The 121,896-nt window shown below is 38.2% G+C and overlaps 10 protein-coding genes and 2 long non-coding RNA genes across 14 annotated transcripts; 7 read left to right on the forward strand and 5 right to left on the reverse strand.

Annotated features, from left to right (window-relative positions):
• Window positions 1–5,357: 5,357 nt before the first annotated feature.
• LOC133744212 (uncharacterized) lies at window positions 5,358–10,628 on the forward strand. The gene is made up of 3 exons (XM_062172352.1): window positions 5,358–6,983; window positions 7,935–9,498; window positions 10,003–10,628. The coding sequence occupies exons 1-3, from the start codon at window positions 5,358–5,360 to the stop codon at window positions 10,626–10,628; spliced, it is 3,816 nt and encodes a 1,271-aa protein (XP_062028336.1).
• A 14,285-nt stretch (window positions 10,629–24,913) lies between these two features.
• LOC133706923 (uncharacterized) lies at window positions 24,914–26,131 on the forward strand. Its single transcript, XR_009844798.1, has 3 exons — window positions 24,914–25,043; window positions 25,597–25,680; window positions 25,877–26,131. It is a non-coding gene; the product is annotated as an uncharacterized LOC133706923 (long non-coding RNA).
• A 3,680-nt stretch (window positions 26,132–29,811) lies between these two features.
• On the forward strand, window positions 29,812–30,867 carry LOC133706921 (uncharacterized). Its single transcript, XM_062132467.1, has one exon. The coding sequence runs from the start codon at window positions 29,812–29,814 to the stop codon at window positions 30,865–30,867; it is 1,056 nt and encodes a 351-aa protein (XP_061988451.1).
• A 12,977-nt stretch (window positions 30,868–43,844) lies between these two features.
• On the reverse strand, window positions 43,845–45,596 carry LOC133706922 (transcription factor MYB93-like). The gene is made up of 3 exons (XM_062132469.1): window positions 45,405–45,596; window positions 45,081–45,210; window positions 43,845–44,983 (listed from the first exon to the last, which is right to left on the reverse strand). Exons 1-3 carry the CDS (start codon window positions 45,535–45,537, stop codon window positions 44,284–44,286), a joined length of 963 nt encoding a protein of 320 aa, XP_061988453.1. The 5' UTR covers window positions 45,538–45,596; the 3' UTR covers window positions 43,845–44,283.
• Window positions 45,597–55,322: 9,726 nt separating this feature from the next.
• Window positions 55,323–57,651, forward strand: LOC133745665 (signal peptidase complex-like protein DTM1). Of its 2 annotated transcripts, XM_062173772.1 has the most exons (3): window positions 55,323–55,828; window positions 57,096–57,178; window positions 57,314–57,651. In XM_062173772.1, exons 1-3 carry the CDS (start codon window positions 55,581–55,583, stop codon window positions 57,343–57,345), a joined length of 363 nt encoding a protein of 120 aa, XP_062029756.1. In that variant the 5' UTR covers window positions 55,323–55,580; the 3' UTR covers window positions 57,346–57,651. The 2 variants fall into 2 exon arrangements, with proteins under 2 accessions (XP_062029756.1, XP_062029757.1); XM_062173773.1 differs by having other exon boundaries at window positions 55,335–55,828; window positions 57,096–57,651.
• A 1,882-nt stretch (window positions 57,652–59,533) lies between these two features.
• Window positions 59,534–60,877, forward strand: LOC133742595 (multifunctional methyltransferase subunit TRM112 homolog A-like). The gene is made up of 2 exons (XM_062170282.1): window positions 59,534–59,688; window positions 60,266–60,877. Exon 2 carries the CDS (start codon window positions 60,338–60,340, stop codon window positions 60,704–60,706), a length of 369 nt encoding a protein of 122 aa, XP_062026266.1. The 5' UTR covers window positions 59,534–59,688; window positions 60,266–60,337; the 3' UTR covers window positions 60,707–60,877.
• Window positions 60,878–61,028: 151 nt separating this feature from the next.
• LOC133742593 (uncharacterized) lies at window positions 61,029–64,952 on the reverse strand. 2 transcript variants are annotated; one of them, XM_062170278.1, is made up of 8 exons: window positions 64,484–64,952; window positions 64,195–64,335; window positions 63,856–64,083; window positions 63,399–63,606; window positions 63,112–63,248; window positions 62,504–62,584; window positions 61,692–61,758; window positions 61,029–61,606 (listed from the first exon to the last, which is right to left on the reverse strand). In XM_062170278.1, exons 1-8 carry the CDS (start codon window positions 64,780–64,782, stop codon window positions 61,307–61,309), a joined length of 1,461 nt encoding a protein of 486 aa, XP_062026262.1. In that variant the 5' UTR covers window positions 64,783–64,952; the 3' UTR covers window positions 61,029–61,306. The 2 variants fall into 2 exon arrangements, with proteins under 2 accessions (XP_062026262.1, XP_062026263.1); XM_062170279.1 differs by lacking the exon at window positions 64,484–64,952 and having other exon boundaries at window positions 63,856–64,088; window positions 64,195–64,334.
• Window positions 64,953–65,861: 909 nt separating this feature from the next.
• On the reverse strand, window positions 65,862–69,942 carry LOC133742594 (probable mitochondrial adenine nucleotide transporter BTL3). The gene is made up of 4 exons (XM_062170280.1): window positions 69,373–69,942; window positions 68,719–69,022; window positions 67,379–67,846; window positions 65,862–66,691 (listed from the first exon to the last, which is right to left on the reverse strand). The coding sequence occupies exons 1-4, from the start codon at window positions 69,783–69,785 to the stop codon at window positions 66,623–66,625; spliced, it is 1,254 nt and encodes a 417-aa protein (XP_062026264.1). The 5' UTR covers window positions 69,786–69,942; the 3' UTR covers window positions 65,862–66,622.
• Window positions 69,943–71,886: 1,944 nt separating this feature from the next.
• On the forward strand, window positions 71,887–78,960 carry LOC133746509 (synaptonemal complex protein 2-like). Its single transcript, XM_062174681.1, has 19 exons — window positions 71,887–72,134; window positions 72,230–72,279; window positions 72,575–72,782; window positions 72,864–72,989; window positions 73,118–73,216; window positions 74,126–74,802; window positions 74,884–75,132; window positions 75,209–75,337; window positions 75,422–75,490; window positions 75,574–75,684; window positions 76,149–76,256; window positions 76,341–76,451; window positions 76,524–76,610; window positions 77,045–77,128; window positions 77,230–77,340; window positions 77,570–77,650; window positions 77,753–77,815; window positions 78,206–78,308; window positions 78,597–78,960. Exons 1-18 carry the CDS (start codon window positions 71,978–71,980, stop codon window positions 78,305–78,307), a joined length of 2,622 nt encoding a protein of 873 aa, XP_062030665.1. The 5' UTR covers window positions 71,887–71,977; the 3' UTR covers window position 78,308; window positions 78,597–78,960.
• A 9,495-nt stretch (window positions 78,961–88,455) lies between these two features.
• LOC133746401 (uncharacterized) lies at window positions 88,456–89,103 on the reverse strand. Its single transcript, XR_009864107.1, has 2 exons — window positions 88,931–89,103; window positions 88,456–88,847 (listed from the first exon to the last, which is right to left on the reverse strand). It is a non-coding gene; the product is annotated as an uncharacterized LOC133746401 (long non-coding RNA).
• A 14,565-nt stretch (window positions 89,104–103,668) lies between these two features.
• LOC133745711 (carbon catabolite repressor protein 4 homolog 1-like) lies at window positions 103,669–110,972 on the forward strand. The gene is made up of 11 exons (XM_062173830.1): window positions 103,669–104,099; window positions 105,425–106,127; window positions 106,211–106,297; window positions 107,901–107,984; window positions 108,087–108,179; window positions 108,363–108,443; window positions 108,534–108,587; window positions 108,675–108,763; window positions 109,027–109,132; window positions 109,332–109,473; window positions 110,374–110,972. The coding sequence occupies exons 1-11, from the start codon at window positions 103,804–103,806 to the stop codon at window positions 110,550–110,552; spliced, it is 1,914 nt and encodes a 637-aa protein (XP_062029814.1). The 5' UTR covers window positions 103,669–103,803; the 3' UTR covers window positions 110,553–110,972.
• Window positions 110,973–112,106: 1,134 nt separating this feature from the next.
• Window positions 112,107–113,429, reverse strand: LOC133746454 (protein CURLY FLAG LEAF 1-like). Its single transcript, XM_062174635.1, has 2 exons — window positions 113,074–113,429; window positions 112,107–112,926 (listed from the first exon to the last, which is right to left on the reverse strand). Exons 1-2 carry the CDS (start codon window positions 113,302–113,304, stop codon window positions 112,519–112,521), a joined length of 639 nt encoding a protein of 212 aa, XP_062030619.1. The 5' UTR covers window positions 113,305–113,429; the 3' UTR covers window positions 112,107–112,518.
• Window positions 113,430–121,896: the final 8,467 nt, after the last annotated feature.

Raw genomic sequence — 121,896 nt, forward strand, 5'->3', positions numbered from 1 at the left:
GACAGGTTACTGCCACTAAGAGGTTGCGACCATTTGCAAATGCAAGGAACTCGCCGCCTACCCAGAGCAGACAAGGCACTTTGAGTGCACACACGGGCACACAGCCCGACTAGCCCCGCACAACAAGTGTCGGGTCTTATTACTCCCGATAATCGCAAACAAACTAAGCAACAAAAGCAAACAACAACTATAAATAAAATAAAACTTGACGTAGAGCCCACTATGTGAACCCATCCCCAAACTGCAGCCCATAACGGGCCCATAGGCCGAGTCCCAGCCCAGGAATCCAAACCAGTAGATGGGTCGTTACCCACCAACCCGGCCCAAATGTGTTGCTACATCGCACCGCCCCCAATCCTTCCTCTCCTCCATTGGCGCTGGGCCACCGTTGCCCCACCTTCGTCATCCGTCCATCGGAGGGCCGCTCCAACCATTGCAAACCCCACCTGCCCCCAACCGGAGAAAAGAAGGTCTGCATCCAGTGTCGAAACCACACCGTCAAACAGACCACCAAGCCACCGATCCCGACCAACCAACCTTCGATCTACAGCAGCCAGCCACAGAGCCCAGCTTGCTGGCCACCGACAACCACCAAAAGCCGCTCCGACCCACTTCCACTCCGATCCCAATCTGATCTCGGCCCACCGCCACGACACAGCTACACCATTCGACCGAAGAAGAAAGAGAAAACCACCATCTCCCGATCCTAGATCTCGAGCTTGAGCCACGCCCACGAGACAGATCACCCATCCGACCGCATCTGTCGTGCGCCGGCTAGGCCAGAAGCCATCACCAGCGCAGAGGCGCAGCCGGACAGGAACAAAGGCTGATGACGGCGTTCTCTAGGTTTCCAGCGCATGGGGCGCGTTCACAAAGTTATTCGATGTTTACTCCAAACACACTCTTAATAATAGTATAGATTATATGTAATTTGAGAAGTAATCCAAAATCTGAGTTTTGTAGGCAGAGTTCTGCGTCGAGCAAAATATTACTGGCATTGACATCTCTTAATAATAGTATAGATTATATGTAATTTGAGAAGTTTCACCACGTACACTAGTGTATAGTATATGTATTGTGAATTTTCGCATTGTTGGATCAGGTGACACAAAAGGGAACACCGATCAAACTGTAGAAATCATGACGTATACCACACTGGTGTAAAGGAGATCTGAAGGCTTCTGAATATTGTCGGATTAATTTAAAAACATTTTTTTGTTACAACCGGGTGAATGAATTGCATGTGTATCAGTGAGTAGAGTAATAGAGTGAAAATAGGGGAGAAAGAAAGGCGTTATCATCGGAGGTTCGACTAGGAGCTGTACGTTCGGAGGTTCAACTTTTGGCAATCTTGAACTAACTGAACCTACATGGCCAGTAAAGCTCAAAATCTCTCCCCTGTGAAATTCATCATCAGCATATGTATTTTTATGTTTATATGATTAGTTGAATAGTTAATATATTTTACATTCTAAATTTTGTTGGACTGTGAGCTTCATTGGGGGTGCGATGAGAGGTGCAGGTGTTGAGCAACTTTCAGTTCTAGGAAGAACTATGATCGATTGAAAGCAAAGCAAGCAAGAATGTACTTTGCTTATTTTATGCACTCGGCTACAAATTGGAATGTTGGATCATGAGTTACTGAGAGTCGGGTACTTTGCCTTCCATTTCTAGAGAAGCAAGCAGATGACAATGACTGTGTGATAAGCTATTTCTATCCACCTAAATAGATGCACAAAAATGTATGTTGGTATACATATACCTTCCAGGCACAAGTACCGGAATCACAAGGCTCATCTAGCGCAAGGTTTTAAATATCTGCGATATTTCCGATATATCCCCCGATATCTCCTTTTTTCGACGGACCGATATATCTTGGGGGGTAAATATCTTATCTTCTACCGTTTCTGCGAAATTTCTCCGACATCGTCAAATATCCCCGATATATTAGATATTTGCGATATATCCCCGATAAAGTGAATAAATATTTGTAAAATTTGATATAAAAATATTTTTAAAAAAAGTCATTAATTCTCTAAATGAAAATCTGTGTGAAGAGAGATCTCCTCAAGGCAAATCTGAGTGAGGAGAAATCCACTCAAGGTGAATCTAGGTGAGTAGATAATCCCCTCAAGGTGAATCTAGGTGAGGAAAAAAATCCCCTCAAGGCGAATCTAGGTGAGGAGAAATACCCTCAAGGCGATTTTGGGTGAGAAGTAATTCTCTAAATGCAAATCTGTGTGAGGAGAGATTTGATATTGTGTAGTCTGTGACTATGTCTGTAACTCTGTATGTAGTTTGTAACTTTGTAGTTGAATAATAGAAAGAAGATAAAGGTTCAATTATTCAAATGAGGCCAAATGACATTGCAGAAGGAAGTCAAGGAACCATATATGGATGACATGATGAGAAGAGAGTGCAGAGTACGAAGTATTAAATTGTGGCTATGCATCTTGAAGGCATAGTTTGTGTTGAGTCTTTGTTTTATTTTCTTGCATTGGTTTTGATTTTGCTAAGAGACTAGCAAAAGATAAGTGTGGGGGAATTTGATAGGAGCATAAATGCGACAAATATAATGTGTGATCCTTTACACTTTTCTTAGCTATTTCCTTTAAAAAGTCAGTTTTAATTTTGTTTTCTTTGTAGGTAGTTCGTGGAGTGATTAAAGAGAAATAGGAGCTGAAAAGGAGCAACAAAGCCATGGATCATGAAGTAATGATGCAGAGGACCAAGTTTGATCAACCTTTTGGCTGGAAATTACAAGGGAAGTCAACGGAAATCGTTGTGCAAAACAGTTGCTGCAAAGCAGAAAACTGCAGTTTCAGAATCAGCTTTCTGGGAACGGTTTTGAGGAGTAATTATTGCATTCGTCCAGATGCACGTTTGCAGAAAGGGCCATCGATTCTTTAAGAGATGATGTTATAATTCAACAAGAGCCAAATAAATGGTCAGAATTGTCAACGAGGCAGTAGGAAACCAAGCGCAAAGTAGGCTTCCCGATAAGGCAGAAACTGTCAGCTTTTCACGAAGCTTTTTGTGAGATCTTTTCCGGTGACTTACATGGAGTTTTTCCAGAAGGTTATTGATCAATATAGAATAGGGAAGGTTTTCAGAAACTTGTCAAGACGAAGTCGTTTCTTGTCCAAGAAGGAAGCTTCAGAGTCAGAAATCGAATCCTAGTCAAAACAGGACAGTTTGGCAGAAATCTTCTATGAACGAATTTTGGGTGCATTTTTGGAAGGTTATTGCTGCTGCAAATATGAAGGAGAGTCCTATAATGATTCCTCAAGATTTTTAGAAGATTATTAAGGCTTGAAAATCATTTAATTGTGCACCAATTAGAGTAATCCTCAAGCAACTAGGGAAGGTTTTCAAAGCATTGTTGAAGAAGGAAACTAGGGCTGCACTTCTAGCTCCTATATATATTGAGCTTCTACACACGCTGCAGAGGACGACCACGCCTTTCACCTTCTCTTCTATCTCTCTGTCTTATTCATCCGCCATCATCTTTTTATTCTTTTTCTCTATTTGTTTTATTTTGGTTTTCAAAACAATGTGTAACTAACATTCTTTTTGTTAGGGGCAAGGTTTGAAGCCCCAATTATGTAGAACATATGTTTGTTTAAATCTAGTTTCTTGATCTTTGGTGTGAATTGGTTGTTTATTTCTGCTTGATTGAAAACTTTTATGTGTTTATGTTCTTTGGGTCGACACTTAGGATATATGCATGTAATTGGAGCTAGGCTTAGAAAATAATTCACCTAATCGTCTTGTTTTCTAATCCACAAGTATGCAAGGCTTTGGACAAAAGCTGATGTTTTAAACAATTAGAAGAGCATGCTAGGTAGGCGTTTCACACTAGACTGCAACTCTATAATCAATCGTTTCCATGAGATCTTAATGCTTCAAATATGTTGACACTATATGTGTTGTTGATAGGATAGCGTTTTATACCTTGATTGCATGTTTGATAGGCTTAGCTATTGTGCGTTCACGTAGACTAAGTAATTAGGGAAACATTAATAAGGGACATGATCTGCTCCGACTTGTTTCTTGGTTGATTTATGTTCACACCTTAGTAATTGAAACTAGGTTAACTTAACATTGTTCGAAAGTAATTGGTGGTGGATTTCCAAGTCTCTAACATGTTCTCCATCTTATTTCCTCAAAACCTAAAATCAAAATCGCTTTCCTTTAGTATTTTCTTTTATTTTCGTCAAAAACCAAAAAAACCCCAAAATCTGTTTCAACTTAGGATTGCAGAGCCCCTTTCTATCCCCTTCTGTTTCCTGCCATCTTTTTCCCTCTTTGACGTTTTTCTTTTTCTTAGTTTTGTTATTTGTTTTGTGCTTTAGTTAGTTTAACTTAGTTTGTTTTTATTTTGTGTGATTAATTTGTTACCCTCAATCCCCGGCTTGAACGATCCCTACTTATTCTATACTAACAACTACATTTTGCAGGGTTAAGTTGAGCGTCTAATTTGGGCGTATCAATTTTTGGCGCCGTTGCCGGGGATTGAAAAATATTTATTTTTCACAATTTTAATTTTTAGTTTAATTCAAGTTTCGGTTAGAGGTTGTAAATCATACTTGAATAGTTTTAGAATTCTTGTTTTTAACGTTGACTCTATCTCTACTTCCTCTAGGCGCATCTTATTACAACACGATGTCTAGGATTGGTCTGGATACGAGAAGTGTTCTCAAGTGAGCTTTGTCTCCACCAAAATCGTTCCTTACCTACCTGGTCGTGTTGGAAAGGAGTTACCGAACGAATTAGAGAGAAAGTTTTTGTTAACGATTAGAATTCTATTTCTTTTCTAACTTGATTTATGATTTCTAGTTGAAATAAAATTTGTTTTGTGTTAGTCTTTCATTATTTCGTCCCCTATATTTAATTCCCTTTGTTTTTCTTTTTTCTTCTTAGGTTTCTAACGCCATTCTTGTTTGCTCCTCAGGTTCTTCAAATCGTTTATGCATACAAGGAAAAATCCAAAAGGTGAGCTTGTTCCTTTTGATCCTGAACTTCTGAAAACAATTCGAATCAACAAAAAGCTTAAGGAAGCAAGCTCGTCTTCACCAAAAGAAGAAGAGGATGTGTACGACATCTCATTACTCTTCCAAGAGCAACCTTCAACGCCAACACTTCAACCAATGGCTCTCGCAATTAGGCAACTTTCAACCTCTGTGATTCCACCAGGTGGCGTCCCCACTTGTATAACCTAACCTGATGCAGTTGAGGGAGCAACAGCTGATTTTGAGTTGAAGTCTGGGTTGCTTCATCGTCTTCCTACATTCCATGGACTCTCTATGGAAGATCCCAGCAACCACTTGGTGGAATTTCAATTCATATGCACTAGCATGAAGCCTCAAGGAGCTGATGAGCATATTTTGAAGTTGAAAGCCTTCCCATTTTTGTTGGCTGACAAGGCTAAGCAGTGGCTTTATGAGTTGCCTAGTGGACGAATTACTTCTTGGGGAGACATGATGAAGGCGTTTCTTGAGAAGTACTTTCCTACATCTCGCATCATCATGTTGAGGAAGAAAATAAGTGGAATCCAACAAGGGCAAGATGAGTCCTACGCAGATTACTATGAAAGGTTCAAGTCTCTCACCACTCAATGCCCTCAACATGGAATGAAGAATGAGACCTTGCTCACTTGTTTCTATGATGGGCTCACTAACTTGGAAAGAGACATGCTAGATGCAGCTTCTGGTGGATCTTTTGTTGACAAGGAGCCTGCGGCTGGAATGATACTTATTGAGAATAGGGCCTTGAATCAACAACAATATGGAAGCTCTAGGCCCAAGACCACCACCATTCGTGAAAAGGTCCATGAGGTAAGTACTTTAGCTCAATTGGAAGAGAAAATTAACAAACTTACTTCTCTTGTGTCTCAGGGATCACATGGACAAGTTATGGCATGTGGAGTGTGCTCAATGCAAGGGCATATGTCTGACCAATGCCCTCAACTCATGGAAGGAGGAAACTTTGAAGGTGTCAACGCCCTAGGGTTCCAACAAGGGTACCAACGTCCAAGGAATGACCCATATTCTAACACCTACAACCCTGGATGGAGGGATCACCCAAATTTTCGATGGAGGGACAATGAAAACTCCCAACAAGCGCAAGCTTCTCAAGCCTTCAATCAACGTCCTCCTGGCTTCTCCCCAAAGCCTCAGGCTCCTCTAAACCCTACTTCTTTCAATGCTTCAAATTCTAATTCAAATGTTTCTTCTTCTAATGATGAATTGATTAAAGCATTAGCAAAGTCTACTCAAGCTTTACTTGCAGGTCAAAATAATCATGAGAGACAGATCAACACCATTGGTACTGACATGGCAGAGATGAAGAAGCAAATGAGCCAAGTAGTGAAGTTCATGGGGAAATTTCATGAGCAAGGTAAGCTCCCAAGTGGCACCATTCCTAATCCTCACTTTGAGCAAGCAAAAGCCATAACAACAAGGAGTGGAAGGACCACCATAGACCCCCCTATGACGTCAAAAAAGAACCAGGTTGTCCAAGAAGATGAGGAGGACGTTATTGTCCTGAAGAATGACAAGGAAGAAGATCCTGCAACGCAGAAAAAGGAGAGCATGACGCCAACTTCAAAAGGAAAGGATAAAAGTGGATCTGCAACGTCCAGGATTGAAACTGACCTTGCAATCCCAGAATCTGCTATGCCCAGGATTGAAAGCTCATTGCAATCCCCAACGAAACCAGAAACCAAAGGTAATTTGTCTAACTCTTCAGTTCCAGTTATTACTAATGCTTTCCTTTCTCCTATGCCTTTTCCTCGCAAATTTGCTAAATCCAAACAAGAAGAAAGCGACATGGCTGTTTTGGATACTTTTAAAAAAGTGCAGGTCAACATTCCCCTTCTTGAAGCTATAAAGCAAGTGCCCAAATATGCAAAGTTTTTGAAGGAGCTGTGTACAACAAGAAGGAGAATTCGAGAAAAGGAGGTTGTGAAGGTGAATGAGAATGTCTCAACTGTTATTCAAAGGAAACTTCCCCCAAAATGCAAAGATCCTGGAAGCTTCACCATTCCTTGCGTTATTGGTAACACTAGATTTGAGAATGCCATGTTAGATCTAGGTGCATCTATAAATGTCATGCCTTATTCTGTTTATGCATCTTTAGGTCTAGGTACACTTAAAACTGATAATGTAATTATTCAATTGGCGGATAGATCTAAGGCCTTTCCGAAAGGATTGTTGGAAGATGTGCTTGTGCAGGTTAATCACTTGATCTTCCCCGCGGATTTTTATGTTTTGGACATGGAGGAATCCACCATAAACCCAACGCCACTTTTGTTGGGTAGACCTTTCATGCGGACTGCTAGGACAAAAATTGACGTCTATGCTGGCTCTCTAACCATGGAATTTGATGGAGATGTGATAGGTTTCAACATCTTTGAGGCTATGAGGTATCCAATTGAATTTGATTCATGCTTTTCTATTGACATACTTGATAATCTTGCACAGAAAGTTTTGGAAGCAATAAGAGAGGATACGTTGGTCACAACCATTGAGCAAAGCATTGGCTACACCCATGGTGGCGTCAAGGTTCCCATGAAGAGCCTTCAGCAAACGTTGGACCCTCAAACATTGGAGGATGTTTCCTCCATTGAAACTCCTCTGCGTTATGAAGGTAAAAATCCTCCTTCTATGTCAATTCAGTTATCTACTAATAAACCTCTTCCTTCAGTGATTCAGGCCCCTACTCTTGAGCTCAAACCATTACCGGATCATTTGAAGTATGTTTATTTAGGAGATGACAAAACGTTGCCTGTCATAGTATCATCAAAGTTGACGCCATCTCAAGAAGAAGAACTTGTAAAAGTGCTACAGAAACACAAGACTGCAATTGGATGGACATTAGCTGACATCAAGGGAATAAGCCCCACCACTTGTGTGCCTTGAATTCTTCTTGAGGAGGGGGCAAAACCAACTAGAGAGGCTCAACGTCGTCTCAACCCTCCAATGATGGAAGTTGTGAAAAAGGAAGTCATCAAATTGCTAGACTGTGGCGTCATATACCCTATTTCGGACAGTAAATGGGTCTCACCAGTTCAAGTTGTGCCAAAGAAGTCCGGAATAACGGTTGTGAAGAATGAAGAGAATGAACTTGTGCCCCAAAGAACCGTGACTGGCCATAGAGTCTGCATCGATTATAGGAAGCTTAACGCCACCACCAGGAAAGACCACTTTCCTTTACCATTCATCGATCAAATGCTTGAGAGGTTAGCTGGTCATTCTTTTTATTGTTTCCTTGATGGTTATTCTGGTTATAATCAAATATGCATAGCTCAAGAGGATCAAGAGAAAACAAATTTCACTTGTCCTTTTGGCACTTTTGCTTACCGTCGAATGCCATTTGGACTTTGCAATGCCCCAGGTACGTTTCAAAGATGCATGCTCAGTATTTTTTCTGATTATGTTGAGAAAATAATTGAAGTTTTCATGGATGATTTTAGTGTTTTTGGGGATAGCTTCGAAAATTGCTTAGGAAACCTAGAATTAATCTTGAAACGTTGCATTGAAACTAACCTTGTTTTAAATTGGGAAAAATGTCACTTCATGGTTACTCAAGGTATTGTTCTAGGGCATATTGTTTCTTCTAGGGGAATAGAAGTAGATAAAGCTAAATTTGATCTTGTTCACTACTTACCCTCTCCCACTTCTGTGAGAGAGGTTCGTTCTTTTCTTGGACATGCAGGATTTTACAGACGCTTTATAAAGGACTTCTCCAAAATTGCAAGACCCCTATGTCGACTTTTGCAAAAGGAGGTGACGTTTGAATGGAATGATGAATGCCAAGTTGCGTTTGAGAAATTAAAGGAGCTTTTGACCTCCGCTCCTATCATGCTTCCTCCGGATTGGTCCTTACCTTTTGAGCTCATGTGTGATGCTTCAGATTATGCAGTAGGCGCAGTACTTGGTCAAAGAAAAGAGAAAAAGCCTTATGCCATCTACTACGCCTCTCGAACTTTGAATGATGCTCAATTGAATTATTCGACTACAGAAAAAGAATTATTAGCTGTTGTTTTTGCTTTGGATAAATTTAGATCTTATTTACTTCAAACTAAAGTTGTTATTTATACTGATCATGCAGCTTTGAAGTATTTACTCTCAAAGAAGGAAGAAAAACCGAGACTAATTCGATGGATTCTTCTTCTACAAGAATTTGATGTCGAAATTAAGGACAAAAAGGGGAGTGAAAATGTCGTTGCAGACCATTTGAGCCGCCTTGTACATGGTGAGGACGCCATACCTCTTGTGGAAACTTTTCCGGATGAGCAACTCTTCGGAATTGAGGTAAGTGAACCTTGGTATGCAGACATAGTCAATTTCTTAGCAACTAAAAAAATACCAAACACGTTGTCAAGTTCTATGCATGCAAAACTTAAAAAGAATGCTAGGCAATATGTTTGGGATGATCCTTATCTTTGGAAATTTTGTGCGGATGGTATAATTCGACGTTGTGTGCCTGACAGTGAGTTTAATCATATCTTGACGTTTTGCCATTCTGAAAATTGTGGGGGTAATTTTGGTTCTAAGAAAACTGCTCTTAAGGTGTTGGAATCTGGTTTTTATTGGCCTAGTTTATTTAAAGATGCTTATACTTTTTGTATGACATGTGATAGATGCCAAAGAACCGGAAACATAGGACCTAAAAATCAAATGCCTTTAACTAATGTTTTGGTTGTTGAAATTTTTGATGTTTGGGGTATAGATTTTATGGGACCTTTTCCTTCATCTCAATGTTTTCTTTATATTCTTCTTGTTGTGGATTATGTCTCAAAATGGGTGGAAGCAAAAGCCACCCGGACTAATGATTCCAAAGTGGTTGCAGATTTTCTTCGATCTAATATTTTTTCTAGGTTTGGCATGCCTCGCGCAATCATAAGTGATGGAGGATCACACTTCTGCAACAGATCGATCGAAGCCTTGCTTAGGAGGTATAATGTGGCACACAAGGTGTCAACGCCATATCATCCACAAACTAGTGGACAAGCTGAGGTGTCCAATCGTGAGATCAAGAAGATTTTGGAGAAAACGGTTAGCCCAAGTCGCAAGGATTGGAGTCAAAGGCTAGATGACGCCTTGTGGGCATACCGGACAGCGTATAAGACGCCAATAGGGATAAGTCCCTTTAGGTTGGTGTACGGGAAAGCCTGCCATCTACCTATGGAATTGGAACATCGAGCTTGGTGGGCGGTGAAGAGCTTTAACATGGACTTAGACGAAGCTGGGATTCATAGGAAGCTTCAACTGAATGAGTTGGAAGAAATACGTAATGATGCATACGAGAGCTCACAGATTTATAAAGAGAAAACTAAGGCCTTTCATGACAAGATGATTCGTGGCAAAACATTCATAGCAGGCCAAAAAGTTTTATTGTTTCACTCTCGTCTCAAACTCTTTCCAGGTAAGCTTCGCTCACGTTGGGTTGGCCCTTTTGTTGTTACTTATGTTTTTCCCCACGGAGCTGTGCAGATTCGAAGTGAGCAAACAGGCAATGAGTTCAAGGTGAATGGTCATCGCTTGAAGCCATATTACGAAGCCTTTAAGGAGAGCAACGTGGAGGAAGAGGACCTTCATGACACACCACCTCCCACGGATTAAAAGCATTCACTACGTCTGGCTGAAAGACGTTAAATCAAGCGCTTTTTGGGAGGCAACCCAAATGTTTCTTTCCTTCTTTCTTCGTTTTCTATTTAGTTCCTTTTTATGTGTTTAGTTCATGTGCAGGTCATAAGGTTATAGAGAAGTGTGAAAAGTGTCACTTCTGTCAAAACAGAGTTCCGACCATACAGTCAGTCTACTTTGGGTGACTGCCGTTTTTCGCTCAGATGGATCCAGAAGACGTACCATATATGCATTGAAATATCTTGAAGTCTAGTTTTTGTAGGTTTTTACAGAACTGGATTCGGAGTTCATATGCGTTCCCAGTTCCACTTTGAATGCAGCAAGGTCAGCCCAGGAAAACAGAAAACTGCGCAGTTGTGTCACATAAACAGCAATACTGGGCGTACTTCCCATGGTCAAAATGTGGAATTCTTTACATGGAATCAAATATCTATATGTGCACTACATTCAGGCTAAAAATTTCGTCCATTGGTCCAGTGATGCTCCCGGAATAAAGGTTTGAGTGGGTAAAGGTCCTTTTCTCAGCTTTTCTGTCCAAGTTTCTGTTTTTCCTCTAACTTTGCAGGGCTGCCATTTTCAATCTATCTAGAGTTAGGAGACGTGCTACATATGCACGGACAGCTTATAACACCCACTTTCAGCTCCCAGAAGCATCTCATCCAGCGGGCAGTCCCTGCAGAAGTTATAAGGGCTGGAAGTTGGCCTCATGACACAAAATTGTGAAGTAGAAAGTGCACTTTTCGTTCCTTCCCTCCTTTTCAACCCATCATCACTTCTTTTGGAGTCAATATAGCACGGAGCTTACGTTAGGAAGTCAAGACCTTCTGGTCTTGAGGTTGGGGTCTTTGTTGTCATCTCCAAAGGTCGCGAGCGTTGGGAGGTCTACAAGGGGGAGATTTTCTATCAACCTTCTCACCTTTCTTCTTTTTGATTTCCCTTCTTTACGCTTCTATTATGCCTTGTTTGATTTAATTTGCCATACATTGAGGGCAATGTATGATTCAAGTGTGGGGGAAGGGAATTTGAGTCTTATGTGAAAAATGAAAAAAGAAAAAAAAAATTTCGTTAGTTATTTTCTGTCTTTTAGAGTCTTTAGTTCTTGTTTTGTTTTTCGAGTCTTAGGTTGCTTTCAACTGTCTAGGATGAACTTAATCTCTGAAATTATGGATAAAAAAAAGAGGATCACAATATTGAGATGATGTTAAAAGAATTCTTTGGTTAATTACGATATATAGAAAGCATATGATTGTGTAGTAGATGTGGTTTTTGTTGACCTTGGTACAGAATTATGAGCATGTTGATGATGAGTTTTGATTCATAATAACCCTTGTGAGAATTTGAGCCTATTTGCCATTCTTTGTGTGTGTTTATTGAAAAAATATATTCTTATTTTCTTGGCGATGCTTAGTGATCTCATTATCTTTCTCTTTGATTGACTACTTGCCACATATTAAGTTTAACGGACTCTAGAGATTACTAGAACTTGCTCTTGTACCGGTCGAAACTTTTATCAATACATGTTCCTGATTCTGGAAAGGATAAAGGCACCTAGGAACTTCCACCAAAGCCAAAAAATAGCCTGTGTCCCCATTTGTGTACACAAGATGTACAACCCCCTAGTTTAACCCCTTTGAGCCTACATTTAAACCTTTTTCTTTCATCACCATCAAAATCCTAACCTTTAAACCTTAGTATAGTTATATCCCTACCCTTGTTCTAAGGATTTAGTGGAGCTAATTCATGAGATATACAAGATTTTGAAGGCACTACAAGGAAGATGATGGAACGAAGCAAGTGTGGGGGAATCAAGACATATATCTTGAGTTAAAAAAGTGTAAAAGCCTTGCCATAAAAAAAAATAATTTTGTTATATGCCCAAAAAAAAAAAAACAGAAAAAGAAAAAATGGACGGCAAAGAAAAAAAAAAGTGAAAATATGGCAAAGGCATGAGATGGATTGATGTATGTACTTGGGTCTCTAGTTGTGACTACAAGAAGAGGTTAGAGTGAAGAAAGGGCCCAATACAATGACATCCGGCCCTCAATAACACATGAAGTTCAACGTTGCAAGATGCCTTGGTGACTAAAAGATGACGTCTCAATGCTTCAATGAAAGCTCCGCTAGGTTTTTAGAACACTTTGTGATTTTTCCTTACCCTTTCGTTTCTTTAAACCCCTAAACCTTGGCCCCATTACAACCTTGAAGTAAGACCTCTTTGATCCTTAAGATGGGCAGCCTTTGATCTGTGGAGATTGGCTACAAGAGTTGAGCATATGGTTCGGTCCGTTCGGCAAGTAGTTGGCATCCTTCATGAGATCGAAAAAGAAAAAATATATATATATAAATTTCGACAGTGCCTTTTCTTTGTTTATATATGTGAGCTTTTTGTTTGTCGAAAATATTATCATCTCTCACATATATTTGAGTGAAAAAGCTTTTAAGCATTAGCCTTGATCTGAGAGAAGAAAGAGTGGTGAATCCGGCCTGTGAGGTGTGAATCATACTTGTTGGATACATGCTGAGCTCCACCCATCACCATTGTCACATCCGTGTCTTACATGTTTATATGTGGAATATATGTTTTAATTAACTCTCGAATTACTCATGATTGAATCTTGGTTGCGTACCAATCTTGATGCTATGAAAGTAAGAGGTTTCTGAGACAACAATGTTGAAGGCATAGTTTGTGTTGAGTGTTTGTTTTATTTTCTTGGTTTTGATTTTGCTAAGAGACTAGCAACAGATAAGTGTGGGGGAATTTGATAGGAGCATAAATGCGACAAATATAATGTGTGTGTTGAAGGAAAATCGACTTAGTGTGCCTTATCAAACTAGGAATAGCAATAGGAGAGAAGGTTCTAGATTTCTCAATCCTACACGGATTGGTATTCCTTGTAACATTAGAACTAGTACTTTGTAATCCCTATATATAGGGCTCCTATTCTCAATAATAATACACACATCTCTCTCTACAATTCTCTCTCGAATCTATTTTACTTAAACACGTTATCAGCACGAGCCCTAAACCACAAAAGCCAAAAAGCCAAAACCCGAAAAGAATTTCATATCGCCAAAAACTGCCGCAGCCCCTAGCCCGTGCTAGCATCGCTGCAGCCTGCCCCGCGTGCGCCCCTGCGCCTACTGCTGCCCCGCCTGCAACCTTGCACAGCAGCCCCTGCTGCCCTGCGAGCTGCTCCCGCAGCCACACGCCCCTGTATCGCTGCTTGCTGCCCCCTCCCTGCAGCCCTGCGTTCCAGCCTGCTGCCACAGAAGCATCCCTGCACCTAGCCCCTTGCTAGCCCGCCTGCTCCTGCAGCCCTTTCGGCCAGCATACCTGCCAGCCCGCGCGCATACCTGCTAGCGCGCCCCTACGACCAGCTCTGCTGCTGCCACTGCAGCTGCTGCCCCTGCAGTTTGCCTTCGCTGCTCCTACACCACTACTACCACCGCAGCCCCTGCTGCCCCGCATTCGCTGCACGCATCTACTTGGATTGCTTTGCTCCATCACGCCTGCATCGACACGCGCGTGATCCAAATACAAGTAAGTATTCAAGAGTAAGTTTTGAAGTTCATAAATTTAAATACTTCTTCTTCTTTTCTCGGGGACTTAAAAACCTCCCTTCTTCTTCATCCCACCTTTCTTATAACGTGGGTTCGATTTTGAGAAAGCGGAATCGTGGGGATTCGCGCTATAAACGAACTAAGAGCGTTCGTAAGACTTCGGACTAAGAGCGTCCGCAAGCATCGATTAACGACCTTATAAACATCATTGTTTCGGTCTAATCCAATTTTCTTGGAAATCGATTTCTTGGTAGCATAGCTCGGAAATCTCAATAATTAGTTGTCGTGGAAGCATTGACTCCGAAACTAACTTGTTCTTGTTTCATCTTTCAGGATGACATACACGAACAAACTCGATTTTGTTCCATTGGATTATGCAGGCAAAAGATATTTATACTGGGCCATTGACATTGTGACCCATCTTACTGCCCAAGATTTATTGCATACAATCCAAGAGCTTTGTCCTATAGAAACAGCTCCAGACCCTCAAACTGAGAAAGATAATTCTAAAGCAATTGCCTTCATGAAACGTCACATGGATAGTGACCTCCAGTTTGAGTTCATAAATGAGGATAGCGCTATAAAGCTTTGGCAAGCGCTTCGCGAACGATATGGCAATGTTCGTGACTCCATCCTTCCGAATACAGAAGCAGAATGGAAAGATCTTCGCTTCTCTGAATTTGACACGGTCATGCTATTTTATTCGGAAGCCCTCCGCATCAGAGTAATGATGCGTCTCTGTGGAAAGATGATCACAGAAGACCAGTTGATTGAGAAAACCCTCAATACCTTCCCCGCCTGTGCTATGAGGTCCTCTGACTTATTCTGGACTCATGTAAATGCAAGACGGATCACAAGTTTCCAACAGCTTATTGAAGCTATGGCCACTGCTGAAAGACATGGCAATGAACTTGTGAAAAGAGAATTTGATAGGCTTCAAGATAGCTATCAAGAGCATCGTCCTATGGCTAGAGAAAGTCGCCATCGACGTCATGATCCATATGATCGAAATGCTCAAGAAGGTAATCGCTCAAGGCGACATTCACACGACCATAGGAGGTGTGATTTTGAGGGAAATAGGGTTGGAAACCATGGAGCCAACGTTGGCCATGGGCACCACTTTCCAACGCCACCAGTCCTAGGGACTATGCATATTGCGCCAATGCGCCTCAATCAAGGGAGAATCCTCTTTATGGTGTCTATTTCTGATATGGAACGTCTGATCAATGGACCTGAATTTGCAATGTACCTACGGAGGTAGTCGCATCATGGTGATCAAGACTTCGAGTTCACAAAGACTTTAAATCTGGCGATGAAGACAAAATGCGCAGATTTTTATTTATAGTCTTTCATTTTTCCAAGAATTATGTAATGGCAATTATGCCTTAAATCAATAAAATGACTTATTGTATTAACTCTTTCCCTCTAGGCGTACTCAAGAGTACTTGTGATGTCTAGGCAAGGTTTGATCTGAGAGAACGGTTTTAAAAGTGAGCAACGCTCCACCAAAATCTCGCCTTACCTTACCTGGTCACAACCAAATTGAAATTACCGAACGGATTGAGTGACTACGATTTGTCTACGGTTTGATTTTTATGTTGGATTAGATTTTGGTCAAGAAACTTTGATGTAATCATTGGCAATTATTAATAAAGTATCGATTGATTTTATCTCATGCCATGGACATATTTTTCGAACTTTATTACTTACAAGATGTAAGTGCCAATGATTTTCATGTGGAAACACATTGTGAGAATGAACAAGAGTTCCTTTGCATCACCTCTAATGACTACGGACATAAACGAGTCTTAGAGAAACTTATGTGTCGCTCTAGTGGGTTGTATGCAACCACTATTCGAGTCATTGAATCCAACCATGTCATGAGAGATGATTTATGGGATTCCGACACATATAGGCTTTGGCACGACCGTTTGGGACACCCAGGTCGTGACATGATGATCCGTATATTAAAGACTTCACAAGGACATCCATTTTTCAGAACAAAAAGAAGTAAAAATCGGATTTTGGACACCGAAAGAGCACCTGCGCCTCACGGCGCCGTTCACCCCCAAGACCGGCCATCCTTGGCCGGCGCCGCCGTCCCCCTGCGGCCTCAAGGTGGCATTGACGCCACCAATGCTCTTTCTACTCCACATTTTGCTTCTAAAGTCAATTGTGACTTCGTGGCTCAACCAAAATCCTCATTGGTTGTTTCTAAAGCCCATCATTCGTTCTGCAAAGCCTGCTCTTTAGCAAAATTAGGATCGAGACCATCCTATGCAAAGGACCCTAAAGAAAATATACCATTCTTGCAAAGAATCCAAGGTGATGTTTGTGGACCTATTCAACCATCATGCGGACCATTTCGATATTTTATGGTATTGGTTGATGCATCGACACGCTGGTCACATGTCATGCTATTGTCCACAAGGAACGCTGCATTTGCTAAACTCCTAGCACAAATAATTAAGTTACGGGCTCACCACCCTGATCATCCTATTAAGTCTATCAGATTAGACAATGCTGGGGAGTTTACATCAAAAACTTTTGATGAATATTGCATGTCCATTGGGATTGATGTTGAACATCCAGTTCCTCATGTTCACACCCAAAATGGTCTCGCAGAAGCCGCCATTAAACGTCTACAAATGGTTGCTCGAGCATTGGTGATGCGCACCAATCTCCCTATTTCTGCTTGGGGCTATGCAATATTGCATGCAACTGTGCTTCTTCGTCTGAGGTCCACTGCCACTCAACCCTTCTCTGTGTCCCAGATGGTTACTGGGTATGAGCCTGATGTCTCACACTTACGCATATTTGGGTGTGCAGTTTATGTGCCTATTGCGCCTCCACAGCGCACCAAAATGGGTCATCAACGACGATTAGGCGTTTATGTTGGATATGATTCTCCAACAATTATCCGCTACATAGAACCCTTGACAGGCGATCTCTTTACCGCTAGATTTGCGGATTGTCACTTCAATGAGACAGTCTTCCCGTCATTAGGGGGAGATAAGAACATCTATGTTCAACAGGAACGACAGGAATTGTCGTGGTCTGTCCCCACTCTGTCTCATCTTGATCCCCGAACCGCACAGTCCGAAATTGAAGTGCGAAGAATCCTCGATCTTCAGAACGTAGCAGAATCGATGCCTGATGCGTTTTTTGATATCGCTAAAGTGACGAGATCACACATACATGCTGCAAACGTGCCTGCAAGGATTAAAGTCCCTAAAACTAGAGGACATGACGCCAACTCAAGAGGATATGAGCATGGCGCCAACGTCCCATCTCTCAATGATGGTGACGTCATGGCTAGGCCCACGGCTCCTGCCAGGAAGCGCGGGAGGCCCATAGGTTCGATGGATTCTCGCCCAAGAAAGAAAGCGATTTTGGCACAGAATAATCCATTAATCATCGATCTGAATAATCCATCTCATGAGAATATTCCGGATTATGGTTATGTCCAAGAGACATCATTGGGGGACGCTCCAATGTCAGAACCAACTCCAGAGAATAGAGAGATCTCCATAAATTACACTAGTGTACATGAGATGATAGATAGAAATTCTATGGCGATTGATGATGCATTTGCATATCATATTGCAAAAGGAATTATAGAATATGATGATATCGAATCTCGCTCTGTTGAAGAATGTCAACGAAGAGCAGATTGGCCTAAATGGAAAGATGCGATCCAGGTTGAATTGGATTCACTAACAAAGAGACAGGTATTTGGGCCTGTAACGCAGACACCCCCAAGTGTAAAGCCTGTTGGCCATAAATGGGTCTTTGTTAGAAAGCGTAATGAGAAAAATGAGGTGATAAGATATAAAGCCCGCCTTGTGGCGCAAGGTTTCTCACAACGCCCTGGAATCGACTACGAGGAGACATATTCTCCAGTAATGGACGTTATAACGTTCCGCTACCTTGTCAGTTTGGTAGTTTCCAAAAAACTTGACATGCAGCTTATGGATGTGGTTACAGCATATCTCTATGGGGATCTAGATTCAGAGATATATATGAAGGTTCCAGATGGACTTCAATTACCCAAATCAAGTGGCTCTAAACCACGGAGCGCGTTTTCAATAAGATTAAAACGCTCACTATATGGATTAAAACAATCCGGACGGATGTGGTATAACCGTCTAAGTGACTACTTGATTGGGAAGGGATATATTAACGATGAAATATGCCCATGCGTGTTCATTAAGAGAACAAGTTCCGGATTTGCAATCGTAGCAGTTTATGTCGATGACATGAACCTAATTGGAACTCTAGATGAGTTGAAGGAAACTGCTAAATACTTGAAATCCAAATTTGAGATGAAAGATCTTGGGAAAACACGGTTTTGTCTCGGTTTAGAACTCGAGCACCGTAGTGATGGGATTTTGATCCATCAGTCTGCATATACTCAGAAGGTCCTAAGACGCTTTAATGAAGATAAAGCGAAGCCTGCGAATACTCCCATGATCGGCCGTAGTCTTGAGCCCGGAAAAGATCCGTTTCGTCCAAGGGATGAGGACGAAGAACCATTAGAGGCCGAAGTGCCCTATTTGAGTGCAATAGGCGCATTATTGTACCTAGCTCAATGCACAAGACCGGATATCTCATTCGCAATGAACTTGTTAGCTCGACATAGCTCTGCGCCAACACGCCGCCATTGGATTGGTGTAAAGACCATCTTTCGATACCTAAGAGGTACGATTGATATGGGCCTATTCTATCCCTACAGAGAGAAAAGGAATGACTGAAAGTTGGGATCGGACCCCAAAAGGCAAAACGCCCCCGTCCATGGAATGGCCGTCGGCCATGTTGCCGCCGCTCATGGTGGCAGGCGTCCTCCTATCTCCCTCCATCAAAACGACAATGATGTCTTGATGGGTTTTGCTGATGCAGGGTACCTCTCTGACCCTCACAAAGGTCGCTCCCAAACTGGTTATGTCTTTACCATGGGAAGCACTGCGATATCTTGGAGGTCTACAAAACAGACCCTTGTTGCTACTTCCTCGAATCATGCAGAGATTATTGCTCTACATGAAGCCGTTCGTGAATGTATATGGCTAAGATCCGTGATTCGACATATTCAAGGAAGTTGTGGTTTGAAGTCTACCACAGATGAACCTACATGCATTTATGAGGATAATGCAGCTTGTATTGAACAAATGAAGTTAGGTTTCATCAAAGGCGACAACACCAAGCATATATCGCCTAAGTTCTTTTATAATCAGCAACAACAATCACTTCTAAAGATTGAAGTGAATCAAATCCGATCAGAGGATAATGTAGCGGACTTATTCACTAAGTCGTTACCTAAATCCACCTTCGAGAAACATGTGAAGAGCATCGGATTGAGAAAGATATCCGAACTCCCACGATTGTAGAAATCAGGGGGAGATATCGACATCAGGGGGAGTTATGAAGTCTACATGTTCCATCTCGAAGAGTGAAGAACGTGTTGTGCTCTTTTTGTCCTTCGACCAGGGTTATTTTTATCCCACAGGGTTTTTTGTTACCTAGCAAGGTTTTTAACGAGGCAACGGATGAAGCGTCACCACCAAGTTTGAGCGGCACAAGGGGGAGTGTTGAAGGAAAATCGACTTAGTGTGCCTTATCAAACTAGGAATAGCAATAGGAGAGAAGGTTCTAGATTTCTCAATCCTACACGGATTGGTATTCCTTGTAACATTAGAACTAGTACTTTGTAATCCCTATATATAGGGCTCCTATTCTCAATAATAATACACACATCTCTCTCTACAATTCTCTCTCGAATCTATTTTACTTAAACAGTGTGATCCTTTACACTTTTCTTAGCTATTTCCTTTAAAAAGTCAATTTTAAGTTTGTTTTCTTTGTAGGTAGTTTGTGGAGTGATTAAAGAGAAATAGGAGCTGAAAAGGAGAAACAAAGCCATGGATCATGAAGTAATGATGCAGAGGACCAATTTTGATCAACCTTTTGGCTGGAAATTACAAGGGAAGTCAACGGAAATCGTTGTACAAAACAGTTGCTGCAAAGCAGAAAACTGCAGTTTCAGAATCAGCTTTCTGGGAACGGTTTTGAGGAGTAATTATTGCATTCTTCCATATGCACGTTCGCAGAAAGGGCCATCGATTATTTAAGAGATGATGTTATAATTCAACAAGAGCCAAATAAATGGTCAGAATTGTCAACGAGGCAGTAGGAAACCAAGCGCAAAGTAGGCATCCCGATAAGGCAGAAACTATCCGCTTTTCACGAAGCTTTTTGTGAGATCTTTTCCAGTGACTTACATGGAGTTTTTCCAGACGTTTGTTGATCAATATAGAATATATCATGTCATAGAACACGTGGGAGTCAAGAACCATCCAGAAACTTGTCAAGACGAAGTCGTTTCTTGTCCAAGAAGGAAGCTTCAGAGTCAGAAATCGAATCCTAGTCAAAACAGGACAGTTTGGCAGAAATCTTCTATGGACGAATTTTGGGAGCATTTTTGGAAGGTTATTGCTGCTGCAAATATGAAGGAGAGTCATAGAATGATTCCTCAAGATTTTTAGAAGATATTTAAGGCTTGAAAATCATTTAATTGTGCACCAATTAGAGTAATCCTCAAGCAACTAGGGAAGGTTTTCAAAGCATTGTTGAAGAAGGAAACTAGGGCTGCACTTCTAGCTCCTATATATATTGAGCTTCTACACACGCTGCAGAGGACGACCACGCCTTTCACCTTCTCTTCTATCTCTCTGTCTTATTCATCCGCCATCATCTTTTTCTTCTTTTTCTCTATTTGTTTTATTTTGGTTTTCAAAACAATGTGTAACTAACATTGTTTTTGTTAGGGGCAAGGTTTGAAGCCCCAATTATGTAGAACATATGTTTGTTTAAATCTAGTTTCTTGATCTTTGGTGTGAATTGGTTGTTTATTTCTGCTTGATTGAAAACTTTTATGTGTTTATGTTCTTTGGGTCGACACTTAGGATATATGCATGTAATTGGAGCTAGGTTTAGAAAATAATTCACCTAATCGTCTTGTTTTCTAATCCACAAGTATGCAAGGCTTTGGACAAAAGCTGATGTTTTAAACAATTAGAAGAGCATGCTAGGTAGGCGTTCCACACTAGACTGCAACTCTATAATCAATCATTTCCATGAGATCTTAATGCTTCAAATATGTTGACACTATATGTGTTGTTGATAGGATAGCGTTCTATACCTTGATTGCATGTTTGATAGGCTTAGCTATTGTGCGTTCACGTAGACTAAGTAATTAGGGAAACATTAATAAGGGACATGATATGCTCCGACTTGTTTCTTGGTTGATTTATGTTCACACCTTAGTAATTGAAACTAGGTTAACTTAACATTGTTCGAAAGTAATTGGTGGTGGATTTCCAAGTCTCTAACATGTTCTCCATCTTATTTTCTCAAAACCTAAAATCAAAATCGTTTTCCTTTAGTATTTTCTTTTATTTTCGTCAAAAACCATAAAAACCCCAAAATCTATTTCAACTTAGGATTGCAGAGCCCCTTTCTATCCCCTTCTGTTTCCTGCCATCTTTTTCCCTCTTTGACGTTTTTCTTTTTCTTAGTTTTGTTATTTGTTTTGTGCTTTAGTTAGTTTAACTTAGTTTGTTTTTATTTTGTGTGATTAATTTGTTACCCTCAATCCCCGGCTTGAACGATCCCTACTTATTCTATACTAACAACTACATTTTGCAGGGTTAAGTTGAGCGTCTAATTTGGGCGTATCAAGGAGGACTAGAGGTGCAACTGATGACCAAAGTACCCCATCTGATATTTCTTCAATTTCCTTAAGGTTTGACTCTATCAGTTTAGGCACAGAGCGCAGTGGGATCTCAAATGAATCTCATGAAGGCAACAATCAATTTGGTTATGATGCTTATGGATATAATAAATATGGAGAAGTATATGATCAGTTATTCAGTTGGGTTCAACCTTATTATCCCCTCATAGGGGAAACAATCGGCAACTCTGAAGAGATCTATAACTATCATGTTCATCACTACAATTCGCACTATATGGGTCATATGTCTTTGTCTGATTATTGCATTTTCGTAGACCAGCGAGCGGCTTTTCAACCGCCTAGAGTCTCTTTTTGGATGTAGATGAAGTTGACATTCATATGTATTTATATGTAATTCTAAATTTCTAATAAATTGACTTTTTTTTAAAACGATATATATATTTTCTCCTCTATCCCCGATATTTCCGATATCTCCCTTTTTCAAAGTACCGATAGATATGAAAATACCGATATTTAAAACCTTTTCTAGCCATCACAAAGTAAGGAAAGAGCTCCCAGCCAGGGATCCCGATACCCCTTGGGGCGATATCGGGAACCCCAAATGTCCCACACCGAAGGAAATGAAACCAAGCTTCCACGAACCCACTACATGAAGGTCATCTCCAACGACCGAAAGAGGTAACTGTTTACGATCGCTTTCCATTATCATTATCTTATAACGATACTAACTTAGACATCGGAGCGTTGAAGGCCGGCACACCCGGTCTTTCCTCTGACCTCTGTTTGTCTTACAGATAAGGGAGACCGATAGCGATAGTGGCAGGTCGAGGCACTCCGTGGTTTAGCTGGATTGAACCCCTCTCGAGACAGCTGAAATAATGTCTATAACTATGTCAAAAGTAGTATGGGCATAATCTAAGACTCAAAATAAGATAAAATCTAAAACGTCCAGTTAGAAAGATCTGACTGGCAGACAAATTTAAACTACTTTAAATGTCAAAAAAATTTACAGACAAACTCTAGACACAACAAACTAACTACGTATTCACAAAGTTTGACGATTTTTGAAAATGTTTTGATTGGTACGTGATATAATTAAATAATAATAAAAATAATAATATAATTAAAGGCAAAATAATAAATGACTCCAAAATTAATAAAAATATTATTGATTTAGGGTTTTAATTCAGGGTTTTGAAAATCAAAGAGAAAACAAGTTAGGAGATTTACATCCACCGCCAATCAATCATGCAAATTAGTCATGTTCAACCTAATTACATTTATCTATGGATGAAAATGCTCAAGTTAACCCAACGCCTGAATTAACCTATTATTTTTCCTTACTTGTATGCTAGGTGAGACACGCTCTACGCCTAGCCTACTTTGTAACATGCAACCGAGGTTGACACAACACTAGAGTTAACACAAAGAAATTATTAAGACTTAGAAAAATGAGACATAACAAGGCATCTTGAGTATGACACGTCTCAATTAACCTAATCACTTGTCTTATATACAATTTACTACCCTAGAACTTTCAATGGAACGTACCCTCATAACAAGGCACATGAAAATGATCATTCATAGCAATAGAACCCTAAACATGCAAATCTAAGTTGTGCACCAAAGAAAACATGCAAAGAACTCATCGATGTAAAAATAGAAATTAGGTTCTCATCCAATAGATAAACAAAACTAATTGAAAGTCATAACTAGGTATGTAATCATGATTTGGAGCTTCAACAACCCCTAACTACTAAGAGATAGTTATTCATAGAAGGAAAAATAAAATAAAATAAAATAAAATAAAGAAGAGTGAAGTAGAAGTCGCGGAAGAGAGAGCTTTTCCAGATGTTGCACATTCCTTTTGAATTTCTCCTTGAGTCCTTTTTCATTCCTTTTTTGTTTGAGATTCCTTGAATTTTAGAGAAAACCAACTTCTTAATTTTCTGATAGATTTAGGGTTTTTCTCACATCACTTTGTCCAATGAGAATGTGTCATGCCATCATATCAATATTTTCTTTGTTCAAGTAAATCCAAAATATATGTCTAGCCCAAACTCTAGGTTACTTGACCTAGTTGTAATAGGGTTTTGAATTATAGATATTCTCTGAGATATTCATAGATTTTCGATTAATTATACGATTATCTTTTCTTGTACAACTCTGATTCTATGTAGGGCTGGGCGTTTAGGCCTGAAAACCCGCAAACCCGGACCGGTCCGTGAAAGCCCGACCCGTACGGTCCGGGCCCTATTTTTAATTTCATAGAAACGGGCCGGGTCGGGCCTTGGTAGTCGAAGAACGGTCCGGGCATGGGCCTTGAGTTTTATAAATGCAAAAGCCCGGAAAGCCCGTATACATAAAAAGGATACATGTGTCTGTATATGAGTGGTTATAATGCAAGGCTCAAAATTGTTATTCTAGGATCGGACACACTAGATTTTTGTCTTCAACTCCAAAGACCCTAATCTCCATTCGATCTAGTCTTCACTCTTCAGCCTTCACTTGTTCACTCCGCCTCCTTTCTTCCTCTTCTTTCCTCACGATTTCACATTTTCACTCGATCCGGGCCTTGAATCTCCTTTCTTCCTCGATCTCGGATCTCCTTTCTTCCTCAGTTCCTCTTCTTTCCTCACGATTTCACATTTTCACTCGATTCGGGCCTTGAATCTCCTTTCTTCCTCGATCTCGGATCTCCTTTCTTCCTCAGTTCCTCTTCTTTCCTCACTTAGTCACTCCGCCTTGAATCACGATTTCACTCGATCTCCTTAAACCACCAGAAGTCCAGAACTCGATATCCTTTCTTCCTCTTCTTTCCTTACTCATTCAAGATTTCACTCGATCTCCTTAGACCACTGGAACTCGATCTCCTTTCTTCCTCTTCTTTCCTCACTCATTCACGATTTCACTCGGTCTTCACTTCCTCTGAGTCTCGTCGGCCGTAGTCTGGCCCGTATCAAGGATTCAAGGTCTCTCTCTCTCGGTGATTTTACTCTGGAGCTGCGTTGAAGGAAGTGTAGAAGAATAAGACCAGGGTCCAGGGCCAGTCGCGAAAAGCTCACCAAGCACCAAGTAGGCAGGTACTCCTTTTGTCCCTTCTTTAGTTGCTCTTTGTTTATGTGATTCGATTTGAAATGATTGAAGTTTCTGTGATGAATGTTGATTCAACTTTAGTTAACTCCATAATAAAGTGTTTGGGCATTGATAGTCTCTCTAGTTGGTGTAGCTGTGATGATATTTGTGGTTTTCTTCGCTTGAAATTGTTCATATTATGACTAATCTAATTATTTTTCCTGTTTTGAGCCTGATGCTTAAAAATCACACACTTGTTCGATATGAGTCTCCTAGAAATGAAATTTGTGTTTCTTGTTTGTATTATACCCCAAAAGTGGATAAATTTGATTGTTACTGTATAAGATATAATAAGATTTCCATTGACCTGCATGAAAGCTGCTTTTGTTCTATGTTTGCCACTTTAGTATTGCGGAGATTAGATGTTGTTGTACTTAGTTTGTATATCAAGTCTTCCTAAGGTTTTTTTGTATTGCCATTTCTTTCACCTCTTCTATGCTATTGTTTTTCACTTTTTGATGTGAATCAATGTTAATTTAATGTGTTTTAATGAAATGGCAGATTATGCGAAGGAGAAATCCAGTGAACAATCAGCAAAAAAGGCTGCTTGTAAGGCAAAAAAATCGAAACTGGCTGAGCAGTCAGGTGATATTATCAATATTCTTACAAACTGATTATTTTGTTCTCTGCGATATTATCATAAACTGATGTCAACTTTGATTTGTCTTCACTTTATTTTAAACTTCTGCTCTAGTTCTGGGATGCTCCAGTTTTGATATGTCTTCACTCTATTGAGTCACTGGTTGATAGTTTTTGACTTTTTGTATATTGGCTGGTGTAGGGATCGTGATTGCCAATTGATGGAAGGCTTTGCTGAATAGCTGCTGAATGCTTAGAAGACTGGAGAAAAGAAAAACTGCTGAATTGCTTCTTCCAATTTGGACTTTCTATCTATTTCAATTGCAACTTTGTATTTGAATTGGGACTTTGTACTTGAATTGCAGCTTTGTATTTGAATTGGGACTTTGTAAGTCTGTATTTGAATTGGGACTTTGTATTTGAATTGGGACTGTGTGTTGAATTGGGACTTTGTATTTGATTTCAATCAATATTCTTGCCTTCTTGTATTTGAATTTGGATAATGAACTCTACATATTTGGATATTTGAATGTGCAGGTTGAATTTTGGATATGGATAGTGTGTTGAACTTCAACTTGTTGAAATCATGAAATTAATGGAATGTGGATTATATATGTGGGCAGAGAGTAAAGAAAAAGGCTGGTATTTGGGCCCGAAAGCCCGGAAACCCGGCCCGAAAGTAAACGGGCCGGTCCCTATAAGTGCCAAAACGGGCTTTAGGCCCGAACCGTAAAAAACGGGCCTGTTCCAGGCCCAGTGAAATATTAGGTCGGCCCGGCCCGTGCCCAGCCCTAATTCTATGTTTTGTAATCCTCTACATAAAGAGGCCCCTATTATCAATGAAAGTGCGACTCAATTATCTCCCAATTTCAGTTTTCCTTAAACACGTTAGCAGCACGAAGCCCTAACCCTGAAACCCTAAATTTGTAGCCTTCAAACCCTAGCCACCACTGCCGCATATATTGAAGCCCTCAATCCCAAGATTTCAGAACCGGCGACGGAACCACCGGAACCGGCCGAAAAACCAACGAACTGGCCACCGGAAGTATCGAATCAACCCTCCAAGAAGAAAAAAAATGGGATCCTTGCCCGGTTCACAAGCTTCCAGACCGTCTTTCATCATCAAACTTGGCCATCATCGCCAACCTGAACCCAGGATCCAGGAACCGGAATTACCTCCCCAGAAACCGGCCACAATGTGACCGGACCGGCAGCAAATCCGCCAGCAAGAAAAAAAAATAGAAAAAAAAAAAGTAGCCCAAGAGAGAAGGAGAGGCCCGCAGCCCAAAAGCCCACAGAGCCTGGCTCACAGACGAGACTTGACCCACTGACACACCTGGCCCACTGCCACGTCAGCGTCTATACCACGTCAGCTCGTGCCACGTCAGCTCCGGCAACTTCCCGACTAGATTTTCAGTGACTTTTCCTATAGATTTCCGGCGACTTTCCAATCACTATTTCGAGGTATTTTTTACTAAAAGTTCTCATTTTTGAATTTTTTTTATTGTTTTTCTTTTCTTTTTCTTCGGAGACTTGCAACCTCCCTTCTTCTACACCCCCCTTTTCTTCTTCATAGGGGAGACCAAAAAGACGAACTGTGGGGGTTCGTGCTCACTCTAAGCTTGGAGCTTGTAAAGTCCTCCAAACTTAGAGTTTGTTGAGAAGTTATGATCGACTACAAACACATCATTGTTTCGATCTAATCCAATTCCTGTTGGAATCGGATTTCTTGGAAGTGACTACGCTCATAAATTCTATTGTTTTTCGTGGTAGTCTTTTTTGCTCCGAAACTAACCCTAATTTCTTGTTCTCTTTCAGGATGAGTAACCTAAACAAACTGGACTCCATTCGGAACAACTGGCTCTGGATATCACAAGTGGGTTCGTGATGTCTGCCAACATCTCAAGGCCGATGGAATCTTGGATCCAATTCTCGAGCCTAGCCAGGACGTGCTAACTGTTGAGCAAGCTCAAGCTTTGGAAACAAATAGAGCAACCTTGGAGGCAAATAAGGGGAAAGCCATCATCCTAATGACTCGTCATATGGATGATTCGCTCCAATACGAGTACATGAATAAAGAAGACTCTAGAAGGTTGAGGGTCTCACTCGATGAAAGATTTGGCAACGTCTGTGACTCCCTGCTTCCTGACCTAGAAGTGAGATGGCATAGCCTCCGCTTCTGTGATTTCAAGTCAGTTCTTGACTACAACTCGGAAGCACTTCCCATTAAATCTTTAATGGAATTCTGTGAAAAAGATATCCCAGATGCGATGTTGATTGAGAGGACTTTCTCTGCATTCCTCGTCTCTACTTTGATGGTTGCAAAGAACTATCGAATCGATGTTACTGCAGGACAGATCACAAGGTTTCATGAGCTCATTGGAGCTATGAATATCGCTGAAAAGCATAATCGACAACATCCTTGTGAAGAACTATAATTCAAGACCTGTGGGAACAGAGCATATTCTGGAGTCCAATTATAGTCGCGCCCCTGAGGGAGGGTGCCAAGAGCGAAACCCTAAATCTAGGGACAATTCTGGACATTCTGGTTCATATTCTCGCTCTAATGAGGAAGGTAACCACCAAAATTGATCCAGGAGGATCTAATAATTAAGATTATGTTATAATTAACTATAACTACAAAATGGTTATAATTAATTATAACATAATCAGTTAAAAGTTTAAAACGAAATGGTTATAATTAGTTATAACATAATTAGTTAAAGGTTTTAAAACCATTGATTTAATGGTTTAAAACTGATTACTATATTTTTAGTTTTCTATTTTAGGAGATTATGTTTGTATATAAACCAGAGAAGATGAATGAAGAAATCAAGCAATTGAAAGCAGTTTCATTGTTTCGGTCTTTTTCTTTCTCTAGTCTTTTAAAATTTTCTCTCATATTAAGAAGTCAACTTCCAAAGAGAAGTAACGACTCTTTATTCCTACTAAAAGTTTTATCTCCTAGAAGTTTTGGATGAAGTGGTATCAGAGCACCAGATCCGAAAAGGGTAAAGGTGGTTTATGGTCCTAACTCGCGGCCGACACAGAACTTCTAAAGAAGAACTTGTAGGTCCTTTGCTCGTTCATCGAAAGCCAAGGATAAAGAGAGGAGCAATGACAGGAAAAGCTCCACAACCAAATAGTGACGGTGACCGTATCACCAAGCTAGAACAAGAGATCCAATTATTATCAGCATCTATTTCTGAATTGGTGGAAACTATAAAAGCCTCGAAACTTTCGCATGCATCCCCTTCAAAGAGGAAGGTTGATGATGACAGTGAAGACGAGGAAGAAACCATCACAGAAGAGACCACCGAGGAAGCGGGTAAACATAAAAATCCCGTAAGTACCTTAAAATTTGATTTTAAGGTTGAAATTCCTACTTATAACGGTGTTATAGATGCTGACAAATTAGATAATTGGATAGACACATTAGAAACTTATTTCACTATACATAAGTATTCTAATGCCGAAAAGATCCAATTTGCAAGCTTGAAACTCTCAAGCCATGCTGTTACATGGTGGAAGTTATACCGAAAAAGGTACACTATTTCGGAATTGACTTGGAGTAAATTCAAGAAATTGTTAAGAAAACAATTCTATCCTGTTGGTTATGAGGAAGAAATATGGTATAGATGGCAGCATTTCAATCAAAGACTCGGTCAATCAGTACAAGATTATACATCTGAATTCCACAACCAAGCTATGGTATTGGATATAGATGTTGACGATTACGATGTCTTCATGAAATACATCGGAGGTCTTGCTGACTACATACGGAAAGAACTGAAATTGTTCATTGTGGAATCAATTGAAGAAGCCACTGTCAAAGCCATCGCCATTGAGGCCAAATATAAAAGACTTGACAAGACGGATGACAAACGAACAATTGCAAGTAAATCTGATTGGAGGAGTAAAGGCAAGCAGATAAGGGATGACCCAAAATAGAAGAATTACTGTGATCACTGTCGTACTAGCGGACATGTTAAAGACAAGTGCTGGATACTTCATCCTGAGTTGAAACGCAAGAACCAGAGGAACAACCCAGGAAGAAACGACAGAAAGGCCACTTTGACGGTGCAACATGTGGAAGAGCTTCCAGAGTTGAAGCAACCTGACACTACACTTGCCTTAATGACAACACCAACAAATGTTGCAGATGCTTACAACCGAGAAGAATTGTTTCATTTGAACATTCAAGTGAAGAAGACTGTTGTACAAGCAATTGTCGATCCTGGAAGTCAGAAGAATCTGATTTCAGAGGCTCTAGTAAAGAAAGTAGGTTTAGAAACAATGCCTCACCCTAAGCCTTACCCATTAGGCTGGATTCAGAAGGACATTGACATGCAGATAACGAAGCAATGTACCTGCTTCAAATTTGCAATCACTAATCGTTATATCGATGAAGTGACATGCGAGGTGGTTCCATTGGACGTATGCCAAGTTATATTGGGTAGTCCATATCTATGGGATCGTGATGCCATTCACTACAGGAGGCTTCGAAAGTACCGTTTGGTGAAGGATGGGAAGGAGTTCCACATCAACGCTTGTAAGCCTCAATCTACGGACAATCTGTTGACAGCTAACCAAGCCAAGCGATTGGTTAACTCTTGTGCACGATTCGTTTTATTGATGATTCGACCACAAGATCAATGTGCTGATGCTGTCACCTTGTCAGCAATGACTCTGACACCTTCACAATGTTCCGATATTGGAAAATTGCAGAAGGAATTCAAGGATCTTTTTCATGATGCGCAGGGGTTGCCACCGCGAAGAGCTGTAGAGCATGAAATCCATTTGGTTGGAGATTCACCTCTGCCAAACTTGGGTTTGTATCGCACATCTTTGACGGAGAGTGAAGAGATCAAAAAGCAAATACAAGAGCTTATTGAACAAGGAGTTATAAAGCCCAGTTGCTCACCATGTGGTTCACCAGTGTTACTTGTGCCCAAAGATGGAGGGTGGCGTATGTGCATTGATTATAGAGCGCTTAAGAAGATTACTATTAAGAATCGGTATCCGCTACCGAGGATTGATGATCTTTTAGATCAATTGCATGGTGCTCGTTACTTCACCAAACTAGATCTCAAATCTGGTTATCACCAAGTACGCATCCATGAAGAAGACACTTGGAAGACTGCATTCAAGACGAAGCAGGGACTCTTTGAATGGTTGGTTATGCCATTCTGATTATGCAACGCTCCAGCTACCTTCATGCGATTGATGAATGAAGTGCTCCGCCCTTTCATTGACAAATTTGTCATTGTCTATTTGGATGACATATTGATATTCAGTGTCACATGGGAGGACCATCTTCAGCATATTGCTCAAGTTCTGGACGTTCTACGAACAAACAAGTTACGGTTGAACGGAAAGAAGTGTGAATTTGGGAAGCAACAGCTTGTATACTTAGGGTTCATTATTGGTACCGGAGAGCTCAAAGTGGATCCAGAGAAAGTACAAGTTATCACTCAATGGCCCACACCCCGTTCAGTGACCGAAGTTCGAAGCTTCATAGGTGCATGCCAATATTTGAGAAAGTTTATTCGACATTTCTCTCAATTTGTAGCACCATTACATTCTCTTACAAAGGCCAATCAAAAGTTTGAATGGTCAAAGAAACATGAAGAATCTTTTCAGTTGTTGAAACGAAAGATCACCGAGGCCCCAGTGTTAGCATTGCCAAATCTACAGAAAGCATTTGAAGTTGAAGTAGACGCATCTAACTATGCAATGGGAGCCGTATTATTTCATGATGGCAAACCAGTTGCATACCATTCTGAGATGTTTAGTGGACCAGTTTTGAACTATCCAACTTACGACAAGGAGCTTTATGCACTGCATCAAGCAGTAAAACATTGGAGAGCTTACTTGTTAGGGAAAGAAGTCGTGGTTCACTCAGATCATAAGCCTCTTCAGTATCTGACTACTCAGTCTAAGTTACAGCAAGCTCGAAATATGAAGTGGATGTCGTACCTACAACAATTCAATATTGTAATTAAGTACAAGAAGGGAATGACTAATAAGTTGGCAGATATGTTATCTCGACCCCCTTCACCAATAAGTTCCGCATTATTGGTGGCTATGCAGATCCAACCTATAGTTCCTTCTGAATACTCAAAAGGATATGACACAGAAGCTGAATTTAGTTCAGCTCACGCTAACCTGCAACAAGGAATGACTAGTGAGTTTCAACTGAAGGATGGACTGTTGTACAAAGGAACACAATTGTGCATACCAGAAGATGGCAATAGATTGCAGTGGATTCGTGAAGCTCATACTTCCAAAGTAGCAGGACATTTTGGAGTGGAGAAAACTCTACTGAATCTTCGTCGTTATGTCTTTTGGCCAAAGATGCACCTAGATGTTTCGCGGTACATACGAGGTTGTGTTCTATGTAACACCTCGAAGCCTTCCAATAGGAAGTTAGGACTGTATCTTCCATTACCAGTACCTAGCCAGCCTTGGGAGAGCATTTCTATGGACTTTCTTGGGGGATTACCTAAAACCAAGTCCGGGAATGATTATTTGTTCGTAGTCGTGGATCGTTTCAGCAAAATGGTGATCCTTATTCCATGCAAGAAGACTATTACAGGAGAAGGAGCAGCTAAGTTATTTTTCCAACATGTTTGGAAATACTTTGGCCTTCCAACATCGATTATATCTGATAGAGATAGTCGATTTTTAGGGCACTTCTGGAGGTCTTTATGGGAGATGATGGATACCAGGTTAAAAAGAAGCACTGCTTTTCATCCACAGACTGATGGACAAACAGAGGTCGTTAACCGGACTATGGTGCATTTATTAAGGGGTTACAATTCCAAGCATCCAAAAACTTGGGATGAAAGTCTCCCATACTTGCAATTTGCATTTAATCAAGCAATTCATGGCTCCACACTGAAATCTCCATTCGAAGTTTGTTTGGGTTATTTACCCCAAAGTCCTTTTGATATGGCATTCAGTACAAGTGACAAGCCATTAAGTGGAAAGGAAGAAGAAGAACATGTTCGAGCACAAAAGTTTCTCGAACGAGTTTCAAAGATTCATTCAGAAGTGGAAGCACAACTGCAACGGTCTCAGCAGAAATATAAAGCTCGTCATGACAAGCACCGTGTGCCATGTAACTTTACAAAAGGTGACTTAGTATGGTTACACCTTGGGAAAGAACGATTAACTGGAGAAGGCAAGAAGCTCAAGCCTATCCGATATGGACCGTTCAAGATCATCAAACAAATTGGTGATAATGCCTTTCAGCTCGATCTACCACCGTACATGCATATCTACTCGGTCATTAATGCCGAGAATTTGAAGCTCTTTGAACCATCTCTATTGGATGATGATCCTGACGAAGACACTCGTCTTCCATCAGTCGATGACTTGAAAATGGAGCGAGAAGATCCTTTAGAGGAGGACTATATATTGGAGCAAAAGGTTCGTGAAACCCGACATGGAAAGTATGAGTATTTCCGCATAGGCAAGAAAGGTCAACTTCCCAGCAAATCTAAGTGGTACATATGGGCCAAGGCAACTACAGAGTTTCCTCATCTCAAGATAACTTGAACAGGAGCTCAAGATTCCTAAATGGGGGAGCCATGATCCAGGAGGATCTAATAATTAAGATTATGTTATAATTAACTATAACTACAAAATGGTTATAATTAATTATAACATAATCAGTTAAAAGTTAAAAACGAAATGGTTATAATTAGTTATAACATAATTAGTTAAAGGTTTTAAAACCATTGATTTAATGGTTTAAAACTGATTACTATATTTTTAGTTTTCTATTTTAGGAGATTATGTTTGTATATAAACCAGAGAAGATGAATGAAGAAATCAAGCAATTGAAAGCAGTTTCATTGTTTCGGTCTTTTTCTTTCTCCAGTCTTTTAAAATTTCCTCTCATATTAAGAAGTCAACTTCCAAAGAGAAGTAACGACTCTTTATTCCTACTAAAAGTTTTATCTCCTAGAAGTTTTGGATCAAAAATAGACGAACACAGAACCAAAGAGGTCAACGTGGAAAGAGAGAGGTAGGCAACGCCTCGAGTTCTTTTCATTATGACTCCATTTTGATTATGAGCATATTACTTTGTGACTACGATGGCTAGGACATCAGTATTAATTCAAGGACATGGAATAGCCCCAAGTTCCCCTTGCCAAATGGCACCTTGGTTACTGTTACAGAAACTCTTTACGCTCCTAGAGCAAATCACACCTATGAATAGCCAATAAATTCCATGTGAAATAGCATGTAGAGAATGGAAATGAGTTCCTTTGCAATACCTCTAATGATTGCGAACAAAGGCGCATCTTAGATAATTTTATATGTCTCTCTAGTGGACTCTTTGTCACTATTTGAGCTATTAAATCCAATAAATTTATGAGAGATGATCTCTTGGATTTAGACACATATTGGCTTTGTCATGAGAAGATAGGTCATCCTGGTAATGATATGATGATCCGTCTACTAAAGACTACACACGGACATCCATTTTTTTTTTTAGCGAAATAAAGCATGAATCAAAGGTTGATTCCTGGACTAAGTATGACTGTCGTCGCTGTCTAGGGCACAGCTGCCGTGCACCACCAGCCTAGGACTGGCACAGTCCCTATCCATAACGGCATGGATGGTGTCCATCATGGTGATGGCACCATAGGTGATGCTGCAATCACCAACTTTGGTTCAAATAGCGTTTCAGACACTCAGGCCCAACCAAAATCCTCATTGGTTGCTTCTAAGGCCTCTCACTCGTTTTACAAAGCTCATTCCTTAAGGAAATTAGGACTGAGACTATCCTATGCAAAGGATATGAAAATACTCATTCTGTTCTTACATAGAGTCCGTGGGGATTCTGTGGACTAATTCAACCAACTTGCGGACGTTTAAATATTTCATGATGTTGGTTGACACGTAAACACGCTGGTCACGTGGTGTGCCATTGTCCACCTGTAAATGCTGCTTATACTACACTCCTAGCACATATCATATGACAACGGGTTCACTCTTCGGATCATCCTATTCAGTCAATTGGATTTGACAATGTTAGAGAGTTTACATCGAAAATTTTTTATGGTTATTGCATTGGGACTGATGTTGGACATCATATTCCCATGAACACACCCAATGGTCTCACGGAAATGACTACGATGGTAGCCCGGATATTGGTAATGCACACCAATCTCCTTATAACCGCTTGAGGTGATCCAATATCGCATGTAGCTATGCTAATTCATCTACGACCTACTGCTACTCAATCTATCTCTGCGTTATAGCTACTAACTGGGTATAAGTATTTCACACTTACGCACATTTGAGTGAGCCATTTATGTGCCAATTGCGCTGCCACATCGCACTATGATGGGTCCTTACATACGAATGGATAGCTAAGTTGGATTTGAGACTCCAACAATCGTCTGCCACTTGATGCCCTTACTAGGCGATCTCTTTACCGCATGTCTTGCAGATTGTCACTTTGATGTGACAGTCTTCCCGTCGTTAGGGGGAGATAAGAATACGAATGTTCAGCAGGAATGACATGAATTATCGTAGTCGGTTCCCACTATGTCTCATCTCGATCCCTGTTAAACTGACGAGATCACACATATATGCTGCAAACATGCCTGCAAGGATGGACGTCCCTATGAGAGGACATAACGCCACCCTACACGGAGGTAGGCATGGCACCAACGCTGTAGAGGGCACTCTGGCGTTATAGGCTATGGCCCCAGCTAGGATGCATGGGAGGCTCGTAGGTTCGAATGATGCTTTGGCACAACTCAATCCTTGGATCATAGACACTCAAAATCCATCTCATGAGTATCTTCCGAATTATGGTTATCGTTAGGGGACGCCTCAACGTCAGAACTTATTCCTGAGAATATAGAGATCTATGAAATTTACACTAGTTAGTGTACATGAGACGTGGGATAGAAACTACATCATGATTGATGATGTAATCGCGCATTTTGTTGCTCATGAGTCTGTTGAGTCTGATGATATTGAACCATGCTCCATTGATGAATGAATGCCAACGTAGAAAATTTGGCCTAAATGGAAAGATGCTATCCAGGTTAAGTTGGATTCTCTAACGAAGAGGGAGGTTTTTGAGCCAGTGATGCCAACACCTCCTGACATAAAACATGTTGACTAATGGGTCTTCGTTAGAAAGCGTGATGAGAAAAAGAGATAGTAATCTCGCCTTATGGCACAAGGCTTCTCACAAAACGCCCTGAAATCGACTACGATGAGACATATTCTCTCGTAATGGATGTCATTGCATTCCACTACCCTGTCAGTTTGGTAGTTTCCAAATAACTGAACATGCAGCTGACAAATGTTGTCACTACGTATATCTCTGGGGATCTAGATACGGAATATACATGAAGGTTTATGGTGAACTTTATTTACCCAAGCCAAGTGGCTCTAGACCACGGAGTGTGTTTACAATAAGGTTGAAACACTCACTAAAGTGACTACTTGATTGGCAATGGATATGCCCGCGCGTTTCCATAACATGTTGGACATGATCTTCATTGAAAGCCCTTAAAGAGTTAAGGGAAACCGCTGAACACTTGAAATCCGAGTTTGAGATGAAGAATTTTGGGAGAACACGATTATGTCTCAGTTTGGAACTTAAGCATCGTGTTGATAGATGCTTAAGCATTTTGACAAGGTCAACCCTTCAAGCACCCCCATGATCGTCCGTAGTCTTGATCCTGAAAAGGATTTATCCTCTTCGTCCGAAGGATGATAACGAAGATGTGCTAGGGGCATAAATGCCCTAGTTAAGTACAATAGGCACATTATTGTACTTAGCTCAATGCACAAGACCCAACATCTCATGTGTTGTGAACTTGTTAACTAGATATAGCTTTGCGCCAATGCGACACCATTGGATTGGTGTAAAAGATATCTTTTGGTACTTAAGATGTACAATTGATATGGGCTTGTTATATCTCTACAAAGAGACGATGGATTCAGACCCATCACACACTAGGAACGCCGCCAACACTGGCCTGTGTCCTCTATCCCCATCCCAAAATGACATTTATTTTGGAAGGTTTTGCTGATGTTGGGTATCTCTCTGACCCACACAAAGGTCATTCTCAAACTGGTTAAATGTTCACCATGAGTAAGACCGCGATATCTTGGAGGTCTACAGAACAGACCTGTGGTGACTCGAGAGGGGGGTCCCACAGCGCCGCGACCCCGAGCCAATGAGAAACCGACATGTCACGAATAACATCTCGATAACTCATCAACCCGAAATCGCAAGGCCTTTTGGGTTTAGATTGTTGGTTTACAAAACACTTTCTTGGACAAATCGTTCTAGCAACCGAACAGCATATTTTCAAAAGCGGAATTTGAAATGGGCTATACATTTTGGGCTTACAATTGGAGCCCAATTTGGAAGCCAAATCACTAAGTAACTACAAGTGCGAGAGACACGCCCCAGGGTTACGGGCCTCTCGAAGTTTTGGTAAACGAGTAGGAAATAAATAAAAAGTAAACAAGCTACTTCAAAATCCGATAAAGGACCAAAACCTTCTTTTGATAAAATTAAAGAAGAATGCGCCAAGCCGGGTCATGTGCCTCCTCTGTACGCTCCCCGACCACATGCTCGAAACATGCACACTGTTGTAGGGGTGAGCTTTCGTCCTCACATGCCCAGTAGGGGCTGACCCAACCATGCTAGGTTTGAAAGATAATATACTTGAAAATATTTACTACATAATATTGTGCACGTTTATCGAAAATACTTTAAAAGGAGGCAACCACAAACATTTATTTCTTTTATAAAGCATATGCAGTATGTTTCACCCAATTTGGAGCTCCGAGATACTTACTTGCCGGCTAAAATAAAACAAATCGGTGACCAACCTGGTTCGTCATCCTTCGAGAACCGGCCAACTACTCTGTAGTACTTCCGACTACAAGTAGCGAAAGTGTCCATTTCCTGGCCTTGAGTCTCGTATGACTGGTTCACTGTCTGTACTCACTCTTCCTCGACAAACATAGGAGCACGGCCCCTCCGGAGGTTCACGGTTATCGACACCGTGGGATCCCTAGGAATCTACGCGTCTAGGTCTCATTCACTTTCAGGTCACAAGTTCAAACATACAAGGGGTACAGTATCTCAACATGCAAGTCTAGCCTCGGTTTTCGCAATCAACAAGTATTAGTGATGAAAACACAGGTATCACGAGGCATCGACTAATGAACAACCAAAAATGTACTTGCAGGCAACATATTATTATACTAGAGCATTCCACATATAGAAAAGCCTCTAACAAGGAAGGGACAGCTCACCCTACCTGGAAAATGCCGGCGTATTTCACACTCTGATGCTTTCCGCTTAAGCTTCCTTAACGATCGTGTTTCCTAAACCATTACTTAGTTTGTAAGTAATTATCCAGGTAAACGTCATGATCAACTTTAAGTAATCGTGCACATTAAATCATTTTTATTTCAATGAGGCCATTAATTATTTCTTTCAACCTTTACCAATTTGGGAAACTAACTTCTTTCTAAAAAAGGAAAACGTCCTTATCACTCCACTAAACTTTCACCAATCCGAGCGACCAAAGTCGAGTCGATCCTCACGTTTTACGAGGTCGGTCAACTCTTGGAGTTGACTTTTGACCTTTGACTTTGACTTCTGACTTTTGACCAATTATTCCTTTATTTACCATTATTTCTTATTTATTAAAAATAAATAAGTAAATAATTATAAATAAAGTTTTACTTTCACTTTTTCTCATTTACTTCTCCTTTTTCACCTTTTCACTTTTACAATGAATTTCACCTCCACACTTACACTTTTACCTTTGACCTCATTTTTACAGAATTTACCTTTACTTTCACCTTCTTCACTTTTTTACCACTTTACCAAGGTAAAACTCATTTATTCCAACTTTTACTCTTTTTCTTTATTTTCTTTTTCTTCCAAAAACAAAGCCATTTCTTTTCTTCTTCCTTTTCTTTTTCTTTTGGCCAAAATTACACAACAACAATCACCAAATCTTCAACACCAAAATTCCAACACTTTGAAAACTAGGCTAATAAAATCCTACTAATTAAACCCTTCTCAAAGATCTAATTTTCACAATTTTTCCAACAACAACAAGGGCTCAACAAAATCAAAATCAACCAAATAAATTCCAAAAATTCTAGGGTTTGTCCAAAACCCATTCCTTACCCTTTCTTCTTCAAAACTCACGGCCTAATCCTCCACCTTGGCCTTCTTCACCACAAATCCTTGCCAAACCCGTAGTCTAGCCTCTTGGTTTAGGGAAAATCGGGTTCATGCAATCAAAATCACAAATCAAAATCAAAAACTCGGATTTAGGAAGAAATAGGTATAGATCGGATGAATAGAGGCTAGATTAGGAGGAATATTACCTTGATTTGAACTTGGAAAGAAGAAATCACAAAAACCCCCCAATTTGGCTTCGGGTTCTAGGGTTTTTGGAGGGTTGAATGACCAAATTTCATGATTTTGGTTGGAGAAATGGAAAGAGGGGATGAAGAGAAGAAAATATGAAAATTTTGGCTTGGATCGGAGTTCCGGCGGCCGGCGGCGGTGTGGCGGCGTCCGGAGAGAGAGAGAGAGTCGGATGAGAGAGGGAGAGCTGAAGAGAGAGAGGGAGATGTGAGAAAATGAGGGTAGAGGCTAGGGTTTGAGGGGGATGTGTTGCTTAAATACCTCTCCCCTTTAATGAATGCAAAAAGTCGAATCTGCCCCTCTTTTTGGGCCAATGGGCTTGGGCTGCTCCTATTTCATTTTTCTCTTAATTTCCCTCAAGCCCAATCCGAAAATACATCTTCAAACATCCTTATTTCTCCGACACTTCACCGAATCCTTTCGAGAAAATTTTCCGGGCTTGTCCTAAGCCTCGATACTTTAAAAATAGTTTCCTAGACCCAAATTGGATTTTCTCTAAATTCTTAATCCTTTTAAATGGCCTCAAAGTTTTAACCTAAGCGCGAATACTTGTATACCTTACGAATACGTAATTTCATATGTTATACGAAAAATTAAAATAAACAAGAAAAAGTACGGGGGTCTACACCTAGGCCCGAAATATGAAATTTTCAATAAAGCCCAATTCTTCTTCTTCAGACCAACTTTGACCAATCTTTGTCTTGACAATAATCGTTAGTTTGTCAAGCCCAACTATACTTAAATGGCTCGAATTGTAGTTTCGACACTCAAGATAATTTCCGAAATAAATTCCTTTACTTAAATTACCTTGCGAAAACCTTATTGGTGAAAAATTACCTTCAAATAAATTTTCGGGGGCTCACAAGACCCTAGTCGCTATATCTTCGAATAATGTAGAGATTATTGCTCTTCACGAAGTGGTTCGTGAATATATATGGATTGGATTCATAATTACGCATGTTTGAACAATTGTGGTTTGAAGTCTACCACTGATGTGTCTATGAGCATTTAGGATAATGCTGCTTGTTTTGAACGAATGAAGTAAGGCTACATCAAAAGTGACAACACCAAGCATAATCAGCAACAACAGACTCTGCTCAATATCAAAGTGAACTAGGTTCGATCTGAGGACAGCGTGGCAGACTTAGTCACTAAGTCATTAATTGCCTAAATTCCACTTTCGAGAAACATGTTGCTAGCATCGTTTGCGGAAGTTATCCGAACTCCCATGACCTTAGTCATCAGGGGAAGATGCAGACATCAGGGAAAGATGTCTACATGTATGGTCTCGAAACGTGAAGGGTGTGTTGTGCTCTTTTTCCCCTTCCACCGAGGTTATTTTTGTCCCACATGGTTTTTGTTACTCGGCAAGGTTTTTAATGAGACAACGAGAGGAGCACCACGTTTGGGCGACACAAGGGGGAGTGTTCAAGTAAATCCAGAATATGTGTCTGGCCCAAACTCTAGATTACTTGACCTAGTTGTAATAGGGTTTTGAATTAGAGATATTCATAGATATCCGATTAATTGTACGATTATCTTTCCTTGTACAACTCTGATTCTATGTCTTGTAATCATCTATATAAAGAGGCCCCTATTATCAATGAAAGTACGACTCAATTATCTCCCAATTTCAGTTTTCCTTAAACATTCTCCATTATTTACTGCGTTTTCTCCATGAATAGGGCTTCTAGATCTATCAAGGTCTCCTGCTTGGACCAGGACTTCAAGTTTTTCCTTATTTGTGCATCTTTCTTCCATTATTATCTCATTATTACTCCAAAATACCTAATAAAACACAAATGTAAATAAATAAAGAGAAAATAGAATAAACGAACAAAAATAGAATGAGTGTGGGTCCCACCTCATTATCTATTCCTGAATAACCAACATCCATTCTAATACCTATATATGTTAGTAAACGCAGGAATGTCATACATTGGAATCATTATCATACCTACATACGTTAGTAAACACAAGAAATCTCATATACCAGAAATTCCCTTCATTTTCATTCTCATTCTAAGTAAGTAAACGTGTCATTAATTTGATAACCAAGGGGGGTATGGGTTTAATGATTTCCATATCGATTCCCTTCTTCTCTCATTCTAGTTGTCTCTGATTCATGACTTCTTCTCTCATTCCAGTTTTCTCTGATTCATGACTTTTTTCATTCCAAGTAAGTAAACTTACCATGAAACTTCTACTGAAGTTGCGTCGGCAGAGACACTCTTTTGGGAATATCTTGCACCGTAAGTTTACTTTGTTTATTTTTTTTTCTTCTACTTTCTTTGTTTCCAAGCCTAAGTCATAGCCAGGTGAGCTTTAATTCATATGTAGTGCCTAGATGCCCTTTACCTTCATTATAATCTCATTCACAATTAGGCATGTTGGCTGATCATACAATATATGATGAGGCAGTAAATGGACAGAGCATAAAGTTACATAAACCTAATAATTGTTGGTTCTTAAAATAGATTAGGCAAACTAACTACGGATGATGCAGGGCTTGAATTTATATTGACTTGACAATTTATTCTTACATCTGAAATAGATTTTCTCAGGCTCCTGCATCTGTCAAAATCGGACATTTTAACTGGGGTTGTTTCTACTGCTGCTGCCGCTGCGTCTCTCATGTCCGATGGTGGGGTGTACTACCTTATCAAGAAGTTGTAAATTTTCATTTAGATTTTGTATTTGCTGTTACAATGATAACTTACTGGTTTAACAATAATCATAACTGCTTGTCAAACTTCATAACGATATACTACAGTAGTTTCTCGTTGCTAAAACGTAAGAGAGGTGTGCCTGCAAAGTCGATAATCTGAAAATACTTGGATGAAAAGTTTTTCTGGGTTTCGGGGATTGATAGACACGTTGCAATCCTTACTGGGCAAAAATCAAAAAAATTTACACAGAAAGCACAATTTTGGTTATGCAGTGAAAACCTCAATTTTGAGATTAAAAACACTGCGGGGCTCTTACTCTTGAGAACCCAAATAAAATCAATCAACTTATTGATGAAGGATATGGTTCTTTACAAACACATATAGCTCTCTACGCGGTTACAATCTCTAGACTCACTAGAGAAGTGCTTGTCTTGAATCTTGACCTTCTTCTTCACTTGAACGATATCTGCAAATATCGCTCCACTTGCACCACCAATCTTATCTACTGATCTCGAGAGAATCAATGCATGTATATGAATGAACAATGAAACACTTAGACACGGAACAAGTGTACGTTTCATGGACTCCTATGGAACTCTTTCTAAGCAAGCAAGACACACAATAATTCTTGCATCAAAATCCCTACACAATCAACGCTGCTTTTCTGAATATATTGAGGAGAAAATAAATTCTCAACAATTAAGACTTAACCCTAATTGGACTCCTACTAGGAAATATCTTTTAATAAAAGATATCCAATTAAAATAGACAAATCCTAAATCACCTACAACTTCAAAAGCACGATTTTATCAGTTGAAAAATATCTTTGTAAATAAAATCTAAAAACCAAAATATACTTTCCAAAATTGGACTCCAAAAAACGTAGGGTTGACTAGGACTGACTCGGGGATTGCAACATATGTTGCAATCTCGTTCTTATGCATGAGATGCAATTACCTGAAATTCTCCGAGATCAGTTTTGATGAACTTTGTAGGCTTCTTCAGTGCTTTGTATAGGGATGCCAACACATCAAGTGTAAACCTTATACCTACATAATCATAAGTATGTTTTTTATATGTTTTTCCAAGCATCTACTGCATAATAGAAACGGCTTTAGTATGCTGAATCATTGAAAGGGATTGGAAATAGTTTCTTTCATTGTGCTCCTTTTCTAGGCGAAGAGTTAGTTCCTGGAGTAGCATCCCAGAGTTTCAAGGCCTAGAATGAAGGAGATAGACTTACAGCTGGTTATGACTTATGAGCAGTACGGTCCCCAGCTGTCGTATTTGATACGATCATTATAGGTTAAACTTGTCTAAATGTGATTAGTACTCTATTTCAGCTTGAGACAAATGTTAAACCTGTCTTTATTTGTTAGTTGTCTCTTGTAGTTACCATGCATTATTTGGATATAAACGTCTCTTTTGGACATGATTGCCATGACATAAGAAACTTCTAGTTCTTTACAACCATGGGGTGGGATTAGGTGGTGAGGAGAGGAAGAAACCTAATCAACATTTGTTTTTCTATGTTGCTTTGACAACCATGACCTACTTGACCAATTTTAGGGACCCTCGTAATGTCATATGAAACCATGGATTAAACAAACTTGAGTTAGTGTTGACTAATACCATATGAAAACTATATTAAAAGGGAATAATATTGATAACAACGTAAAATGATACTACTTAAATAGGATCGATATAACTAAAATCAGTCTCTTCTAGGATCATCTGTATGATCTCTTTAAGCACACGTCCTCGATTTATTTTTATATCTATTGATTTCTCTATTTCTCGTTTATTGTTGTCTTGTCTACAATATTATAGTTTTATGTTTAATATATTAGTTATCATTTGAGAATTGTACACAAAGTCCAACAAAGAAACACTGCATTTTCAAACTAAAAATCGAAAGAAAGAAACACGTTCTGCCCTCTAATTTTGTTTTGTTCATATGATTATTAATGTGTTAGTAAGAGAGAGAAATATTTGGAGGGTTATAAAATCAGATATCTTAGATCGAACTTAATAATGTCAAGGACAACTCCATGAGACTGATATACCAAAATAATGTACATATATAATGTGTAAACATACATGAGTGATATGTATGTGTATAAATGTACAAGTACTATTACATTACACGTATCTATACCTAGCTAGGCAAATCTGCAAGGGGAATGTAGTCTTTCCCATCAACATTCTCTTTTCTCTTTCTTATCCTGTAATATAATAGTTTCATGATGCAGATCACCCTTTAAAACAATAAACGTTTATTGATTAAATAGACAGGTTTGGTAATAGTAAGATTCTCATGACGACACCTAGCCTCCATATATATATCTGATAACAATTAAACAGTGGAAGATTCAGTAATCTAGAGAATGAATAGTTTCGATGAGAAGGAAGAAAGAGAATGGTTGAAAGGAAAGGTTGCTAGTATTCCTCTATATGCTAATGCATGAAATGAATCATAACCAAAAGTTTTCAATCATAATTGGTTTTAGTTTCCCCAATAAAAAGCTCGGGCCAGTAGGAAGAAGAAGTACTACTTCTTATTCCTCCATTACTAGAAGTGCTGCAGCTGGCATCTCCAGGATTGTTAATTAAAGTACTACCCAAAGGTGTAGGAATATTAGAAGAGTACTGAAGAAACCATGGACAGTATTCATCAATTTCAGGTGGGTTCTTCTCTGCTTGGTAGAGACCACTGACCATCTCATCAATTTCAGGTATTGCAAAAGTACTGAAACGGACTTGTGGGTCGTCCTGATGGGGTTCCAAGGTTCCATAGTGGAGTGGTTGAGAAAATGAGCTAGGATTTTCAAGTACTACATGGGATGAATTTAAAACTGGGAGGTTTTCTTTTATGGGAGGAGGAGCATAACTACCAACACTCGGGTTTAACAAATGTGATTGGAGTACATATTGCTGCTGCAGGTATTGAAGCTTGACCAACTGAGCTACAGCCTCTGCAGCACCATGTAATGTTGTTGCAGCATGTTGATCCAACAGCTGATATTGCGGCGGCAAAAGGTCCTGGAGGTTGGAGAAGAGGTCAGTTCTGGGTTGATGGGTCATCGGATCAATCCCCATCTGGATCAGTTTTTTCTTCAAATGAGTATTCCAGAAATTCTTGATCTCATTGTCAGTTCGTCCGTCTAGATGTGTTGCAATTGCTGACCATCTTGTAGTTAAAATAAGACGAGTCAGTTTGTGATATTCAAAGCATAGAGATAGAAATGAACCTGATCGGATCGAAGAAATTGGTTGAAGAAGTATACTTGTTTCCGAGGATAGAATGGAGATGTAGAATGGTCTGCTCCTCCTCTTGAGAAAAATTGCCTCTTTTTATATCAGGTCTTAAGTAATTTGTCCATCTCAACCTACAGCTCTTGCCACATCTGTTGAGACCTGCAATATTAAGAGAAAATATTCATCAAGTTCTTGGAAATAGTACGTGGTAACCCAAAAATCAAATCTTCTCACGGTATCCGAGTAGTAGATCATCCAAGCTTATAACTTAGTAACTACAACATGTATAGAGATCTTTTTTAGCATAGTGGTAAACCAACAATCCTTATGGATGGAACAAATCGAAGGCAAACCTGCAAGCTTGGGAAGAGCTCGCCAGCTTCCATGACCGTGTTGTTGGATGTACTGCACAAGCTTTTGATCCTCTTCGGGAGTCCAGGGTCCTTTCTTGAGTCCAGGTTCATCACAACAAAGAGATTTTCCCATTCTGTTTCTTACAGAGAGTTAAACTGGGGCAGGCTCTGGCTGACTATTTATACACAAATGAAATTTCAGAGTTAAAATATGATGAGGTTTTAATGGCACACGCTAAATAAAGAGCAAAACCTTCAGATAAAAATTGCAATGTCAACGTTGCAGGTCGCTACATTTTTCAAAGAAGTCGATCCATGCACGCAAGAAAAGACTATTTCGTCATTGTTTGCATGGCTAGCTTCACAATGGGGTCAAGCTTAATTACGACATCGATCTGTTACATTTTCAAAAATATCATAATGATTTTAGACATATTAATTATATATAGCATTAATTAGAAATATTTGCTGATCGCACGGATATATCATAATTATGAGATCTATACTGGATGGAAGCTTGTGAAATTAAACATGCACGGCCGACTAAGCTAAGCTTTGCTTCAATCTTCATTTAACTTACGACATGTTTATTTAGATTGAGACCTTTTAACAAGTTCTTTCTTCTTCCGGTCATAAGAAAATACTTGGGAATATTTAGGGAGCCAAAACATCTATAATGGAAGAGTTCAAACCGTAAAACAAACTTTGGATTAATTAAAATTAGCAATACTAGTAGATCGAGTTGCATTTTTTACAAGAAGCAATAACATTATGTGACAAATGAAATGTAGTTGCTGTATCTCTATCTCAATCTAACTCAGGTTGAGGGTTAGTGTTTTTTGCTTTTTTTTTTTTTTTTTTTGAATAATAATTAGGGCTAGTATTTTTTTTTAAGAAAAATGATAACTTTATTATCAAGTTAACAATATTGCAAAATAATCTAATCTGTAGAACGACCTGACAAAATAAGTCCCCCATACATAATCATGATAATACCACTCTAGATACATCTTGCTACCAAAATACACTAAAACTTAAAAAGACGCAATAAATTGAACTTAACTATATAGTTATCATAACTAAATAAGAATATTAAAGTGAGAAACCACTCTCAAACTAGAAACTAAGTGGTCTCCTTTGTTTTTGACTTGTTTTGACTACCATCTAGAGGATGCCGAAGATTTTGGTTTTTTAATGGTTATAGAGGAATTAGACAAGGTGAGATCAAAGGGTGAAGTTTGTTGTAATCAGGCCAAAAACATGAGCAGTGGCGATTATTGAAACGAGATTGCATGTTAGGTCTAAAGCTTGTAATGGAAGAACCAAGAGGCCTCTATCTATCTTTCTATACAAACCAAGAGGCCCGTAAAGACTAAAGCTACCTAAAATCCCACATCTCTACTTTGTAAGAACCTACTAACGACATGCTATTAGTTTTAATATTTCTAAAGAACAAGCAAGTAGAGAGCTAGAATTAATAGTATTGCCAAATTTAAAGTTAGATATCCAAATTTAAATTGGATAAACAATGAATGAACAAGGTAACTTATCTAGAAAGTAACACAAAACAAAAAAGTTGTATATACCACAAGATGATGCTCAGAAGTGTATCCCACGATTTGTTGTTTGGTATGTGGTCAGTGCTCAGAATTTGAGATTAATTGTTGTATAAAAGTTTAGTTAAATCTTATGTGATGAATGAGATACAACAAATTAAAACAATCTAGTAATTAATATTCAATGTCTTGAATATTTACTCGATCATCATCTAGAAATGCAAAAGTACTCTTTATCAAAAATTCCAAAATGTTACTTTTAACCGTACAGATGCTAATGACAATGGTGACTTATTTTCGCAACTTTTCTCTAAATTAGGTAACTTGGAAAAACTAGCTATAGAGAAATAAATCTTTGAAAGCAATGTTTACCAATCCCTTCTCCAAGTAGCCCCAAAAAACTGGTACTTCTTTAATGTACAGGCATAGATCATTGTTAGAAAGCGACAGTATGAAGAAGATCGTTCCCATTTGACTTGAAGGGTTAGGGCAGTTAGAGAGGAAATTGGTTCCCCAATCCATACCAGTTTTTCTTTTCTTTTCCTTTTCTGTGTAACACAGATAGAAGACAATTTTTAACACGATTGAGAACTCATTATCAATAGTAATTCGTTGGTGGCTTGTCCTCATTCACCTTGTTGATTATGCATATTTTCTTTTGCTATTGGTAACCTTCTGTTTTGTAATACAACCACTATAGAGAGTAAAAGGTTATCCTCCACTACAAGTAAATCTCAAAGGCAAAGTGACGTTTATAGTACCATTAAATGGGGTCGCTTAGCCCTCCATATAAACTTGCTCAAGGACCGGCCATAAACTAACTGCCATTTGTATGTTGGGGTAAATTAATTCTTGGACTGGAATAGATTGCAGGTTCTTAGTTCTTACTAGTCTTTTCTTTTGGTAAAAGCTAGCTAGCTTGTAGCTAATTCCTAGGTGACCATCTGCAAATATTATTTTGATTAGTGGGCCTGTGATTTAAAGACAAATTCTGTTGTCATAAAGACATCTTTACCAAAGTGAGTTGGTTTCTGCAACCAGAATAGATCCAGCCTGGACTAGTATAATGGTGATCTGTTGGATTCAGCTAGAATCAATGGTCTCCTTCCCCGCACTACGTACATGTGTTTCTGGGTAACACACATTACAGCTTCATCACATCACAGGAATAATGATCATAGCCTTTCTTAAACGCATTACATGAATTAAGCTTTGTCTTACTGATAGATAACAAGAGAAAGTCTCCAGAGTGCAACCCGCCAACTTGGACTATTTTTCTTTTCTTTTCTTCTTTTATAGTCTTGGAAACTTTAGTAATTTAAGGGTTAAAAATGAACATGCTTCTCACCAAAACTGAAAGAAGGAAATAACAAAATTGGCTATTTTATTCATATAATCTTCTCTTTCTTTCTTTCTTTTTTTTTTTCTTTTTTTTTGTATATGTTCATATCATTTATTCAAACACAAGTCAGAACAGCACTTACATATATTTTCCCTACCAATAATCTGCTTAGTAAGAAACTGAGTACCACCACTCATTGTACATAGAAGCTCACTTATTTCAGAAAGCTTATCACTGTGTTTTAAAATCGGACTTTAAGTGAGATTTTCTTCGCCAATGCACTTAATTGTGGTGCTCTAGAAATCTCCTTAATTCAGTGTATAAACACCTCATAGTATGTAAGTTCGAAAATTTAAAAAAATTAAACATTAAGTTTCTCCTTACCCTTTGGATTAGGGCAAGAAGATGTGGTTGGATATTGTTGAGATGTGTTCTTGTTGGTCTAGGACTGTTTTACTTAGTCAAAATAAACTCCTATGTTTTAGGAGAGTTAGAGAGTCAGTCAAGTTTGTTTTAAAAAGACCGAGTCTTTAGCACGATCTCAGGGATTTTGAGACGTATTTATGCAACTTTGAATTTCTGTTTTGTAATGGCTATTTAAGCCAGCTTATTTGTCATTCAATAATTGAATCATTCAGCCATTGTTGAGTTATAATTGAGCTTCTGTGAGTTTAGATTCCTAACAGATATATCAGGTGGAGAGGGCTAGGCGACTTTTGTCCCTTCTTTGTTTTGGGTGAAGTTTTATTCTTTGCTCCCAAAGGGCGTCCACGCCTTTTCTTGGCTACTTGAACCACAGTACCAACTGGAACAGGAACCATGGTACCCTAGGGATTTCAACCAGCCCGAAAGATTTTGTAGTAAATCTTGAGCTAAATTCAGGAAGCTTCACCTTCTTTGGTTGTAGAAAGTAGAAACAAGCCTCTTTGTTCATCGTTAAGAGTCAAATCAGAGCCACCCTTCAATTTTTGTGGAGTAGGAATGCTGACTCTTCCCATTTTCCGCGGCTAATAATCTTCAATAGCTACAAGTGCCAAAGCATTACTTGATTTGTTTTCCAAATTTTTTTTATCACAATATACAACTCTCTTATCCTTCTTTGGCATGCCAACAAATTTTAAATTATTGGCAAATAATGGTGTTGGCAGTGAAAGGGATATCGACGTAGATAGTTTGAAGATTGCATCTCCAACCCTAAGTCGGCCTCCTGTGAACTCAAACTGGGTGCAGATCCGGTTTTTTCCATCCCTATGGTGGGTGGCATGGCAGGACAATCTCCGTTTGCATGGAAAACCAGACCAAACTCGTGACAGCTTCCTACAAGATTTTCAAAGTAAAAAGGAGATTTCCTCCTCCACTCTAGGAGCTAGTTTCAAATCTTTCTTGAGAAAAATAGGTTTAGATATTTCATGAGAAACTCTAACCCTAACCTCCCCCTTTTTGTATTGAAATTTTTTTCATCAAGATCAATAAATTTGCCAGTAACATATGCAATATTAGCAATGATATTCTTTACCTCCAAAGTAGGTAAGATCAGTGGCGGATCTAGGATATGAAGTTGGGGTGGGTTAATCTAACACTTGCTTAAAAGAAATTTTTTTTTTTTGTCAATAATACTTCCAAGAATGTTAGATTAGATTTTTTGGAAGAAATTTTTATTAGTAGATAATGTTACAACTTTTTTTTTTTAATTAATGCTAATTTCATTGATAGAATTGAAGCGCATGCCAAGAAGGTCATTACATACCCACCCCCTTTCACATAGCAATGGACAGAACAAGGATTCATAGGAGAGTCACAGTGGTACATAGGATAGACCAACTATATTCAAACTTATCGCGCATTTATCTAAACTGAGCCTATAACTATGACATAATCTAATACATAGTTTATAGGCATAGAAACATAAAAGAAAGCCAATGTCACTTATGACAAACATAAGCGAGGCTGTTTGAATCAAACCTCCGAGATCCCAAATACGAAACCCTAGAGAAATCAGGCCCAACCTTTTAGTCCAAACTTGGGCCCTAGTCCAAGAAGCATCCCCAAATGATTTGGACACCCAAAATTCAACTGCTTTGGGCCTCCTACTGGCCTTCATCCAACTGATTTGGGCACCCAACATGGGGTGAGCCCTCTTCCATGTGCAGTACCAACAATTGTGGCCGTGCCAATTACCACCATGTCCACCGCTGCACTACCTGGACAACGTGTCCCAAAGCAACCAAAGCCCAGCATTGCGCCTTGTTTTTGGACCGTTGGCATGAACATGTTGATTCCCTACTAGGAAGAACCACTATTCTGTTCTGCCACGACTCCACATCATTCACCGCCGTTCTTCTCAGCCAAAACCAGGAAAAAACCATTGCACGCCGTCATACTCAACGTCTCGGCCCCAACCTTCGAGGCCGACCTGGATCCCAAAGATCCCAACGCACACCAGAAAGCATAGAGCAATCTCTGTGCCATCGAAACCAAACTGAATTCTCCTCAGATACCCAGCTCGAGAGACCGACGACGGTGCAACCTCCCTCCGCTCCAAAATCATTCTAGTGCAACACGGTGGAGGTGAAAACTGAGTGTGTCTCCTCAGCGAGAGGCAACTGTAATTGAGAACTCGTCGAATAAGATCGACGTTGGCTTGTTGCAAAGAGACAATGAGAAGCAGAGAGGAGTGATCTGCTAGACGGTACGTGGTGCCGTACGCAATTGATGGAGCCCTAAGCCAAGGCGGCTAGGGTTTGCTAAGGTTCGAAGTTCTCGCAGCAAGAGCGAGAACATTTTCGTTTATTTCACACATTTAATTAGCAAAATTTAGATAATGTTATAACTAAAGAAAGAAGTAGGGGCGGGCAGAAACCGAACCGGACATCAAAAACCTGTCGAACCGGCCTGGAAAAGCGACTAGGGGACCGAACCGGATGAAACAAGACTGCAAAAAAAAAAAACCGGACCGGAATATAACGGTTCGGGACCGGGTTTAGCTTCAGAACCGACCGGAAATAACCGGACCGGACCACATATTTAATATTTATTTAAATTATTATTATTTTAATTAATTTAGTATTATTTATATATTTTTAAATGGGTGTCGAATTTTAATTGGTAGAAATTAGGTTACACTGCTCCCTGGCTAGTCCTTGCTGCACTGGATTACTCTCAATGAGAGAAAACCTAGCTGACTTAGTCAGCCTCTCATTTCGACAGCGCCTCATCTCTCCCAAGTCCCAACCCTCATCTCTCTCAACTCACACACACAGGCCACAGCTAACCTGAATCCGAGTGTTCGATCCGCACCCACCCTGTCCCAACCTGAATCCCAACTCGAAGCAAGTGAATCCCAGCGATCGACAAAATCAAAAGCTGGTGGCCTCTCAATCAAAAGCCGATCGACAAACCCCAACACTTTGGTGTCGAAATTGTTTGGAATCAAAGCCATCAGAGGAAGTTGGTGCTCTTCCTTTTGATCTTTTCTTTCATGATCTTTTTCTTTGTGTTGGTCTTCCTTTTGATCTCTTCTTCTCTTGCCCATTACAGTACGTCTTCTTCCTTCGTCTGCTGCGTTTTCTCAGCTGATCGACAACGCCAAGGCTCTTCTCAGCTCTTATCTCATCTGTAGATGGAATCGGCATGGAAAGCATCAGCTCTCATCTCATCTCATCACTTTTGGAGTTCGATTTTGAATTGATTTTGGGTTCAGCTTGTTTGGGAGCATCAGTTTCAGATTGATATGCGTTTGGGTTCGATGATGTTATCAACTTGTTTTGATTTGATGAGAAAGTTTCTTTCTTGCTTCTTCAGTTCCATTTTGGGTTCAGCACTTCAGCTTGTTTCGAACTGATCTCTCCTTTCTTACTTGCTTGCTTCTTCAGTTCTTCTAATGAGCATGAGAGCATCAGTTTGATTTTGAAATAAGCATGATCAGTTTGGTTTTGTTATTAGTGCTACTGATTGTTTCGATTTTGTGGTTTGATTACTTTTGTTATTAGTGCTACTGATTGTTTCGATTTACTAGTGCTACTGATTGTCAAATAGCTACTGATTGTTTCGAATTGTGGTCTGAAAGAATTTTTTAGCTGCTCTGTTGTTTCCGTTTGTATCTTATTCTTTACTGATTTGATTTAGTGAATAGATTATGAGTGGTTTATTTTGTTGATGTTTTGATAGTAATGGTTACTCATTTTAGGACAGCTAAATTTATCGACTTTGGTCGAAAATATGCGAAAAAAAATACAAAGTCGAACACAACCGAAACCGATCTGCACCGCACCGCCAAACGGTGTAACCGAAGTAAGCGGTGTAGGTTTTTAAAATGCAGTTGTGGTTTTAAATATAGCACAACCGAATGAAGCGGTTCGGTTGCGGTTTTAGCCTAACACCGAACCGCGCCCACCCCTAGAAAGAAGGAAGAAGGAAATGAGAAAAGGGAAAAAGAAAAAAAATACTAATAACAGGCAAATACAAGATTAGATTTGCCTTTAAGAGGTAGAAAATTTAAAGATATACTTGTAGAAATGTTGTAACTATGGGGTAAAAAAAAACAGAGGAGAAAATTGAAAGAGAGACAAGATTTGCATTCGAACTTCATTCTTTACTGAGGAAAGAAGCAAAACAACAAGGCACCCTGCCAACTGAAGTACTGAACCAAACCAGCACTAATAGTAAATAAAATATTCTAAGGATTTTGGGCTGGGCTGCCTGTCAAGTGGATCCGCCGTAGGATGTTTGTTATTTTGACCCAATAGCAGATGGCATCAAACTTGATCCTGTCAACTGATTTCATTCAATCATAATCCTATACCAGCATAGGAGAGCGACTAGAATTCCAAGCCCCTCAGCAGAGCACCTTTCTCTTGTCACCACCATCATTAAATGAAAATATAAGCAAACCTCGGTTTTTCCTGAATCTTTAATCCTTTCTCTAGCATCCAAATCTGCCAAAAATGGCGTCGCATGTCCCTGATATGTACAGGTTTGTGTGATTAAACTTTTCCCAATAAGAATGATTGAGAAGCAAGCTTGGTTTTTCCTCCACCAAGCCAAGTGATATCAATCACTCCATTGTTTTCAGCCAAAGCAAGGGATGCAGCAAAGCTTGCTGTAACATCATTTATAGAGGCCATGGATGCAGGGGAAGTCACACAGACGACAGCTTGTAGGGGTGCTAGCAGCAGGTCGATGGTGCTACAAGAGGTAGCCTTTGGGTCTTCTCTAATTAAGGCCTTTCTCATGAGAGGTTGTATACTTGTATTGGCCTTATAATAGAAACGTGGCATAATCAATAGAAGAGGAAAATTGAAAAACGTTATTCATATAATCTTGTTACAAGTTAACGAACAAACAAAAACAAACTTGTGAATTTCAAAATAAAATGACTAAAATTTTCATAGAGAAAGGATTGAACAATTAATGTTAATAACTCCTGAGTTTTAGTTTGGGTTCGAAATAGTTTTCGGCTGCTATTTTGGTTCATGAATGGATCTGGCCTCCCAATCTTGTCTGGTCATGTATTTAGGACCCAATTCTATGGATTTTGTTCGTGATATATCATCTGCCAATATGGTCATATTCTGACAACGTTCGTCGGCCTCAATCTACTTTAGGTGGGAGGATTTCCCACTGTCAACATCAACTTGACTTTTATAGTCATTGGCTACATTGGAATTGCGTGACATCCCATACTACCAATTGCAACTACATTTCTCACTGCACGACTGATTTATGCAGTGTAATTTACAATATATATCCGTATCATATCAAGTTCTTAAGTTTATATTTTGATGTACATGTGCATCTAGTAACACTTTTCTTGGTTAGTGAGATGTGTCTTGGTTATTTGAAATAACTGACTTCGTGGAAGTCACAATTTCAAATTTTACTGGCATCATGAGATGAGTTGTGTGGGAAAAACTTTGTTATTTCTACTAAAAAAAGAAAAAAAAATAGTAATGCTTTTGTTCCTTTCATTTTACATAGAGTTTTGCATCCGCTCATTTTAACCCTAAGTTCGAATATTAAACAATTGTCGCTTTCCTCTCATAAAGAAATAAAATGGCTCATTTGTAAATTTCTTATCCAAACAATGATTTGCCAGTTCAACTTGATAGGGTTTCAATGTTTAGTATTTTGTAAATTTCTTAACGTTTTTGTCAAAACCAAACTAAAACAACATTAGTAACCAAAAGTACATTGAACTCGCAGCTTCAGTGTTGGATCAGTTTCGTTTTGAAGAAACCGCACCAAACTGCTTACTCAATCCCATTGCATGCACCTCAATTTCTTCCCCATACCGTCCACCCACCTACTTGCATTAATGTTAGCTTCATCGGACCTTCAACTCCTATATACCACGACACCATACCAATTTCATCAAAATTAAAATTGCGAAACAAATTTGAATAACAATGAAAAAGATAGTTCAAAATCATTTTCTCATATTTGAGAACCAACATTCATTGATCTACAGCTTTCTTATCATCTTTCATCTTTTTCTGTGGTCTTTGAGACAACCATTACCTAAACTGCACTTCATCGTCGTGTTAGTTAAACCACATTTATTAATCTGAAGTGTTCGAGCTTGGTGGTAATTCACATTTTCGTAAACCAAAATTGGATAATCGATTATGACCAAAAATAACAAAGCACCAAAACCGACTCCACCCCTACATAAGTTCATGACTACAGAACCAAATTACATTCCTTCAAAGTATTTGAATACAGTTCGCGAAGATCTTTGGTTGTCCAAATTCTATGAAAGTAATTGTGTAAAGTTCAATAAGATCTTTGGTTCAGTCCAAATTCTATGAATTTCTCCTCTATTAGAAAACAGTTTAGTCAAGTACGTAGCATAGTATGTAACTAATTAAGTAATCTCTTTTAGGTAATTATGGGCTTGATCTGGGGATCTCACGGGCCCATGAAAGCTTCTTAAAATGGGGGCATTTCCTGGCGTACCTTCCCCATGCAAAGACAGCAGCTCAGCCATTCAAAGCATAGCGTTGTTGTAACTAACATAAAATGCATTTATAAAGACAGTTGGCTTCGCATTGAAAGCATTTTCTAACCACTCGCCTTGATCCATCCTTAACATTGAATCAAGTTGTGCAACTCTCATGACGGCATGGCCGGCACCACCACCAGTATCCAATCATGCACATCTCTTCCTCCATAACCACATCCGTAACAGCACCACTATCGGCGTCATCGCCCATCTTCTTCTTTAGCTTTTCCATTAGCTTGTCGTTTTCACCTAACCCTCTGCACTAGTACAGCTTTCCCATGGCCAACCACGCCGTCTTCAGGTCCTCTCTGGTTTGGTTAGCGCTAGTTCTCGTGGTTGTTGGGATTTGCACTCAGTCTTTGAAGAAGATCATGGTGACTTACCTGGTTGGTGTGATCGGAATCGGGGGTGTGCTTTTGCCTGATTGGGGCTACTTTGACCGGGATTTTTCCCGGTGGGGTTCTCCGGTTACGGTTGAGGAAAGGGCCTCTGCGATTGCAACTGCTGAAACATCTGGATTAGCAAGGTTAGTAATACGTAGTCACTGGAAATATCTTTTTTTTTTCTTTTTTTTTTTTTTTTTGATTCTGGACGACAATGTAACTCCCCACCTCATCTTTTGAACCTGTGACCTTAGTTGAACTAGCTAACCAACAGGCCACGGCTCACTAACTACTGGAAATACTTATTAGTTGTCCTCTCAACTAATTGTTTTGATTGATGATACTAGCAAAATAAAGTGTTGATCGATGATGCAATATTTTTGGGTTAGGGTCACTCGTAATAGCCTGATGTTAGGGGCAATTGATCAGTTGAGCTTAACTTGGCTCTGCTAGCTAGGTTTTATGTATTATGTTCATATGTTGTATGTATGATTTTACTATACAGGAAGAAAAAATACATATAAAGCCATATGCATAATTTGGTTTTAAAATATATATGGTGAAAGTAAAGGAACTTACTTATAGGACTGTAGTTGCATACTTGTATTCACATTGCACTTTGTTGTTGAGAATCGAAGGAATCTTAATTAGTTACATTACCAAAGTATCATTTTGACACTTTCGCCTAATTGTGAGAATTTAGACCATTTTTTTGCTAACATATCAATTTGTGCAACTCAATTTAGTATGTAGATAACTGTCATCTTAGTTTTTCTTCAAAAAGTAATTTCCCAAAGTACTCTAATTTTAGATGAATTTTTACTTCTTGTTACTTGGAGTAGTTGAAATTGGTAATATTTTACTTCTTGATACCAATAGAGTGACATACACCAAGTTAAGATTGCAAATTGTAATTAGCCAAATTTGGTAAATATATGTCTAAGGAGAACGTAAAAGGAACTAATTATATGAATGGTGTTGCCCACCAGTCAGCTCAAGTTATGCCATAACATGTTAATTGACAAGTTAACAGTGTTGCCAACCGGTTAGCAATTATTATGCACGCATTATATTCCAACCGGTTTGATTTTGCCATTGACATTATTTAGGATTCCTTTTTCTTTTTTCTTCTTTTTTGATTGAAATCGTTCTTCATCAATGAATAAGTTAAAAAGGAGTAATAAAAATTGTGTAGAGTTTCCTTCTAGCTAGACTAGCTTGTAGTAGCTCGTTAACAGTTTAATGTGTGTATTAATTTGAAAAACAAAATCGACTTGGATCAGACTATGTCTAAATGGATTGTGTAGGAGAGTTTCACCAAACTTTTTTTTTTTTCTGTTCTTTTCAATCCGATTTGCACAAATGAGTTCTGAGTCTTCTGACTTGTGAGAAACCTCTCTCGTTTTGCAGATTCAAAAGGTGTCCTATGAGATTGGCTGCTTATGCCACAATTTATGGGTTTGCTCTGTACAAGTGGTGGAGGTTTGTATCAAGTTAGTGAAGATATATTAATGGTTTTGGGGCACTTGATTTCTAGTTTCTCAATGTGTAAGTTATTTGAGAAGTTTCACCACACTAGTGTGTGGTATATGTTTTGGGAAGTGGGAACTTTTGTACCGTTGGATCAGGTGACAAAAACGGGAACACAGATCAAACGTAGAAATCATGAAGTATACCACATCGGTGTAAAGGAGAAGGTTTCTGAAGATTGTTGGATTAGTTTCAAAATTCTTTTTGTAACAACTGGGTGAATGAATTGCATGTGTATCAGTGAGTAGAGCAGTAGAGTGAAAATAGGGGAGAAAGGAAGGTGTGATCGATTGGCGGGCAGTCGGTCAGTAATAATAGGCACAACTGCGCAATGACAGTGCGTTGTCTTCTCCAAGATATTATTTTTTGTTGATTTTATATATTTGTTATCAATTGATTTTTTGAAGATGGAATGAAAGATCTTTGATTCATGGTAGAGGATTAGAGCCTTAGAGGTCATGGCAAAATGGACCAAAAACCAGCCTAACAGCATCCTAACCCAACCCATGCCTTGAGTCGGGCCCAACAAAGGCTAAGCATGAGTTAAAGGCCTAGAACAAGACTTTAGGAAACGCAATGATTTTCTCTCTGTCATCTTTTGGTTGAGTCTCTTGAGTGGAATTTATCGTGTGCTTGCGTCGATGTATTTTTGTTGGAGGAGAAAGATGTCATATTATAAAAATAGTAAAAGAAAATATTATTTATAAGTGAGTGAGCTTTTGAATTAAAAATTTACACATATTAGGTGGTTGCAATGGTAGAACGTTAAAGCAAGGTTCTAAAAAACGCTAAACGCTAGTGGGGCGGTGATTCAGGGACTAGCGCCTAGGGGCCTAGATGGGAACTAGGTGGTTTTTATTTTTTTAATTTTTAAATTATTTTTATGACATATAATAATATAAAGAAAAATATTTAAAGTCTAAAAATTAATTATAAATAGAAAAATAGTCAAAATATAGAATAAATTAGGGTTTAGGGCCACCTAGTACAGTCTAGCACCTCCTAGCCCGCCTAAGCAGACGCCTAGTAGCCCCCCGCCTAAGGGAAACGCCTAGGCCAAAATCCAAGTGGTTCCTTGTTTTATAACATTGTGTTAAAGTAATCGGTCGCATGAAAAAGTTATTGTATGGTTTTAGACCACCAACTGTAGTCTGAATTAAGTCATTGGTTCGTCACTATACTTTTTTTTTTTTTTAAACTTCTTGCAGAGATGTATTAATTCTATTGTCCCGGACTCCCGAACCACCACATAACACTGTAACATGATAGTGCATGACCATAGAATAATTACTCGACCACCACGAAGTCCATCTTAAATGGTTGCAACCATTTTTACTTGGGTCGTTCTAGTTGAACCTCCAAATTTGTTATTTGGACTTCTCATACTTAGTACACATTTAATTTACTTTTTAGAATACTTGAAAAGCTAAGTAGACCTCCTTATTTTTACCAAAACGTCATTGAACATGAGATACAACAATCTGTTACTCTACTTTTTATCTCTATCTTCAACCACGAGAAGAAGAATGAATCAAAATCACATGATATTGCTCTCTTATGAGTAGGTCTCTCCTCCACTAAAATTAATCAGAGTGTTGGTTCTCGATCTTGATTTGTTGTTGGAACCCCTTTGAATTTGCTAAAAGAATGATTTCAAGGATTTTGGGTTGGAAGATCGAATAATAGCTATATCATAATATTCAATTAATTTAGTTTCAGAAAATTCCAAATCAGATTGTTTTGAATTTACTTTTGTAATAAATGATGGACCATGTATAGAAATTATTATTTTTACTTAATTGTTTTAGGGGTAAATTATAAAACTACTAGCCTTTAACCCGTGTGTTCACACAGATAGTTGAAGAGAGGAACGTGTAATTGTTCTCTTAATTTTGCTTCTTTTCATTTTATATTTATCTAACAATTAAAAATAAAAATATGTTTTACATCTTTAACCTTTAAAAGTAAAAATATGCTGATGTAATAATTTATTAAATAGAGAGTATTTTAGGCGTTTCAAATTTTGGTGAAGCCTATGGCACCAAAGTTAGGCTTCTCTTTATAGTAGTAGAAATAGAAATATAGGCAATATAAAGAAATATCGCAAAAAAAAATAATTTAATATATTTAGTTGGAGGAGGTAAGAAGAGTATTTATTTATTTATTTACTTATTTTTTTCATTTTTCTCTCTGTGTCCTTATTTGTCTTTTCATATAAGTTTACTTCTTAACTTTACCAAAAAATAAAAATAAAAACGAAAGAAAATATATAGAAAATAAGCTCCCCTAGTCATTTTACGGCTAAGGGTGGGCATTCCGGTAATTTTAAAATGCAATAAAAACCCTAACCCCTTTCTTCTCCCTCCGACTCGTACAGTCCCTCAATATCACAACACTTGCTTGCTGTAACTCTCTCTCTCTCTCTCTCCATCGGCCGGCAACAATTGCAGTCCCCCTCTCTCGAGAATCGCAGGTACCTATCTTACTCTCTAGCTTCCCCTTTCTTCTTACAAAATCTAAAGAATCCAAGTTCAGGGATTCCCCAATTCAAATGGTGGCAGATAGTGCTTCTAGGAGAATCGAGTTGAGCTCATATGAATTCTTGTGTTTGGGTGGATCGTTATGCACTTAAATTCCAAATCTTTGCAAACTTTTGTTTTAATTTTTAGGTTACATATAGCTCTGGGAGTATTCAATCAGTTTAAGCATGTTTACTGTACATTGAAGAACATAGAAAGCTTCTGTAGATTAAAGAAAGATGTCTTTTTGTTTTCTTATACCTAAGAAATTTGTTTACCTATATCGGATAGTTTATACGCGATGTTTTTGATCCTTGGTATAATTTTAAGACATGAATGGTTTGGTAGATGCTAGTAGTTTTGCAATCAGTATTTGCATTTTGATTAGGATTATTCGGTACAACTAGTTTTCGGTAGCGGAATATATGAGAGGCCTGTTTGATTTAAAGTTTTCGCAGAATCCAGGCAATATGATGCTTCAGGTTCTTAGCAAGGTCTAATTGTTACGAAAAAAAACTTGTGTGACCTCAGGTTCTTAAACAGAAGGGAAGCAACACTCTGTACTGCTGGCTACTGCCCTCTGTAGACTAGAGAAAAAGAGAGATGAGGCTGCTTAGTCACAACATGCTGTCTTCCAACATTAAAGGCGTGAGTAACGGCTTTCCTCTGCGAATTGAAGCAGAGAAGGTAGTGGTGAAGCAGGTGGACTTGAACGTTGGTTTCCTGAAGAACATGTTTCCTAAGATCGAGTGGAAGGCCCTTGTAGAGGCTTCTCGTACAATGGGCTATGCCGAGCTCCCTGAGGAGGTCGAGCCTTCTAAGCTCGATTCTGGGGATTTCCTGCAAAAGTTCCATCATGCCCTTTTGGAGCTTGTTCTTGAGGAGGGTGCTCTTGTTTGCCCTGAAACTGGTCGCCGGTTTCCTGTTTCAAAGGGGATACCAAATATGTTACTTCATGAGGACGAGGTCTGAAATGATTCACAGTCACTGGACTGCCATTTGCTTATCTTGTACTTAATGAAAATTAGGCACTGTTCTGTAGCTTTTGGCAATTTTTTTTTTTTTTTGGTCTGAAGTAGCTTCTGGCAATTACAAACTGGAATGGTTTATTTTTTGTTTGATCTATTTTCCTTTTCGATGACACTTTGCCATGGTTTGTCAAACTCAAAAGTAATATCAGGGTTGAAGTGAAACACTGAACCCTGCAGCATAACGTCTGTGTATTCTGAACATGAGTTGAAGCAGTAAGCAGTAATTGGTAACTTGGTGAATTTGTAATTGATAACCCAAAATGTCAAAATTTGTGAATCACTTGCTATAACATTAATGGTTTGAACTATTATTCCACATCCACGGTACATATTGAAGCTCTTACGAATGGTAGTATGAAGTAAGAATAGGATAAACAACTTCCTCCAAATTAAATTTCAAAGGAAGTAGGAGACCTATGATTTCTCTCGAGAGCAAAAAATGGTGGGTGTCAATGAAACAGGATTCCTTTTGGCTAGAGCGCCCAAATCCAAATATTGGAACCGTTACGAGCGAGCCTGTTGAGACTCGAAGTGCTACTTCTTAACTCTTTTTGCAGCGGGGGGTTTCACAAGGAGGAGGTGGGACGCCAAAAACCCAGTCAAGAACATTCAAGTACTTGGATCTGAACACTTCCCTCTCCTCTGCATAGCAATGCATTATGATGGCGGTTGATAAGCTAAAGATCACCACGTCAGCTCTCTTCAATTTTTTTGTTTGTGGCAAGTATCCGGTATCAGCCATGCAGGTGAAAAAGCTCTCAATCGCTCGAGCGAGACAGTAGAGTGAGATCTCAATACGCCTGCTTTTCTTCTCAATAGCCAAGGCCAGGCCAGTCGGGAACTGTCCAACAAACTCATTTGAGACATTGTAAACAAAGAACAAAATTCATTCTGTTACAAGTTAAAGAGTTGGAGAAAGTTCATACCGTCCCCATTGCTACCATTGGTACATTACACATCTTGAAAATCCTAAAAAGCAAGCATGTCCACGTCCTGAGGAAAAATAACAATAAGGATGCAAGGTCAGTTTACTTGAAAAATTTAGTAGTGGCAAGATCTATTACAAAATATCATAAGGATAGCAATATATCCCTATATTAAACCTCGAATTCAGATTCCCTAAATTGTCACAGTTGATGATTGTCCAAGACTCCAGGTAGCAATATCAGAAATGAAAAGGCAAAAAGCACAAATAGAGCTCATCACTCTTCTGTAAGTTCTTCAAGGTCCAAAATGTTCTATCTAGCCTTCAGTTCCTCAAGAATTATTCAGATTGGCTGCCTACATGGAGTGTGTTAAAAACTTAAAATCCCATATAAAAACTGCTAAAAAATTTTGCAAGGTGTTCCAATTTCATTTAACCCCGAGATTTTTTATTTGTTTTTTTTTTTTTTTTATACGCTCAAAGCTGGGGCCTCCTGTGGAACCCCTGCAATCTCTACGAGACAGGAAACTCTAGCAGATAACTAGGTGGCTACTATAAGGCGGTTCGAACACCAGACCACATGGAAGCAAACCATGGACATGGCAATTCCTATTCTAAGGTGATGAAATAGTGTTCTATTTATCAGTTGTTCATACCAAAAGACCTGAGTTTTCAGGATATAATTAGGGCAGTTCTAAGGGTTGTTTTCACCTAATCTACACAATAATGTGAAAACAATATTCTAATAGCAGGTTCGCATAAAGCATAAATGGCACCATCAGAGTTAGATATAAAATAAAAGAAGCTGCTGACCAGGCAGATGCGCAATATACGGAAAGAAACAAGCTTGATCTTGCAGTGCCAAGAAGACCCTTTAGTAGTATAGTGTAATGCCTGCATACAGTTAAATCAAAATATTAAAATGGCAATATTAAGAAAGAGACGAAGACCAAGCTTGCATAGTTCATACAGAGAAATCAAATTTGCTAGGAGCTTAAAAACGACAAGACTTTAGGTCCACGTCAAAATAATATGATTACAAAGAATGGGTGATGGTGATATACTCTAAGTAATCAGCTTATAGTAAGCTCTAACACGATACCACAGAAGAAACAAGAAACAAAAAAGTTGGGAGAGTTCGTCTAAGAAGCATTCCTATTGCTGGACAATGAAGCATGAAATACTAATGGAATGCTCCTGAATTAGTAATGTGTGCAGTGCTTAAAGATACCTAAGACTTTCCAATGAATTGACTTGTGGGTGACACCTAAAACCACCATTTTTAAGATCTCAACGTGTCTCTAAGTTCAATTCATTTATTTTCCTGAGAATTTCAACTAGAAGATGCTCACTTGACCACATTTTCATAAGGCACCCTTATAGGAAAATATATAATCAAGAAAAGAAATCATGTGACTCACCTTTTCAAGAGGTCTTGCCGATGAACTATAAGCGCTGGAATCAGATATACCGGAAGATAAACCGGTAATGCTCTCCTGTAGGCTTGAATTAGGAAAGAGATAATATGCCCGCTACATGACTGACCTCCGTGTACAAGCTGCATAAATTACAATCCATGATGGCATAAATAACACTATTACGGGGACACCGTTTAAAACACCAAAATATCAGAAGTATAGAAATACTACTAATGCAAATTAAATCAGATGGTAAGAAACGACCAGTATGAGGCTTAAAGAATGCATACCGTGCAGGGAACTTTCATGGCTGGATCTAGTTTAATATTTGTTCCCACAGATTTGTAGTATCTTTCTATTGCTTCCAAATTAGTAAACGGTAAGCCACTTGCAATCTCTTTAACACCTTGCAAAATTGTGATATCCTTTCCCCCATGTTTGTTGAGAAAGGATTTATATGATAGGGGCAAACTCTCCTGCTTCAATATGTAAGCAGACCTGAAGAAATGAATTTTTATCCAATATCGTGACTTAGTAATCTGCTTTCACTATCAACAAGATGAATTCATAGAAACTTCAAAGGTCAAGATACCATAAGTTATTCCCACATACATAATGCTTGGCAGTGCCTGTCCATTATTGCCCCAAGACAATTTAAAATATGACAACGAAAAAATAAAACACACACTGCATACACTGGCTACACCAGTACTAAATATGAACATTTCTACAACAAAGTATACTTACAGAATTTGCGAAGAGGAGAGACACATGAGGAAAATGTCACCGTGCTTCCAAGTGAGAGGTCTACAAACACGACCAAACCGTTTGCTTTTAATCCCACAACGCGTGGCCAACACGGCAGCACGCATAAGTATGTATACGGCCAAGCTCGTATGCTGCGTGTTATGCCCGGTAAGAAGCATAGACGGTCCTGCTATAAGCCCTGCTAACAAAGCCCTCCACTTAGCTGTCCTGAACTAGAGTAACACCGGAACATAATCAATTAAACCAGAGCAAACAGCTGTCTCAAATCTCAATCAAACAGACTATGCGAAGCTGAATATAAAAGAACAAGGAACGTGCCTACGGTGGCCTCCCAAAGAAGCAATAATCTCATCCACTGAAACAAATGTGCCTGCAAAAGTCCCAAGAAACAGACCATATCTCAAGGTCTCCTTCAAAGCAGTAACAATTGCTTCATTATTCGTAATCGCACCCTCAGTTCTGAACAGATACACATCAAACACTTAAAATTATAACCAATAAACACATTAACAAGTTTGAATTGTTCAAATATTCGATATAATTAGCACATTAATCACTTCAATTATGATATAACTAGGTTTGAATTACTGAAATATTAACTTTTTACCTTAGAGAGGCTAAGAGCTTTCTCTTTCTGAGTCTAGCTAGGATGGAGAAGACGGCGAGGCCGCCTTTGAGGCCGGCGCCGATGGTGAAGCCCTTAATCGAAGCAGTCACGACCCGCCGTAGCTTCTCGGAATCGCTCAACGGCACAGGAACGTATTTGAGCGAAGAGGAATAGCAAAACGACGACGGAGAGGGATCAGATTTCCTGCAATGCGCGCACACCAGATCTTCGGCGTGATCACCGTTGGAGCCGCCATTCTCGCCGGCGGAGCAGGTGCAGACGTCGCCGTCCGGCCACATGGGAGGGCGAGTGGATTAGGTTTTTGCGGGAATGGGGTGGCGCGTGGAGACGAAAGAGGGGATTCAAAGGAGATTGAGAGGTACGGCGTGGGGAGTCGAGAGGGAAAGGTGGGAGTGCAGCTTTGCGAATATCGAAAAGCGCCAGCGAGGGACGCACACGTGTGCGACGGTTTTTTCTGTTTGGCCTTTTATCACTTTATTTCACAATTTGTACTTTTTTAGGACATGTATTCGGTACATTTATGTATTAGTACATCTCAATGTACCGGTACGTACGTCAAAGGTGTACGAACTCCTTGTCCTTATAGTAGTAGAACATCTCTCTACAGTCATAGACTAACTCAAACTTTTGGTCTAGCGAGATCATGAATACATGAAGTCCTCTGTGTCAAATTGATCTACTTAATGTATCGATCGAATGATTGATTAATATATTGTGGAGTACCCCTTATTTTACAGAAGTAAAAACAACTATTACCAAAGAAAACGATTCTTAATTACTCATAGTAACAATTAGTCATGCTCAGGTGGTCAGTTGATTATATACTTAGTCGTGCTGAATTGTCGTTGGATTTAGATTTAAAATGTGAAAAATAATAAGACAATTATGGTGAATTTATTTGGCTCAATATTCTCCACTCTTTGATCTAAATATAAAGAGAGTTGACTGTAGAGTACAAAATCAACTAACCACCCAAACATGAATGAGTCACTTAACCCTAATCTAATCCAAACGATCGTCTTCTGGATACGAGTGATGTTACAAGGAGAACAGTTAAACCACGACCATTCTGCCACAGCATACTCTTTGGTTAAAGCACCACCAATCATAATGGTAAACCTAGAAGGTGACAAATCAATCTTCATTATCATATCCAATTCTCAATAGTGGTTGTTAGTTGGTAGCTTTACGTTGCTGTCTTCCACCATGTACTGTTAGACGCTATACAACAAGTCAACAATGAACGCCTAACCAGACATTTCAAAATTGCCTATTTAGTGCAGAGGACATGGACAGATAACGTTATTAATCAATACGGCACAGAAGTGTGGGCAGAAATCAATCTCCATGTGCAAAATGAGTATGGGCTCATCCCACAACAAGAACATGCATTCCACCTTTCGGAAAAAACATAAGCATGGATTCCATAAGCACATTCCAGCAGCATTTAGCATGTGATGAGTGACTAGGTTACTTTCTACAGCTAAAAGCTAGTTCTACGCAACAATAGCACTATGCAGTAGCACTGTATGGTAGTCAAAGCCAGTGTTGCAATTCCTCAGTGCTAACCAGAGTGTACTAGGAGTGATGTTGTCATAATACTGCAGAACTAGGGGAAAAAGCAACAACTAGGGGAAAAAGCAACGACTATTGAATGGATGCTGCACGTAAATGAGGGCGGCAAACAGCAAATCCCCTCCAGTTTTCAGGCATGTGCTTCAAGGCCAAAATCAAATGTGGTATGTATGGAATTGCATCAACAAGCATGCTCACCTGAACTCTGGTTCCCAATATGGGAATGTGATAGTAAACACGTCGAGAGCAGCACCAAGCAACGCTATTTCCTGACCGAAATGTAAAGTTTCTTGAGAATGAAGTCAAAATCGGCGGTGAACAAAAGGTTGATTTGCAAATGCAGAGCATCAACTGAGAGAAGATAAAGATGTGCAGAAACCTGTGTAGTATTCCTTCTTTTGCCTATTACAAGAGTCTTTCAAGAACATTAATGGTAACAGCTAAAGTATGACTAAAATCCTACCAATCTGAATTTATAGCCGGTGCTCCTCTCAGATTCACTGTAAAAACTCCAATCATATTCCTCCAAAGGTTCTACTTAATTCATTCTACCTTGAGAACAATTTTCATGAACTCATAGACAAAGTAACTTATTGCAGCCGAAGGAAGTACCTGAGTATGCAAAACACAAAAGATAAGAAAAGGAGCATAACACCATATGCTTAAAAGTTATAGTTTGGACGGAAATGCAACATAAGTGGGATAACTGCAAAGTCAAAAACCTAATGGAAAAAATATTTGGATAAAGTGTGATTAAAATAAGCACCAAATCCCTAGTATGACTCGATAATTGGAAATTGATTTCTTCTGGAGACTGATACAGGAACAAAGTTTGGAAAAAAAAAAAAAAAACAACTCAGTTTTGGGGGCAATCCATCCAACAATGACTTCAGGCCACATCTGGAAAACGACCAAAGGAAGAAGGACAGAGTTTGAAGTATCAGTTAGTAAGGGAATTTGCTGATTGAAAGAAAAACTTACTATAAGGGAAAGTGATGTTTACGCCCTACTTTCCAATTTCCATAGGAGTAAAGATCAGAATATGAGAATGCTAATTATACCTAGAGAAAGAGATGTATCTAGAACCACTAACCTAGGAATCAAAATATCTAGGCAAAAAGATTTCCTAGTCGTTGAACACAATAAATTTCAAAAGCAATATGGAATTGGCTACACTTCACCCATTCATACACAGAACCTATGACCATTTTTACAAGTGCAAAAGCACCTAATTGACCATATTAACTACCTTAAAACATAAAATAAGCTTAATAAACAAGAATTCTTTTAACAACGTACCTGTAACAAGCTGGGAACAAGTCCTGCATAGAGTGCCGGGACCCCTCCTCGTTCAACTATCTTAATACAAGTCGCCAAGGTGCTCATTTTAGTAGCCTGGGATTGCAATTGAAGCTGTCTCCTCACAACTTCAAATGGATAAGTGGCAGCTTCTGCACAGGCACCAGCAATAGCTCCATAGAGTAATGTCCTAACCGGTCCCAACTCCAGTTGATCAAAAGCATTCAGGCGCTCACCGTGCTGATTCATTTTCTGAATTCTTTTCCTTCCATTCGGTGAATGCAAGTAAGCTGATTTTAATATGTCATAGACACCATAGAAAACTGCACCTGAAGGTGCCATGCTTGCTATGGATGGTACTAGGCCCTTATAAAGGGAAAAGAACCCTTCAGTCTGGATCATGTGGCGGAAAGCACCAATGACACCGCCCAAGGATTCCCCACCCGGAGCCACTAGCTTAGTTCGAATCTGAAACATACAACATCTAAATTAGCATTTGTAAGTGTTTTCAGGGTTATTATCTCTATTTGAGCGTAAACCAATAAACTTTTTTTTTCATTTTTCTCTCATTAAGTGTTATTTGAGGGATTAGATTTGCTCAAAGTGAGGATTAGTGTCAAAAATGCATAGTCAATTCCAATTAAAAACAGTAAGTATATAGCTCGCAGGTAGTACATATTTAGTATTTATTCAATTAGAAAGGTATTCCGTAATTGTGTTTTAAAACACAAAGGAAAAAAGAAGTAGAAGAAGAAGAAGAAGAAGTAAGAAACAAGCAGAAGACTTGGTTAATAATATTAACTAAACCCTTTATTTATGCAATACCCCAATTTCCAAAGCCAAAAAAAATTGTACGTAACCACTGAAGTTCCAGACCGGCTGAAGTTGTCCATGTTGGATTGTTGGGCATGCAATATAACCTTCAGCAGGGAAGGGCTCCATAGAGCAACTGAACCCTGGATTTCTGATGTATTTGCTTTAGGGTATTTGACAATTAAATACTTTCTATGATCCATTATCTTTCAAGCCTGAATATAAGGTATACAGCACAATTTATCTATATATAAAAGTTGCATAATCAAAATGTATCTAATAGGTATGAAACTATGTAGCATGTACGCTGAGAAAGTGCATCCAGAAAGAGGAGAAGACCAACACTCTACTAGTTCTTATAATCTAATAGTCTTATAATCTACCTATATTTGAGACAAAGTAGACCAAGTAAAAAGGCATACCCTAGTCAAACATTTCCTATTACATGCATACATTACTTCCAACCGGCCCAAGCCTAAGTTCATCTAGTAATTGACCAAATAGAGAAATCCAAAACAATCACTTACCGTGTCAAGAGGTAAGCAGAGTATGGAAGCAGTAATTCCAGCTGCAGCACCAGCAACGAATCTCTCAAAATTTGTAGTCTCCTTATTTCCAGAAAATCTAAGCAATTGTTTTCTGTAAGTATCATATGCATAAAAATTGATTGCTTTAAATGGAGCTGTGCGAAGAATATTGACTAAGTTCCCCTTCCAAAACCCCCTCACGCCCTGAGAAACCGCTATGCTCTTAACAAGATCGAAAAGATGCCTCCGTTCACCACCAACTATATACTCCAGCTTTAGTCTCTCAAGCGGCGCAACAAACGTTCTGATATCATACAACAACATTCAATCAGCCACAGCCACATATGAATTCCTAAACGTAGCAACAAATAAGCAACTCTCTAGTCTAAAAAAATCTCTAAAAGCAGATCGTGAATCAAACATAACCTTCCCATTCGAATCTACATATACTCGAGTTAACCAATGTCAATATGTACACTCCACTAAAACCAATTTATCGAAATTCGAAAGCATTCTCCTACACTATCAGCTGCAATTGTGTGCATTACGTAGCAAACTAAATACGAATTCCGAAAAACTACAATCTCAATCACTTCTTCTTGCTGCAATAGAACCATAGAATATTAAGAACCATAGAAAACTGAAAGTAGAGACCTGGAAACCATGGCGGCTATGGCACCAGCCCACAAATGCTTGGTGGTGTTCATGGCCCTTCCTCTCCTAATCCCAACTTTCTCTCTCTTCTCTTCTTGAACCACCACCACCGCTGCTTCCTCCGAGCCCTCCTCGCCGTTCTGCACCAAACACCCCCCTTTCGACTCCCGAACAACCCCATCGCTTCTCAAACTCACCGACAAAAATCCACCGCCACCGCCACCCGCCAGTCGCAACCGGCACGCATAACCCGACCCGGAAACGACGGCGTTTGAGGTCTTTCTGAACGAGACGGAATTGAGCAGCGAATTGGGGACCGTGGGCTCCAGGAACAAACCGCCGGTGACGAATAGGCCGGAGTTTGAGTCGTGGAGGTTGGGGTTTGCAGAGCAAGAGAGCTCCGAGGGGGGCATTTTAGAGAAATGGGATTGACTAGGTTTCAGAGTGTGGTGATGATGGGATTGTGGTGAGGATTGGGATTATTGAGGGTTTAGGTGAAAATGGCGGCAGCTTTGCTTCCATCGCCGCACATACATAGTACAATACAATTCCCTCTTATTATACTCCTCTCTCTTTTCTATTTCTGTTATCTATTATCTGAAGCGAGTTGCTTGTGCTCTGTTTTTTTTTACCCTATCAGTTTTACGGTGAAGTAAGCCAGAATGGTGAATTTTTGAGAATTTCTTTTGACTATTGTTTTTTCTTCACGCATGGGAAAATTAAGAGAAAAAAAGTGAAAATATGGGTGGATCCATTCTCTTGATTATATTTCGACTCTTAGATTTGACCGATTAAGGTTAAATTATAATCACATTTTGTTTTATTCTTGTTTTATGAAACAAATTAAAAAATATGTGAACATCCTACTCTAAGCAGGCTAATAATCATAAGTATTATTTCTAGAGTTTACACTCAATGTGTTAAATCTAATAACCCTAAGATTCAGGTATGAAAGGCTCCTTGGGCGCTGCCACTCCTGTGCTATGTTGAATCATGGTGGCCAGCGATGCCCTAGGGTGGACGAGTTGGAAGCTGATGCTGGGGCGGAGCAGGGATCGCAAACGGCTGGTGGACCGATCGTTCCAGCCCTTGTCTTTAGGGCAAACGTTCAGCCCTCTATCTCTTCTCCATTGCTCTCTACTTTCAAGGTCCCTGGCTTGTCGAAAAAGAAACCGGTACAGATTCGTGAGCTTCCTGCGCTTGCGTTTTCTGGTACTGAGGGATCCTCCACCCAAACTCAGGTGGTGGGGATGCGCCGGCCCAGGGCTGAGGATGCTCCTGAGGATGGTAAGCGAGCCAAGCATGGTTTGGCTTTGGCGCCGGTAACCCTGCAGCCGGAAAATCTTGGGCTCGAGTTTTCTGATGCAGGTCTGGTTGGTGGGAAGCTATCTCAAGACCCTAAGGTCTACAAGAAGAAGGGCAGGCCTAGGGGTTCGCGAAACAAAGTCAAAGCGGCATCGGTGTCGACCACCGTTGCCGACTCTGGGTCTATGGCGTCGGGGCCCTTTGATGGTGGTTCTGTTGGCATGCCTGAGAAGCCTAATGGGCTGGCTGAGCCTGTTTCCCAGTCCGGGTAGGAGACGAGCCCCTCCATCTTCGGGCGAGTGACGTGTCTTGCTTGATGGCGGCGATGTACACCAAGTAGGGTCTTAGGCGTCAAAGCAATCAAGGAAGTGTCTCGTGCTCGATGATGTAGGATCTCGTAGTTTTCGTTTGTTCTTTATTTGCTTTGGCTAGTAGTTTTCTTTTGAACTTTAGTTTTTTTGGATTTCCTTTTGGTTTCAGAACTCTTATGAGCTCGCATTGTAATATGGGGGGTGTTTGTACCCTTTATGCTTGACTGAGTGAGGTCGTCATGATTTCGATCAATGGATTAGTCTTCCGTTGCCCTAAAAAAAAAAAAAAAAATTCAACAAGAGCTAGTGATTTCAATAATTTTATTGGTGATTTTACACTAGTTATTTATCAATGAACAAAGAAATCGAAAAGCCATAATCATCGCTATTTTAAATATGATAAACAAATTACACTATTTGAATTAGTAAGAGATTAAGTTTATAAAATATGATTTTAATCACTGAACTATACCGCACAATGAACATAATAAGAACGCTTGTACTACCTTCTTGTGAAATTATTCCCTACATTCCTACTTCAACTTAGAACTTACTTTAGACAATTGCCGAATGAATGACGTCGTGTAGGGGAAACAAAAATATTTAGTTAATAAGTAATTTTATTATTTTTGAGGAGGTTATCCGATTGATATGTTGCTAGAGTGAACTAAAAATACATTGGTGTTATGAGTGGGATTGACCAAAGTAAGTTTTAATTTTTATTTTTCCAAATTTCTGAAAAGGGTGAAAATTGCAAGAAAAAATTACAAAAAGCGATAATAGAAAAAGAAAGAAAGCTTATTAGCTTGATTAAGAGGCGGTTAATAAGAAGCAAAACTTTATAAATCCCTGACCTCGTCATTTGGCGCCAAGTTCATTTCACTATAGCGCTCTCAAAAGTCTCAGAGCACCAGAGAGAGAGAGAGAGAGAGAGAGAAACAGAGCAACTGTTCGTACAAATTTCTAGGGTTTCAATCCGAGTTCCAAAGATGCAGAAGCTAGGGTTTCCGAGCATGAGGAGCTTGGATCAGTTCAAGTCCCTCTCCAAATCGGTATCAGGAGGACCTCCGAAGACCTTCGCCTACTCTTCGCGTCCGCCGGAGTCGACCTCGTCGGGAAGCTTCGCGAACTTGAAGCTCACCGCAGGTTCGTATTGATCGGAAATTTTCGGTTCTCTAGTTGACTTCATCGGTAATTTTGAATTTCTGTGACGATTTCTTGTTCGTTCTCTTCGTTTGCAGAGAAATTAGTGAAAGAGCAAGCTTCTGTGAAAACAGATCTGGAAATGGCGGTACTCTCACTCTCTCTCTCTCTCTCTCTCTCTCTCTCTCTCTCTCTCTGTCTCTCTGTATCTGTATCTGTATCTGTATCTATATCTCTCTGTCTCTTCTGTACGGTGTGCCTGTGAGTGAGTGAGCGAGTGTGATTTACACGCGCTAGCTTGTGTCAAATGTGACTTTGGATTTGTGTTATACTTTGTGCCTCAATTTGTTAGGGTTCGGTTCAATTTCATTACAATGTAGATGTTTGTATCTCTTTCTTGAAATTCAAAGGTATTTGAACAAGTAATTTAAAAATAAATGCAGAACACTAAGCTGAAAAAATCAATGGAGCACATCCGTGCATTAGAGGAAAAATTGCAGAACGCTTTCAATGAAAATGCTAAGTTTAAGGTGAAGCAGAAGGAAGATGAGAAGCTGTGGAAGGGATTAGAGTCTAAGTTTTCTTCAACTAAAACATTGTGTGATCAACTCACAGAAACTTTACAGCTCTTAGCTGGTCAAGTCCAGGATGGTGAGTACTATTCTGTGCTCTTTGGCCTTTCACATTTTGCTTTGGATCACACTGGTATTGATATTTAACTTGCTCTAACAGCTGAGAAAGATAAAGAGTCCTTTGAAGGCAAACTCTCTGCGAGTGCAGTAGCTCTTGACGGTTTGAGTCAACAAATGAATGATCTGTCTATAAAGCTAGAGTCAGCAGAGGACACTATAAGGAATCGTAAGTTATTTGCCTTTCATTTGCTTTTTCTGAGAGGATATTCAAAATTTAGAATGTTTGAAGATGTAATGTATAACTGGATAATGGTGCATTTACCATTCTGTGATGTTTTTGAATCCTGATTTTAGGTGAAAAGGAGCTGGAGGAACGCAGACTCGAGAAAGAGGAGACAGATAAACTTTACAGAAATGAACAGTGCAGAACTGCAAATCTTATAGAGGAAAAAGGTAAACATCTTATGCATTCTGACTCTAGCTTGCAATTTGTTTAGAAATTATAAGCTGGCATATCTGGAGTTAATGTATATATGCCATTAGAAAACAACCTGGAACTAAGTAATTATAGATTACATAACCAGGGAACTTTACTAAGCCCCAACTTTTTTCTATGGTGAGTTGTTTGGAAGATGATTAAAGCTCATGCATCAGATACTCTCTATTGTATAAACTCATTTCCTACCTCCAAAATGGAGATGGTATAAATGTGGCACATTGCGCATGTATTAGACTAGGCCTTTCCATTTAGGGAACCAGACCACCCAAGTTACTTGGAATAAGGCTTCTTACCCTTCAAGTGATGTTCAAATATATTCTTATGTATGTTGGCATCACCATTGTAACTCCAACATTCTGACTTCTAAAGCTAAAGGAAATAATAAACATAGATTCAAGTTAGCAAGTTACTTGGAATAAGGTTCTTACCTTTCAAGTGATGTTCAAATATATTCTTATGTATGTTGGCATCACCATTGTAACTCCAACATTCTGACTCCTAAAGGTAAAGGAAATAATAAACATAGATTCAAGTTAGCCCATTCTATCAGTATTATGATCTCTGAAACATATTAAGGTGTATGCTTAATATAACTCTGCAATAGTCAGCTTTCCTAAAACTTTGTGGACATGCATAGATAAAATTATTTTCCACTTGAACCAAGACTTTCTCTGTTAGAAAATTCTGTATCTTTAATAGTCGAAAAAGTACTCTCTAATTAAGTGTATGCATCTTTCCATACAACAGAAAAGTACAAAGAAGGCTTACATCCATTTTGAGAAAACAATTGCACTTTTCATAAATTGTTTGTTGAAGTTTTCTTGGACTTTCATTATAACGGCAGTCATGTCTTTTCCTTGCAGATTCTATGATTAAGAACTTTGAAGAAACTCTAGCAACTAATAGGTTGGCTACAGAGAGTTTGAACACTAAATTGGGTGAGGTGCATCTTGAGTTGAAGTTAAAAGAGGATGAAATCAGACGTTTGATAACTGCTCAGGAGAAGTTGGAAGCAGAAAAGCATGATCTCCATCTAAGCAACGATGACCTTGTTAAGAGATTAGATATGTCAGTCCTTGAGATAAAGAACCTTGAAGGTTTTGTTCATGTGTTAGCTGCACATTTGGCTGAATTGGATAGACAAAGTTTGAACTTTCTAGAAAAGTTTGATAAGCTGAACTCTCTCTATGAGGCATGCTTCCAGTTAGTCAATCAGGAGAGAGATCTTTCTGCTAAGCTTGCTCAGAGACAGTATGATCAACTGCACGACAGTTTCTTGAACTTAACATCAGAAAAAGATGCTATACAATTGGTAAATCAGGAGTTGAACAATAAGGTCATGGAACTTCAGAAAATTCAGGAGTCTATTATGGCACAACTTTCGGAGGAAAGCTGTACAGCCAGAGAGAGGATACAGAAGTTGGAGTTTGAAACTGAAGCTCTGGTCTCAAAGAAGATTGAAACAGAGAAGTTGGTGTCTGAATTAGAACTGCAAATTGATTCTCTGTCAGAAAGTTCAAGATCATCTGAGAATAAAATGGTTTGCAAATTCCGACACATACATTTTATATTATGAGATGTGTTTTTGTCATATTAAACTTGTTTTTGTACTGTCTTGCAGCAAAATCTGTTGCTGAAAATCTCAGCACTAGAAACTGAGAATAAAGATAATACAGAGAAACTGCAAACAGAGATACAGAAGAAAGCAGAACAAATAGATGGTTTACTGAAGGAAGGTGAAACACATGAGCAGCATGTAGATTTGATGGATAAACAAGTCAGCCAGCTTCATAGCACACTAGAGGAAAAGGAGCAACTTATTGTGCAATATAAGGAACGAGAGAAGAATCTGGAAGAACAGATCACAGAGGTTTGTAATTCAATATAAATGTGAGATGTTCGTAAAACCATATCTTATGTACTTACAGTTCTGTACCTTGTTGCAGAATCGTTCATCCCTGACTGCTGCTGAAACTAGACTTGTGGAAGATAAGAAGCAATATGACCTCATGCTTGAGAGTAAACAACTAGAACTGTCAAGGCATTTGAAAGACATATCTCAGAGGAATGATCAGGTCTGACCTCTTATGATCTAGGCATCTGGACACATTACAGTTGTTTAACTACTTTTGAATTGACATTATGACAAATTTACTTAGGCAATGAATGACATCCGGAAGAAGTATGAGGTGGAGAAGCTGGAGATAGTTAACATGGAAAAGCAAAAGGTTTGCTCATTTTTACCTTCTCCTGGAATATGTTACAGCTAAATCGTGTTCTTGAATTGATCTTCGTTTAATTGAAACTTCAGGCAGAAAATCTTGTTCGAGACAGGGAGATAGAATGTGAGAAAAAACTTGAAGAATGCAAAGAAGAATCTAGGCAGCACTTGATGCATGTTCAGGAGGAACATGCTGCGCTGGTATGTATGGGAAAGTGTGCATACTATTAAATATGAAACTGATAATCACTTTTTGCACAAATTACATTTGTTTGATATTACAAAAATAATATTTTTGTTTTTTTCCTACACATTCTCTAACATTATCAAACATTTACATCCAGTAGAGGAGTAATTATTTTCCATATGTTAAACACCTCTCATCATGTATTGCATTGAACAGATTTTTCATTCCTCAGCATTCACCATTAGTCTATAGTATTTGTAAATAATAAGTTGACAAGAAAAAAAAAAAAAAACAGCAAACTCTTTTCAAAGAATTAATCCAAATTTTTACCTTGGCGCTGTTCTAAGTAGCTCAGTTTTGATCTGGGAAGTTGCTCCTGTTCTGAGGCATATCTATTACATGCTTCTGACTGTGTTCTCAACTACACTAACTAGCTTGCCAAATATGAGTAGAATATTATTGAGTTTCATATTTGCAGGTCAGTAGTCTTCAGCAGGAACATGATAAAAACGAACAAAATTTAAAAGATAAACACAGTGAACAGCTAAAGCAGATCCAACTTCAAGCTGAAAATGAGTTGAGAGAGGTTTGTAACTTCATGTAGCTTCAGGCTTGAACTAAGTTGGGTCGAATGTGCCTAAGTTACTAAATCAGATTACTTTTGTCTTAGAAATTAACATCAATGAGGAATGAACATGAAGCCCAACTGAGAGCTTTGAGGCTTCAGCATGAAGATGAGATTAAGAAGCTTCAGGAGGACTTGGATCTTCAAAAGTCCAAAGTACTTATCTTCCCTATGTTCTTTCTGAATTGAATTTTTTTGTACATTTCTTACATATTCTTGTTATCACAGGAGGAGAAGCAGAGGGCATTACTGCAATTGCAGTGGAAAGTTATGAGCGATAAGCCAGAGGAGGAGCAAGAAGTGAATTCGAAAAAGGTTGGCTTTAAAACCGATGCTTCTCTCTCTCTCTCTCTCTCTCACTCTCACAAACACACACACACAGACATACACCTGCACAAAAGTTTTTGAATTTGTATTAACTTCTGGATGCAGTGATACTAATCTATGCCAGATAAAACTTACTATTTAAATTTTGAAGTTTGTATTCAACTACTCATATAAGAATAGTGAGATACACAAATTTATTTTATTTTTATTAAAATATGCACGATCGAATAGAGTGATCCTTTATTCAAGAATGCATTGTGCTAAGCTTTAGAAGGGCAACACAAAATGGCATGGATTTATGCAGTGGGAGAGCGTATATTTTTCATAGATTTCCTCTTTGGGATCGTGGTTGAAGTATAAAATTTCATAATCTGATAATAGTCTGGAATTTCTCTCAATATGATGAGTTCATTCTGTCTCAGGAATACTCTATTTCGTCAAGGAGAAACCCTGTTGTGAGAAGGAGAGGTCAGCGTTCTCTAAGAAGACCGGAGCATGATGAGAAGGTGGGACGATATTCTGAAAATCATTTTAATTTCTTTCATGTTTGATCCTTTTCATATGACAATATGACTCATTATGATATTTCATTCTATTTGGTGTGTAGGATTCACCTCTAGTGGGAGCAAAACAAACACCAGTGTCAACACTGTTGAAGAAAGCTTCAGAGAATATGAATTCACCAAGTGTAATGAATATTTCAAAGCACCATAAAAAGGTAGAAATTTCCTTATTCATAAATAATGCAACTTTAGGTTTAGAGCAACTTCTGTAGTTGAAAACAGATTATTAATATGAATCTTTTTGCTAGTGGCAATAGTATTAATAAGGGTTTAATGTTGCTTATTAAGATTCAATTAATTCTTGCCTTATCCCATCAACAACCAGCTGAGATTAACTTTTGCTTTATCCCATCAACTACCTGAGACTTACTTCATGCATTGCAGGTAATTCGGGACGAATATGAAGTTGAAACCGGTAATGGAAGAACTATTAAAAGGAAAACAAGAAGCACAGTCATGTTTGAGGTATGAACCTGGTGACTTCTGTGAAGTTATATGCTCAATCTCCATTTTCACCTTTAGACATACATTTCTCAATACTGAATTTTATTTTCTGTATGACATCAGGATCCAAGAAAACATAAGAGGACAAGTACACCAAAAGTCAAAAGCCCCAGGAGTGCAGTCAAGGTAAGCTAAACCCATTACTTTATTTCAGTTTTGGAATATCTTGTGATTCATCTACTTTCTCATGTCTCAGATTGCTTAGAAGCTTCGGTTGTACTAGTCTTGGACAAAATATATCTGAGTGGATACAGTTAATATTGCTATAAGAATCCGCATGCATTTAGAATTACAAGTACAAAGATCCTGCATTTGGTTTCCTCGGATAATGAAAATCAATACCATGTAGCTGGAACGTATAGGATAAGTTGGTTTTTTGGAACACATATTGTTAAATCCAAAGATTACTGTATTGAATTATTGGAAAAGCTGGATGCATTGCTTGAGTTATATAATGCAGCACTCATTTTGATTCTGGAAAAACTGAATTTGCAATATGTTGTTTTTGTTATGTAGGGATCTAAGGGAGAGGGTCAACCACGTCCTTCAAACATCGGTGACCTGTTTTCAGAAGGGTCTCTGAATCCATATGCTGATGATCCATATGCATTTGATTAAGGTATTTCAATTTCAACCAATGATAGTATACATGATATATTTTACTTTATTTGTTAGAATCAAACCAAATCTGCATTAAGATCTCCCTTCTTATGTATCAAGATATGATCTTGAATTGGTCAACTAGGTCTTTCTTTCTCAGTTTAGACTCCATTTAGGTTTGATATAATCTTTCATGTTTCTGAAATGCTTTGAAAACCTTTAAGAAAATTTAGAGTACATGTATACACTACACACTAAACTATACCGAATCGAAGCCTTAATGCAGCTTTTCCTACTTTTGTTTCAGGTCAGGAAAGAAATCTCTATATATGGTACTTCTTAAATGCCTCACACACTAACCGGCATGTGATCTGATCGTGTACAGGATTTGGTCTTGCGTATATGTGGAAATAGAATTAGGGCAATTTTTACTGATTTGGATCATCAGTTCTGAACTCTTTTGTCTATATGGGCTTTTGTAATTAGTTAGCATCACACTCTTTGTACATATGGGGATCTACTCGTTACTGAAAGTGGTACACACTTGATCTATGTGATCACTGCATATAGGTAGTGAAGGAAAGGTCAAAAACTTCATTGAATTTGATTGCTACGTACTTTGCAGATATATATGCTTCTCTTTTTCAGGCTTAGAGGAAGGAGATATAAAAAGACATCAGATATGGGGTCTTGAATTGGCCAAAAGATATTTCTTTCAGTCAGTATAGACTCAAATTTGAGTATGATTCTGTTTTCATGCTTCTGTAAATTTTGAAAATATTAGAAAGCTGTAGTACGTGTACACAATAAACTAAAAATTTGATTCCATTGATAGATGAAGAATTGATTTACAGTATAAGTAGAGTATCCACCAATCAATTAATTGGCTTCAGAATCAAAATAACTACATTTAGGAATAAAAACGAAACTACAAGATGTCCGAATACTGAAACTGATCATCACTATCCCGCCATGGCAGAGCTCACAGCTGATCTTCATGAGTAAAGAGTCCATTAAATTCATCTGACCATAAGAAGTCGTTATCGAGTGGAATATTATAGTCATGTTGGCCATAAATCATCAGATCGTCCTCCTCTTGATACCTATTGTCAGGTTCCAATTGCTGTTGCGGCGCAAGTGAATAATCCGAATATTGTTGTTGTTGTTGCTCGCTAGCTATTGATTGATCAACAGAAGCCGGCCATATGCTGAGCATCATCAAACAAGATAGTGGGAGAGAACATTAGATTCTCATCCATACAATCATCATCACTAAAGAGGATCCGCTGCAGCTCGTCATAATCGTAATTGTTCTCCGGAACCACCTGAACCACTTGATCATCTTCATGATGATAGGGAGAGAGAATTAGCTGTGAAGTATTAGTAGCAAAGGAAGCACTGCCTTCTTGTTGCTCCTCAGGATCCAAGAAACTAGTTTGATCTCTTCTCGGTTCAACTTTTCGGTTTTTCAAACACTTTTTGCTTCTCACATTCTGATCCTCATTCTTCTCAGCAACAAACTTCCTCTTGTTTCTTCCTCCTCCTTTATCATTCACTTTTAGTCTGCACAGAGCCAAGTCCGGTGCTTGATTAATGGTGTACTCCTCCATCAACCAAGCAGCATGATGCTCAAAGGCTTTGTCCTTGTTCTTTTCATAAGGCGTAGCTACACACGGGCTCCGATAGGCTACAGCGCACCCCAAATTTTGAAAAAAACATTACTTTGTAGCTTAATTTTAGTTTAAAAAATTAAATATTAAAAATTAGCTCACCCCAAATTTCTATACTTAGCCCATATGTTATTAAACTTAGTCCATATGTTTTTATTTTTTATTTTTTTGATCAGATATATATTATTTATTTTTTTGAGGTATTTAATTTGATTTTATTTTCTATTATGCTTTAAGAGGTATAGTCGCATAAAAAGCTTGCTTACCTAAAAGTCAACTTTTTTCTCTTTTTTCTCTCGCTGTTTCTCCAAAATCAATCAGACCCAGACGAAAAGCTTTGGTTCTTCTATCGATTGCCGTTTTCCCTCTTCATTCTTCAGGTATAAGTTTATCCTCTATTTCTTTTGGGTATATGATCTTTTGCACCTCTTCGGTTTTTAATTCATATATTTTTTGTTTTTAGTTCACAATTGATTAATCAAATCCATTTGAGTCCTACCGCGCTATTGCTACTTGATTAATATACCAATTTAGCTTGCTGACTTTGTTTAAGAGGTGTACATGCTACTGGTATATATATTTTTTTATTGACCAACGTTTGACTCCATATGTATTGTTGGATTCTTTATCAGTTCTTTGATTGTATTTTTCTTTTTCAATTAAGGTTTGGGATTATGCGTTTTCTTTTTTTGCAGATCAGTTGGCTCTTCGTTTTATCGTTTAATGAATTGTTAGAGTAGTGTTTGTGTTTAACTTTTGATTTTATAATAGTTGATTACTTGATTTTATTGTTGCATTTGTCAATTGGTGATGGTTGCATATTTAAATATAATGTCTGATCATAATCGACCAACCAAGAAAGCAAAAACTCTTGATTCATGGCTCAAGAAAATACGAGAAGATCATAATAGCAGTACACCACTTGCATCTAATGAGCATCATCATGTCACTTATTTGCCGGTTTCTACAGCACCTACAGATTGAGCATTTTTAGCTATGAAACGTATCAAAACAATATTGCGCAACAAGATGGAGAATGACTTTTTGGCTGATAACATGATTGTCCACATTGAAAAAGAGTTGGCCGAGAATTATGATATAGATTCAATAATTAAAGATTTTGTTTCTATTCAAGGGCGTAAGGTATAATTTGAGTAGGTACGTTCTTTTGTCTTAGACTTCCGTTATCAAGTTTCTATCAAACGTTATAATGTTCATTTAAAAAAATGGTTAGCTGTTTGATCGTTTGATATGTCTTTAATATAAGATGTGGTTTGTAAAACTTAAAAAAAAATTAAAATTAAAAGAATTAGTAAACTTTTATAAAAATATTTTTTTAGCCCACCCCATTCTAAAATCCTAGCTCCGCCATTGTAATTTCATACCGAAACTTCCTTACTTTCCCAAACGCCTCTTCACTTCCACTGATATACACAGGCCTAGCGGCTTCGTTCTCACTCCATGTTCCTCCATCAGAGCCAACTGTGCGAGAGTTGCGAGATTTGTTGGGGCTCACCTTCTTGGCCCAGGAGAAGAAGTAGAGAAAATCTTGGTGGGGAAACTTGAATTGCTGGTACATCCTCCATATCTCCCAAGGTGGTAAGCCTGTCTCGCCATATATACAAATTTCAGGGAAGGTCTGAATCTGATTGCCTGAGTTTGAGGCCATGGAGATCTTGTTGTATAGAAAGAAACCCACCAACTCGGCTTCAGTAGGGTGAAATGTCTTCACCACACCCACATCAAGCTGATCCAGAGTCATGAATTGATCTACGAGAGCCATTACTAATCGATCAAAGCAAATGAATTGAAATGATCAAAGCGAATAAGATGAAAAACAGAACCGGGAAATTATGAGGGAGAAACTCTCTAACTTGTAGAGGGAGAGTTTGATCCTTGAGTCCGAAAATGAGAAGATCTGTGAGATTTATATAGGCGATTATAGCAGGAGAAATTCTTAGGTGGGGGCTTCCCCACCAGGTGGATATAGGGCAAGCTAATCAGACATCATAATTTTTTTCTTTGTTCCGAAACTGCCCCTGTTTTTTAAAAATGCAATACCCAAAAGACCCCCTACTAGGGGTTGATTGGTCTGCCCTATATTCACGTGGTACGGATGCCCCATGCAAGTCTCTCTCCTTTCCTTTTTCTTCTGGGTGAACTGAAGGCTCCCTTAGCAGATAAGGAAAGGCCAAATTTGAAATTTCTTTCGACTTCTATTTTTCTTTTCTTTTTTTTGAATCGAAATTATTTTTTTATTTTTTTATTTTTATTTTTGAAAATTCTAAATATACTAATTATTCTAAAAAATTCTAATTATTTTTTTATCTCTCAATTTGTGAGATTTTGCTCCTTTCTGATTCATGTTTTTTCTTATATTGGTTTTACAGGGAAAATTTGAGGAGATCTTTTTGTTCGCCGAATACAGAGAAAAGCGGCAAGATGAAAAAAAAACAGAGAGGGAGAAGAGAACGGGAGAGAAGAAAGAGGAGGAGAAGAGACGGACGGGAAGCTCTTGCGTAAAAGCTCCACCCACAATTTTGTTGGGTACGGTTTTTCGGGATTATTCGATTAAGGGTTTTGTGTAAAATTTCATCAGCATGAGTTTTGTTTCTCAGATTGTATCTGAATTGCAAAGCTCTGATTTTTGGTGTGGGTGGAGGCTTTTAATTTGGTGTGTTCTTCGTTCTTTCTTTTGTTAAAGGATCACCGAATTTCATGTATATAGATCTGTATCTATGAATCCGTCGTCAGTAATTTTTTTTGCTTTCTGCCCATGCAGAATTGGAGTCAAGGGGAAGAGTAACATTTGGGTCTAGGTTTGTTGGAGTCATTTAAAATTGCTCTCGATAAAGGGAAGTTATATTGTGCAAGTCCTACTTCTCACTTTCTCATACAAATTCACTGATAAGTGCTAATCTATTCTTCTTAAGTTCTTCTCTTTACTTGATAATGATCATCGAACATTCAAGCTGCTAAATTTTTATCTAATTGTTGCTGCATCTGATAGGTATACTTTTGAGGTAGAGTTGGTTCAAATTTTTATGTCTTTTCTTTTCTAATGCGTATTATGACTTCTCTAGATGCTGATGAAAAAAGTTGATGCATTGATGAAAGCCGTGGAGCAGAGTCTATGAAAATAAAACGAGAAGCCGTAGCTAAGGTAAACAAGCTGCATGATGAGCTCGAAATGAGTTCTCAAAATTAACCTTGTTGACAATTGTTAGTATATAGCAAGTAGGGATCGTTCTATCCGGGGATTGAGGGTGCTCCTGTCATTTAACATCAAAGAAAAGAATATTAATCACAAGTATACAATATTTACTAAAATTACAAAGAATTAAAGAGGGGTTTCGAAATTTGTTTTATTTACTAACCTAATTAACTAACTAACTAATTACATTGACCAATCAACCAATAATCAAGATAAGATGGACGGATGAGATGCATTGATGAAGTTAACAACCTTTAACACGAATTCAAGATTACAAATCATAATTTTAGAATCAAAATATACACTTGAACGAAATCAATCAAGAACAAACCATGAACGCATGCATAAGTTCTTTTTACTTTCCTTAGTTAAATTAACTAGATGAACGCACCATAGTTAACCCTATTAATCATGCAAAGCTAGTGAGTGATCAATCCAATAACAATACACAATTAACGCAAGAAACACTTTGAAAGTTTGATTGATTTAAGAAAAACACACAAGGTAGAACGCTAATCAAGCATGCAATTCTCTTTGTTGATTTACCTAAGTAATTATAGGTTTTCCACTTTAATTAACAAGACCTAGAACGCTAGCATCTTATTATGGATTCAATCATGCAATTCGAAACCTAAAGTGGCCACTAAAGAAATCGAAAACATGATAGGTGGGATTGAAGAACAAAACCAACAAACATTCAAGAACATATAAAGAAATCGAAAACTATAAATCTGAAAATCCTAAAACTAATTCATGCTTCAAGGCTATTGGAAACTAAACATCAAAACATATATTTTAATCTAACATGAAATCGCAACATCCAAGAAAACCAAAAACAAAGAACGCTAAAGATTTTGATTTTTAAGTTACAAGATAACAAAACCAAAAACAAAGTTCTAGGGTTCATGGTTACACTTTTAAAGGAGCTTCAAGAACGCAAGATCTTCAAAGGTGGTGGAGGATGGTGAGGCTCACAGCAAGGATGGATGAATGGAGGATGAACTTGCTTCACGGCTTCAAAATCTTGAACACTTGGAGAGGCCGAAACTTTGAGAGATTAAAGGGGGGTGATTGCGATTTTGATTCAGGGTTTTATGATGATTTTCACGGCATTGTATCCCTCCTTTATATAGTGCACGACCTAGGGTTTAATTCCCTAAGAATTCTCCAAGTTTGCATCATCCGACCAATGAGAAAATTCCATTTGAATTAGAGAACAAGTAAACTTCTCTTAGCCGAATCCTCCATGTACTTAGACCATATTTCGGCTTCCTTGTATGTAGAGTCATAATTCAATACTTATTCCTCTATTTTCTCTCCAAAAATTCCCAAGAAAATCTGAAAATAATCCCATAATATACTTGCCGAAATCTTCTTGAATCTTGTATTAATTTTCGGCAAAAACCAATAATAATTGATTTAGGATTTTTCCAAGACGTCAAGAAGGGTCTAGAAACTCATTTGCAAGTCACATGCTTCAATCTTTGGGCCAGACTTCTCAATTGGACAATTTCAAAGCCCATTCCTTTGTTGCCGAAATTCCTTGTGCATTGTAGAACATTCTTGAACTATCTTGAGTCATCTTGAAGCCACAACATCTCCTAGCACCACCAGGACTCCTAGTGTCATCAGGTTTCCTAGTCCAACTGGGACTCTGTCATTTCTTCATTTCCAAACACCATTCTTCCGAGCTCACTCCTAGTTGACTTAGGATTCCTACTTCAACTGGGATTCCTTTTCCTGGTAAGATTAGGAAAGCTTCATTTTTCCATTTCTTTCCCATTTCTGCGCTTCATTTCCTCCTTGCCTTCATTTCTTTCATTTCCAGCTCTTCTTAGCTCATTTCCTGCTTTTGGAGCTCAAATGTACCTAATTACAACAAAGTAAGTTAGAAATGATATTGTTAAGAGAATAACTAAATAAAATGTAGGAGAAATGACACTAAAAACATAGAAAATATTGGTTAGATCACTGCAGCAGCCAAGGTCGATACTAACAAAAAGAACAAAATTATAAACTCATCTAAGCGGTTGTAATTACTTCTCAACAACCTCAATACCATTCTTTTCCTTCTGTATTTTGCTTTTGTAGCAGCATCTAGAAAAGTGCCCGGTGAGCATTGATGTTTAGTGAATGCAGCTTTACAATATCCGAGAGTATGTATTGGGAATTAAGGTTGAGCATTTTGTTTAACGGCCTCAATACCAGTCTTTTCTTCTGTATTTAGTCTTTATGAGCAATGTCACCTATTTATTATATTAAGAAAAAACCTACTGCTGTATACTGGGTAAAGCTATAGTATGTTAACATTTCTCATACATCAACTATTTTTACCACTTTAAGGACTCATGTTACCACTTTGAGGACTAATATTACTATTTTGAGGACTCATATGGTAAACTAAGAAAATTTACCACTTTAAGGACTTATGTTACCACTTTGAGGACTAATATTACTATTTTGAGGACTCATGTGGTAACTAAGAAAATTTATCACTTTAAGGACTCATGTTACCACTTTGAGGACTAATATTACTATTTTGAGGACTCAAATTACCACTTTTAAGGCAATTGTATGCATGTCATACGTTAACATTTTGTAGAATTTTCCGCTGTATACTACTACAGCTAAATTAATCCACTACAAAACCCGCAGCAAAGCGCGGGCACTATTGCTAGTATAAGGAAAGGCCCTAATAAATGCTTTCATTCTGTTTTAGTCTCTCTGGGGTTCCTTGTGCAATTTGAGCTTAGAGAATTGTTTGAATTTTGGGGTCTTATGGGGATCAATTGACTAGGAGTTGGATATGGCTTCATTTTGAGATTTTTATATACATACCCAGATGCCCACATTTTATGTATAGCTTAAAGTTTTGAAATTTATTTGAAACAAGCTTGAGATTGGGGGTTAGGGCTTCTTACGAAGCAATCGACCACTGGAAAATTGGACCAGTTGATAGTATAATCTATTCTCATTTTGAAATTTGAACCTTGCACATTATGATTGATGGCACTTGTGATTTCTTGTAAGGCAAAGCATGTAGTTTTTTATGATTCACATAATTTCAGGGAAATTGCGATTATTGGGTCAATTGGTTTAGGGCTCTAGGCAATTCTGAATTTAGGGATTTAAGGAGAACTCCGGAAAAGATGCCCATGTTAAGAAAAATAGCTGCTGCATCACATCTTAAGCTCTTAGGCTTATCTGTTTGCTAGGACCAAAAATTCTTTCAAAACTCATATAATATTTGCTCACACTCTTTCTAGAAAAGTTGGTATTAGCTGATTCCTCTGTTTGGGACATTATATTGAACTTGCACCTTTCTATTGGCAATTCATATACTCTGTTTGGCGACCCATATTTCTCCTAGGACTGAGGACCAAGAGTTGAAGATTAGAATTGTTGAACCCAACTTGTCCAAGCAACAGGAAAAAGATAGCTTGTTTGTATCTGAAATGGATTGGAAGCGTACAACTGGTTTCAAATGTAGCAGATGGAAATAGTGATGACTGTAGTTAAAAGTAGCATCATATTGCGGGTGGGAACTGGAAAAGCATAGTGTTGGGGAACTGCTGTCGAAGTGTTAAATTTCATAAAAATTAGATATTGCTCTTACCCTCTTAGTGAATAACGGTGAAAGAATCTGAAATACTATCAATCTAGTGAGTTCTTTCTGTCTCATTAAGACTCAATTTTGTTGACAAGACACCCACTGCCTGTGTGTATAAAAGGAGGTCAACTCTCTCTGGTAAGACTGAGACTAGAGAATGATCAGATGGCACCATATTGAAAGATCCTTTTTCGTTCATTCATTTTCATTTTTATAAGTGTAGTTCATAGGATTCGTCTTTACTTGGAGCGACAGAAACACTAGTGTGAAGGTTGTTGAAGTGAGCTACAGAGAGTGCGAAAACACCACGTGTGATGAATGTTCTGAAGCATCACAGAAGTCTTCTGTTGTAGAGCTTTACTGATAGAGTGATAGGATATCCATGAATGATGCTACATTTGCTTTTCTGTAACTTATAAATGCAATTTCAGCAGTGAGAAAGTAGTATTAATATTAAGTTCATGGTAGTCTCAACGGTATTAGTAGAGTTTATTGTTGCTTCCAGATATGATCTAATTAACTCATGGTTTATCCCCTGTACCAGCTGAGATTTACTTCATGGCATTGCAGGTAATTATATGAAGATGAAGTTGAAACTACTAAGGGAAGAACAATTAAAAGGAAAAGAAGAAGCATAGTCATGTTTGAGGCACCTGGATTAATGTAGGTAAGGTAACAAACGCTTAACACCTACTTATTATCAGTTTTTGCAATTTCTTCTGATTCTTACTTTCTCAGGTAGTCTTGGAAAGACTGAAAGAGTGCTGAGTGGATTGGTGGATATAGCCAATGATAGTGATGTAAGAGTCCTCAATACTTAAAAAAAAAACTCAATTCCAAATATTCTGCTTCTTTTCATTTTTGTGCATATTCATTTGGCTACCTCATAATTACGGTATATATTGGAAGTGTTAGATTTATTAATGTATTGCACATTGGAAAAGCTGTGAACCATGCTTGTACATGTAGCATGGCTTAAATTAAATCACTGCAGCATTCCTTTTGATTATGAATTTATGATTTACAAAATTGGCAAAGTGATCCTTCAAACATATGTGACTTGTTTTCAGAAAGGTATCTGAATCCATATGTAAATGAACCCCTATGCATTCGATTAAGGTACTTCAACTAATCAATGGATTACTTTAGTTGCAAGAAATGATCTTGAATTGGGTAGAACTAGATAGAGGTGATATGATTGTTCATGTTTCTGCATCTGCTCCATACAGTTTTAAGAAGTCTGCAGTACATGTACACACTCCACGACGCTGAATCAAAGCCTTACAGCAGCTTCTTACTCTTGTTTCAGGTCCAGAAAGAAATCTCTAGCTTTGTTACTTACTTCTATGAACTGCTTAGCTCAGCAAGCCAGCATGTGATTTGATCGCGTACAGGATTTAGGGCATTAATTTTTACAGATTTGGAGGTTCCATTTTTGGATCAACCCTTCTGAACTCTTGTCTATATGAGCTTTGTAATACAATGACATTAAAGTTTTAAACTCCTTGAGATGTATTCAAGATTGAGAGTGGAATGCACTTTAGTCTCAATACCAAAGCACAGAAATCTTCGAGCGATATGAAACGGAAAGAAAATTGTAGTTACCTACTTACCTTACTCATATTTCAGTATGGTAAATCAAGCTTGACGAAACCAATTTTTGATCACAGGCTAATCAAAACCAATCTTTACATTTACCTCGAGCACAACTACATCCATAGCAATACTTCACCCTACTGTACTTAACAAGAAATCAAATCAAGCAACCTATTCTCTTAACCACCACATCCCGGTAGTAAATCAATCTCTCTTCCTATAGTAAATCTCAACAGCTACTTCATTACCACACAGTAAAATCTGAATTCTTCAGTAACGTAATTCCGACGAACCTCCATCTCCTCCGACTGCGATCGCGAACAAGAGACCGCAGAGAACGAAGAGCAACGCGACCTCAAGAAAGAGCTCCACCAATCCACAGAGCCTGATCCTCTTGCTCCTCAGACGCTCCCTCACAACCTCCATTTTCAGATCTCCGATCTCTCTCCTCAGCGCCTCCTCCTTCTCCTGAATCACAAAATCATCAACTCCGATCATCAATTACAGAAACAAATCGGAAACCGGAGAAAGCGAGTGAGCGAGTAACGTACTGTAGCGGCGTCGCGGTGGTCGGTGAGGCGGCGATCGACGGATGATGGTTTGAGCCGAGAGAGAAGAAGTGCGACTTTGATCGAGCGAATTGCGTTTCTCGATTGCAGAGCTTCGGCTTCGGTTAGGGTTAGGGTTTCGGCCTCCATTTCTCTCTTCTTCTTCACAGAGTGAATCTGCGTTTGGATTTTGAATCGAAATTTTGGGGAAATATCTCAATATATATAGGCGGGGGATGCCAGTACTTTACACGTGGCGGTTCCCGATAGGACAGAAGTGAATCCGGGATTGGGCCGCAATAATTGACTTAACCCATAACAATTTTCTTTTTAATTTACCCAAATAAATCAAAGAATCTATTTTCTATTTCTCAAGACTTCCATTTTTTTTTTTTTAATCAAAAATCCAAATTGGGCGGAAATATATTCATCATAAACCAGAACAGACCGTTATATAGCCTTCCGCTATCATCTGTAGATAGATAAGAATATAGTGGTAGTACCCACAGTGGTACATAGAAATATACTCACTCATTAGACATCAAATACGTAGAAGATAGCGTAATTCCTCCTTTGGTACTATTCTAGAAGCGTTGCAGTTGCACTAGAAAAAAAGTTCTTAGAATCCTAAAGAAAATGAATTATTGTAAATAGACTAAATAAATACATACTAACGGCCTAGGGCAAAAACACCCCAACCCAAATAACTAAGCCCAACGAGAAGTGGCCCAAACCCAAGGCGGCAAAGCAGTCTTGACCCAGCCTAGATATCGTCGCCGCCACCCAGAAGCCGCACAACTGCTCTAATGCAACTCCGTCCGACCCTGTCGCCTTGACGCTGTCAAGACCATGCCACCACGAAACCACTCCACCCGTTTTAGCACCCCACGAACCCATGCCACTGTCGATTCAGCACCTTAGGTGAAAAATAGTTATCAATTGACGTCCAAGACTTCCAAATTTTGAAATAGTTTTTATATGAAATAAACTGTCTAGGTTTGTAAAGCAACAATGTGAGTAGTTATTTGATAGTATGTAAGGTTTTCTAATGTTTGTTTCCTTGTTAGTTAATTTGTGAATAATTCGTGAATTAACGAATTTTTCAAAAAAAAAAAAAACACTTGTTTTCTGAATTATTCCTAAAAATTAGAAAAATTCGCCTTTTTTTTTAAGTTAACTGAATTATTTGCGAATACGTATTATTCCAAAAAATTTCAATTGAAAAAAGCCAATCATTAAAAAAAATAAAACAAAATATTTTAATTTTTGGGATAATGACAAAAAATGTCATTTTGAAGTGCCTTACTATAATTTAAACACCACAAATGTCCCCATGATAATTAAGGTCACCTGTTCACAACCTACCACTAGAGTTCAACTTAATTACAAAAACTGCCACCGTCAGTTTCTCTCTCTCTCTAAATTCCCAGTCTGATATTTCAAAAAAAAAAAAAAAAAATCCCAGTCTGATAATGTGATTGCAATCGCCGCGATCTAAGTCACTGTTTCTAAATTCGTCGGGGTTTGATCGGACTAGGAGTTTATGACATCGCGGTGGTGACGGAGGAGGAGGCTAGGTTAAGGTTTGAGTTTTCGAGAGCTATCTGCTCGAAATTGGTGAAAATGGCGCCGAGACTCGGCTCCGGCGACGCATCCGGCTTCAAGTTCCTTCTCTTTCTGGTCGAGATTTCCGACCTCATCGCCGTGCTTGTCCACTTGTTCGCTAATCTTGCCATGAGATTCACGTTTTGGTTTTCAGATCGATGCAGGATAGATTTCTGATTCATGCTTTTCACAATTCGGTAAATTTTTTCGCGATTATAAGTAGTGGTGAGAGAAATGAACGGCGGTGGAGAAGGGCTCGCGGCTTCGATGATGTCTGGAGCGGCGATGGAGCCGCTCGACTGGATGTTTTCTCAAGTTTCTGGAGAATAGACCGCCGGCGAGGAAGTTCAGGAAGGTACTCGTCTCGATTTTTTCCTTTCGTTTTCGGTTGAATTAGGGATTTTACTGTTGCTTGTCATTCTCATTCTCATTAATACTCGTTCCGATTTTCACTTGTTGAATGATTAGCTTTAAATTGATATTATGTGAGATATTCATGTCTTGAATCAGAATTGTCATATTCCAATGAAATTAGAGAAAATTTCGCAAACAGTACACCAAGTAAATGCCACTAATAATTCTTATACATAAAGTTCCAAACCAAACATTTCGGTACACGGAATCTGAAACTCGACCCACTATCAGTACACGACATCAATTTTTGACACCAAAATGTCCATTATGCCCTCAATTTTTTTTTTTTTAATAATTTTTTTTTTCTGTTATTTTTTTTCCTTCGTTTTTTCTGTTATTTTTTTTCCTTCATTTTTTCTGTTATTTTTTTTCTATTATTTTTTTCCTTCTTTTTTTCTGTTATTTTTTTCCCTTCGTTTTTTCTGTTATTTTTTTCTATTATTTTTTTTCCTTCATTTTTTCTGTTATTTTTTTCTATTATTTTTTTTCCTTAATTTTTTCTGTTATTTTTTTTTTCTTCCTTCGTTTTTATCTCTTTCTTTCTTTTCACATGACTAAATATTGGCTGAGTTACAAATATAAGCTGTAGGACCATAAATCTCACCAATTGGAGGGCAAGGGCGGCGTTGGAAGCGAGAGAGTGAGCCCGGAAGAAGGAAGAAGAAAGAGATAAAAATGAAGGAAAAAAAAATAACAGAAAAAACGAAGGAAAAAAAATAATAGAAAAAAATAACAGAAAAAATGAAGGAAAAAAAATAACAAAAAAAAAAGAAGGAAAAAATAATAGAAAAAAATAACAGAAAAAACGAAGGAAAAAAAAATAACAGAAAAAAAAGAAGGAAAAAAAATAATAGAAAAAAATAACAGAAAAAAAAACTATTAAAAAAAAAAAACTGAGGGCATAATGGACATTTTGGTGTCAAAAATTGACGTCGTGTACTGATAGTGGATCGAGTTTCAGATTTCATGTACCGAAATGTTTGGTTTGGAACTTTATGTATAAGAATTATTAGTGGCATTTACTTGGTGTACTGTTTGCGAAATTTTCCCATGAAATTAAGATGAATTAAAGTGGGGTTTAGCTAGTTTGATTATAGACGGAAGCACTTAATCTTTAGTCTGCAGGGTTTATCATATATATAGTTTAGTTAGTGGTTGTTTGCTCTGTGGCTAATCTTCGATGAAACATTTGGAGTTATCTACTTGGTTTGTTTTTCGAGCACTGTATTGGTGCGCTTGAAGTATATTGGGTTTGATTCTAAGAATTGTTGTAGACAAATTTCTGTAAATTGGGTGGACATTAGAGTTATAAGGGCGGCAGAGTTCCGAAAATACTCAAGAACTTTTTCTCTTTTTAGTTTTTCTTTCTCATTTCGTTATGTTTTCTCCATGGTTATGAATCATGATAAGAAGGATAGGGTTTTGATGCAATGTTGATTTTTCAAGGTTCTGTTTGCTCAAGTGTATGATGAATCTATTCTTCATTCTTTTATTAGAACAATTGATCGTCATAAACGATTGATTATAGCTATGGATGCTACATTTGGGATGGAGTATCTGCATGGAAAAAATATAGTACATTTTGATTTGAAGTGTGAAAATCTATTGGTAAATATGAGAGATCCACAGCGCCTGTATGCAAGGTTGGCTGGTTTAATTACCTTTTTTTCACTTGTAGTGTCTTTTCACCCATAGTTTTTCTAACCATTCATGTGTTGGGACTCGCATCATATGTGCATTCTTTAGATTGGTGATGATTTGGGATTGTAAATAAAAGTCAAACAATAGACATTAGTGTCTGGAGCTGTTCATGGAACTTTGCCTTGGATGGCACCTGAGCTTTTAGTGGGAAAAGTCATATGGTGACAGAGAAGGTAATATTGATGCCACCTTTATACATATGTTGGAGTTTCGGGCTCTTATGATTATTGACTCTTCAAATTGGTGACTAGCTTCCGAGTTGTCATGTGTTGTTATTTTGATCTTGGCTGATATGTACTTGGCTTAAGTATGTAGAACATTTGATATATATATATATATATATATATATATATATATATATATATATATATATATATATATATATATATATATATATATGTGAGTATTGGACAAAAGTTAACATGGCTTCTATGTTCAAATGAGTTTTTTTTTATTGTGCTTTAGGTGACTTCCTTTCTAATAATGTGGGGTGATTTGATTGCAGTTTAAGTAGTAGAGGAGTTTATGAGCCCAATGGACGAGCAAGGAGGGCAAAAGAGTTGGTAGCAAACAAGAACAGCATGATATACAGACCCCAATGATATAATCAAGGATAGTTGAAATGGAAATTGGGGACTTCTTATCATTGATTGTTTCATTGAAATTTATCATAAAAAATATTAAGATTCAAACACATGTAATTATAGAGTATCTCCTTTCCAATTCATAATCCAAACACCATATTGGTGCCTTAGTTCGTCTTTGTAGTGAGTGTGAAGTATTTTGCTGCTGTATTAATTCTTGATTAGTTGTGTTGTAATACTACCACAAGTCACTGTTATACACATGTCACTAGCTAAGTCACATTGTATGTCACTAGTTATGTCACCGGCCAGGTCCCTAGTTTGTGAGGTTACTGTCTGAGTAACTATTAACCTCAAGTAACTAACTAAGTAACTGATCATGTAACTGCCAAAGTCACTGTTAATCTCAAGTAACTGACCATGTCACTGTCAATCACCGAACAAGTCACTGTCAATAACATGTCACTTGTCACTTGTCAAGTCATTATTATATCCATGTCACTGACCCAAGTCACACTGCATGTCACTTACATATTTTGGAATTTTCAAGTCACTGTCCGGGTAACTATTAACCTCAAGTAGCTAACTAAGTCACTGATCATGTAACTGACCATGTCACTGTTAATCTCAAGTAACTGACCATGTCACTGTCAATCACCGAACAAGTCACTTGTCAAGTCATTATAATATCCATGTCACTGACCCAAGTCACACTACATGTCACTTACATATTTTGGAATTTTCAAGTCACTGTCTGGGTAACTATTAACCTCAAGTAACTAACTAAGTCACTGATCATGTAACTGACTATGTCACTGTCAATCAAGTTACCGGCCATGTCATAGTGACCATAAACATAAGTACTTCACACTCAAGTGGCACCAACAAGATTCCCAATAATCCACTTTAAGTAACAACTATTTTGCTCCACATAAACATGGTCAGCTTTAAACATAAGTATTTTGCTCCAATAAATCAAAATTGTATAACATAAACATAAGTAACAACAGTTCCAAAACAACTACAAAATGGCACCAACAAGATTTCCAATAATCCACTTTAAAATGGCACCAACAAGATTCTCAATAATCAGCTTTAAACGTGTATGTTACGATTCTAAATTACAAACTGTCAACAGATTACTTCTCCAGAAACACAGACGAATAAAAAAAAAAAAATATTGCATGACACTATACAAAGCTATCTCAGGGGGAAATGTGAAATATCTAATGAAGTTATCATCTTCCAAATTAATGCTATTACATGTTTCATAGGCAGTCATCTTCTCTGCATCAAATTCAAAATGCAAACTCCATCTGGTGTAGGCTGTTCAGCAGACTTCCCCTTAAGGGATAACAATGCATTTTCACAAGCCTGTAACAGCACAGCAAAGCTTAGAAGCCAAGACACAGACCTCAAAGTCTTGTGATATTCTAATTACAAGATTGAAGACCAATGTTTCACATAGACAAAGTAACCAAACACGCACAGTTGCTACTTATTTGATATGAAAATGAACATTTCATAGTTAGAATATCTTCTCCGGCTCATCTAATAGACAATAAGGCTTCTTATATAGCAAAAATACCCTTGATTGTTTGTAACAGCTCATTCTAGACACCGGTGGAAAAAGCAATAAACACAAATCATAACAAAGTTCAAATGAGGTTATGCTGAAGTAAAACATTATCAACAAGTTTAATTGCTCCAAATTCCTTCCTGAGTCATTCAAGATAATGAACCTGTATCTCCAACTACTACTATCTGGATCCAATCAAGCAATTGGTTATAGAAAACAACCAAGTGAGAGTGACCGATAGTGATGATGATCGATCATAGTCTAAGCGTACACATGCTTCTTCTAATACATGTTGCTGTAACAAATCCCCTAAAACCTTATGGCAAATCCTGACTTCACTATATTTCTACCAATTTACCTTAAAGCTATATGTACGGACTGCAGCCTTCACCGGCCAAATCCTAATAACACATCAACAAAACCATGATGCATCACAATTCACATCGCACCAAGGTTGTTCTGAGATGTAGTAAAGGTTTTAAACGAAACAATAATTCCATATATGCAAAACAATTAACTGATTTACAAAACCGTTTGATATATAAACCTCAATAGACACTGCCATGAAACCAACCCAGTCCTAAATCACACCAACAAAAACCACAACTGATCTCGATTAAAATTGAATCATCCAACCCAAAAAACAACGAATCGTCAAAGATTGTTAAGAGAAGAAACAAATTAGCCAAAGAATGAGTTAACCTCTAAAACCAATAAACCGCGGCTCTATAACATCAGCAGCCATCTCCAGATTAAGCCAAACCCTATTAGCACAGCAACAAAGAGCAAATTCGATTTTGATATCTTAAAAACCAAACGAATCAATCGCAGAATGAATCGAAGAAGAAAAGAGGCTCTGAACCTATTTCTAAATCAAATCCAGTGATTAACATAAACAAAGGCGCTTACCAGTGGAGGTGGTGACAGCCGGTGAGGTTTTTCGTTCGTTGAAATTCGCCATCGTCGGCACAGTCTCGGAACGCTTCTCTTGGCGTCTTGGCCCATTTCGCTGTCTCCTGCTTCCGATTGTGGATAACAAATCACAGGCGACACTGAAGCTGATATCGGCTTCGCCGTCAGTGATGAAAATGAAGAGATCGGCGTCTTGGTTAATCCGGTAAGGAACTGCTTTTGGAGGTCTGTCTCTGTGGAGGGGAAGAAGAGGAGAGAGAGAGAGAGAGAGAGAGAGTTGGCTTTAAGGGCAGAATGGGAATCAAAAAAATTAAAAACTGACTTTTTTTTACATCACCTCATTATTCATAAGGACTAAATTAATATTAGGGAAAATGCTCGTTTACCCAATTTTAGGCTAAAAATTGCCCACTTGCTCCACCAACTGTTTTTTAACCCCATTTACCCAAAACACTCTAAGGGATTATTTCCCCTTTACCCAATTAATTCTTTTTTCTTTTTTTTTGAGACTTTTTTGCCCTCTCATTCTTTCTCACTTAGAGAGAGAAGTCACCCTCCACCTTGCTGTGCTCCGGTGACCAGTGGCCGGCGCGGTCTCCGGCGACCAGACTCCGGGGACCGGTGACCGGATTCCGGCGAACGGTGACCGGATTCCGGCGACCGGTGACCGGACTCTGGCGAACGGTGACCGGATTCCGACGACCGGTGACCGGATTCCAGAATCCGGCTATTATTGCCCCCCAGTAATCATATTACTGCCCCCCAGTAATCATATTATTGCCTCCCAAAAATCATATTATTGACGTCCAGTGAATTGTATGAACTCCCAAAACCAAAATGAATACACTACAGAAACAATTGATCAATTTATAATCATATTACTGCCCCCCAGTAATCATATTATTGCCCCCCAATACAAAGTCCAATGTCTCTACTGCCTCCCAATAGACCACCAAAAATGCACCATTTTGTAGGATTCACAGATAATTTGACTTTAATACACAGAAAACAACAGGTAACTTATCAAAACACCACACTATAGTGATCCCTGTCCATCGTATCAAAGTCTACTGGGGGCCAATAATGTGTCTACTGCCGAAAAAAATTTAAAAAAAAAAAAAAAAAAACTCAGGATGCCGGAAAAAAAAAAAGTCCGGCCACCCAGAAAATGCTCTGGGCACCCACTTCTTCTTCTCCTCCCATCATTGACTTCGACGGTTGCGGATCTCCCTTCTCCGACTTCAATGGGTGAGGCCCGAGACCCATTGCAGAAGCAGTGAAGGGAATTGCCATGGACAAAACAGATTGAAGATGGGTGAGGCCCGATACCCATAGCAGAAACAGTGAACGGAATTGCGAAGAGCAGCATAAGCAAAGCAATGGTCTACACCAACCTGTTATCGGCCTTGCCGTCGACGCTCTGCATCTAGACTTAGTTAAACTCTGATAGTTCCGACTGGAGCTTCAGGGTGATTCCGGAGTTCGACGCGGCACCGGAGGTGAAAAGAGAGCTTCAGGCAAGATCTGGAGTTCGAGGCCGCCCCGCCGGTGGAGAGAGAGAGCTTCAGGCGTGATTCGGAGTTCGACGCCGCACCGCCACACCGGAGAGAGAGCTTCAGGCATGATCTGGAGTTCGACGCCGCACCGGAGAGAGAAAGCGCTAATCCTAATTTCGACGCCGCACCGGAGGTGCGGATGTGGGAGAGAGAGAGAGAGAGAGAGAGAGAGAGAGAGAGAGAGAGAGAGAGAGAGAGAGAGAGAGAGAGATCGGTGAGGGGGGAGGAGAGAGATTAAAATTAGGGTAATTATGTCAGTACAAGTTAGATTGGGTAAATGGGGTCAAAAAACCCTTAGTGGAGCAAGTGGGCAATTTTTTAGTTAAAATTGGGTAAGTGGTCACGGCCCCTTAATATTACTAACAATTCATTATAGACCTTTTTATCAAGTGGAAAACTATGTGACCTTTTTATCATTTCATACTCTAATTTGACCTTTTCCATCATTTCCCTTTTAATTTTTTAATTAAAAAAGTCAAGTTTAAGATTAATTTTTGAATTTTAAACTTTTATAATTAAAAAATCATATAATTACTAGTACTATTTACACTATTTATTTATTAAATAACTTTTTTTTTTTAATCAAAGAAAGAACTTTATAGATCAAACAACTCAAGCGAGTTGAGCACAGTCGTGCTGTAGTACATCACTAATATACGAAGGAGCTTGGTCAAACCAGACGGCTCCAATAGGATTCTCAAAACCTAAAGCTGCCAGGCGGTGTGCCACAACATTACACGTTCTCGGAGTATGACTTATGGTCACTCCCTGCAACCTATTCCATACTTCATGAATGTCATCCACTATGCCTCCATTAGCTAAGAGCATCTCCAATGGAGTAGTTAAAATGCTTGTGTCAAATTCAAATTTGAAGGTTGACGTGGCAGTGTTATTTTTGCTACACTCCTTCTCCAATGGATTGGTTAAATAATAAGAGTATTTTATTTTTTAAATTGTTTTAATTACAAAAATAAAAATAATTTATATTATTTACAAACACATGCTTTCTCTCTCCTCAACTTCTCCTTCTTCTCGACTTCTCTTCTGAATTTTTTTTTTCTTTCTGTCTTTTCTACAAGAACAACATCAGATGCCCATAATCAATAGATTCCAAGATTCAAAACCCATGAAAACTAAAACACAGCAAGAGCAGATCCAAGCAACATCGCTGATCAAGCTTTCTGTTTCAATCTCTCTTTCCAAAACAAGCTTCGCAGCAGATCTCGACCATCATCTCAATTTTCTCTATCTCTATCTTCCTCTCCTGTTTCTCTCCATGTTCTTCACTTCTTCTTTTTTCAATTACTAATCAATCATCCTAGCGACCTAGCCCCCTAGTTCTCTTTTCAGAGACCATTTTATACCCAGCGATTTCCGAATTCGCTGCACTTTTCAGAAACCCAAATCCCATTATCAAAAACAAACATCTATCTTCTCATCATTTTGTTTCCATCTTCTTTTATTAGAAACAAGGCAAAGGCTTAGAAGCCCAGAATTATAGAAAGGAAATAAGATCTGATCTCTGGTTTCATGCATAGTTGGGTAAATAGAGTGAGAGAGAGAGAGAGATAGAGAGATGAGAACGCAGATGGGATGAGAGTGAGGCGAGAAGAAAGAAATAATAAAAAAATAAAAGACAGAGGGAGCTGCGTCTGTCAAATTTGACAGTGGAGGGCTCTATGTCAAATCCACGTGTGTATGACATATGGGTTGGAGGAGTATTTCATCAATCAGTTATTACCGTTGGACACGCCACGTGGATTTGACCTCTCCGTTGGAGATTGTCTAACAGATCATAATTCCTACAGTTCGCTTCAGAGACAGCCTCCATGCAATCACTTTCAACACTGACGTTGTGTATACCACATGAGGATAACAGATCCAAACCCGCTCGAATGGCTAGGAGTTCACATTGCTTTAGTGATGCTGCAAACATTACAGGTTGAAAGAATGCAGCTCTAAACTGACCTGTCGAGTCTCTTAATACTCCTCCAATGCCACCATTGGTTTGGTTGGGAAGGAAGGCTGCATCAACATTCAACTTGAAACCCGACGTCGGTGGTTTCCATTTGGCCCTCACGGACCTGTTTGTTGGTGGATTCCTGCTACGGGATTTTTGGAAATCTACAAGCCATGTAAAGCAGCTTAGAACAAGGTCGTGAGCAGTTTGTACTTTGCCTTCCCACAGAACATTGTTCCTATTTTTCCATAGAGCCCAGACAACCATCATCAGCTTCTCTAGGGTTTCGGGTTTGAGTTGTTGTGCCCTTTCAAGCATCCATTCCTTGAAACTCATATTAGGCAACAAAGTATGTTGTAAATTAAAAGGAGGTGCAGAGAGTATCTGTTTGGCCAGAGGACACTGACAAAAGAGATGATAGTTGTCTTCAATGCGATTCTGACATAGCAAGCATTCTGTGGTTCCAGTATATCCTTTAGCTAGTAACCTCTCCCGTGTGGGCAAGAGATTGTTACAAGCCCTCCAGTTACAAATAATCACCTTTCCCGGAATTTTGACCTTCCAAAGTTGCTGCCAAAGCTCTTTAAACGGATCTCCATTAGAAGTAGAAGTGAGAACATTCTGTAAGACTTGTTCCCGAGCTATCCAGTAGGCTGACTTTACAGAATAAAAACCTTTTTTCTCTGGACTCCATATTAGTTTGTCAGAGCATTGGCGTCATCCAAGTTGGATACATAAGATCTTCTCAGCTATTTCACGAGAAAATAAAGCATACACTGAGGCTGGAATCCATTCTCTTGTCTCCTGATTAATAAGATCAGCAACTAAATGGAACTCTGTAGTGGCTGGTGGTTGTAGATGGACTGGATAATGCACCGGGATCCACCTGTCATGCCAAATGCTTACGGAATGACCATCACCAATTTTCCACTGAATACCAGCTTTTAGAACTGGCCTGCCACTGAGAATACTTCTCCATGAAAAGGATGGTGAGTCTCCTAAATCGGCCTCCCAAAAAGAACAATTGGGAAAGTACCTAGCTTTGAACAATCTTGCTATAAGTGATGTAGGGTTTGTTACCAGTCTCCAGCCTTGCTTTGCCAACATTGCAAGGTTATAAGCATACAAGTTCTTGAATCCCATACCTCCTTCTTTCTTTGTCAGACACAGCTTGTCCCAACTCCTCCAATGGATCTTTTTCTTCTCATTGGTGTCCCCCCAAAAGAAAGATGCATACAACTTATGAATATCATCACATAACCCCCGTGGTAAAAGATAACAATTCATGGCATACAATGGCATTGTTTGTGCCACTGCTTTTATCAAGATTTCCTTGCCGGCACAACTCATAATCTTTGCTTTCCAATTAATAAGCTTCTTTGTTAATTTCTCTTTAATGTACTCAAAAATCGCAGTCTTTGATCTACCAACTCTCAGAGGTAGACCTAAGTATCTGTCATGCTCATCAACTCTTTTAACTGCCAGAATAGAAGCAAACTTGTTTTGTGTGTCCATATCCACATTCCTGCTAAATGTCATATTGCTCTTCTGATAATTCACCTGTTGACCTGAGGCACGTTCATAGGTATCAAGTATATCTTTAAATTTGTAGCATTCACCTTCTGTTGCAGTCCCAAACAGAAAGCTATCATCCGCAAAAAATAGGTGATGAAGAGTGGGAGCTTGGGGGCACATTTTAAGTCCAGCAATAGCATTGTGATGAACTGCATCTGAGATTAAGGATGACAGCCCTTCTGCACATAAAATAAATAGATAGGGAGATAGGGGATCACCCTGTCTAATACCTCTAGTAGGGCTAAGCTTTGCAGATGGTTCCCCTTGAATGAGAATAGAATAAGTTACTTGTGAAATGCAGCTCATAATCATTTGAACCCATGATGACTGAAAACCCAACTTGAGTAACATAGCTTGGATAAACTGCCATTCTAAATGATCATACACTTTGCTAATGTCAAGTTTCAAGGAGAAAAAACTTGTTTCTTGGCTTCTCAGTTGATGCATGAAGTGCGCTGCCTCAGTAGCTACTAAGGTGTTATTAGAGATTAACCTCCCTGGCACATACGCACTCTGAAGTGGTGAGATGATCTCAGGCAGAATACATTTTAACCGATTTGCCACTACTTTAGAAGCAATTCTACAAATCACATTGCATAGGGCAATTGGCCTGAAGTGTGCAGCTACTTTAGGCGATTTGGTTTTTGGTATCAAACACAAGAAAGTATAATTTGATTATGGCCATAGCTCTCCCTTCTCAAGAAAATTTCTAATGGCATTACAGACATCCATACATGCTCACCACATTCCAATATTTTTGAAAGAAGAATGGGGACATACCATCCTGGCCCGGACTCTTTGAGGGATGCATTTGAAATAAAGCTGCTTTGATTTCATCATCTGTATAGGGCTACACAAGAGATTCATTCATGCTTCTAGTTACCTTTGTTGGTGTAGCATCGAGCACAGTTTGTAGAGCCCTGGCATCACATCCTTCAGAAGAGAAGACTGTCTTAAAGTAGGTCAACAATAATCGTTGGATTTCAGCCGGCTCTATTGCCATTGTCCTTGCTCATCAGTTAAACCCCTAATGGAGTTCCTGCTCTTCCTGTTACATGCTCTACGATGGAAGAAAGCATAATTTCTGTCTCCATCCTTAAGCCACACCGCTCTGGATCTTTGCCTCCAATACTTTTCTTGTTGAGACAGTAATTGGCTATACTTGGCATGCAAGGTTCTCTGCTCCTCATATTGTTCTGGAGAAAAGGGTTGTCTCATAATGTCATTCTTAATTATTCTCATTTCAACCTTTTGCCTATCAAAATCAGTCTTATGCCATTGCATTAGCTTCTTACCAATAGCTTTGAATTTGAAACCAATCTGTCTCAAAACATTCCCTGTCGTAGGAAGAGCCCATTCCTTCTGAATGATGTCTGCACAGGTTTGATTACCATGCCAAATCTCTTCAAAATGAAAGGGCTTGTTAACCCTTGTAGATTGCACTTTCTCCGCATGAACCTCAATTAAGATAGGGCAGTGGTCTGATTCCGAGGGATTAAGAGTGATAACTCTACTAAACGGGAAGAGGCTTCTCCACTGTAGGGTTTGAAAGCTCCGATCCAACCTCTCCTTGGTATATTTGTTACTCCAGGTAAACCTACTACCCACAAACCCCATATCAACAAAACCACAAGCTGCCATAGTTCTCCTAAAAATTTCCATTGGCAGGGCTGCTCTTCGTGGACCCCCAGACTTGTCTGCTTGAGACATAATCTCATTGAAATTTTGTATTAAATAACTTAGATGTGTTGAAGTTTTGTATATCCAAATGGTAATATTTGAGAAAAGCTATGATTCACCTTGATTTTTCTTCAAAATTTATGTTTTAAAAGTCATATAACTATATAAAAGTAATAGAAATGACACATATCCATCCGTATTTTTTATTACATTTCGGTTTAAATACGTACGTATCTAATTTTATAATTTGTCGTTTCCTTATTCTATGGCCTAATTTTTCAAATTATTTTTCACTAAAACTTACCAAATTATTCATGAACATTTTTTTAACTTTTAACTCCCATGCCGAATTTTACTAACGAGCCTAGTAGGCAACGATGGAATGAATAGAGGATTTGGCGTTCTGATGAAAACTAGTAAATGAGCAAGCTAAAGATAATGTAGAGACTCAAAACAAGATGATACCTAAAAGAAGAGAAATTACAACAAAAAACACAATGTGTCAAAGTAATCATTGATGGATTATCGGAATAGTTCTATGAATCAATAATTTGGTCATAAATTAGGTAACTACAACGAATACAACATTTATTTTCTTTCGTTAATTCCCGTAGTACCCAAATATTAAAAATTTATGATTAGAAGTCATTTGAGGTAACTACAACGAAAAACGCGTATTTAGTTATTACCTTATAAAGATATATGTAATGTTTATGACTATACTCAATACTGGACCGCTAAATAAGCAAACATATCGTAAAAACATAATGTGTTACGTCAATGCGATTCAATATTTAGACACCGGTAACATTAAGATTCACTACCAAATTGATTGCTCGTCGTAAAATCTATCCAAAATGCTATGATATCTAGAAATGAAGAGGAAGTGCATAAATGCAGATAATATTTCTCATAATAAAATGAAATAAAAGAACAAAAACCAGCCAATCATAAAAGAGAAAATTAGATAATAAAAAATCATGAAAATAAATTTTTATTTTGGTGAACTCGGCCGTACACATTCGTGCAGACAAAGAAAGCGCTTATAATAAGACAATAAATAGAGAGAAGAAGGCACACTCTCCTAAACACACTCATAACCTTTCCAGCTTCTCTTGCAAAACCTCTCCCTCTCTCTCTCTCTCTCTCTGACAAAACCCCCCAAAACCCCAAAACCAAAGCACACCCTTCATTTCATTCTCTTCTCTCCCATTTCTCCCCAAAACCCATTTCTCTCTTTTCTTTCTTTCTTCATCGAAATTCCCATTTCCAAGAAGTGAAAAGCCATTTGCTCTGTTCAAGAACCTGATATGGATCCTCCTCAAAATCCCAATGTGGGTTCTTCTTCTTCTTCTTCTCGAAGACCTGATGTGGGTTCCTCTTCTTCTCCAAGGCCTGATGTGGGTTCCTCTTCTTCTTCTCCAAGACCTGAAGTGGGTTCTTCTTCTTCTTCATCTTCTTTGAGCTTACCGAGATTCAGTCTCATCGTGATGATGGGCACCACACATTCAATTCCACCAGTCTTCGGCTGCAGAATCGACCCTACAGCTCGTGTGCCCAAGAAGGACGATGAAGCCCCCCCCGAGCACGAGTTCAGTTTCAAATGGTCAGTCTTTCATTCTTTTATTTCATTCTTTTTTATGTTAAAGAATGTGAATTTATCATCTTTATGGTGTTTCTTTCTTCTTTTTTATGTTAAGGAATGTGAATTTATCATCTTTATGGTGTTTCTTTATCTGGGTATTGATCAATGTATGGCTGGGAAAAACAGAGGAAAATTGTTTGTAAGAAGTGAAATCGTTTCCATTTGATGTTAAAGAATGTAAATTTATGATCTTTTTGGTGTTTCTTTATCTGAGTGTTGAACTATTCATCAATGCATGGTTGTATGTGTGTTCTTTCTTACATGAAGGTCTTGTTTGGTTTAAGTAATCAAAGTAACAGAGGAAAATAGTTCTTCCTGTGGAGTCAGATTCAGTCCCAAATGTTAGGAGAATGTGAATTTGTGATTTTTTTGTGTTTCTTCAGCTCCTAATGTGTGGCTTTCTGTATGCTTTCTTTAATTGAAGGTCCTGTTTGGTTTACTAGAAAAAACAGAGGAAAAAGTACTTTTGTGTTTAGTAAATTTCCCTATGAATGAAATTTTTTCTTGATTGTCCCATTCTCTTCTGGTTAGTCTCTTTTTTAACAGTCTTTTCTTTTTGTTCCCTGTCCTACATGAAAGAATGTATACCCGAGAAATGTGGCTTCATCTGTCCAAGTGGGAGTGGATATTGACTCTTAAACAATACCAGCTCTGTTTCATTTATTTATTATAAGTGCCTAAATAATTTCTGTTTTGATATAATATTATAGTCCAATGTTTAATTTGATTAGTTTTCCAAGTATTTTAGTTTCTTCTGAAGACTTCTTGTGTGCTTTGGATTCGATTGTTGAATTGTATATGCTTCCACATATATATATATATGTATGTACACACACACACATATATTTGTACATATGGCTGTATAAAATAAAGTTTTTCTGTAATACTAAAAATATTAAAAAAGACCATTTTACAATAATAATAAAATAATAATAAACAGAGAGGGACATAAAATGACAGGGAACAGAAGCATTATATAATTTTCTATATACATAATTAACGGGACTATAACTGTATAGAGGTATTAGTAGAGACTTGATTCTTTTTGTTTTCTGTTATTTGCTTCCTCATACAAATAAAAAGGCTTAATGTTTTTGCAGTAACCTTTATTGTATTCATATAATTTTGATTTGAAGTCCTTCTTTTTAGTGAAATCTCCAAGTAAAAGTCAATTGATGTTTTCTATTATTGAAATCCCCAAGTGAAAGTCAATTTGATTTAAAGTCACAATTACAATATTTTAGAAAAAAACAATAATTTGAAGTCTTACATTCGTGCATACACAGGTATCGGGAGTATATTAGCCCTTCTATCCCCAGAGACAAGATCAAGTGCTCTGTCCACCCTGATGAGGTGGCCACTTTCCGGTGTAATGATTGTGTCAAATTGAAGTTACCATTCAAGGGAAGTTATCATTGCTCTCCCACTTGTTATTCTGGGGCATGGGAGAAACACAGGATGTGCCATCGTTGTGCTAAAGCTGTTGGTGAGACTTCTTCTGATAATCAACAAGCAGAAGAAGAGATGTATGGCTGGCTTGACTTTGAAGATGATCCACTCAATGAAATTCCAAAGCTGGAACGAGATGGAAAACAATGGGTTGAGGTGTGCTCTTCAAGGTGTTATGTACCCACAGTGAATGACCTTAACTGCAGGTTGATGCTGGAATCTAAGGCTGTTGATTGTTCAACTGGTCTGGATTTGTGCCTGAGTGACATCATCATGACGGTTCCTGTTCTTTATCCGCCTCATCAGAAACCTCGCTCCATGCTTGAGTGTCGGCGGAAGCTTGGGGACTCTGATCTCAAAGCGCACACTTGCAGTGGTGTAAAATTTAGTGTGCTATCATATAATGTCCTTGGTAATCTTTATACTGATCCGTTTAGGTACTCTTACTGCCCAGAATGGGCTAGGTCTTGGGAATATCGTCAGCAGAATTTACTAAACGAGATCATTGAATATGATGCAGACATCCTCTGTCTTCAAGAGGTCAATATTCCCTTTTAAGTTGCATATATTTTCTGAATCTTTTATAAATGGTTGGCCCTAGAGGTGATACATTTTTTCTGCAGGTACAAAGTAATCATCTTGAGTACTTCTTCGAACCTGAGTTGGCAAAATGTGGATATTCTGTTATATACAAGAAGAGAAGAGGATCAGTAAGATAATCTGAACCATTTAATGCACTTCCATGATTTTTTTTTTCTTCCAAGAATAGTATCCCTTTTCCAAGCATATTATGTCCTCTTAGATTTGTATGGTATTGCAGATTATTAAGTTGTCAACTTTAGAGCAAAGTGTGATAACCTATTGAACTTTAACTGTTATGTTTATACTTTATAGATAAAACTGGTTTTGGGTTGCCGTTCCAAGGCCTTAGCCTGTCTTGGAATATAAACATTCCTGTGCACCGGTCATATCGAATACTAGTAATATATGAATTCTAGACAAAAATCGATTTATTTGAATCTTGAACCTAGAGAATCTTGTATGCGTAACTGAGATATAAGTTTTGTTTGGTTAACTGCATTGTCAGTTAGACACAAATAGTATGTTTTACATGCCGGCTTCTCTATATCATTTTGTAACTTAATTATGTCTCATCCCCCAATATTGTTAAACAACTATTAGGTCCCAAAATCTTAAGAAATTGGGGAATGAGCCAACATTTGTATTCTGAACTAGCAACCTTTATCAAGTGCTGTCTCATTATGCACTCTCTGTTGCAGAAAATTGTTGAGAGAGAAAACTCTTTAACCACAGCTTTGATATTATGTTAAGCAACCATTGGGCCTCAAGATTAAGTTGTTTGGGAAAGAGCCAATAATGTATACCAAGCTAACATCATATCTTCCTTATTCTGTCTCCTGTTTTGAATTCCTTTCCTCTATATGTTATTTTATCAGGGTTTCCTGTCTCAATCTTGAAACATGTTTTAAGTTCCATATTTCTTAAATGGAGTGTTGGAATCGCATCCATCTCCAAGCCTGTTGTTCATTTGAACTCCAAACAAAGCGCAACCTTGTAGGTGATAATGTCCTGCTGCAAAAGTGGCTATGTGAGAATAATGCAAAATGTTTTCTTTAGCATAATTTACCCCAACCTAACCTAGGCTGACCCGAATAAAGAACTGTTCAGTAATTGGTGCTAGGGTAGGTATTAACAGTCCGGTCAGTTCAAGTGCATTATTTATACAACAACAAAAAAAAAAGCACATTTTCGTAGATTGTGTTAAATTTCTACTTGTTTCTGACTATATCAGGAGCTCAGTTAAGGCCCTGGAGGTCTCTTATTTTGCTGGTTACTGATGTCACTGAAAACATGTCATATAAGTATACCATTTTTCTTGTGCTCCTTGAATCCTTTTTATTTTATTTTATTTTGTTTTTATATATATATATATTTTTTTTTTTTTTTTGAGAAGAGTGCTCCTTGAATCCTTAAGCCTGATACTCTTGACTTTCATATTATCTTGTGCTTTACAAATTATGAAAATAATGTTTCTGAATGCAGAGTTTGTGCATTTGGCTTCTCAATCAAGCTAATACTGCCCCTGTCCCAACCTACTGTGCATTCTGCAAGATTTGTGCTTATCAAATTAATACAATGAATTACCAAACAACTGCGTCTGAATAATTTTTTAAAATTTTTTAGTGACATATGTGTTGCTAGATGTTGGTCTAATAAAAGGAAATCCACTCGGTGAGCTTTTGAACTTGATGACACCATATCAAGATACTAAATTGAATGGATGATTTTCAGTTTTTTGCAAGAGACGGGCTTTGCATGGATGGTTGTGCTACATTTTACCGCCGAGATGTATTCAAAGAAATCGTAAAATATGAGGTGAGGAAGCTCTTGATTTTACTAACGAGGAAAAAAGGAGAAAGTGAGGAAATTGATAATGTTTTACATGCCATGATTGATAATTCTGATTTACTTTTGTAGTGTGCGTTTGATAGCTCTGTTATGAGAGTGATAGAAGCATTGCAGCCATTGGAACCTCAACAGAGAGATAGAGCTTGTATAAGGCTGAAGAAGGTATATATTTCATTGTAGTCTTATGTTTTGTGGATATGTTTCTGCATTATCTATTTGCTCTATCAACTAGTTATATGTGATTTTGTAGGCCAATGTTGCACTTAGAAAAAATGGAAAATGAGGAAAATCTTGTTTATGTGAGTTCTGACAATGTTGCACTTGTTGTTATATGTGATTTTGCAGGACAATGTTGCACTTGTTGTTATATTAGAAAAACTGGAAAGTGAGGGCACTTGCGATGGAATTCGACCTAGAATTTGTGTGGTACTATGTGTATTTGAATTAAAGATATGTTTTTTTTATCATTAATCCTTGTGTTCTGAGTTCTGACACAGTTGTGCTTCTTAACTATAGGCAAATACGCACATATCTGCAAATCCAAAGTTCCCAGATGTAAAATTGTTCCAGGTGCAGTTTAAAACTCAATAGCTCTGCCTTCTATGAATTTTAAGTTTAAATACAGTATTGATTAATTGGCTTTATTTCTGATACAAGGTTGTGGACCTGATTACTAGACTGGACAAAATTGCCGAGATGAAAATTCCTCTGTTGGTTTGTGGAGATTTCAACTCTCTTCCTCTGAGGTTAGTCTTCTGCTCTTACTAACTGGCTTACTGGACGATTTAGTATATAATAAAATTTGGAACAAAAAACAAAAATTATGGTCCTTGTAGAATTGTTTTTGTTCTTGCGTTTGGCCCCTATGATGACTCTTGTGATTCTATCCATTTCCGCCCAACAAGCTGACCTCATCTTTTCTGCGATATAGTTTAAAACCTTGGGAACTTTTTTCTTTTATTTGTATTGAGAACAAATTTATGATTGATATTCTTATTTAACATTGCAGTGAGCCTCATAAGTTCATAACTGCTGGCAGAGTCGACAATCTTCCCAACGATACTGATCCATTTGGCATATGTCAGCATCTAAAGCTTCACCATTCACTTCCACTGGTATGGTCATTATTATCCGTATCTCAGTTTTGTTTTACATAAGATTTGCTTGAACTGTTAGCATCTTTATTTCTGCTAGGAACATAGATATATTCCCAGCCCACACATATAAAGCACTTTTCTGCAAGCATTTTTTTATATTTGTGTCAAGCATAGGAACTTGTGGTTATAATTCTAATGCTGAAAATGTACCTTTCAGAAAAGTGCATATGCATCTTTTTATAACTCGGATGGTATCGAGGAGGAACAACGTAGGAAGTTCAATTCTGAAAGCAGGGAGCCTTTGTTCACCCACTTGACACCAAGTTTCACAGGAACCCTAGATTACCTATTCTACACAGGTATTTTGAAACGAACTTTTCTGACTTATATAATGAGAATGTGACCTGCCTAACCAATAAATGGGGTGGGGTTCCTAACCTTAGTTGAATGTCCGTCACTAGAGAGCCAGGTGTTTTTAAATCTAGGCGCGAGTTATCTTTCCAGAAAATTTACAGGGAAAAGACTAACTAGATTTTTTTTTTCTTTTGATCTGGATCCCTGTATATGTTGATTACTTACCAGTGTTTAGGTCCTGACCAATGCATGAAAGTAGTTGTTATATTGTTCTGGATCATATGAAAACATTAATAGTGCCTTGTCTCGACTTGGTCGTTTTATGAAGTAATTTGCATGTTCCTTGTCTCATTGTGCTTAGCAAAGTATTTGTTCTTGAGGTCTGAAACATTGAATTCTCTATGTTTGTTGACAGTGCGGAAACTAGAATCATATTTCTTTTCTCCTTTTTGGCTTGATTGGTTATGCAATACTATTTCAACTATAAATTTGTTATTTTTTCTTGCAATCTGCAAGCCTGGAAGGATCAAGGTTGGCTTATGTAGGGCATTGGTCTTTAAGCTCGTCAGTGTTCTTTTCTTGTTTTAGGTTTCACATCATTCCTTTTAGTTTGACATTTATTGTGAAAACTATATCGAATTGAACGCCTTTGATATGTTGTGAAAGTTCTTATATCTCTGTGCACCGTGTAGCCAATCTTCCCCTTTTAACATCCAGGACTTGTGATGTTTGGTTAGAATGCATTTTGGACTTTAAAATTAAAGTAGTGTATTTACTTGTATGTAGGGACTGTTTGTTCAGTATTGCTCTTTGGGATTTTTGAAAATTAGTATTACTGACCAGATTGTTCCAGCATTGAATTTTATTTATTAATCTTTCATCGACTGTATTTTTAATGCTGACAGAGGATAGTTTGACGCTTGATGGTGTGTTGGAACTACTTGACCGTGACAATCTGGGTGTTGGTATTCCATCTCCTTTTTGGTCATCAGATCATATTGCCCTCATGGCACGGTTTGTCCTCAATTCAACCTCTCCCCAGCAACTGGGTTCACGAGCAATTCCTGCTGACTTGTGGCCATAAGCAACAACTGCACAGTAATACTCTTTTACAGGAAACATGCAATATGGATGGAGAGATCTGAGACTTTGAGCCAGCAAGTAAAGAGTAGAATATATTCGTTTTATTCAACTTCTGGCACAGTTTGGAAGAAAGCTGGAAGATGAACGAGAGATAGTTCAGATACTTTTTGTAGGATACATTTCATATTCTGTTCAAAACCCATTGCAGCAAAGCAAGAATGGGCCAATATAGGGTACATCAAAATACACAGCATATTAGCATCAGGTTATTATGTGAGCTTTATGTCTAGAGGTAGATACACAGAAGATTAGCATTGAAACATTCTTTCTATTATAGTACACAGAAGATTAGCATTGAAACTATCTGTCCTATACAAGCATCATGTAACCTGTATTGTTTTTCCAAAATATATATGGTGATTACAAGCATAATTGACTTAAATATATCCTATAGTAGGAATATCTTCTCTTCTTTATTTTGTATATCAGAGTGGTATTGAGCATTTACACATTATAGTCCCATTGTGATTGTGATACTCACCACATGGAAAACATCTAGAAGATGTTCTGTTCTCATATGTGATTTTAGTGGCTTTCTATGATTCTTTCAAGGGTGTATATTGATAACTGCTGCCACTTGATTCCATATAATGCTTGTGATTCAACGCATTATCTTCTTATGATTCTAGTATCTCTGGTGAGATGCAGTACATGAACCGTTTTTAAGTAGTGTCAAGATAATACAAGCAGAGTACACTCTTGAAAAATAGGCCAGAATTAGAATTAGATTAAGTGGTGGATGCAGAAATTTTTTTCTCCGTCGGCGGAAATAGAGCAAGCTACTCATGTCAACCTCTTTGGGGCTGATAGGAGTATTGAAACTCCGCGGATACGAGCAATTAGATTAGTCACAGCTTTTGGAGCATTTTATCTCCTCTTGAAGAAAAATACGATGAATAAATTTGATTTCTTGATAGAAAATTAATAGGTAAGAAATTGTTGAATGATTATTTTTCAAACGGCTTGGATATAAATCAGAAACACTCAAGCAAGATATTAGAGCAGATGATCCAAGTGCTTCTCAAAGCGGCCCTTCCCTAGTGTGATGCTTTATTGTTTGGTTTATAATGTCGAAGAGAGTAAGCAGAGAGTAATTCAATTTTAACCTTAGTTGCAGGTTTATAACTCATCCAAAAGTGAAGGGTAACTTGGTAAGGGTGACCAAACATATAGGGGAGACTGTGAGAATGAGACTTATCCCTCAATGACAAGCAAAAAGAATAGAATAAGAGATGTGAGTACTTTGCTGACACCGATCGACCCATTTACGAACCATCATCCTAAGTTCTAACCCCAGAAATGAAAAAGGGCAACAAAAAAAAAATCTTCATTTTTGACATCAAAACATAATAAATGTGAATATGTGATGATGAATACCTATGACTGTAATGTCTGTGGACCTCCCCTAGACATGGCCTTTGCTTTGGAGCAGGTGTGCTGAAACTCATCAGCTATAAATGTAGAAATCAAACACCAATTATGAAAAATTAATGAAGATAAAATTTTTATTATAATTAGCATATGGCGGATCCAGTGAGGGAGATTATAGAGCCAATTCGTGATTACTGACACCCGAACTTTAAACAAATCTAAGTGGATAATACACTTCCGTATTTACATTATGCATATGGTAGGGATCAACAGCTCTCCAATTTTAGCTTCTTGCAGTCACATAAGACTTCATTATGCGCTTAAGTATTATAAAAAAAACGATTTGGAGTGCCGTGATCGCTGCCCTATCTACTTAAGGTTAGTCCCTCAGTCCCTCTCTCTTTTATCTTAGAGCAAAGCCAAAGCCTCCTCGGGAGAAGACCCTTTTAGCTTAAAATTAAGACACGTAATTAACAGTTACATAATTTGTATTACTAGAGGGTGATCAGCCTGGCTTCTTAATTTTCCTCAATTCACTAATACCAGGCTTTGATCTTACTAGCACATGATGAAGCTACATGACCTTGACTCATTGGCTTGAATAGGGTTGAGGGGCTCTGATCAGTTGTGTGCATATACTTGCAATTTGGGCATGCAGGTGAAGACTTGCACAGCATGACCAACATGTGACACCTCATGCACACAGTTGCCACCATCTCTTGGTCATGATCAAGTTGATCAAGTCCCAACCTTGATGAGTTGTTCTTGAAAAGTTCCCCGAAGCTGTTTGCTGATATGTCTGAATGAGGCTTGGAGTCGCATCTCAGGTTGAGCTCAAGGTCTAAGCTCATGTGATTAGTGGTTGGTGGCTCAGGAGTACTCCTCCTTGGATCCCTTGAAGTCTTCATCTGAGTCCTTGTGTTGTAAAAGTGTATCTGGCCCGACTGTTGATGCCGAAAGATGGACGAAAGTTAGATAAAAACTAGGAGATTGCGTACAATTACAGATGATCATAGTGGTTCGGTCGTTTACAGTCGAAAATAGAAGATCAAAAGAAAACGGTATATGAGATTAATGATATATGTACATACCTGAATATCAAGGCATCGTTGCCACTCCAAAGGCAATGGAGTCTCGAGGTGGAGCTCAACATCAAAAAAGGACTTTGGTCTGATTTGATCAGCTAGTTTCGGACGCTTTTCGAGTAGTTGTTCCACAAAAGGAAAAGGGTCATCCCACTTTCTCTTCTTGGATGAAATCTCTGAGTCTGGGATTGATTTCTTCTGGTTTGGTGAAAGGGGTTGAGCTTGAAAAGACACCATAGCTGGATAGAGAGAGGAGAAATCAGAGGAGCTAGCTTCAAACTCAGAGATAACTATAGTCTTGCTCTTTCACAGAGAGTTAGAGTTCTTTAACTTTCAAACGGGTGGTTATATAGGCTCCAGAGTGATAAATATTGAGTTTGGTCATAACTGAAGGGAGAATCTAATAGAGGCAAACTTTATTTGAAGGTACAACTAAAACAAACCTGGCCTACATATGCATGACGTGCATGCCAAGTTGGCTAGCTAGCTCTCTTCTCTCTTTTCTCTCTCCGTTCAAAGTATGATCGAAGCCAATTAATTAAGCAGCTCTGCTAATATTAAAGCCTAAGATGTGAAATCCTAACCAACTTCTTGATCTAATATCCAACCCCCCTGATCCTGATGCCACCCAACTCAGCCAACTATACAATCTTAGCAGTGAATTTGGACTGGGCTCCATGGACTGTACGTGTCCTAGAAATTAAGTGAGTCATTACTATTACAACCTCACCCAATTTATTTGACTCCAGACTTTCTGCTTCTCTTTCTGGTACCGATCTTTCTCGTGCTTATGTTAATAACTATTTCATTTTAATAGAACTCTTTTTGATGAACTCATGAATCAAAGTTATTTTCTGCATAAACCCTAAATCCGAAATGCATATCCGTTAAAACCCCAGAATGATTTCATTTACGAAGTGATGTAGTAGTGTTTCGTTTATTCGCATATATGAGTTCACCCTCGATCGACCTCAATCACTTTCACAAGTCAGATATTGACACGATAACTTTACGTCATTTTAGATTTCTGCATTTATATAAGTTCGAAATGTACTCAACCCTAAAGCCAAGTGACTTTGAAGGTGAGCACAAGATCAACATAAAAAATAATCGATTAGCAATGGTTTCGGATTCAATTGTTTACCAAGCACGATACATACGGGTACTGGTGCACATCATTGAATGAGCAAATTTAGTGAGTTGAGTATTTTTATGGAGTCACCAAAAAAGCAAAGCCGAATAGCCAATAGTTAGATCAAGCCGAAGAACGTACACCAAGTGCCAAGTGATATCGGTACTTATTATTATGATAGGCGGTGAGATGGGGAAGGAGGTGTTGAATTGAAGAGGGTGTGTGAAATAAGGAGGCAATAAATGAGTCGAGTCTGTATACAGTTGAAGAAGGAAGGTCTTGAATTGAATGACTAAATGGATCATCTTAAATATATACATAGACAATAACTCCAACTTCCCACAATTGGGTTTACTAAAAGAACAACAAAACTTTTAAAGCTCCCAACACCCTCTATCAGCAGCCATCAATAACCACATTCCATGAGCCATGAATATTTAAGCTCTGCAACTAATTAACTTTGCTTTTAAGGCTCTCAACACCATCGGCTATTAATTCAACCATATCTGTCCTTTTTTAATTATTATTTAGTTTTTCTTGACATTAATATTGAAGCATATCCTGCAACTCAAGCCCCATAATTATCCGTTTGCTCCCATGATCAAGTCCTCTTTTATTTCGGACCAACAGGTAATCAAATGCATCTGTTAATTCTTATACTAAATCTTTGGTATTTATGTACGTTGGATTTATGTCTAAAACGACACTGTTTAGACTTGTAATGTGATGTGACGAATTCTACATTGAAATGCACTAGAGAGATTTAGATACTTGCAGAAAACTGTAGCTAAAATTAACTGCAACTAGGGTTTCTGAATTCTCTAAATCGATCGGAAATGTATTAGAGAGATTTAGATCAACCCAAAATCTTCATCTTTAACTCCATAGAGGAACCTATTACTATTTGTTATAGTATAAACTATAAACCATCAAAGTAAGTACTATTGTTGTGTGATAAACATTTAGATCAACCCAAAATCTTCATCTTTAACTTCATATGGAGGCAGAATCTTGTAAGGCGGGACTTCTCTTGGCTATCTACCAAGGGTGGGATGAGTTTGAACTTGAAAGTGATTGCTCATCACTGATGGTTGCTGCTTTGAATCAGAATATGGAAGACAGGTCTGATGTTGGGCGCATTATCGATGATTGTAAGTCATATTTGGCATCTTTACACTCAAGTCAAATTACTCATGTCTTTAGAGAAGCAAATGGTGTTGCTCATAGATTAGCACACCTTGCTAGTTCGTCTTATTTAGATGATGTTTGGTTAGATGAGGCACCTGTGATTATCCAGGATGTCCTCTATGAGGATTATTGTAATCTTACTCGAGGTCAAGGTTCTATGTCCCCCTTGAGATATGTTCTAAATTCTAATGCAATAAATCATGCGTGGGGATGAGCCTCCCAGCTCGGCTGGGTTCCAAACCCCTTTAAAAAAAAAAAACAACTATAAACCATCAAAGTAAGTACTATTGTTGTGTGATAAACATAAAATTCATGATGATATTCCAAATTATGAATTAAAGGACAGTTGATCGTGATAAAGTAATTTGGGGTTGGGATGTATATATTCTCAACACGCCCCCGCTATAAACCATCAAAGTAAGTACTATTGTTGTGTGATAAACATAAAATTCATGATGATATTCCAAATTATGAATTAAAGGACAGTTGATCGTGATAAAGTAATTTGGGGTTGGGATGTATATATTCTCAACACGCCCCCGCACGTGTGGAAAATTTTCAAGCCATACACGTGAACAATTTTGAGTGACGTGAAGCCCGTGTGGGCGAGAGGCATACACACGTGGGATAACCCGCTCTGATACCATGATAAAGTAATCTGGGGTTCACATCTAAAACCAATTGGCAATGGATGGAGTGGCTCAAACTCTTATAAACTCATCGGCAAGGTTCTATTTTTCCCATGTGGGATGTATATATTCTCAACAGATCGTTCATTATAATCAATATCCATTAAGCATTTCACCAACTTGTATTAATAAGTCATATATTAACTCATGCATGCATGGAAGATTCATTGATTTCACCAGTCCTTAATTATAGTGTGGTAGTACCTCTACCTTATTAAAGAGGAGGTTTTATTGGTTCAACTTCGGTAGACAGTTGAATCCCAATTTAAGAGAACAAGTACCTAATAGTTCTGTCCTTAAATATTTTTGAAGATAAAAAAATGAAAATAAAAATTGATACATTTAAGTTTGAGTTAGCTCGATCATGGCCTTATTCAATTGCTGTCTGTGTTTTTTGCCTTTTCTCTTTGCTTCTTGAAGTTCATCCGTGAATGTGAATCATGTGATATTGAGAAAGTAGTGCCAGTTTGGCTCACAATTGGACTGCAAGCATCAGATAAAAAATTTGCAGGTTTATAGGGGGTGAAGTTCCTTTGTTTGGGGAAAAGATCTAGCATGGGCGTGAAGGATGGTATAGACTTGAAGAGGTGTAGTTAACCAAAATTTCACCAACCCTATATAATTGGGGAGGGACCCTAAATAGACTACACAGCTAATGACATAAATACCAGGCCTGTTTATTGCTACTAGTAAAAAAGAGTTAGGACACAAGAAAAATGGGGTCTTGAAACTAAGGACAATTTTGTAAGGTAGCTACCAAATTGAAAACCAAATTTTATTTGATCCTCTGTTGATTCTTTTGGAAGAAGTTTTGTGTGTGTGTGGAAAACTATGCTGTTTTAGGGTTAAGTTTGGTTTTCCGGTGAGTTTAAAGAAACCTAGGTTTTGCTGTGAAGTAAGTAAAATAGATTAGCATTTGGTAATTATGTCTATAACAATGTAAGTACGAAAGAGTGTGAGTGTTCGATAAGTTTTGAAATAAAACCAATAGCTTTTTGTGGCAATAGGCTAGAAGCTCCAAGAGTACTATTAGGCATTTTCAAATATAATAACTTCTTGTGCAAGTTTTTTAACCTACTTATTATTAAAGCAGTTCTTTTTTCATGTATACCAACAATACTTTACATTAGACTCAAAGCTATTGCGAGAAGACGAGACATTCCCTAATTTCACTTAATGAGTTCTGTACATGGTTATCAAACAGCTTACTAGCTAGGTTAAGTAGAAACCTTCATTCCAAACTGTTCTTAAAATCTGTGGAAGTTTCTCCATGTTCCAATCCTAAAATATAATCGCAAACCTCTAATTACACCTCACGGACAATATAATTTTAAACAAAACATCTTTGATTCTTTTCTGTTTTATTTCTGCTTTTTTGGTGGCTTACTTTCCTAAATAGCCCTTTTGTTAGGAAACCCAGTTTTCGTTTACCTTGAGATTATTTGGACTTGTGTTTATGTTTAAATTTTTTTTTTTTTTAATTAAGATTGAAGATAGAAGAGCAACAATGCTCTCCATCTCCCCTTTATTAGAAGTGGATTCTTCTTTGATTCTTAATTTACTCAAATCTCCTCAACTGGTGCTTTGGCAATTGCGAGTTGAGTGGGGTAATTGTTTGCACCGTATCTCTCAAATTCATTTCCACTCCTCACACATTTTCGGCGAGGAAACTAGGTTGCAGATGCTTTTGCAAATTTTGGCATTTCTTCAGCAGACTTGGTTTGGTGGGATTTCCCTCCAGATTTTGTTTCATCGTTATGTAATAGAGATTATTTTGGTATTTCCAATTTTTGTTTTCGTTAGTTGGGGTTAGAGTTAGCTTCGTTTTCCGTTTGCTTTTGTGGGGTAAGGCTTGACGTCCCCCAATCTTCTTTGTTTTGAAATAAAGGAGAGATGGAGAGCATTATTGTTCTTCTATCTTCAATCTTAATAAAAAAAATATATATATAATTTTAAACATAAACACAAGTCTAAATAATCTCAAGGTAAACAAAAATTGGGTTTCCCAACAAAAGGGCTATTTAGGAAAGTAAGCCACCAAAAAAGCAGAAATAAAACAGAAAAAAGAAACTTAAAAGGGGGCCCAATTAAATTGTATTAAAGGCTTTGAAGAAGAGTGGGGGGTTTTTCAAGTATGAATCCACCTGCCTTCATTAACTCATCTTGAATTCACTTAAATGCAGAAATCAAGGATGACCATTGAAGATCGATCAAACACAACCCTCTCACTTTCTTCAACATCTTTCATCGTCACTCTCACCAGCAACCCCTTTCCTTCTGTTAAATGCTCCCAACCCACCTCTTCTTCCCTTCATTTATGTTCTTGTTTTTCTGATCAAGCCCTGTCTGCCCTCTTTCTCTTTAAATTTATTCATGAAGGTTTCAATCACTTCCCCTATATAACTATCATCTGTCAGCAGCTACCACCTTATACGTCCATAAATCTCTTAAAATTGTTCATCCACAATTCGATCAACTGCACTTATTTCTTCTGTACGTACTAGCAGGACAATCCAACTAAACTGCAGCAAAGAGCTTTGGACCAACAATACATATGTTATCTGGTTAATGCAAACAAAGCTTCTGAAGAGTAAAATGGCCATTTTGCTCCATTAATACTTGACTACAATGTTTAACAACCTGCACTACCTAATTACGAAATAATGCATGGACCAAAATCTACGTTAATTAGTCTTTAGTTTCGATGCAAACATTGAACTTCAAATATATTGGAAATTCTAAGCTTTAAATGAAAATATATGATAATTAATTAGGTGTTCTACCTATTGCCATCTGATTTTAAAATGACGAAGACTAACTCGGGCTAAGCTCTCGGAGTTGATAACCTTTACCCTCATGCCTAGCTACCAACACTGTTTTGGAAACAAGTTAAGATTTGTGCAAGCAGTGTTTGCCTAATTTAATACTAGTGATTTGGGGGCCAAGTAGAATTAATATATGGAAGGTGCATGATGACCATGATCGATATATAACAATGTTGAGAAGGGCATGCATGTTCTTTATGATTGTGATGCACGTAAGTGTGATTATCATAGGATGACAACATATATGGCCTAGAAAGCAGCCTGTGAAGATTGATCACTTTCAGTCGTTTTTAGATAGAATTAATAAAAGAAGAATCTGTTAGCCGTTGAGTGCATGCACAGGACTATATAGTGCTCGTGGGCATCATAAGGTTTTCAACCGAAAGCTGTATATGTGTGCTTGCATTTATAAGCAGGAAATGGAAGAGGGTACTAGCTAGCTTGCTAGTCTATGAGAGTTCTATTTCAAAAGCTGTAATATATACGAAGAAGTATCAAGAGTTGGTTACCAAATGATGGTTCACGTAAGAATATAGGACGTTAGGTTGACATTTGACGAGAACATTAATTCACTGAAAAAGCTGAAATCCAGATTTGTGCATTCTAGCAGCCTTCGTAATTCGCTTCGTAAGTTCTACATCTCTTTTTTATATTAACCCGGCCTTTTGATGTGGTGTTGTGAAGAAAAAAATAGCTTCTGAAAATCATTATTCACGGGTTGTTCTTTGAAAAATATCTATTAAATTGAAATTCCCGATCATCATATATAGTATTTAGTCAGATATCTGTTCATAAATTGAAAATAGTATTTGTCTATTTTTTGAATTCCTTAATAATATGCGGCGAAGATATTTGAGCTACAATAATGAAATAATGATGTGATGAGAATAAGTTAATTAAGAGAAGGTATGTATAGACGTGTGTATGTGTATCCTTTTCTGGTTTAGAGGGAGGGGTATAAAATGAAGTCCTCAAATCAGAAACTAAACCTGGTCTTATAATTATTACATAATCTGCACATACAAAGTGATCCCGGCCTTAAATCTTAATACAATTTCAAGGGTTTAGGACTAATACCAAAAGAATCACCACGTTCATTACAATGAGAGATTTGTTTGTTTGTTTGTTTTTTTTTTTGGCTGAAACGAGAGAGATTTGGTTTAAATAATCAAATTAAATAAATAAAAAACCTTAGTCACCGGCCACCTCAAATAAGGTGGTAGAAGGTAGAAGAAATGTCTCTAATCAGAGCATTTTTAGCAGACTCTCTATTGTGGTTCCTTAGCTATTTTCGAGAGCATGTTTAGCTTTTTATCTATTTTAGCAGTTGCACCAGACTCCTAAGTGGCTCTCTATTATAACTTTTAGCTATCTCGCTCCTAAATATAGAGAGCGGGATGAGGCTCTCTATAATTTAAAACATTCTTTTTAAGTTATTTTATGTAATTTATAAATACATTTAAACTATTTAATATTCATTTAAAAAATAATATAAATTCAAAATTAGCTAAAATAGAGAGCATTGACGTAGACGTAATTCTAAAGTAGATAGCTAAAATGACTTTTTAGTTACTTTAACAAAAATTTGACTCAAAAATTGCTAGCATTACTAAAGATGCTCTCATTCTCCTCTCCCATTTTCCTTTCTTTTTCTTTTCTCTTTCCGGTTTAGTCGTCTTTGTTAGTTGTTACTCACCATGGTCCATTATAGGGAATTAATCTGTGTCATGCTCAGATCTCATTATCCCATCTCCTTTTTTGTAGCTCATTCCTTGGTCCAATCCTTCACTCAAAATCGTACTTAAAATTCTTTGTTATCACTAATGCAAAGGATTTCTGTGAGATTCTCCGGTGCTTTTAGCCATCTACGTCATATCCCCAATTTTGTGGATTTAGATGGAGTTCATTAGTTCATTTCATTCCCTACTATCCACAATTTGTGAATAGTTGAATACCAAGTCTTTCACTAGTCCGCCCCTTGTTTTGCAATTTCTTCTTTGTTAGATAATGTGGGTTCTACCATAATCGATGTTGCCTCGATCAATTTGTGTCAATAGTCCTACTTAAGTTTATGTGTTATTTAAGAGCTTTTGGTTTTGGGTCGTGTGGGTTTGGCTATAAACTGTGTTCAGTTTTGGTGATGTAAGGTTAGTATCACTTTTGCTTTTAATCTCATGTGAGCCCTTTGCATTTGCTAGTTTGTAGAGAATCTGAGATTGATGTTTTTGACTTTTTGTTGTCTTATCGACCGATTTGTTGTACTATTCAAGTGTATCTGACAGCAATCATATTGATTCTCACACGTACTACCAATACTCATCTCCAAATTTAATCATGGCTTGCATTTATATTGGCCTAAGTTAATGTCAATAGACCCTCCCCTTCTAAAGAAAAACAATCATGTTTGAATATTCCAAAGTATTCAAGTTTATTTTCTACATATGCAACATACATATATCCTCAACCCTTCCCGTATCTTCTTACCAACTTAACGATATCAAAGAGCGCTTCATCCTTAATTCCGGTTTATAGCTCTACTCTTTATTGTTCTACTCGGAAAACTTTATCCATTACTATATAAAGCCTGATAAATAACAAGTAATTTCATTTGTATACATGTACGTTATGACTCAAACTTTTTAATGTTTAAGTCAATCTTAACCGCAAGTGTGTATATATATATATATATATATATAGGAAAGTGGGTGAAAACAGTAAATCCGTTCCATAAGAAAAACTAAGGACATTCTTACCTGAGAAAAATCCTATATCAGTCCGGCTACACTAAGGATGTCTTTAGTTTTTCTTAGGTACGAATTTCCGGTTTTCACCCACTTTCCGATCAAATTTTCACATCTTAACCGTTCAGTTTTTAGGTCCTAATGTATAGATCACCTCTGCAAAATTTCAGCCAAATTGGTGATCATTAAGGCATCCAAAACTGCAAATTACAACAATGTAAACGAACGGTTCCGGTTCGACAGATTCAGTTCGT

Source organism: Rosa rugosa, chromosome 4, assembly GCF_958449725.1.
Source record: "Rosa rugosa chromosome 4, drRosRugo1.1, whole genome shotgun sequence".
Classification (NCBI taxonomy): Eukaryota; Viridiplantae; Streptophyta; class Magnoliopsida; order Rosales; family Rosaceae; genus Rosa; species Rosa rugosa.

Bases quoted from the DNA above. Each gene is read 5' to 3' on its own strand.
- LOC133742593 (XM_062170278.1), bottom strand. From the start codon at position 64,782: ATGTGGCCGGACGGCGACGTCTGCACCTGCTCCGCCGGCGAGAATGGC. The intron at 63,607-63,855 runs GTAAGTATACTT...TCATTTCTTCAG, and splicing joins CTCTCCTCTTCGCAAATTCT to GTCTGCTTACATATTGAAGC. The intron at 61,759-62,503 runs GTCAGCAGCTTC...ATTTTTCCTCAG, and splicing joins GTATATTGCGCATCTGCCTG to GACGTGGACATGCTTGCTTT.
- LOC133746454 (XM_062174635.1), bottom strand. From the start codon at position 113,304: ATGGTGTCTTTTCAAGCTCAACCCCTTTCACCAAACCAGAAGAAATCA. The intron at 112,927-113,073 runs GTATGTACATAT...CGGCATCAACAG, and splicing joins AACGATGCCTTGATATTCAG to TCGGGCCAGATACACTTTTA.
- LOC133744212 (XM_062172352.1), top strand. From the start codon at position 5,358: ATGAAGCCTCAAGGAGCTGATGAGCATATTTTGAAGTTGAAAGCCTTC. The intron at 6,984-7,934 runs GTCTCAACTGTT...ATTCTTCTTGAG, and splicing joins TTGTGAAGGTGAATGAGAAT to GAGGGGGCAAAACCAACTAG. The intron at 9,499-10,002 runs AGTTTAATCATA...CATATCATCCAC, and splicing joins ACGTTGTGTGCCTGACAGTG to AAACTAGTGGACAAGCTGAG.
- LOC133745711 (XM_062173830.1), top strand. From the start codon at position 103,804: ATGGATCCTCCTCAAAATCCCAATGTGGGTTCTTCTTCTTCTTCTTCT. The intron at 106,298-107,900 runs GTAAGATAATCT...GATGATTTTCAG, and splicing joins ACAAGAAGAGAAGAGGATCA to TTTTTTGCAAGAGACGGGCT. The intron at 108,180-108,362 runs GTATATATTTCA...GTGATTTTGCAG, and splicing joins CTTGTATAAGGCTGAAGAAG to GACAATGTTGCACTTGTTGT.
- LOC133742595 (XM_062170282.1), top strand. From the start codon at position 60,338: ATGAGGCTGCTTAGTCACAACATGCTGTCTTCCAACATTAAAGGCGTG.
- LOC133706921 (XM_062132467.1), top strand. From the start codon at position 29,812: ATGACAACACCAACAAATGTTGCAGATGCTTACAACCGAGAAGAATTG.
- LOC133745665 (XM_062173772.1), top strand. From the start codon at position 55,581: ATGGCCAACCACGCCGTCTTCAGGTCCTCTCTGGTTTGGTTAGCGCTA. The intron at 55,829-57,095 runs GTTAGTAATACG...CTCGTTTTGCAG, and splicing joins GAAACATCTGGATTAGCAAG to ATTCAAAAGGTGTCCTATGA. The intron at 57,179-57,313 runs GTTAGTGAAGAT...CCGTTGGATCAG, and splicing joins GTGGTGGAGGTTTGTATCAA to GTGACAAAAACGGGAACACA.
- LOC133742594 (XM_062170280.1), bottom strand. From the start codon at position 69,785: ATGCCCCCCTCGGAGCTCTCTTGCTCTGCAAACCCCAACCTCCACGAC. The intron at 69,023-69,372 runs GTCTCTACTTTC...GTATGATATCAG, and splicing joins ATAGCCGCCATGGTTTCCAG to AACGTTTGTTGCGCCGCTTG. The intron at 67,847-68,718 runs GTAAGTGATTGT...TGTATGTTTCAG, and splicing joins TCTGCTTACCTCTTGACACG to ATTCGAACTAAGCTAGTGGC.
- LOC133746509 (XM_062174681.1), top strand. From the start codon at position 71,978: ATGCAGAAGCTAGGGTTTCCGAGCATGAGGAGCTTGGATCAGTTCAAG. The intron at 72,135-72,229 runs GTTCGTATTGAT...CTTCGTTTGCAG, and splicing joins GAACTTGAAGCTCACCGCAG to AGAAATTAGTGAAAGAGCAA. The intron at 77,341-77,569 runs GTAGAAATTTCC...CATGCATTGCAG, and splicing joins TTTCAAAGCACCATAAAAAG to GTAATTCGGGACGAATATGA.
- LOC133706922 (XM_062132469.1), bottom strand. From the start codon at position 45,537: ATGGGAAAATCTCTTTGTTGTGATGAACCTGGACTCAAGAAAGGACCC. The intron at 45,211-45,404 runs GTTTGCCTTCGA...TTAATATTGCAG, and splicing joins AGCTCTTCCCAAGCTTGCAG to GTCTCAACAGATGTGGCAAG. The intron at 44,984-45,080 runs GTATACTTCTTC...TTTAACTACAAG, and splicing joins CATTCTATCCTCGGAAACAA to ATGGTCAGCAATTGCAACAC.